General features: G+C 52.6%; 3 protein-coding genes across 7 annotated transcripts in view; all 3 read right to left on the reverse strand.

The window, feature by feature from the left end:
- PHLDA3 (pleckstrin homology like domain family A member 3) overlaps positions 1-2,544 on the reverse strand; it is a 4,554-nt gene extending 2,010 nt beyond the window's left edge. The window contains exon 1 of the mRNA XM_090026283.1: positions 1,837-2,544. Coding sequence (XP_089882409.1) covers positions 1,837-2,188 — 352 coding nt within the window. The 5' untranslated portion in view covers positions 2,189-2,544. The remainder of the gene's footprint in view (positions 1-1,836) is intronic.
- An 8,181-nt stretch (positions 2,545-10,725) lies between these two features.
- CSRP1 (cysteine and glycine rich protein 1) lies at positions 10,726-35,854 on the reverse strand. Of its 2 annotated transcripts, none has more exons than XM_090025706.1 (6): positions 35,644-35,854; positions 25,322-25,434; positions 19,059-19,227; positions 17,410-17,539; positions 13,579-13,672; positions 10,726-12,687 (listed from the first exon to the last, which is right to left on the reverse strand). In XM_090025706.1, exons 2-6 carry the CDS (start codon positions 25,431-25,433, stop codon positions 12,611-12,613), a joined length of 582 nt encoding a protein of 193 aa, XP_089881832.1. In that variant the 5' UTR covers position 25,434; positions 35,644-35,854; the 3' UTR covers positions 10,726-12,610. The 2 variants fall into 2 exon arrangements, with proteins under 2 accessions (XP_089881832.1, XP_089881833.1); XM_090025707.1 differs by lacking the exon at positions 35,644-35,854 and adding an exon at positions 35,410-35,563.
- A 5,010-nt stretch (positions 35,855-40,864) lies between these two features.
- KIF21B (kinesin family member 21B) lies at positions 40,865-121,687 on the reverse strand. 4 transcript variants are annotated; one of them, XM_090025579.1, is made up of 35 exons: positions 121,505-121,687; positions 91,026-91,248; positions 89,336-89,518; positions 81,198-81,347; positions 79,051-79,185; positions 78,391-78,558; positions 77,604-77,719; positions 76,618-76,813; positions 74,823-75,012; positions 74,578-74,641; positions 72,814-73,038; positions 72,483-72,564; positions 71,579-71,696; positions 70,896-71,087; positions 69,531-69,730; positions 69,107-69,214; positions 68,528-68,596; positions 67,517-67,746; positions 66,610-66,757; positions 66,253-66,447; positions 63,030-63,131; positions 62,362-62,527; positions 61,835-61,895; positions 61,375-61,432; positions 60,615-60,820; positions 60,022-60,096; positions 59,679-59,792; positions 57,656-57,694; positions 55,187-55,323; positions 54,435-54,615; positions 53,536-53,700; positions 52,812-52,929; positions 51,282-51,452; positions 49,853-50,052; positions 40,865-48,178 (listed from the first exon to the last, which is right to left on the reverse strand). In XM_090025579.1, exons 1-35 carry the CDS (start codon positions 121,540-121,542, stop codon positions 48,124-48,126), a joined length of 4,878 nt encoding a protein of 1,625 aa, XP_089881705.1. In that variant the 5' UTR covers positions 121,543-121,687; the 3' UTR covers positions 40,865-48,123. The 4 variants fall into 4 exon arrangements, with proteins under 4 accessions (XP_089881705.1, XP_089881707.1, XP_089881703.1 ...); XM_090025577.1 differs by lacking the exon at positions 40,865-48,178 and adding an exon at positions 48,194-49,145; XM_090025581.1 differs by lacking the exon at positions 57,656-57,694.
- Between the last annotated feature and the right edge of the window lie 3,819 nt (positions 121,688-125,506).

Genomic DNA, 125,506 nt, shown 5'->3' on the forward strand with positions numbered 1-125,506 from the left:
GGGTGAAGACCTGTCCCTTGCACTGTGGGCAGGCTGCCCCCTGCGAGAGTCTACAACGCCTCTAACGTGAGGCTCTCAGCTACGCAATTCATGACAACGGGGGATTGCTCTCGGGTTCTCCCTTTAGCTTGCTCCGTCAGCCTTTTGGACGGGGCAAGTGAGACTAGGGGGTATCTGAACTCTAAGGCCTCTGGGCTTGGGGCTTGCACGTAGGATGTCTGCCATGGACTTGGGAGTATCCGAAGCCCCAGGCTGAAAAGTCTGGGAGAGAGGATACTTGTCGGTGGTAGCACTACATGGACTTGAACAATTGAGATCTGCCCAGTTGATAGGATTCAGACCTAATTTGGCTGATGTAGCCCGAGAAACGGAATTTCAAAAAGAAAAGGAAAAAGGACGTTTGCGTTATTCCTGGTCAGGGCCAGTCCCCAGAACAGCAGAGGAACAAAGGTGGCCCCACGTGCAGGGGGACAGTAGCAGAGCCAGAACCAGGGGACCTAGTATCCCCCCAGGCAAAGGAAGCACTGAAGATCCCATGGACACTTCCTAGCTCCTGCATCACAGAGCGCTGTGACAGTAGCAGCATTGTGGTCACCGCCTGCCACATCCCAAGGCCCACGGTATGCTGGGAAATGCACTCTCATACCGGGGATGCTTTGATATCATGTGGGCCCACAGATGTGTGCAGCCCTTTTCCTACTTTCCAGGCTGAGAGACCAGCTCCACAGCCCTGGCCTCAAAGATCAGGGGAGCACAAGCAGTGTCACGGGGATCGGTTAGCTGTCCGGTGCAAGCGCTGGAGCCTGCTGCCTCCTATCCCTCTGCTCTCCAACCCCCACACCTTGGGCCTGCTCCAGACAAGACCTCTGGGGTTTCCAGGCACTTGCTCACGTACCCAAGGGACAGGCAGCTGGTCCGAGCTGGGAGTGGGGAGCTCAGTGCACCGTGGCATTGAAAGGGCCTGCCACAGGCCCATCGACCAGCAGAGATGGGTCACCCAGGGACATGAAGTCGTGCTGTGGGCTGCAGTCACATGTGAACATGAGTTGCCTGGTACAGTGAGTAGGGGGTGGATGAGCACAGGGAAGGCTGTCTGCCCATGAGCAAACACTGCAGAAGCCCGGTGAGATCAGGACAGACACCAATATTTTGTGCCCACCCCCATCTCCCCTCCAGAAGCAATAGCACCATGGAGGGACCACCCTCCCAGGACAGGCTGCCACAGCACTGAGGCAAGAAATCCTTGGAGAGGTCAAACCCCAACTGGCCTTATTTAAACACATGGCGCAGGCCCTTAAAGAAGGAGCAGGCTGTGGTCCGAGGCTCCCAGGAAATCAGGGGCCATTAGAGGAAAAGGAGGGGAAATAGGAGACTTGGCAGAAATTGGGCTTGACAGCAGCCATGCCAGGGGACAGGTAAAAGCATCAGAAACGCTGCCCTGCCCCAGCCGGAGTGCAGAACCCTGCCCGGCGTCTCCTGCTTGAACTGGAGGAGCAGCAGGTGGCAGCCGTAGCAGGTGATTGTCCTGCAGCACGACTGCCCTAGAAGGGGACGCGGCTTGGACTGGGCCCTTGTGGGTTGCATCGAATCATTATCCAGGAAAGCGTAATTCCTGGGGGGATGCAAGTCAAGGCAACGAAGTGAAGTGCTCTGAGCACCTTCCTTTGCTAGATTCACCCAGCAGCCATGGGTGGGGGAGTGAATACTGACTGATCCATGGGTGCCCATGGCAAGGATCGTGCCCCCACCCTCTTCTGCCCTCTCCATCCACCTGGCTCACGGGTTCTCACCCTGTGCCCCTCGCCTCAGCATAGGACCCTGGCAAGCCCACGTTACCTGCTCTGCAGTTGTGCCTGGCCCGGACCATCTGGATGGCCTGCTGGTTCTTGAAGCGGACCAGGCCCATGGCGATCTCCGCGTTCCAGCCCGGGTCCTCCTGGGGGCAGCGGAAGTCGATCTCGCCCCCGTCCGCCATCACCACCGTGAAGTAGACGTGCCGCTCCTTCCACTCCACGCACTCCACCGCCTTCATGCAGGCGAAGCTCAGCTCCTTGCAGCGCGAGCCCTTGGGCTCAGAGAGCTGCAGCCCCTCCTCGGTCAGGAGGCAGCGCTTCCTCTTCCAGAGCTGCAGCAGCCCCCCACTGCGCTTCTCCACCAGCCCCTCCTTCAGCACCTTTTCCGGTGTCATGGCTGGCAGCCCCCCGGGGAATCACGGTGCCCTTCACTGCCCCAGAGGGCATTGCCTGGGCGGATCGCCAGCACCTCTAATCGCAGCCCCAGCGTGCAGGATCCCTTCTCCAGAGGAGGCTGGTCCGCCTGGCCAAAGAGTTCACCCGCTCTTGCTCCAAGATGGTTCCTTGGCTTTTAAAGGGTGGAAGCAAATAGATGCCACATGCCCCCTCTAATCCCTTATCGCTCAGATCTCCCCCTCTGTCTCCTGCCCACCCCCTGCAGGGTGTGTGATCCCCATTGCAGCTCTGCCCAGGATATGTCGCTACATGCCCAGTCTCTCTCCTCCAGCTGCCTTTCCCATCCCACTTGCATTCCTTTCCTGCTCGGCCTCGCCCCGGCTGCCTGACAGACACCATTCACGCCCAAGCGCAAGCCGGGCTGGGCTGGGAGGCAGTGCCGGGCGGCGGGGGGGGGGGGGGGGGGGGGGGGGGGGGGGGGGGGGGGGGGGGGGGGGGGGGGGGGGAAGGCTTCTGCGCACAGCTGGGATTCATTCACAAAATTGGCAAGGTGCTGGCGCCTGGGAGGGAGCAGCTCCCTGCAAAACAGCCCCACTTTGATTGGTGCCTTCTGGGCAGGCTCAGCTTTCCTGGCTGCCACATCGATGACCCTGGGCTGCTAGGCAACTGCAACATCTGCTGGCTGGGCACCCACAGGCTCTGCCCCGCGGTGCTGCAAAGCCAAAACCGAACCCTTCAAACAAGCACTGTGCAATCCCTCTGCCCAGCACGACTCCAGGCACGATGCTGTCAGCCCTATGGCAGTGCCTGGTGGGTCCAAGCCCTCTTCTGCATGGCAGCTGTGCCCATCGTATAGGCCTGATGCGCTGGGGCTCACCGACTTCACCCTCTGACACCAGCCCAGGTGTGAGCCCTGGGGTCAAGACCCTGAATATCGGTCAGTTCATGCTCGGCTGCCTTGTTCTTTTCCCATTATCTCGTGCTAACCTGTGGGGGACTAGTCTGGGTGCCTGACCAGGGGCTAGCCTGGGGTTGGCCACAAGCGGACAGGCAGCCCCTGTGTGGCACCCAGCAGACCACAGAGGGGATGGGCAGAAACAGGTTTGGAGGCTACTTGCACCTATAGCCGGTGTATAATTGCTGACAGCTGAGGGAGGCACAACACTCTGCCATCCCACCCCTGCGTGAAGTCCTGTGCCCCGTGTCAGTGCAGAAATTGCGCTGCTGCCACCCCTGCTGCAGCTGGCAGCACAGACATCTGGAGGAACACGGGGGGCACATGCCCCCCCTCTCCAACGCATACATTGCCTATTCTTGCACCTGTTTTTAATGCTTATAGAAAAAGCATGCACTTGTAAAGGGCTGGGGGAGGGAGAGGGGGCAGATCTGGTGTCCATCAGCCCTCCCTTCCAAACTGGCGAATTTGTAGGCCCACGAACTTTGCAATTGAAAACGGCACAAAGGCCCCAGAGGGGTCAGCACTCACTGTGAGCTCTGCAGAGACCTGCAGCGCAGTGGCCCCCAGTTCCAGTGCAGTGGCAGGGCACGTGAGAAGCAGGAGAGACTCTGGACAGGGGGTTATTCTCTCTGGTTGACTTTATGGCTCATCAGTTCCTCCAGGGGAAAGCGTTTGTGAGCCCAAGTCCCTGTAGCAGGTTGAGGGAGAAACCTGATACTACACTGAATAAAAGAGCTGGAATTCCCAAGTCTCCCTTCCCAGCAGCTGGGCTAGGTAGTAACTCGCCCGAGTTTGTTCCACCATGACTACGGGAAACGTTAAAAGTATTTGGGCTCAGTTACTACTGACCAGCCAGGGTTTCCTTTCAGGTTGTTTTTGTCCCCATTCCCCTTTGATAAACCCATTAGGGGCTATTGTCACTTATGAGTGAAGAAGTTTGTTCACTTTGGAATAGCCACTCAGAATGCGTTTCCCAGGCCTCTGGATGGGCACTTGAGCCAAGACGAAAAGTTCGTATTCAACCCCTAAATTTGAATCCAACCGCTGTTACTGCTGCCCAGCACTGGCAGATGGGTTACAAGCAGAGGGGCTGGACGTGTTCAAATCAGCGGGTCCAGATGCTCTCCACCCCAGGGTGTTGAGGGAGCTAGCAGGGGTTATTGCAGGGCCCTTGGCACAGCTTTACAAGCGCTCGTGGTGCTCGGGCCAGGTGCCAGATGATTGGAAGAAAGCCAACGTGGTCCCCATCTTTAAAAAAGGGAGGAGGGGGGACCAGGGCATCAGTCTTACCTCAATCCTAGGGAAACTCTTTGAGAAGATCATGGAGCACATCTGAGATGGGCCGGCTTCAGGGATGCTGCTCAAGGGCAACCAGCACGATTTCATTAGCGGCAGGTCATGTCAGACCAACCTGATTGCCTTTTATGATCAGGTCACAAGGCAATGGATCCAGGTGTCACCATGGACGTAGTCTTTCTGGACTTCAGCAAGGCCTTTGACACCGTCTCCCACCGCATCCTCATTAAAAAACTAGGCGACTGTGGCATTGATGCCTACACAGTCAGATGGATTGCAGATTGGCTCAAGGGTCGTACTCAGAGGGTGGTGGGGGACGGCTCATATTCAACCTTGGGGGAAGTGGGCAGCGGAGTCCCCCAGGGCTCGGTCCTTGGGCCCGCGCTGTTCAATTTCTTCATCAGCGATTTGGATGATGGGGTGAAACGCCACCTGTTTAAATTCACTGATGATACCAGCATTTGGGGTGAGGTGAGCATGCTAGTAGGGAAGGAAAGACTGCAGCAAGACCTGGACAGGTTACAGGGGTGGGCTAGCAAAAACAGGATGCGTTTCAACACTGACAAGTGCAGGGTGCTGCACTTGGGCAGTAGAAACCAGCAGCACACTTATAAGATGGGAAACTCCCTTCTTGAGAGCACGGAGGCTGAAAGGGATCTCCGAGTCATGATTGACTCCAAGATGAACATAGGCCGACAATATGAGGTCACGGTTGGCAGGGCTAACCGCACCTTGTCGTGAATCCAGAGGTGCATCTCTAGCAGGGGCAAGGAGGTGATCCTCCCCCTCTATGCGGCACTGGTCAGGCCGCAGCTGGAGTACTGCGTCCAGTTCTGGGCGCCACACTTCCGGAGGGATGTGGGCAACATGGAGAGGGTCCAGAGGAAGCCACCCGCATGATCCAGGGACAACAGGGCAGACCCTACACTGAAAGACTGTGGGACCTGGACCTGTTCAGCCTTCACAAGAGAAGGCTGAGGGGGGGACCTGGTGACTGTCTATAAACTCACTGGGGGGGACCAGAAGGGTTTGGGGGAGACACTGTTTCCCCAAGCGCCCCCTGGCATGACAAGGAAAAACAGCCACAAGTTCTTGGAGAGGAGGTTTAGATTAGACATCCGTAAGAACTACTTCACGGTCAGGGTGGCTAGGATCTGGAACCAACTTCCAAGGGAAGTGGTGCTGGCTCCTACCCTGGGGGTCTTTAAGAGGAGACTCGATGCCTACCTGGCTGGAGTCATCTAAGCCCAGTTTTTTTCCTGCCCAAGCGGGGTGGGGGGTCAGACTTGAAGATCTACAAGGTCCCTTCTGACCCAACTTCTGTGATTGTATGCTAAGTGTAAACAGGACTGCATAGGCAACTTGTTTAGGAACTGCGGCAAGGAACTACATCATCGTTTTTATTTATTTATTTTTAATTCAGTGTTTTGGGCCAAATCAGTAAAATCAGTTCTGAATCCTAAGGACCGAGCAAAGTTCAGTCCTTCAGGTCTGTGTGGTACTACCTCCCAGACTCTTCAGCTTGGGGCTTCAGATACTCCAAAATCCATGGCAGGCATCCTCTATGCAAGCCCCAAGCCCAGACACCTTGGGGCTCAGATGCCTCCTCATTGCTTGCTCCTGTCCAAAAGCCTAAAGGAGCAAGTGAAAGGGAAAGCCCGAGAGCAGTCCCCCATCCTCATAAGATCCTCCCAGCCTGCCCGCAGTGCGAGGGAGAGCTCATCACCCTCAACTACACCGAGTCATTCGAGACTGAGAAAAAGGAGATCTTCCCTGCCAGGTCAGTAAAACCACCCGGGCCGAAAGCATCATGGTATCTCTCCTGGAGCTACACCGTAGCAGAGCTCTCTGCATTTGGGAAGACCAGGCCTGAGACAGGAGGGGGAAGGGCGCCAGGTCAGGCTTGAGGGGCATCTCCAGATCTGTACTGTAGCAGGATCCAAACGTGGTCTTGAGCAACAGGAAGGAAGCAGCTGGGACTTAGTGAAGGGGGAATTGCACGATTAATGGTAAGTCCCCTGCAGCAGCCACCAGATCAGAGTAAATGCAGTACCCCGTGGTTCTGCATCCTGATGCCAGCTCACGCTGGACTGGCCCTGCACAGGCAGCAGCCCTGGGCACCTCCTGCCTCCCCCTCCGCCTGGGCCCAGGCCCCTACCCTGCACTGGACACAGGCCTATCCCTGCAATGCTTCCACAGCGCCACCTGGTGGCAGACGCGTGAACTCTTCCAATGCCAGCTGCCTTCTGCAAAACGCCCCTGCCCTGCGCCCCAAACTTGGTAGCCCAGCAGTCGGCAACTGTGCCAGGCTGCAGGCCAGAATGACCAGCTCAGCTCAGAACAGATGAGCAGGCAGGTGCTAGGACCCAACCACGGCTGCTACTTCTCCCTGCCATGGCACAGAAGGCCCCAGTGTTGAACACTGCTGCCCCCTGCCACCAAACCCCCCCATTTGTGGGCTGGATCCAGTGGCTCCACAGACCAGATCCAGCCCATGAGCCTTGGGTCTGTAACCCCTGCTTCAGATCAGTGATTCCCAACCAAGGTGTGGCAACACCCTGGGTTACCAGCCAGCTCCTTTGAAGGGTGCTCAGGGTGTAAGGCCGATGATCTCACACGGTCCCTTCCAGCCCTAAACTTCTGTGAATCTGTGAAATAAGTTGACAAGTGCAGACTCAGGCTTGTTCCTGCTTGGCCAATCCCCCACCCCTACTGCCTGGCCCCTCCGCAAGGAGGTAAGCACTGTAATCTATACATTAGCTTTTTTTAATTGGGTGTCACTCAGCTCTCAGAAGTTATGGAGGGGGCCTCAAGTCCAAAATGATTGAAAACCGCTGCTTTAGCCAAACTGACCATTGTCAAGCTTCAGCATTTCTTGCAAACCACCAGCCATCTTTAAAAATCAATCTGATAACTGAAAACCCTCCAATGGCACCTGGTGTGACATGGAGACCAGCTGCAGAAAACTTACCCTGGCTTTGAAGATTGCTGCTCTGTAGCGTATTTATGTGCAAAGAAAATCAGGAAGCCTTCACCAGGCTGCAGGTCAGAGCTAGTGGAGTTTCTGGCCCATTTCGGATTTGCAGCTGTCTCGTACCACATTCTCAGCAACCTGCAGTTGTTCGGATGGTGGGAACTCCGCAGTGACTTCCAGCACTGCACCATGGCATGAGACACCTGGGCCTCACAAAAGGGTAAAGCAACCTCTTGGGTGATGGGTCCCAGTCAGGTCAGTGTTGGACCCACGTACAGAGCTCTGGTACCTATTCAAGGCTGAAACCTTGCTGTAGCTTTGTTGTAGGAGCTCAGGCTGCCCAGGCACCTAAAAGCATAGCTTCACATGTACTTATAATCTCTTCTAGGCACTGACTCTAGAATTCTGCATTTCCCTCAACCCTGTGCCGAGAGGCTGCAGCAACTGTCTCTTTTGCTTTTATACCTGCATTGACATGATGACAGGTGGCTACATCTTGGGGCCTAGACCATTCTTCTACAGTTACCCATCAGAGATTCTCAAGAGGGGCACTTAGAAAGTGTCTTTGGCTTCCCAGGTAGGTGCCCTAGTGACCACCTATCTATTTGGGTTAAAACAGAGGAAGGTCCTTCCCAGCTACTCGTAGGGTTTTGTCAGGCAGCAGTTTACTGAGCCTGCACCCATGCCCACATAACAGAATTGCAAAGACTGGTGTGTGTAGTGCCAAAAATGCCAGTTGTGTGGCTGGGAAAGTGCCATGCGGGCCCATGACGAATAGTAGAATTTAGCCCCCAGACTCTGTCTTGCTTTCATCTCCCTTTTATACCTGAGTCTGTTTTCCAGCTACTCTCTCCCACTGGGGCTTCTTTGAGGTTTCTCCAGGCACCAGAGACAGAGTGGGGTTACCAGTCCCTGGAGCCTCAACTCAGTAGTGCTCTGGTGGGTCTTCATATGCAAATTAGCTCATTGTATCCTTGATTGCTCATCCTCTAGTAGCTGAGACACTAAGTGCAGCCACCCACCTTCACTCTCAGTTCTAGTACAGGGCAAAGCTAACCCATTCTTTCCCAGAGCATAACCGAACACAAGAAAGAAAGCAAAGTAGATATGCACCTTACTGGGCATATCTACACATGCATTTACACCAGCTTAAATTTATTGCACAGTAAGTTATTGAGCAATAAACAGAAATAGGCCAACATCTACATGTGCAGGCATTAAAGTGCATTAACGCTGTGTGTGGACTGACTTGGGACTAAAGTCCACACACACACGGTTACTGCGCAGTAAGGTGTCAACATGATGCAGGTATCAACTTTATGCTCAAGCTGGCATAAGTTGCCATATTTACTGTGCTGTATAGCCATACATGTGTAGATGTGCGCTTGTACTGTGCAGTAGTTTTAGTTACTGCGCAGTAAATGTGCACATGTAGACATGCCCACAGACTAAATAAGATACATAGAGAGCACAAGCTTTTGTGAACTCTAGCTTGCTTCAGCAGATGCTATGCCAGGACAGCATAGAGCACTGTATGAAGTGGAGCGAATGATCTAATATACAATATATAATAGGTGGGGAAAAAAGAGAGAGAGAGGAAGGGGGGAGAAGAAAGAGGCTTAGTGCTAGAAGAAGCAACCAAGCGAAGAACCCATGGGAACAAAGGGATCACAAAAGTTAATCAAAGTAATGGGATAAGAATCCTCAATCCCTTTTGAAACCATACCTCACCTGTATCTCTGATCCCTTAACTAGCTCTCTCTGACCCTGTCATTAAGGTGCAACTGAGTACTACTGACCCAGAAGAAGCTTGACTTGACAAAACACTCTTCGAGTCCATAGCCTCAGACTTGTGCACAGGTCTCCAAAGACACGAGGGAGCAGGGTGAAGGACATATAGGTCTTTCAGCCACATCTTAATTTACACACACATATAGCAGCACACAGCACCTGTGGATCTATGTTCCTGAAGCTTTTCACCTCCACAAATTCTCATTACCAAGCACAGCTCTCCTAAAACAAGTCTGGCAGAAGGCAGGGTGGGATGGCAGCTTACAGACTATTAAGTACCTCTCCAGCCTGACCCGCAATGGGCAGCAGAGGACACCAGGTAAGCACAGAGACCTCAAGCTTTTATAAGGGGCAGCGATTTAAGTATTCCTACCATGTAAATGGAGGAGCTGGGGTACAAATGAAATCCCACGTGACCTCCCATGTCCTGGGCAAAGTGATTGCAGCTACTGGGGCAGTTTCCTGCTTTGTACATTCCTGCCCCATGCCAGCAGCTTCCCCACAGGTCTGCCCATCATGCAGCATAAACCCTGCCCCTCTGGGAGCCAGCTCCAGGGGAAAAGGCCTGCTCCCTGCACAGTGCACTGGGCAGCACGAGCACCTGAGCCACTCGGAGAGAAGCCACTCCCATCTGCTGCATGGCCAAGCAGCATATTTGTGCTCTGCAATCCTGCTGGGGTGGGTCCCATGCACAGACTCTTCCCCAGGGCTCTCAGCTGCCAAACAGCGATTCAGAGTGCATGGGAAATGGGCTGAATGATGAGCCACTGGTCCAGGCCCCAGCAGCTCCTGGTGGGTTGTGGGGAGCAGCTCTAGCCTGAAGCCTGTCTGTGAACTGCAAGGACTGGCAATGGCCATATGAGGGAGACAACGGCCAGGTAGCTCTGCCACTGCTGCCCAGGCATGACCCAGAGCCTCTCCTACCAATACAGCTTCAGGTCTTAAATGACCTGGGACTAGTGGCCAGTGGTGACAGGAAGCTTCCCACTGCTGAATCACTGGTTCAGTGGGGCCAAGCTTTCTGGCAGGGGTGCCAAGAATCAGTCCTGTATCCTCCCCAAGTGCCACTCTGATCCCTTTCCTCTGCTCTGCTTTCTGTTCCCTGCCCCATCTGCTGCCTGTCCTGTCCCTGCTGCGTGCCCCACACAACGCCAGCCTGGGTGCTGCACTCTGGCCACCCTTGCACTAGTTGACGTGATCTGCAAGCACTCTGTGCACAGGCCAAAGTCTCCACCTAGTGGCCGGTCCATGAAAGAAAAGAGTCTCTTCTTGCTACTTGCAAGAGAAGCTTTCAGCAGCAGCAGCACCTGCTTGCAGCAGTGAAGGTCCCAGGTTCAGATCTCTATAGAGACAAGGGGACGAATACACCCTATCTTACCTTTGCTCAAGGGCTCCCGTGCAGCAATCGTGCCCAAGTCTCATTAATTAGATCTTCACTTTTGTGGCAAGTTCCCCTCTGCAATGCAACCAGTCGATCCCTTCTCCCAGGGGTAGGGAAAGAACAGGCCGAACAAAGGTTCTGTTCTTACAGCTTTATTGAATATACAAGTTTGCTTGGACACAATCCCTGCATGTGGCAAGTACAGAAGAAACATGGCTGCCTAGTGTCCGCCCAGCTCTCATGGAAAAGGCACATGGGGAAGGAACCCTAAACCCTTGCTCTCGCACCCCGAAGAAAAGGAGAAGTAAAAGTGATGCTCTTTTCTCATATGACATCCTGAAGGGATTTACACCCAACCATGCCTTGAATCTATGCTTTCTTTAGTGAACCCTTGCATCTTTGTCATGGGAATGACTGTTCTACTGAGGTCTGAGATCACAAAGGCAAAGCCTCTCCTGACCTCCTCTTCTCCCTCAAGGAAAATCTTAGAGTGGGAAGTGGCCATCTCTACCTGGACCCCAAATTTATCTACACATATAAGATGGAGCAACATTTCTGGAGACATTTAAGGGGATCCTTCCTATACCTTCAGAAACCAAAGACTACGAGGCCTCCAAAGAAAACCCAAGGAATACAGCAAGGTCCAATTCAGAGTAAAAATGTCAGAAGTGCTTGCATGGCTTAAGAGCCTGAATTCCCATTTTAAAATTGGGCTCAAGCTTCTAGGGCACCCTGAAAAATGTCACCACCCATTTCAGCTGCAAGCCAGGAACTGAGAGCAACAATGGCCTGGGCGAGAAAAACAACTTCCCTGTGGAGTCTGCACCTCAAGCAGTGTGGGGTCTGCTGTGAAACAAGCAAGAACCAGCCCCTTAGAATACCTACACTGCTCAGGCAGAGACAAAGTAGATAGAAAAAAACTGGCAGTGATGCTGGCAGGCACCACAGATTGCCTTCATGTTCTCAGACTAATATTCCACGGTGCTGTGAGTAAATCAGGGACATGAGCCTGGGCCACCTGTTTTGACCTTTGCCAAAGACGTGGTGTGGTTTTGACTCCAGCAGCTCTGCTCCACACAGCCTAGATGTGCTAAATGTCCCCCCCGAAGCCATGGGGAGTTAGAGGCTCCAAATGGTTTTGAAAGAAATGGGGCCCTGGCCATCACAAGTTAGGCTCCCTACAACAGCAGAATCAGTACCCACTTCTGGAAATGGTGACTTCATGGTTTACTAGATTTAGAGCCAAGTTCTCAGCTGGTGTAAAGCAACATATGTCTACTGAAGTCAACAGGCACTGCCATTTATACCAGCATGGGACTTCATCAACCATGCCTTGAATCTATGCTTTAAATACAACATGTGATTAATAAAATATTGCCTTTACCCTTATCTTACTTTCTCACCCAGGCTGGTCACTAGGTCTCTTGTTCCCTCCGGCCCACCCAAGAGTTGGTATTATTCCCACCTGCAAGTCCCAGTAAACTGTCAGTTCTGATTTTTATAGCAATTAATGGTTCAATGAGACACACTACATACTCCTGTGACATCACACTGCCTAGCTGGGCTCTGATCCTAAATGGATATGGATAAAGCACCCAGGTGTCACTTGTGAATGTATTATCATGTCACAAACCAAGTGGTGCTCTCTGCTCTGAAGAGTGGAAACTACACTCTGCAAGTGTGTGTGTGTGTGTGTGTGTGTGTGTGTGTGTGTGTGTGTGTGCATGAGCATGTGTGTGCTAGAAATGAACCCATCTCACCTCCGCTGGTGCCAGCAGCTCATGAGCCAAAGGCCCCTGTTGTACAGCGGAGAGATCTCCATTGATCCCAAGGCCTCTGGGTCAGATCCGTTGCTGGAACCAGCTGGCAGGAATGGTGTGGTGCCGTGAGAAGCAGCAGGAGGTTGTTAGTTATGATGAAGAGAGGCATTGGCACTAGGAAGCAGATGGGCTGGGCTCCCTCGCAGCATCGGCAGGGCACCAGCATGGCAAGGAAGAGTCAGCAGGGCCAGGCCTGGCACCTCACTGGGCATGGGCAAGTGCACCAGCTCCTTGCCCAAAGCCAAAACCCTTAGGCCCGAAGTGCTTGGCGTAACATCCTGCAGAGGAGGAAGGAAAGTGGCCATTAGTGACGGTGGCATGAGGAAGCTCCATGCTGGGCACTGCTCTTTCCTCAGGGGAGCTCATGGGACTGAATGGATGAGAGGTGAGTTGGCACATCAGGTCAGGCACTTTCCCAGGGTTCAAACTGGGCGCTGCCTCCTCACAGGCAGGAGCCAGGCAGTAGTGCCCTGCCACCCAGCTGGGAGATGCTGACCCCTTCAGAAGCAAGTGTTAGGGTTTTTGCAGGTTCCCATTGATGTGCCCATTTCACTGTGTAATTTGAGGTCACCAGCCTCCCTAAAGACAAGGAACACCCACAGCCACCCTCTGAAATGTAGAGCCACAGTCAGATAGGCTTGTAACAGTAGGTCTGGGTATGAGGGAGGACCAGGCACACCCGACCCACTCCTAGCCTGCCCATGCCTGTTAACATACTTCAAGTCTGGAAGTTCATCAGCAAGATTGCTCCAGGCTTGTCCCCTGCAGGTGCCCTCAGGACACCAGAGACTCAGAACCAGGCGTGGAAGATGAGGCCAGAGTAGCCTTGCTAGGGGACTCCCAGGTTCAGAGTATACCAACAGGAACAGGTACCAGAGTCTGCTGCTACAGTGCAGATGAGCCCTCGCAGGGCGGCAGGGTGCACAGAAAGACCCGTTGGCATATAAGCCATGTGGCAAGCACATAAGCTAGGGCTGGGGCCAGGGCCATGCAGGCATTCGGGCCCTTGCTATTCCTACAACCGTAGTTCCCCATTTGGGACTTCAGTTAATTCCATTCAGAGAGGCGCACCCAGCCATAACCCTGGCCTGCCCCAGCCCGCATGACCAAAGGTTTCTGTGCTGTAGCCTTGGTTTGGCCAGTGCCCTGGGAAGGGGACGCTCACTCACCTTTGCAGTAGATTTCTCCATCTTTGTCAGCCAAGGTGGTGGATTCCAGGCCTTTCCCACACTTGGCACATCGGAAACAAGCCTTGTGCCAGGACTGAAGGGAGAGAAGCAGAAATCAGTGGGGAGGAGGCCGGAAGCATTTATGTGGCTCACTTGTGGGATCCAGCCACAGGATCAGTTGGTCAGACCAATGTTAAGTCATGGTTTAAGCTGAACTACAGGGAAAAAATGGATTTCTGAGGACTGAAAACCCTATTGCAACCAGATCCTCCCCCAGTATAGCTGTCTCTAGAGCAGTGATTCTCAACCAGAATGCCAGGACACCCTGGGGTGCTGCCGGATCCTTTGAAGGGTGCCACGAAGTGTGAGGAGATAAACGAGGCATAAGGAGATAAGCAGGTAAGCCAAGTAGATAAATGCAGGCCTGACTGAATGATCCCCCACCGCTGCTGCCAAGCCCCTCCGCAAGGGGGTAAGCCCTGCAATTTATAAATTAGCTTTTGAAATTTGGTGCCACGCAATTCACAAGAGTTATGCACGGGGCTTTGAGTCCGGTGAGGATGCTTCAAGTTCATTCCACTGAACGGTGCCTTGAGGCCAAAAAGGTTGAGAATCGCTGCTCTAGAGTAACAGTTTTGACAACTTCCGGCAGGGACCATCACAGTGTACCTCCTATCATTTTTTCCACTTTAGTTTGCAAAACAACCACTCCCAGGCAATCTCTAGCAACTATCCCTCCTTGTAAAAAGTCCACCCACAAGTCCCAGGTCTGAGCCCAAACTTCTTTGGGAAGCATCGTCACAAAGGAAGGACTGCCTTTCCCAGCCTGTACCCATCTATTTGGTCCCAGGCACCAATTAAATGGCTCTCATTGATGGGTCGCCCGCAGGAGGGAGTGAACCCAAGAGCTCTAGCTTCCCCGCACAAAGTGGAGACAGCCCCACTTCACTACACATGAGCTATCCCTGTGGCTGGTCACGCCAGCTCAAATACAACCCCCAATACCACGCTGAAGATGAAGACAAGAAACTAACTGGCTCATCGTCTGAATAGCAGGGCTACTGCTTCAGAAGAGTGGAGTTCCAGCTTTGACTCCCACCAGTCTGGGAGAAAACCCAAGACAAGTCAGCAGAGCTGTGGTGACTGGCTCCAGCTGAGGCCCTTGCCCACGGCTCCATGTTGTAGAGGCATGCATCCAGCTTGAATTAGGGAGGTTGCATCCAGATGTTGATAGAACAGGCCAACGTTTTATTTTTAAACTCCCCCAGCGGCTCCACTGGTGGATAAATGGATAAATCAGTGAATAATTTAACTCAGTGGATAAATCAGCTTGTGTCCTCTGAACAGACAGCTTAATAGTGGGAGCTGCTGATACAGGAGGTCTTTAAAACCTTTTTTGGAAGAAAATGTGGACTAGCAATTATGGCAGGACTCGATGACAGACTGAATAAATCCCACCAGCCAAAAAACATCAACGCAGTTACGTAGTCCCCCTGGGATCCCCTCTGGGTTTGCTCAGACACAGCAATGCTACCAGCTTCAGCTCTTCAAAGATGCAGAGAATAAAGCTAACAACCAAACACAGTACCTGCAGTATGACCCTTAGTGTTCCCTCACTGCCAGCCAATCCTGTGCTCTTACCTGGGCATCCCCCAATATCCCAGTGCGTATAGCCATCTCACCCGAGCGTGGTGGTGCATTGCACCCGGGTCAGCTGGTTTGGCTGGAGCCATAGGCAAGAGTACTACATTCACTCGGGCTGGTAAGCTGCCCAAGTTGCCGTGAAGACAGTGTACCTCCCTCAAGTGCTAGAAGCTCCCCAGAGCCTTCCCACCATTCCCCAATCTGCCCTGAAGGACAGACAGGCTCTCCCAGAATCCTAGAGCAGCTCAGCTTCAGCACTGAAGCCCAAAGGAAACCCCCCTGGTAGGGCAATGCCCTTGGGGAGTGCAGTGCCTGTGATGACACAGTAACGTGGACAGAGGCTGCTCGCACCAGGGCAAGGCTGACTCAGGAGCCAAATACCTGTTCTATCTGTGCAAAGGCATATCTTTATACTGAAAGAAGCCATGGCAGGGAAAGGGGCTTTCAGTGAGCCTACAGACTAAAGCTAGGCTCACGGATCTGGACTCATGCCTGGGACAGGAGGGGGACTGCAGAGCATGGGCAGGGTTGTGAACGGGAATTCCAGGACTGCAACAACAGCGGGCTGGGAGTAGGGCTCGAGGGGCATCATTAAAGCTGTGAAGAGAACTCAAAAACCTGCAGCTTGGGACCGAGAGAGGTTAGCCAAATTGTGTGCAAGGCACCCAGGGCTGGGAAATGGGGTCTGCAGGTCAGGGCTGAGAGGCGCTGGCAGAACGAAGTAGGGGAGCCCACCGCTGGGACAGCAAGGTACCCCAGGGCAGGACTCTGGCAGTCCCACGGGAGTTTAGGACTGAAGCAGCGGAGGCGGCAGAAGTTTAGTGGCAGAGCTGTGTGAGTACGTAGCAAAGGCAAGACCTGCAGAGCCCTTAGGATCACCTTATCCCTGACTTGTGGGACATCTCCTCAAGCTCTGAATTTCAAGCCCTTGCAAGGATAAGCATGCTCCAGAGTGCACTGGCGGTTGGTATCCAATTCACAATGAAGGCCTAAGGCTGGGGGCAGCGTGGGCACTGCTGGGATGGGTTGGGTAACTCCACTGTGCAGCTCCTCGCAGTGTCCCAGTGCGGATGTTAAAAGCATAGGAACACAAGCAAAGCCACAGTTTATCACTCCACAGGCCCATCTAGTCCAGCGCTCTGTATGCATCTCAGTGGCAGAGTGCTCGTTTTTCTCCCTCTCGTTCCATCCCTGGAAGCAGCAGCCTACAGGGCACTCCTCCCCACCGCACGCTCTCTCTCCGTGACTCAGAAGAGGGTGCCAGATACGAGACACCTGGAGGCACCAGGGATGCTGCGAGGTGCCTGCAGCCCTAGTGTATGATATGCAGGGTCCTAGTCAAGGCAGCACCTGATGGACTCTTGCATCATTCCCCATCATCCTAACGTAGCTACTCCGTGACATCTGTGCTGACTGTAGAGCTTTCAACACAGCGGCTCTTGCTGTGCTCTTTTCATTGAGCTGGTGACAGGCATTTTCAGCTCTGGAGAGAGCTGAGCTCTGCCTGGGACAGTGGACAGGAAGAAAAGGGAGGGCCTGATGCCCACAAGGAGACCTGCTGTATTACATCCCATCAGCATCTGTTAGGACCCTCCACAGCTGGCATGTCTGGCAGCCTTCGTCCCCCGCACTCCCTTCATCTACAAGACTTCATTACTCTGCTGAGTACAGGGTCGGGTACTAGAGAAAAGATGGGATAATGGCCTGAAGTTTTAACAAAGCAACAGCCAGACCCAGCCTGCCAGGACCAGGGACTGGGAGAACTCAAATATGGAGGTTTCTCTGCAGGAGACTTGTACACCAACGTGGCATTCTCCCCACAGGCCGCAGGAAGAGCCAGAAAAGGGCTCAGGCACGCAAAGCAGGAAGCCTGAGAGTAGGGGATAGCAAAGCAGCATGTGGCATGGCATTTCCAGAAGGATCTGGCTCCCACAACTCAGCCCAGACTTTCCAGAGAAATAGGCACCATATTTTCTGGTGAGCCTGGCATGCTGGGTTTCCCCACCTCATCCCCACCTTGACCCCAGTGGCAGGCCCTGGCAAATATGACCTCTGAGAGCATCTGGATTTCACCAAGCACCACAAGCACTTGCTCACTCCTCCCTCTGAAATCTCTCAGTCACCAAGGCTCAAAACCCATGCCTATACTCTCAACACCCTTCTGCCACCTCCTCTTTCCCCCCTTACCTTTCCAGCTCCAATCACCTTCTCAGCAGCATACACCGCCTGCCCGCAGCGTGAGCACCCATCAGAGCCACCCACTTTCTGGGCCATCCTGGAAGCGTTGGGATTGTTGGTGGGCTGGTGAGGATGGCTCCTGGGGAATGAGCAGCAAGGACAAAGTTACTTGCCTGGCCTGGCAAGCAGGGAGCAGCAGCAGAGAAGGGACAGGGGTTCCACATTTGAGGAAGATTTTGGCCTTACGCTAGGGCTACAAGGCTGGGAAGGGCTTGGGTGTGGGTACAGGGTGGGCATGAGCACTCGGAAGAGGCTGGCCTCTGAAGGGTCAGGACAGGCAGCTGGAAACATGAGCTACAGGCCCAGCCAGGGTCCTAGGGTGGCCATGCCTTGTGTCCTCAGCACAGCACAGCCGAGGCTGAACGTGGACCTCAGGTGCCACCCCTGCCAGTTAGTGAGAGCATCTTTATCTCACCAACGTGCTGGGGCGACTCAATTAACCTGGCAAATGGGCTTCTCCCACCAGAGAGGCTCGCAGGGCATCTGGCTCCAAGCAAGTCATTTCTGTCACACAGGAGGCCGCTAGCTGACTGCACAGCTAAGGAGAGAGTTTGCCTTTTGGCGAGCTGCATAAAGGCTCAGTATTGAGCTCCAAGGGGTCTTCACCAGGCAGTCGCATCAAGAGCTGCTGCAAAATACAAGCAGAGCCCTGGACCAGCTCAGGGCCTGTGCAACTGCAAGGTTTCCTCTACTGTAAAACCAGCCTTGCCATACTGGGGCTAGGAGCTGAACTGGGGCACTGGACGATCCAAAGCCCCAAAGAACAGGATATGTTTAGCTGAAAGTGCCATTACCTAGAGCAGCAATGTGGTCCCTGCATCTCTACCCTGATTTCTGTCAAATAAGATAGATCTCACACACACACACACAGGTCATATAGCTTATTTTTCATATATACATACATACACACACATATACATACATATATACACACACGATATATCTTATTTAGTCAGCGTCTCCTGCCTTGTGCCAAATAAGGTACATCACACACACGTATATGTGATACATCTCATTTAGTCTGCATCTCTACCTCTGACTTCAGACTAACACAGCTATCTAGCTCTACATATATCTTAGTTAGTTAGTTAATAAAATGAATCTGTACCCTACCTGATGAAGAGCTAACCTAAACCAGGCTTTGATTGCATTATCCTGGTCACAGAGACCTCCTGTTCACCCTGGAAAGATGACCTAGCCAGGAGACGGGGTGGGGGTCATAGTTTTGTGCAGAATCGGATGCTAGCTCCTGGCTGGTTTCTGTCCTAAAGTTGCCCTTGTCAGAGGCACCAGACAGCATCGCAGTGTGCAAGTGACTCAGCAAGACTCAATCAGATGACTGTGGGTAGAAGTCATGGGGGGAGGCATGTTGCACAGCTGAGAACAGCACCCAGCCTCACAGGCTCCTGAGGCCAAGGGACAGCAGTGCTACATTGCAAAACCAGGATGATGTAGCAGACTCGGGACTCTCTCTTGAGGAGAAAATGCTAGTAGTGCTGCACAGCTCTGGGAGCCCCACAACCCGCCACGGTGCCATGCAGAGGGGGTGGGGGTGCCCCTTCCTGGCTCCCCAGTATAGCCCAGATGCTCCAACTCACTCTTCAGGCTTGATTCCCAGCGACTCGCCCTTGTCGGTGCTCAGGGTCCCAGCTCCTTGCCCGTATCCATAGCCTTTGGGGCCATACTTCTTGCCATAGCAGGACTTGCAGTAGATCTCTTCCCCGTGCACCGCTACGGTGGTGCTGTCCAGGTTCTTTTTACAGACCACTGCAGAGCAACAAGAGGATATCACTGTCAGCCTTCGGCTGGCCTCACACGGGATGGGATAGCTCAGGCTTTGAAAGGGAAGGAAATGCCTAGACAAAAGTGTTGCTAAAATGAAGAGCACATAGAGTATCCAGAGAAAAACCCATACAGGAGCACAGGAATGAACAGGAAAGCAAGTGGCTGGATAGGCCAGGCAACTGCCATTAACCCCATGCCAGAGTGGATGTCATTTGGGAAACAGGAAGTTTTGAACCTTGAGGAAAGGGAAGAACCAAATCTCTTTACAGGCCTCACAAACAAAGTTAATCTGGGTCAGATCCAGCCTGGTGTGTGTGAGGGAAGGAGGTTTGCATGAGTGCTTAGTGTTGATTACATCCAAAGATGAGCAAGAGAGAGTCCAGCCCTTGGGCCGACTGCAGCTGGAGCAAATCCTGCCGGTGAAGAGACTGGGAGCGTGGAAATAGATAAAACCACTGGCACTGGCTCTGACACCCACAGACCCCTGCTGCTGCCACTGGACCCACCACAGCTGCCGCTGGCCCTGTGGATCTGGCTGGAGAGGAGCTCCCGGGATCCAGATCCAGCCTGGGGTGAATGCGACACCCCGATGCAATCCAAGAGGAAGCTGCAGGGGTGAGGAGGCAGCTGGGAGAAGCAGGATCAGGGCTGGGAAAGGTCTCAGAGCCTCCAAGAGGAGCTGAGTGTTGTTTACCTACCACCGGCAGGGCTGTGGAGGAAGAAGAGGGGGGAGCAGCTGGCCCAAGCAGCACCACTACAATTGCAACACAGACTGACCCACAGGCGCGCCTTAAATGTCAGCAGAAGGCTGCTCCCGGCAGCCTGATTGTTTCCGTGCCAGAAGGAAAAGTTCTTGCCCTTAAACAACATCCCAGGAATGCAAACAAAGAACAGAGCTCTGGTCCCAGCGCCTCGGCAGGCCAGCACACTGCTGTCCCCATGACTAAATATGGTGCTTTTCCCCCCACTGCCAGGACCCCAGAGGAGCTCTGTGCTGGGGGAGGAGGAGAAGGGAAGCTGCATCTTGCCATCTAGGGAGGATTACGCGAGGAATGTCTAGGAGTTGCGAGCCTCTGGTGCAGACCTGAGCAGGACACTGGAGGGGGGCTCACCCAGCACAGGGTGCAGCTCACCCCCACCGCTTGGATGCAGCTGGCCCTGCGTGGTCTCGGAGCCGTCAGGTTAACCAGGCAGCCTCGTGCCTTTGGGCCTTGTTTAGACCCGAGCTCGGATTAACGCCCACACACAGAATCACAGAAAAGTTGGGCTGGAAGGGACCTCTGGAGGCCACTGAATCCAACCCCCTGCTCAAGGCAAGATCATTCCTGACGATCCTGTCCTAGACAAGTTGGTCTAACTCATTCTTAAAAACACTGCGAACAACCCTTCGGGAACAACTTCCAGTTCACACAGCCTAACTGAAAGGAGCCTATTTCCCCCTTTCACTTAGTTTGGTCACTGCCTTCTTTCTTTTGCTCTAGGGACGGCTGTTTAAGGAAGGCAGTAGGACCACCTTTGCCCATCTCTTCGTGTTAGGCCCTTCTCTAGCCCCAGCTTTAACAATCACACGTTCCCACTAGCCAGCTACTGAACGCTCCTGCCAAACCCACTTCCTGGGAATCAGCCACCAACTCCAGGGCTGCAGAAATTCCACTGCAGCAAGATCAGAAAAGAAAGATCCTTCCATTTTTCCAAACCCTGCTAGTTAGCCATGTCAAAGCACTATAAGAGGAATCTGGGGTTAGACCCACATGTCATGCCGGCCTCACTACACTTCTCTCCTACAACTGACTCATTTGGAGCTGTGAGGCTCATCTCTGATTGGTGAGTCAGCTGCCACCTCAATGGGCTGGGGTCAACAATGGTGTAAGTCCAGTTCAGCTAAACCAAGATAAGTCTGGCCATTCAAAGTTATTTTCCTAGTGGGCCAGGATGTTTTCTAGTCTCCCCTGGAGAGCTCAGGTTCAAACACACAATGGGACATTGCCTACATGAGGCATTAACTGTGGAGTTGCCTACTTAGCTCTGCACTAAATGTCTTGGTGTCTACACATGTGGCTCTATTAGGCCACAGGAAACTAAACTCCAGAGCAGGTTAGTACTTGTAAATATAACCTGCTGCGGAGTATTTTTGTGAACAGCAATGCACAAGTAGATGCTGACAGGGCTGGCTGGGGCACGAGGGTGCTTCACCATGGGGGCTGCCTCCCAGCTAACCCCACAGCGAAGCACTCCCTTGCCCCAGGCAGCCCTCTGCAGCACGTCGAACCAGGTCCGAGCAGACCCAGGCTGGCAGGCTGCCCCCGAGGCCCCCTGCCAGCTAGAGCTGCTTTGATCTGGCTCAATGTTCTGCAGTCCTGGGTGCACATTCAGTTAATGCACCCAGAAGCAATAAACTCCAGCGTGATACACATCTGAGTTTACTGCTGCATGCCAGTAGCACATGTAGATACACCCAAAGAGCGCTTAAGTGTAGCATGACTAATTTTGAACAGGTGTAGGCAGAATTGAGTACAGTTCAGCATGAAAAGCAGTCTGTGATCCAGGACAAGAACAGCAGGGATTGCTACAGGTAATGCTGAGGGCTTCAGCAGAGTGGCGGGAAGGTCGGGAGTAAGAAGGACGGCTGCGGGTGTGATCCACATACTGGGTACAGTATAAGGAGCCCTCACACTGCGAGAAGCTGTCCTCATTGCAGTCAGCTCTAAACAGGCTTCCTGCTCCCTGATTTCCATGAGTAGAGAAGTAAAATCTGCATTTCCACCTGCTATGGCTGCATCTTCCCTTCCTAGGGTAACACCTGTTCCACCCAGGTCCTCTGCTTGTCCTGAGTTCTGCTCCATCTGGGCTATCCCTGCTGCTGCATGCTAACCTAGTGCTTCAGACTCTTTTGCTGACATCCTACGTTTTTGCACGCAGAGTGCTGGAGCAAGCCACGTCACACTGGCTGTTTGTACTCAAATACTGCCACGACATGCTCCAGTGAGAGCTGTGACTCAGATTCAAAGATGTGCAAAGCACCCCACACCACAGACACCAGAAGCTTCTGGGATTCTCAGAGCAGCAGGAGATAATATTCCCCCCAGCACCTTATCTGAGGCTGCAGAAAAGCACAGATTCCTGTTGCTGCAATGTAGAGCCAATATGAGTACTCTCATGCTGCATACGTGGGCAGCCAGTCCCGCTCAGCCTCTTCCGCCCTCAGATTTCTGCCTCAGCTACAATTAAGGCTTCCAGTGCCTTAGTCATTCCATATGTACTTGGTTTTCAGACAGGACACTCCCCCAGTGCCAGAGAGGTGCTGGCTCAGGTTCTTTATATAGTCATGGGAATAGAGATGTAGTCACAGCATTAACATGGGCAGCAGCCTGGGTAACCTAGCAGAGATGTACCCAGCATGCTTGCATGCAGTGGCCACCACTGCCATCGCCACCACTGCTGCGTCTGCACTGCTTTCACACAGCTGGTCGCATGTACAGCTTTGTGGGCTGCTGACGGGCAGCGCATGCCTGGCCAGGCACGAAGCCCATCAGTAGCCTTCAGAGAAAAGCGGCATAGGCATGGCAGCACCGGTGGCGGTGTGGGGCGGTGAGTGGCAGTGGGTGCCAATGGCAGTGGTGGCTTCCATGTATGAGCCCCTCCCCCGTTTGGCCCCTCCACTCTGTGCCACCGCTACACACAACCCCAGGATGGCATGGGGGGCACATGCCCCTGGATCTGGGTGGGCTGATGGTGTGGACCAGGGCCAGGGCTGTGCCAGGCTCTTCCTAGCAGGGGGGCCAGGCAGCGTTGTGCTTGGGCCAGGTGGTGGCAGTGCTGGGATGGGGGTTGTGGGGGCTACAGCAAATTCTGTAGTGGCTATGGCCCCTCCTGTACTCCCACTGCCAGCACCACCACTGCCTGGCCTGAGCAAAGCCTGGGGCGGCCTCTGGCCAGGAAGAGCCCAGCACTGCCCTGGTCCAAGCCCGCCCCGTGCAGAGATCTGGGGGCATGCACCCCCCCATACCCTCCTGGGGTGCACGCAGCAGTGGGAGCTGCTCCCCTTTCCCCCCGCACCCTTCAGATGAGCCGCTCGCAGCTCCATCCCGCTACCACCCTGCCCTGGCTGTGCAATGCCTGCTCCAGCCCCACTCCCTCCCTCACTGCAGGGGCCTTGATCTGCCCCACCACCCTTAAAAACAAGGGGGAAAAAAGGGAGTACAGGAGTTGAAGCTTTGAGTCAGAAGGCGTGCACTTATTTTAAAAGGATGAAAACCCCTACTGTAGGCCATCCAAACTCATTTTCCCTCTTAGCACAGGATTTTGGACTTGTGAGCTTAGTTTGGGGTTATTTTGCCCCCAGTGGCTTGGCACAGAGAGACAGCAAGGGTGACTTTTCACCGTGATGAGGCCACTTCACTATCATCCCTTGGAAATACCGGATTTTATTTTTCTACAGTTGTGGAAGTGAATGTATAGCAAACCGCACACCTACATTTGAGAATCTGAGTAGGGCTTAGGCATGTGGGCCCCATACCTCCAACAGCAGGAAGTTTGGGAACACAGGGCCCGGTCCAAAGTCCACTCAAGACAACAAAAGGACTTTGGATCAGACCCATAAGCAGGGATCTGAGATCCAGAAGTTATTGCCCCCAGCTCCCAAGCACTGCCCCCCAGCAGCAAAACTCCCCTCCTCCACCCTCACACTGCTCCCTGCATTACAGGAGTGAAGCAGTGGGCTCTATAAGGAACAGTAAGAGTTAACACCGGCTCCTGCCACATAAAGATGATCCTGGCAAGGTGTGGGATTAAGCAATTTGCACAGAGCCCTAAATCCCAATCTGGTTTTGCCCTACAGTCCCTCCCCACATGCATGCGGCTCCTTGGAACAACAGCCAGACCAAGACCACACTAGAAGCCTTTGTGGAAGAGGAAAGTGGGATGGTGGAAATGTGGACAAGGATACATTGGCAACCTTTTTACACAGGCAAAACTCTAGCGTAAAGGCAGCTGTACTGCACATAAGTACTCTGCTGGGTTGGTTTGTATCATTTGGGGACCTGTGTGAAGCTTCATCTCAGGTGTGGCTGAGAGGGGACAGCTGGAGCAAAACCCATTCCTGCAATCTTGCATTTAAACTAAAGACTTGAACTTGTGAGTAGCACAGGAAGAAAGTCAGGCTTGCATATCCTCTTCAGGAAGAGAAAACTTCTCAGACACTGGGGAGCACCTATGGGGAGGGGACAGTGTCTCTGAAAGTCTCCCAGATCTTATGGAAACATCTCTTCTTAACCCTAACAGCTATGATCCTTGGGGAGCTGCATGTTCCTGGGACCAGTGGGAAGCAACTGCACCACCCAATATCGTGTTCATCTGAACACCTGGGATGAACCAGTTTACTAGTACATGTCCACCTGGGAAGGACCTAAGCACATGTAGACACAGGCTGCGCTGGATGCAATAAAAGCAGGGGGAGTGTGGGAAGGTCAGTCTAAATGGGCTAAGGCTTCAGCAGCTCCAGAAAGAAAGAAGGTGGCTCAGCCTCCACCTTGACACCATCACGCATTTTGTGAGCACTTTGTCATCAGAATGGCTGAGACAAGGTAAGGCTGGGATCTTCTTCCCACATGCCCTCGTGGCCCACAGTGTGAAGGCCCTAGCCCCAGCTTCTTTTAAGAGCCCACTCAGACCCTTGCCTTTGAATATGAAGAGCCAAGAGCAAACAGACTCCCCCATGGAGTGCCTGAGCCTGGGTACCACTATCATGGCTGTCACTGCAAGGCAATACCAGAAGGGTTTCACAACAGTCTCTTTTGGAGTCTAAAGTCCTGGGATTTAGTCTTAGTGTGGACTAGTGCTGGCATCTCATTCATCTACGTGGTGTGCAGGCAGGTCCCTGACCCTCACAAGGGGCTCTGCATTGTCTCAGGAAAACACCTTCCCCAGGTCTGGAGGAGAACAGAGAGCTGTGAGACTCGTCCTGGTCCAAAAGAACTACAAGATGGATTTACTGCATTTCTATGGCTGATGAGAACAAGCCAGCCCAGGTGCTGTCCCGTCAATTAGAAAGGCCAGATCTGTGGGCCACTATACTCACTGCATAAGAAGCAGGACTTGTGGAAGCTGTTGCCTTCACATTGCACCTCCTCAGCAAAGTACACTGTCTTCTGGCATACGCCGCACTTCTTCCCTCCACCCCAATTCGGCATCCTGTGGAAAAAGCAAAGAGAAGTAGTTTCACTCCTAAGGGAGTGAGCAGCACAACAGCTGGGCAGGAGGGTCAGACGACCTGGAAAGAGAAGCAAATAAATGGGCTGTCTGCACATACCCTGGGAAAGCCACTAACACTGCTGTCCTTAGCCTGGGGCATGCAGGCCCCAACCAAGGGCATCTGAATTTTATCAAGAGCTCAAGCACTCCACCCAACCTACGTCATGCAGCAGACCTGAGCCTCCCACACCTTTAACATACTATTTCAGGTGCGGACTTGGTAAATCCCAGCGAGCAATGGGTTCAAGAGCTTTCTAGCTTTATTCAAAAGGCAGAAGGACCACTGCACCTTTGTAGATAATGCAAGCTGTCCCTGAGCACTGAGGAGGAGGAGGAGGAGTGGGAGGCATTTGGGACATGGGCCATAGGGCCAGCTGCCCTCATCGGTACCAGGGACACAGGCAGGAAGAGAGTAGCTGCTTGTGTCAGGTCTCCCTCCCAGCAGTTGCACGGGGCACTCAGTAGAGCAGATGAGGCAGATGAGACTAACAGCCCACCAGGAACCTGGGGAAACCGGATTCCCCATTTTCAATTCAAGATGATCTGTTTGCTTGGACTCCTGAACTCCAGGAACTTCAGGGGAGAGAGAAGGATGGGAAAGGGAATTTAAGCAGGACAGGTTAACCACACTTTTCCTGGACCACACCTCTGGCCGAGGGCAGCCACCAAAGCATGTAGATACAATACCTGGGACTCGCATGATTAGTCCTGCCCTGTGTCAGACCCCAGAATACTCAAGAATTCACTAGACTGACTCCCCCTTTCCCAGGGACTTTGTACAAGGGTGGGGAAGACAGGAGGAGAGGCCTGGAGGAACTCAGCTGGAACGTCCAAGCCTTATTCCCAGCCCCGCAGTTACCACCCAACTGAACAGCAAAGCAGCAGGCATTCTTCTAGGTCTGGCTACCTGGAGCTAGGGAAATGCTGAAAACTTTCAGGAGAGACTCAGGCTGTCTGAACTTCTGTCCTCTCTGCGAGTGAGCGAGGACTTTAGAAGGGATCGTCTACCAAGGCAGGAGACCACGTATGTGACTGCTGCGTACACCCAAATTCTGCAGTGCAGAGCTCCCCACATCCCTGCACATGCCCTGTTCAGCTGCCCCTGTTAACCTCGCATGTATTGTCCCTAGTTCCTGAAGATTTCAGCTGGACTCTGGATCCAACCATCTAGGAAAGAGACAAGGAGTACAGGAATCCTGCAAGGGGCTTACAGACAAGCCTAACAAATGCCACAGCACTGAACTGCCTTGCGTGGGCCAGCCCTGGAATTCCTCCCCACCTGAAAGCGGCGGAGAGGAGAGGGGAGATCCCTATCAAGTCTCCCCTCTCTGTCCCTGGAAACTCGCTGCACTGCCAAGACGCGAAGAGCAGGAGTCACTGATTCTTGCATCCGCTCAAGATGCCCAGAAATGCTGAGTGACCCGTCCCAAATGAAATCTGCAGGACCGGCAGAGCCTGAGGGAGGATTTGCAGCGGGTCATTCAGGATCAGGCTCCCAGTTCACGTTGCCAGGATGAAACAGTTCATCGTCCGTTTTCTCACCGGCTTGAGAACCAGCGACTCTCCTTAAGGAGCTCTCTCCCCACGTGGCCACGGGCTCCGAGACCCCGGGGGGGCTCAGTTGGGAGATTGCTCACCTTGTTGCTGTAGCGCGGGTAGAGAAGACGTTCGTTCTGAACCCGTCTCACCGTGGGAGCGCGCAGCTGGAGTCGGTCACTTCACCTCCCCTTGCCCACTGGCTCAGCACTAACTAAAGCAGCAGGGCAAGTTCCCAAGAGCTGCCCAGACTGCCACTGCACACAGCGGAGGCGCGTGCACCCAAAGGCCACACGCGGGGGCCCATGGCCTCCGCCAGTCCTAATCTAAGGCTCTGTTGGTGAGGAAGCATAGGCCAGCAGGGGATAGATGGGGCTCCTCGGTCCCACGGCTGCCCAGGGTCCATGATGCTCTGCCCCTAACTCTGCGTGACCGTGGGAAACTCGCTCCCCTTACTGTTACACTGCTGGGGTATAAATAATACCATATAAAGCCAGAGGAGATGCCTGTTGCTTTTCTCTCTGGGGCAGTTAAGAACTAGTTCTAATAAAACAGCTATTAAAAGCTTTAGTAAAAATCCTGAGTGAAGATCAGTCACTATTGGCAGGAGTTTGGTGTTCCCAGCCTAGCCTCCAAATGCAAGGACTCCGGGTGAGGACCACGGGGCAGCACTGGGGTGCTGTGGGGTGATCCCCAACTGCAGGCTGGGACTAGAGCTGTGAAGAGCAGCTGGGCCTGTTGCGTCATGTGGCGCTGTGGGTTCCTTATTCACTGTCATATAGAGAAATTCAATACAGAAGTGAGCTGTGCCCTCTGCAATATCAAACAGCTACCCTGGGGTGGGGAACTGTGCAGGCTCTAAGGATTGAAGGCTCCACATTATGAGTGGGACAGACTCACTAGGATTAGTGCCAGCAGTTGGGAAAGCTTTTGTCCTGCTTCTTCTCAGGGCCCCGCAGACTGGGTTTTGTGTACGTCTCATCCTTCCCTATTTCGCCACAGCCAAACCCCTCCCTTTCAGCCAAATCATTCTTTGGATTGCCTTAAAAGGACACAACTTTCTCCACGGTCTGTAACTGCATTTTGCAGAGGTGAGAGGGAGTCTGATCCTGCATACTCTCACCAAAGGGGAGGCTCCCCAGAGGCAGAGCCTATCCCAGATATGCGGCACCCGCCATGCAAGACTGCCTGCCAGCCACGACCCACGTGCAGGCCTACCATGAGTCCTAGGAGAAGGCAATGGGGCAGACCTCTCCTGCAGCTAGGCAAGAGCTCCTCAGCCCTTCATCACAGTCTGCTCCCAGCACTCCTGTACTTCGCATCCCCATTTCAGAGGGAATGAAACCAGTGTTGGGAAAAGCAAGGGATGGATTTGGTAGCCGTGTTGGTCTGAGACAAAAAGAAATGCCAAAACCTAACACTCTTGGTGCAGAGCTGATACCTTTTATTAGACCAACTGAGAAAAAATAATATTTAAATAAATAAATAAATAAATAAATTTAATAGATTTTTCATAGACGTTAGGGCTGGAAGGGACCTTGGGAGATCATTGAGTCCAGCCCCCTAATATACAAAAGCTTTTTTTTATTTTTATATATATATATATAAAAACAAAATAAAAAGCTTGCAGAAATATATATATATATTTTTTTTGCAATTTCTCAGCTGATCTAATACTTGGTATCAACTCTGAACGAAGAGTTCTAGATTTTTTTCATTTCTTTTTGGGAGAAGCAAGGACTTCCTTTTATTGGACCAACAAAGTAGTTAGGATAAAGTCAGACAAACTTTCAAATGCAAGACATTCTTTGAAATCCAGCAGAAGCAGTGTTTGGAGGGGGTGGGGGGGGCGGCTGAGAGAACTGCTCAGGGTTAGCAGACACAATCCTTGCCTCTCTCAAGCTCTGGACCTTTGTGGCTACAACATCACTCTTAAAAGTGCTGGCCACTTCTAGTTACTGAAATGCCTCCTGGACCTCTTCCCCACAAGTCACTCCCAAAATGTTACCTCTGGGCAAATTCCAAGAAGCAACAGGGATAAGAAAGAGCTAAAGGTCTGTTCTGGTGCTCGAAGGGTAATGGAGAGCCAGGGAAAGGGAATGAGGAATCGCCAGGTCAGATCAGATCTGGTCTAGACCCGTCTCTGGCAGCAGCTAGCACCCACTGCTTCAGCGGATGGTGTGAAAACCAGAGGCGTAACTGGCAAATGCTGTGCCCTGGGAGATGGTAGGGGATGGTGTAGGAACAGCAGCTAGAGATCACCCCTGCAGGGGAGGGTATGTCACCTCCTTTTTTGCCACCAAGGTGCAGGTCAAGTAGCCATTGAAACAGTAGTTTCACTGGCAAAAAAGGGGGAGATATCTGCCCCAGCAACAGCAAGCCTCCAGCTGCTGGTCCCTCGGGACCTGCTGCTGCTGATACCTTGGCCTCCCCACTGCCAGAGATGCATTCACAGCTGCTGCAGCTGCAGGGAAGATGCGGGGTGCCCAGGAGAACAGGAGCAAGGCACATCTCCCCAGATTCATTTGGCCACCCCTGGAGTCCAGGACTGCCCTGCTGGCCTACTCATTGTTACCTTACTGGTGATGACCCCTTGCAGATGGATAGAGGATAATCCACTCCCATACCAGGTGTCACCTCAACCCCTCACCCCCCAAGTAATGTTGAAGGATACGTTTTTATCACCCTTCAAAAAGGTTGTTAGCAAGATTCAGAGAGGGATCAGACATTTGAACAAAACACAAGCATCCTGAGTTGCAATGCTAAGTTTCTGACTTAAATGCCATCCTGTAGCAATATGTGCTGCAGTGTAGAATCACACGCTGATAGGAGGGAAAGCTTTTTTCCACAATTTTGAATTTACCGCCTTTCTGTTTCATTGTTTCCTTGCCGTAGTGATATCATGTGGGAAGAAAAGAAGCTCCTTAGTTTACTTTTTTTATTCTAGTCACACACGTTAGCCATGTCCCATTGCTGTTCTTGAATTGCATAGGTGGTGGTCTCAATCTAACTATGGAAAACACATGAAAGCTATTGATCCATACTGTAAGTGGGTGATCTGCGCTTAGCAATGCCCAAAAATTCACACAGCAATGGATTTGATTCAGTTTAACTAGACATTGGAGAAGATGTAAAAAACAAATCGTGGAATATAGTGAAATAGTGGGAAAATTAATAATTTTTTCTTAAGTAAGTATGTAATCTTTTCCATATCAGTAATAATATAGTCAGACTTGTCTCAGAGGACAGCAAATGGGTTTCTTTGGATTCTCCAAGACCAGTACAGCACTTAATGAAATATGGAAACTGTTAGTGACATTGTTTAGCTGGACAGTTTTAAACAAGATGTTTTCAAGACTGCCACCACAGTGTAAATGCCTAACTATGTCCCTCACTTGAGATTACCAAATGAAAGACCATGCCATAAAACAAAAAAGACTGCCTGGAACTGAGAAAAAAGCTGTCAATGATTAAACCCCTCTTGTGCAAAGAGGACCGCTATTTCCATGCTTGAACGCCAACGAAAGGCTGTTTGTCAAACACAGTAACTCGGTAAAAGCTACAAGCAACTACGCAAGTAAAAATCTATTCCTATAAATTGCTATTCCTGGTACAATTGCATGGGAAAGGAAAACTTCAAAAACTTATGCCAGACTAGGGCATTCCTTCCCTGTAAAAAAAAAAGGGAAAATTCAGCACAGGAAGACCTCCTGGGCATTTGCACCCAAGCTGCAGCAGCACAGACCTGATGCATCAAGGAGGCAGGGTCTTGGGCAGGCTATATTACTTGCACTGAAGCCCATGCTCCTGTGATTTCACTGCTATCAGTACCCAAGCTCATTTTAATCTGCCCAGGTCAGGTATGTCTACTCACACTCATAGAAAATTAGGGTTGGAAGGGCCCCCAGGACGACATCAAGTCCAATCCCCTGCTCAAAGCAGAACCATCCCTATACATCCTCCCAGCACTTAAAAACGTCTTAAAAACGTCTATGGAGATTCCACTTCTCCGAGTAACCTGTTCCAGTGCTTTACTACCCTCCCAGTAAGAAGGTTTTTCCTAGTATCCAACTTAAACTTCCCTTGCTGCAACTTGAGACCATTGCTCTTTGTTCTGTCATCTGCCACCACTGAGAACAGTCCAGCTCCGTCCTCTTTGTAACCACCCTTTAGGTAGCTGGAGGCTGATACACAGTGCACAATGTACGGTTTAAACCTTACAGAGAAATCAATTTCTAGTGGCATTCCAGCATGCTGCAGATGTTCACAGTCCGATACTAGCCGAATAGATAGTTAGCTGAAAGAAGAACTGAAACACACCAGCTTCTGCTTGGTGGGATGGGCGGGAAGGGACTGCAGGCTGGATTCTGATGCAAGTTAGTGCAGCCCCATCAATCTCAATGTCATCACTTGGCTCACAGTCCCTTCCTAGGAACTCCAGCACGAAGCTGACGGTTTTGTTCAGAGGTGGATTATTCCAGGTCAAAGACACTGTCAAGAAGCTTAGTGGAAGCCAGGCTCCATCCAATTAACAGAAAATTAGAACCACAGCAATGAAAAACGATTCAGACACACCAGAGAAGATTGCCAATAACGCTTGTATTTGGCCATCAATGCTCAACATTTTCTATTAGTTTGGGGCGCCTGATTTCAAGACAACTAGGACTTGGTTTTTTTCAGGGTCGTCAGTATTATGAAGCACTCTGGTCACAGCACAAATTGCCTTGCCTTTAGAGATGATGGGACAACGAGCTGACACGTCCCTTCAGAAGAAAGATTACATGCCAGTTCTTTCTGGCCAAAGTAAAAGCTATGTTGTGGACAGAAATGACCGATTTGGTGCGTTTGGACTTCAGGACACTGATCCACAGTATCGCACAAAACCCACTGGTAAAGTTAAATCAGAGTAATCTGTACAGAACAGCCATCACAAATCATAAAGCCACTGAAAGAGGCCAGACCCGAGGCAGAGCTATCTGGATGGGCATCCCAGAGGATAGGGTCTGACTCGCTAGACGAAGAGGTGAACAGCACAGGACTGAAATTTGCAGGGTTACTTATTTGGGCAGGCAGGAAAGAAGAAGAATCAGCTTGAAAACACTGTGGAAAGACAGCTTGCCAAGGCTTCAGCAGCTACAGCCATTACATTTTCAGGAATACTTCTCCCTGAACTTCAGAGCCTTTCGTGGCTTTGGCCAGAAGAGCACAACTCTCTCCTACCTTATGCTACACCCACTTGATCTGCAGGAACGGGCTATGGGTGTCATGCACTACCATTCCAACGTGGCTGCTGTTTATAGGTGTGCAGGCCTCCAACAAGGAGCGAGTCACAGCGGGGAATTGTCTCCACATGCGCACAGGGAGGAAGACACGGACTTTGAGAAGTGATCTTGAGAGACCCGTGGTCGGATCCTCCCTCACAAATGCAAATCAAGAGCAATGCTATTAAATCTGTGCCTGTGGCACTGGGCATTTCTGAGTAACTGCAGCATGGATTTTAACTGGGAGTGTGGGAATTGAAGATAAGTTATAAAACGGGATGAGTTAGGATGAGAAGGACTAAGAGCCCATGATCTGACATAAACGGCCCCAGGATGATACTTCAACAACTTTGCTATTCCAGGCACTTCATCCCCCTAAACCAAGACATCACAGCAGATTGTAAAAGTGTCTCTGAGGCAGGCACAGACTTTCCAGTAATAAATGAATTAAGATGCCAGAAACAGCACTGACTGCAACAGAGCAAAGAGGTTGAGGTATTTCCCAGGGCTGCCCAGCTACAGAAGTGAAGGAGACCGCTATGGAAATACCAGACTGTTATACAACAGACACAATACCATACATGGATATTTATTATATAATAGCAGAGGAATTCCTAAGGAGCAAGGTATTGCAGCCACAAAGATCACATGAGTTTCCAGGCATTGAAGACCATGGCTTGCTGGAATAAGGAAACATCTTAGCTTGTTTTTTAACTAACTGAACTTTTGGTGGTCAGTAAGTGGCCATATTTTGCTTTTCCTATAAAAAGCTGAATTTTTCCATAGAAATTCCACTTCACACCCAGCCCTGTTTTCTGACCAGCCTAATACGATACAACTCACCCTAGCACTCAGCAAGCCACAGCCCAATCCCAGCCTCTAAAGGCTGCTCTGACCTCAAAAGAAATAATCGTGATGCCAAAGTCATCTGTTCCAGAGACAACACTTTGGCACAGGTGCTGTCCCATGCACTGGGGTTCTGGTAGGATGGGAAATAGAAACCCCAAAGCTTATCCTCCCAACTGGAGACAAGCAGCCAAGCACCCCCAGTGCTGCTCATCAAGTCTGGGGGACAGGAGGGAAAAATGCTTGCCAGGAACCCCACTTTCTTTATGACTCCCTTAACCAAGCTCTGAGCAGCAGCTGCAGGCACTTGGCTATTCATTGGCAGCACCAGACCTAGACTCCTGGTGGCCCGGGCAAACGTTTAGTATTGGGTCCCTCTTCGCCAGAGATAATGATACTAATAATTTTTAAATTACCATTTTCGGGACCCCTTTCTGTCCAGGCCCTGGGCGACCGCCCGGTTCGCCCATGCCTGTGTCCAGCCCTGTTCATGGGACGAGGGATTCCCATGAACTGTCCTGGAGCAAGGGAAGAGAACAATGTCCAGGTTTATCACTGTGCCAGCCAAAGACCAACACCCAGGATGAAGCCCTCCAATACCAGCCTCAGGGCCTTCTCACCATCTAGCACTCCTCCACAGAGGCAGGTTTTTCAGCAGGAACTGGTGGTACACAGGACCTTCCTGGTTACCATTAACCTTAGAGTTTCTTAACTGACTGCTACCTAGTGGGTTATTCTGACTCATAGTGTCTAGCGCCTATTCGGGTCTTTGGGCAGATGTGATATCTTTTATTAGACCAACTAAACAGTTGGAAAAAAAAGTTCTTTGCAAGCTTTCGGGCACAGACACCCTTCATCAGACATAGGGAGACTACCTAGTGCTTATCCAAGTGCTGGTTACTTCCCCCTCCCACCCTGAAAGCATGCCATGGTTTTTGCTCTGAATCTGTGCAAACCCTTACTTAAGACTTCCTGCTTTATGCAGGAATTGAAATTTTGCAGTGGTCTGGGCCAAGTGACCAGCTAGTGTCAACCGGCACACTTCAGGTACCTTGGGTGATAACACCCCCCCCCCCACCGCTCTGGTGGTGTGAGCGCTGGGACGAGTGGCTCAAAGCCAGAGGCTGAGGTTTGCTCATAGCATGGCCCTGAAGCCACTGAATCTGCAAATCCTCCTCCTGCAGAGGTTGAGGTTTAGCAAATCCTGCTAAACACCTTGTCACAAGGATGCAAGGAAGGAAAGGATGTGCTATGACAATTTGCACCCAGTGAGGGTCTAGTCCAGTGGGTTTACTGCACTGCAAGCTTCACACAGACCACCACAGCAGATTGAGATCAGCGCAGGGCTACTAGGTACCCAAATTCCTGGGTTTCGGTCCCAATCTGTTACCGAATTTAGGCAAATGACCTCCCTTTGAACATCTATTTTCTATCTGCAAATGCAAATACGAATCCTGACCTAATCCCTAGGAGGTTATAATCAGGGGTAACAAATACTTCAAGGCCTTGAAGGAGGGATCTTGAAGAAGCGAAAAACAGTTTCCTGCTGTCGTTGCTCCTTGCTGGTTGAGGGAAGCTCACAGTTTTGAATGTCAGAAACCAGCGGGGGGGTTTCCTCACTTCAACATTCAGCATCAAGCCGCAGCCTCCCCTCCACCCCCCGCACCAGAGTGAATGTGCACACGCATTTCCGCCTTGCCAGCAGCAGGAAATTCGCTTTGCTGCCTGCCATCAGCCAGCTTCTCTTGTCTAAGTTAGTCTAGACTTCAGTTCTTGCAAATTTCCTGGAAATGCTCCCGAAAAAACCAAGGCTGTGGGGCTCCTCATGGCAACCGCGATGAGAACCCGGATCCGTGGCTGCATCTACTTGGGGCAGAGCAGTATCGTGCCACCACTGATAGGATGCTGGGAGGTCTCACTACAGCCACTTGTACTGCGGACCCCTGTGGCAAAACCAGTGCAGTCCCTAAAGCAGGTCTGGAGGAGCAGAGCCTGCAGTTCAGGGGCAGCCAGCACTGCACGGAGCAGCAACAGCTTCAGCAGGATGAGGGAACAGAGCTGTGGTCCAGGGCCGGCCGTCCTGTCCTGCAAAGCCTGCAGCCTCAGGGGACCCCGTAGCCACGGGGCTGTGCCCCCCCGCCACCTGCGCCACATTTAAAGGCCGCCGTGCAGGCAGGGAGCCCCTTCCCAGCCGAGCCGGGGGGCTCTGCTCCCTCCCCTGCCATTTTGATTTGTCGGTGGATCAGGGGGCCCCAAGACACTGGGCACCTACCAAGAACGCTCGCGCGGCGCCTGTCCTCCCGCTGAACACAGCCTGGCCGGCAGCATCCATCACTTCCAGGCCAGGACCCCCCGAAACAACACACTGCGACAAGACAGGCAGGCCACCCCCCGTTCAGCACGTGGAAACGCAGCCGGGCGCCGGCCCCGCGCGGCCTCGGGGGCAGCAGAGTGGCCGGGAGCAGAGCGGAGCCGCAGCGCGCAGAGGCGGGGGATGGGCACGTACCTGCGGCTGTGGCGGCGGCGCCTGCTCCGGGCTGTGCGGCCGCTCCGCGCCGCGCCGCTTTTGTGTCCTCGGGGGAGGCGCGTCCGGCCCCGGCCCCGGCCCCGCTGCGCCGCCTCGTGGCGCCGGGCCGGGCTGTGCCCCCCGCCCCAGGCCGGCCGCCCGGCGCGCGGGCTGGCGGGCGCGGGGCAGGGGACGGGGCGCCTGCGCAGCGCGCTGCCCGGCTGCCCCGCGGTTTCCTCAGGGGCGCGTTCTCCCACGAGTGCTTTCCCCCCTGCTGCCGGGAAGCCGCCCTGCCTGGTGGCATCAAAAAAGAGGTGTTGTTGGTAGAGATTTTTGGTTAAAAAATCAACACACATACATGTAACTATATAAATATAGCTCCATATATTTAAATGTGTACAGACGTACATATACACACTCCTAGTATCGCACGGCAAAAGGAAAAACCCGCACCCGTACAAAGGCCGCCGGCCACCCGGACCCGTTACAATATCTGCATCGCACGTAACGCGCCCAAAACGAAGTCCACCCTGGTCCCTCTGACCAGGCCGGCGTCCTTTCCGCCCCTGCCCCGCTCGCAGGGGTCGTCTCCATGGTCCTCGCTCCCGCTGGAGGACCCGTCGCTGCGGTCAGTGGCCTCTGCTCTGCTTGTCCCTCGTCGTCGCTGCCACCGCCCCCCACTCTGCGGAGGGGACACTGGATGATCCTGGGACACTGGCCGCGTCCTCTCCATCCTCCACTGGTGGTAGGTCTGGAGCTCGCTCAGAGCCATTTTCACGCAGCCCGCGCCTCCCCTCACTGGTGGAGGGGGCTGAAGGGGAGACCAGCGGGCAGGAAGGCAATCGCCAGGTCAGAGCCACCGGGGGACAGAAGGCAAAGAGGCGGGGGAAAGAAAGAAAGTCTGCAGCCTGGTAGTCAGCGCCATCAGGCAGCGGAGCGGGGTGGGGGGGAAAGGCAGGGCATTGAAATGAATGGGGCTGGGGCCCACCTCCCATTATCCTTAGTTAATCAAGGGGTTGTACCTGAGCCAGGCTTCCCTGGGACAAAAGCCAAAACTATTCAGCTTGGAGAGCCCTGCTGTCCCTTCTGCCCCAGGGAAATGCTTGGGGTGGAAGAGCAGTGAGTATTGAAGTGAAGAAATGCCATGAAGCTCAGGGGAGTAGGGGACTGACTGACTCTCTCAGAGGGTATCTCCTGAGGGGTGAGAGTCATGGTTACAGGTCACTGGGGGATTGACCCATTCCTGTAGCCAGGGGTGGGTATTAAACCAGGGCTTGGTGTGCCCAGCTGGGGATGCAACCTCCCAGCCCTCTCGCGTGTCTCACTAGCCGTGGCAGCAGCTACAGCAACACAACTCAAACTTACCTGGTCAGCCTTGGTTGCTGGCCGTAATGGTTGAATGCACTATTAAGGTGGCCCCCAGGTGAACCTGTTCAGCTGTTGCCCATGCTGTGCGTCAGTAATGCAGGTTTTGACCATGTGCTTCTCTTCGGCTCTTGGCAAATAATGATCACCACCCTCATGGTATAATGTTGCCCATGAATGACTGGTGCCTCCCGCAACTAGGGGGGCACCATGATGGTGAGCAGGGACCACCTGCAGCCACCGCTTGAGGTGCCACCAGTGGGGAGCGAGACTACTCACAGCTGCCACCAGTGGTGTCATTGGCAGGGGGTAGAGGGTAGCGAGCAGTGGACGGTGAGTGGGGACCACCTGCAGCTGCTGGTGGCTGCATTAGCAGGGGGAGCAGCGATTGTCCCCAGAAGCCAACAGTGGCTTCGGCCAATCTTGGGGTGGGGGGGGCATGTGCCCCCACTACATGTCGCTTATGATATTGGCAGACCCTAGCTGTGGTTTGGGACTGCCCAGCAGGGACCAACTCTCAAACCCTAGATAGCTCACATAAGTGAGGTGAGGTCAAGCCCAGTGTGCATTTATTCTGTTTCCAAGCATGCAAGTGGAGTGCCCATATGCCCAAGCTGTGGCCTGACGCTGCCTGGCTTCTTGTGGGTGCTGAGCACCGATGGTCATTTGGTTGGCTGTAGTTAAGGTCATGTGGCCTCCGCAGCTGTCCTTCCTGCACTATCCTACAGCAGGTTAAATCTTTTAATGATGATTAGAGCAACCGTGCAGTCATCATCGTGGCTCACAATTGTTCATGACAGTTGTCAGAGGATTCTGTCACACCAGGCTGGATGGGCCTCCTAGGACTTCAGACATGAATAATTCAAAAGAGATACTCTTGGGAATCAACTAAATTGCAATCCAGATTACAGGTCAATCCACCATAGCAATGCATGGAGTTAGCCTGGTTCCTGGCCATGGCTACCTGGAATACAGGTTAATCTGCCACAGAAATAAATGCATGGGGGTGACCTGGTGCCTGCCAAGAGGCATCCCAGGCTGCAGCAGCAGGGCTGGCACTGGGGAAGGCTGAGGCTGGCTCAGTGTAGAGCAGCACCCGGAAGTGGCAAAGCCAGAGGCAGCAAGGGCAGGAGAAGGAACCTCCCCAGGTCATGAGTATTGGAGCTTGCAGAGAGGGCTGCCCTGTGAGAAGTGGGGGAGACAGGGAGTAGTCCCCCATGCTCTCTAGCATGAAGCTACTCCTGTGTTATATGTGAACAGGCTGGAGAGTGCAAAGCCAGCCCTGAGGGACTGGCTGCCCCATGCCCTCTGCTCTGGGGGAACACAGCTCCACTGTTTGGTGCTACTCCCCATGGCAGTGTGCTGCCTGCCAAGGGAGACAGGCTGTAAAACATCTCATTATATATAAATCCACCCTCCCAGTACTAGTGTCATTTTGACAGGAAAGGAGACAGTGGCAACGACTGTCATGATCAAAGCAGGGGCGAGGCCCAGAGCCCTCCATGGGGCCAGTAGCACAAGGACGGAGGGAATAGCATGCACCAGCCCAGTCGCTGGCAGCAAAAAGTCCCATTTGGCATCCCTCTCAGCGCTGGGTGGGTGGTAGGGGGTGTCTGCTGGAGAACCAGGTCCCAGATGATGATTTCATAGACATTAGGGCTGGAAGGGACCTCGGGAGATCATCGAGTCCATGATACAGACTCTCTCCTTCAGCAGGGGCAAAGCATAAGCCCAGGTCAGGGCTGGCCAGTCCCAATCTGCTTGGTGAGGGCTCCTTGAGGGAGGGCAGGAGACTGCAGGAGCCTGGCCTAGAAGTGGCCAGTGCCCAGATGGTACTGGAGGCTCAGCAGCAGACAAATGGCTGGAGTGCTAGGTAAAGACAGGCCTTAGGAAGGCATGTTTCTGATTTCCTCACCTCCAAGTGGGTAGGTACCAAGCACTGAGGTAGAGCTGCAGGGCCCAGGTCACACAGAGCAACTGCCCCAGGTCTGTAGCATGGAGGCTGGTAGAATTGCATACTGCTGGTTTGCAGCCCCCAGGCCTGGCAGTGCCCATCCCAGACAGCAGCTCCTTCCCATTGTAGCTGTGGGTGACCCCAGCTGTGTGCTGCTGCAGTCAGGCTCGCTGGCTGCACATGTCCCCACTCACCCCTTTGACGCTCCTAGCACACTGGTTTGCATGGCCACATCACCTGCCTCGAGCTGCCTAGAGGCAACAGTGGGCAGCAGCCTAAAGTAATAATACAGCTGTCCCTGCTGCCCAGTCCCTGCTAACAGATCCCACTGCTGGGAGGAACCGGCGTGTCACTCTCCTTGAGGTGCCAGCTGCCAGCTGCCAGAGATGACACTTGGCTCCTCATCCTGCTACGGGGTGGTATGGATCCACCCTCCTCTACCTGTAGCCCAGGTGCAACAAGGCAGGGCCAAGTCTCCAAAGAAAAGATGCAAAGGAGCTCCCCACAGTGCTCAGAGCCAGACATCTGTCCCACAGGTCTCCACTGCTCTCCCCTGGACTGTGCGATACCCCATGGCTCCCTAGCTCCCCTGAAGAGGGTAGAGGTCCTGTGCCCAGCACTCACTTCTGAGAGCTGGCACTAGGTGTGACTCTACAGTCTCTGCTTCCAAGGCTTAAAGCCTTTCCCTAGAGCCCACCAAGGGTGTGAGCATCTGGGACAACATGGTACTTCTTTGGGGGTCTGTGCTGAAGAGAGCACAGGCCCACGCAGGCAGGCCTGGCGTGGACGACGCAAGCACATTCCCATTTAGTTCTGTGTTTACCTCTGTCCTTAAGGCCTGGAGTTCAAATCGCTCCCAGCTTTTGTACTGTCCAGCAAAGAAAGACCCCTTGGTGGGGACGGGGCCAGAGAATTTGTGGGGCTCTGCATTGATTCTTGTTCTCTTTCACTTTGCACTTACAAGATGGTGAAAGGTAAATGCCCTTTTCCTGGCTCCACTGACATGCTGACTTTGTGGGAAACCCGCTAAAACCCACCCACACTTTCCTCTCCATCTCCACAGAGGCCTGAAAACAAGGCAGTCTTGCATAAATGGGGCACAATCCTGGGCAAGTTCCTGGCCTCACCCCCACTCCTGGTGCACACCTGGGACAATGGACTTCAGGCCCAGATACACCTCGCTGTGTGGCCTTCCCCTGTGGTCAGGCCCGTGTGCTATCACGGGTCTGGTTAATCCCTCTGCTCAACATGCATCAGCGGAGCCAGCATCAGACTTGCAGGACATCGGGCAGAAGCCAAGGCATAGGTCCTTTCCCTGCCACCCCCCACTCCTAAGAGCTGTGACCTTATCCTGTAGTTGCCTCATCTGTGGGATGACACCGGAGCTCAGGCTGTCCCTTCATGGCTTAGGCACAGCCTTCCCTCAAAGCTCCCCAGGGGTATGAGCATTTTGGAGGGCACTGCATTTCTTCAGAGACCCAGGCTGGGGAGAGCACAGGCACGCTCCCAGCGGCGAGAACACACCACTGCTCTTTGCTTAACTGCAAAATAAATGCTTGGATCTGGACAAACTTAGCTACCTTGACTCCCATTTCTGATGCCAGCTGAGTGCTACCTCCAGGCATTGTCCCCTGCCTGCCAAGCAAATCTGGGAGGGAGTAAACCCTCCTGCTGGGGCCAGCTGGGTGGTAGCAGAGCAAGGACAGCTTCCCCTTTGTGCAGGGCTCCTTCCACTCTAGCCGTGCTGGACACAGCACACCTTATCCTGGAACGTGCTCCCTGTACTCAAAGGGCTGCTTTGTCTCCATCCGCCCCTTCCTCTCATTCATGCTGTATGTGTTCATAGCATCAATGACTTCCCTCCCCTGGAAATAAAAAAAAAAAAAAAGGAAAGAGCAGCCCTACTCCTCCATTTCCATTTGATGCATTTTATTTATGAAGACAAAGGCAAGGAACAAACACATCCATTGGAAAACCATGTACATCATGAGGCTTCAATACCTTACCCTATTTACAGGAATACCTTACAGTATAAAATATATACACATACCTTGTGCTATGCTTAACACACAGATGGATCCGCAGGGTCTTACAACCCCAAGAAATGAAAATTTGAGCAAGGGCTGGCCTCTGTAAAAACACCTCAGGGCAAGAAAAGGCACCTGCTATTGGCAACATTTATACAGCTGAGACAGGGCGATGGGGGGAGTCAGCCTCCTGTTGCTGAGCCTGTTCTGTCTTCGGTGTCTAGGGCTGTGTGTGGGGCTACTTAAAAGGGCTTCCAGCCCACACAAGAAATGCCAGGCAGCAGCAGGGTCATCCTATCACCAAGATCTCAACATCAAGCAGTGCTGTAGTGTGAGGTGGACAAATCTCCGGGTTGGAGACCAAGTTGGCCTGCAGAGCCCACTGGAGCTCCAGGGTGGAAAATTAAAGGAAGTCACTGGCAGAACTTCACGGAGTGGCCTGCTGGGACAGGACCTTCCCTGGGGTCAGACCGACTCAGGATGGTTTCTCATCTTGGTACTGGCCAAGGGCCAGTGATGAAGTTCATTCCTCCACCACGCCTGGGCCTCCAAACCCAGTTTTCCCAAGAGAGAAACAGTGGCGAGGAGCATTCAGAGGATGAAATCAATGGGCAGTAAGAGAGTGGATATGGGGAAGGAGATGAGGAGATGCAGCCTGGGAGTCAGGTCACCTGTTCAAACAGTCTGAATCTTGTGCTCTCAGGGGGTTGGTCCTGGATCACTGCCCAGCATGAAGCGCACCAGGAATGGAGGCAGCATACACAGAGGCAGGACAGCGCTTCTCCACCCGGTAAAACGAGGAGGAAAGCAGAGTCCTGGGAGATGAGCAGTGCTGGGCACATTGAACACTTCCAAGATACCACCTTCAACATGAAGGTACTAGTTTGGCTCCCTGATGCCAAGCACTTCCCAGAGGAGTCCCCTGGCCCCTGTTCATGGCACTGCTTGATGCCAGGGTCAGAGAACATCCACAGGGAAGGGGGGTTGCTGCTGTGCTCTGAAATCCCATGGGAGGAGTCATGGGGTAGAGACCCCCTGGATCCAAGTCAAAGGCCCTGACTCCTCCCAAAGCTAGTCAAGACCAGAAGACTGCTCCTGAGCAAGACCTTGTGCCATAACACCATGGATTAGAAGGGCAGGGCTCATGCCCTGGCTCCATTGTGCTGACTCTTGATGTAGAGCCACGGGGAGGGGATCCTTTCCCCTCTAGTGCACCTGGGAGGGATGGAGCAAGTCCCAGCTCCAGGACAGCACAATAGCCTGTGCTGAGAAAGAAGGGGGAGATGCAGTGGTCCCTGCCACCTGCTCTTCATGTAACCATCTGTGCCAGCCACAAGCAGGGCTTGGTGCAGCTCCCAGCACTCAACCACCCCATAATCAAACATGCTGCAAAACTTCAGTCCGCAGGGAGGAGATGAAGGAAGGCAACACTCTCTTCAATCCTGCACTTGGATGGCTTCAGATGAAAGAGCAGGTCCAGGAAGAGTGAAGTAGAGACTCAGAAGCAATAAGGACAGGTATGAGTTACAAGAGCAAGCAGGGGTGTGCCCCAGACCCTGAGGCTCATCACTTCCCTGGGTGTGTCCAACTTGCATGCAGTTAAGGCAGACAGCAAAGTCAGGATTGGGTCCTGGGAAACTGCTCCCTGCATATCACATCACAAGATGGCTGGGAGTGGGTACAAGTCGCACTGTGTTCTCTAAGTCTGCAAGGTGCAAGGCTAAAGATGGCCCTGGCACCAGCAGAGGAAATCTCATGGCTGTACGATGTCCCAGGCTTGTTACCTGCTTCCCCTAAATAGATGCAGATCTACATATAGATTGTCCCAGATCACCCATTCTGTGAGTCTGCTGCACATGCCAACCTTTCCATTTTTTTTTCCTTCCCCTGAAGGCTTGCCTTTGCTGTCAGTCATTGTCCTTTGATGAGTCTGCATGGAAACACTTACTCTGCCCTCTCCTTCCTCCCAAATGCTCATTTTTAACCTTAGGGCAACTGCATTTGTGCTCTGCTTCCCCCGCTAGTCTGGAAGCAGGATCAAATCTAGCAGCCTGGAGCTGGTGTTGGAGGCAATGAGGTGAGTGGCTCCAGAAGCGACCTCCAGAAGGTGCAGCATGCAAGGCTGGGGAAGTCCCATTCCTCTGAACCGGCTGTGTGGCATGAAGTTGCCCTTACTCCCTTTGCAAAGCTGCATGACACTCCTAGACCTGCTCTTTTCATGAGAGGCCTATGAACCTTGCAGCGAGGCCCAGGTAGCAGGTCTTCAGCTGGGGTCACCTATTCTGGCTCCATTGATGAAGCTCTGACAATTTTCACCACCTGCCCCCAGGTAAGGGAGGATATTTTGGTTGAACTGAAGGACATCAGGAGACAAGGGAACTAGCATAGCAGCTAGGAAACAGCTCCTGCTTGGGACTGACTCAACCAAACAGAGCCATATAACACACTTGATTTCTTGTCTGCCTCCTTAGTCCTGGTCCTAGCAGGGTGGCAGGTACAGTGCCATAGCAGGTTCTTGTTAGGACAAAGTTACCCAAAGCCAAATAGCAAATATATTCTTACTGAACTTTGCCAGACAAAACACCATTCATAGGTGGCTGCAGTGACTATGGGAATGTGAAGGAAGGACGGACTGAGAGGGAGAGAGGGACCATGCACTCAAGATGCAAAGTCTCACTTTCCAATACCTTGATTCAGTTGAAACAGCCTCCTCCTGCACCATGGCAGAGGCTGCTTCTGGATTGCCAAGTCAGCACTTTCAAAAGGAGGAAGCCAGGCAGAAACTGTCTGTGAATGAGGCAGCATCATTGTTGGGCCAAGAGGTCTGTTGACCCCTGCCCCCACATCCCACCACACTGCCTCAGAGCACTCATCTGAGCCATTTTTAGACCAAGCCCAGGAGACGCAACATGAGACTCGGGGTCAGGATTTTCACAAGCTGTGGATGAGCTGGAGTGCTCTGCCTCAGACACTCTTAAAAGGTTTTGATTTCCAGGGAGAGCCTAGCACCCACCTTCTGAAGACCAAGAGCCCAGGAAGTGTCTCAGGTTGAGCACCCAAAGAGCTATTGCTAGTCTGCTACGTGTTGCAAGGCTAAGATTCTGCATGAAGGGCTCATTTAATTAGTGGCTCCTCCTGCAGCGTAGAACAAGGGCTGGCTTGTCAGCTCCAAAATGTGCTGAACTACAGTATCATAAAGGAATTAAAGCTCCCCCTCCCAGCCACAAGCAATGGCTCAGAAATGCATCAGCAAGACTGTGCGTTCCCAGGACAAATTCAAGTTTCAAAACCATAAACAACTACAAAAAAACCCAAAAAAACAGCTCTGTGAGGTAGGTTAACAAAAACAACCATTTCTTTCACACGCATGCACACGGCGCACACACACACACGCACACAGCATTACAGTACACAACTACTTCCTGCTTTTGCTTCTCCAGCAGAGAGGGAGGAGCTGGCAGTCACTGCGGAAAATGGGGTCGGCACAGTGTATGGGAGCAGACCCTGATGGTGTGGACAGTTTAATGTATTCATGTGGCTGACACTAGCTGCCTGGGTGCAAGCCAAGGTCCTGCACTGGCCTGCGGGAAAATGTCCCTCTTTTGAGCCACTTGGTCCTCTTCATGCACTGTGACCAGCTCCCCCAGGTCTGCTGGATGAAAGCCATGAGATGTGTGGGGCCCTTAAGCCAAGAGAGAATGAGACCCATCCACCCACTGAGTACTTGGTCCTGCACCACATCATGCATCCTCAACACAGAGTGGAGAGTGCTCAGCATAGCTGAGGATCAGGCTGCAAGGAAAATAATTGGCAATCCCAGCAGGCTGCCCCTGCAACACCCAGCTGGATCCTTCCTTCCTCCTGTGAGCTCCAGTGTGGGCCTGAACCCACTGAAGTCAATGGGAGACTTTTCAATGGGATCTGGTCCAGGACGTGAAGGATTAAAGGAAAACCCCACAGGACCCAAGATATCTGTGCCTGGAGCCCTTCCCATCTGATCCCCTTTTAGAAATGGCTGCACTTGGTAAGGCAAAGGGCACATAAAATGCTTCTCTATCAGAGCAGCTCCATTTGACATCCAGCTTGTGTAGGCGTGAATGATGGGGTGACAACCAGAGGGAAAATGGGGTCCAAGACACTAGACAACATCCAGGGCCCCTGCCCACCCAACACCCACCTATTACATATACAGGGCAGGAGGTTCCTGAAGTGCCCAAAGGTCAGGGCCCACCATCACATCCTCTTCTCAGACAAGGTCCCATGTATTGTTACTCTTCTCACCATTTGGAGAATCCATCTGTCCATTCCCAGCCTGTTTAATTCTGTTCCACCTGAAGACCATGGATGTATTTCTCTCCAATTACCACCAGCTTTGTGGGTGGAACAGAGCACAAGTGAGTAACTGCAATCCATGCTGATACCAAAATCTTCCCAGGCACCAACACAGAACTGGAGACACTTTCTCGAGCTGGCGGTAGGAGTTGAGGGAACAAAGAGTGGTTTTGGAGACATGGATTCAAAGTGATCCAACTTTTTTGTATCGGGATCTCACCAGAACCAGGATTCTGGCAAGACCTGGGAGCTTCTCATCCAAGATGCTCAGAGACTGAATGGGCATGAGCAATGTGTCAAAGTGCAGAGGCAGCCTTGGTCCTGCTGATATGCAGAGGTTGAGGATACTTCTTAATTTGTCCAGCAGGGGAAGGAAGAAGCAATGTTTTTGTAGAGCTCAACAATACAAAGTCATCGTTTTCCTTCTGTGAAGATGCAGCAGTTGAATATTTTAAAGACAAAACAAATATTTTAGGAGTCCCCCCTCAGTGCTTAGAGTTCAGGAAGATTTCCCTGTCTTGTTCATAAGAGTTTTAAGGTAGGTCAAATCTGCAACATGAGGCGCGCAGCTGCTCTTCTTCAAGTTCCCACATAGAGGGAAGCCACGAGAAAAATATCCTACAAATTTAGAGAAAAGTATGAAGCTCCTGGCACCCCTACCAATGGAGAACATGCAGTCCATAGCTGATGGGATCACAGGAAGAAGAATCAGTGCTTCAACAACCCACAAAACATCTACAGGAATAAATCCTTAAAGCAAGCATCCAAAAACTGCTTCTTATGTGACATCCGGGGTTATGCTAGATGAGCAGAGGAAGAAAGGGCCAATCTACTGAGACTTCCTTTGGCTCATTTCATGATTACATTGCAAGAAGAGCTCAGGCACAGCAAAAGGGATGATACATTGAGCTGCTGAATGCAGACGTCCTTGACGAATGCAGGTTTCAATGGCATGGGGTTGGGACTCACAGTAGCCAGCTGTTTGAAGGGGAGGAGAGACAAAGGTAGCAGAAGATACCGGTGAAGGGGATTATGCCTCCTTGTGGCAGTATAAGTCTAAGGGACACTACATGCCTGTGATGGCTGCTGGCAACAAGCTGCAAATGCCCGGGATGAACGCGAGTCCAAACATGGTGGAAGGGACAAAATAGGGGTGAGGGAACCTAATGGAATTTGTCCCATATGGAGCTCAAGTCTGGGGCAAACTTAATGGCTGGTGCTAAAGCAACAGCGTGGATAAACAACATGCAAGTGCTATGCAACTCCTGCCCCACCCCAGCTGGATGGTAATCCCAGTGTCCTGGATAGACCCCTCCATTTGTTCATGCCTTACCCTTCTCCAGCAGCATACCAGCCCTGCACAGTTTTCAGTCCAGAGCACTCCCTGCCTACCAGCTCTGCAAAAACACCTCTCTCCTGACCATAACATTTCCTTACCTCCCTATTCTTCAGGCCCTGCTCTAGTCCCAGACCTCTTGAGCTGAGACTTATGTCCTGGGAGAGCAGGAATCCAAACAAATCTAAAAGCCTCCAGTGAGAGAATGCAAAGAGCTGAGAGAAATCAGGTACCTAAATAACTTTACCACGTGGCTTTTCATCCTTTCACCAACACTAACACTTGTCCAAGGTACCGAGGTTCCCCAACACTGAGGGTGGTTAAAAATGCTTATGAAATCCAATATAAAAACAGTAGAAATACCCTTTCCAGCAGCAGCTGGGATAGACCTTGGTTGCATCTGCTACACTGGTGCAGAGCAGAGGTGGCCAAGCTGCACGTCCAACCAGACAGCGAGGAGCACAAGATCTATCGAACTGGCTAGCTATACAATTAAGGCTCTGCTGGGCATGAAGGGACCACCAGTGAACACAGCTTCTAGTTGCACTTTTCCTTGGAGGTGTCAGAAAGGCATTTTTCAGGCCTGCCACCTGCCTTTTGTTTATAAAGGCAGTGCCCAGAACGAGCTAGGAGTTTGGGTCTAGTTGTCAGGTTCAGATGTCTCTGATCACTCCGGGTGCATGGATTTCATTCAGAGACACAGAGAGGTTCTGCTGTCCAAAGATCTGCAGACCCCTGGCACAGCAACATGGCTTGGAGGTGGTCCCTAGAGGTAGCTCCATCCACAGTAACACTTCTGTACTGGGGATGCTCCCAAACATGGCAGTGGGGCAGTCCGAGACAACTCTGAGCATTGTACAAGTCCTCTCCGTGTTTTGGTACCAGCCAGCAGAACCCAGCTCTGCTAGACAATTAGGTGTGCAGGGAGATTGTTTTTCAATAGCTCCAAGGGAAACTAGCCCCAAAGCTATGAATGAGCCCAGGCCCCCAGAAGGTGCAGGGGACAGCGAGGAGGGTGCAGGTAAAATGATGTCATTGCACATGTAGGAAAAATCTCACTACTGCAGACAGAGATGTGGGGGCTTGTTCTGGTGCTGAATGAGCTGTGGGCAGAAGGGAGCAGATAGAAGTGATACCATCAGGATTCTTGGCTTTGCTGGTTATGAAGCAATTTCTGGCTCTAGCTCTGATCACTGGGAATCCCTATGCATTGAGAAGGTCCAGCATGGAGGCAGGAAGGGACAGACCACCCCACACAGAGCTCCCCAATCACAGGAGCTGGTAGGGCATGAAGTACCAGACAGGATGTCTTCTGTCCCAGAAACTGCAAGAGGTTAGAACTACCAGTTGGGGCCTAGACCACTCCCATGCCTTGCAAACAAAGTGGCCTGATGGCCAGGGAAAAAGCTGAGACCTTTCCCCCTCTCAGGGTACAGGAGTCCCCGGGACTCGTCTCTTGGCAGCTCCTAGATTGTGCTGTTCAATGACCTTCTCCTGCTCCAGAGCTTCACTGTCAAGTCACTGAGGAATAAAGGTAAGAGAGAGGGCATGAAACGGGGAATGCCCAGTGGGGTCACCGGCAGCCGCCCCACCAGTGCCAACACAGCATTCAACTGCAATAGAGCAGCAGGCCATAGCCCATTCCCAACCCACAGCCCACCCTCAAGCAGTGCTGCCCCCATAAGACCTCTGGGCTGCCATTCCCTGGCAGTTGGGAAGGAAAGCATCGGGTTGGGGAGGTCATGGGGATCAGGCATGGCCTTCACTGACTATCGGGGAGGATGACTCTCAGAGAACCTCCACTGGAGGACTTGGCAGGAACTCAGGGCCCAGCCTATTGCATCTCATTGGCAACAGCCATGCACGGTGGGACATGGAGAGCTGATGGACTAGCAATGGCCTATGAGGAGGCATAGACTGGCTGGCCCAGCCCATAGCAGACTGGAGCCAGCTGCTGGGCTCTACTGCCCCTTGACTGAGCTGCAAGTGACCTGGAGTTATGATCCTGCAGGGAGCCTCCAGGCTTGGTTTCTGGAGGGGGGACCCTTCCATATATGGCTGCCTGCGTGCAACCCTTCAATACCATGGGAAAGGCAGGCAGCCTGGCTCTGAAGGGTGGGCACCAGGGGCAGAACAGAGAGTAAAACCCGGGCGGGGGGGAGGGGGCGGGGAATGGGCCAAAGGGGAGATTCTCTTCTTGTAAAAAAACAGGATAAAATTGGGGAAACCAAAAATCAAACAAGCAATCTCGTACCGTCAAGAAGCAGCTGAGACCAGAGCGGGGAGAGAGTGCAAGAGAGGACAGGAAAGAAGAGAGAAGACGCGAGCGACAGAGAGAGAGAGAAAGCAAACAAGCAAAGAGTAGGAAAGAGCCAGAGAGCAGGCGGGTCAAGGCAGGCTAGTGGCACGGCCCTTGATGGCAAGGACGCGTCGTGGCAGGCAGGGGGTGAGCCCAGGCACGTAATTCCATAACTTTACCCGGCAGTCACTGCGGCACAGAGAGCGGCAGGGAGAGACAGAGAGAGAAAGGGAAGGAGAAAAGGGACATGGTCGGAAAGAGGAGATCAGAGTTTTGGTGCTGGCAAAACTGGGGGCAAGACAGGGCAGGACTGCCAGGAGATCTCTTATAAGGGCAGGGCTGCACATGGAGACTGGGTCATGGCAGGAGAGGGCCAGGCAGAGACCATGAGGGGGTTGCAGCAAGGCCCAAAGTGGGAGCCAGTTCCCAGCCATGGGGAAGACAGTTTGCTGCAGGAAAGGGGCAGGGCAGCAGCATCAGGCCCGACTCTTCCTGGCACATCAGCAAGAAACAGCCAGTGGCATCAGCAGGCCATGGGCAGGGCAGTTCAGCACTGAGTGCTTAGAGTGAGGGGAAGGGAGACCTCGTCATGGGAAGGGTGGATGCTGTCTGAGAGGAGATAGAGGAGCAAAGAAACCAGAAGGCTGCAGCCAGCCTGCCTCATCAATTACTGCCGAAAAACCCAGATTGCTAGGAACCCTGCTCTAGGACTGCTCCAGTCTCTTGCTCCTACTACACACCCAAGCCCAGGAATGTGGAGGGTCACACGGGACGTAGAACAATTTGGGGGCAATGCTTGGGGTCAAACCTCCCTCCCCAACACCACCTGGGAGCTGAGGACTCTTCCTGAGGGGACAGGGATTAGGAGCAGGAACCCCAGGCATCCCAGCACTCACCTGGAGGCAGTAAATATGTGCTTCGAGTTGGTGCAGATGGCATTGATGGGGCTGTCGTGCCCCTTGATCTCCCCAACAGGCGTGAAGTTATCCACGTTCCAGACCTTCACCAGGCCTCCGCGGCAGGCACTCAGCAGCATGGGGCGGCCAGGGACAAAAGCCAGGGCACAAACCCAGTCCTTGTGTGCATTCGGGATTTGCTGTTGGGATTTCACAGGGACAAAGAGAGGATGGATCTACTCAGTGCACCCATTGCACACGGCCTGCCTTCTCCTTCTGTCACCTAACCTAGGATCCAGATTTTGCAACTGGCTCCCATCTGCACAGTGGGCTGATCCAAATACCCCCAAATTCTAGACAGGGTTGAACTCTGAGACTGGAGTTCTTGTGCTGGGCCCAGCTTTGAACCAAAAGGCAGAAGCCTGACTGAATCCAAGACTCTGGGCTCAGGATCCCCCTCAATAGCACTATGTAAGAGCAGCTCAGCATGTGGAGAAGAATAATGCTCCCAGCAACACAACTGACCATCACAGAGGTCCCTTCCAGCAATACTTTTCTATGATCTGCAGGCTCTTTGCAGACACAATCCACTCAACCCTCCTCAGAACTCAATGAGATGTTGTGTGGGAGGGCAGCGGGACCCACCCAAGTCACAGCAACAAGCAGCTACTGAGTTCAGTATCTCCATTTTGGCGACACCTCCCATCTGATTTTCAGAGAGGCTGAGTACTGAGCTCCCACTGACACCTATCAGCCACTCTGCTCTGCACCTCTCAACATCTGCCCCCGGGTATCTGATAGAGTGAGATCCACAGACACTGAGGCACCCCCAAAAAAGGAGTCAGTGGCAGAGAATGGAAATACAGGTCCTGAGCCTCCTGACCACTACTGCCCCACTCCAGCCAGCAGGTCATGCTGCCTCTCTGGGATGAGCTACAGCATAAACTCTGGAGGTCCCAACTAGGTGCCCAACAAGACACAGGTTTGCAGTACATGGGACCCTGAGATCCAGCACAGACATGGGCATGAATTCTCCACCTCAGAAAGCAAATTTCTAAATGCCCAGAGCAGCTGGAACCTGAGAAGAGATGGACAAATCACCTGCCAGTACGGCACACAGTGCAGGTCAGTGCACGTGGGCCCAAGCATGAATAGCCTGCAGGATCCCGTGGTTAGCTTCTGTGGTGCAGCCTTACCTTGTGCCTGAGCCTTGGCAATGCCCCCCTGGGACTCATCTGCCTCCACCTTCTTCCTCCCCCTGCTCCCTACCACGGGCAGATAGGAGGAAGGGGTAGAGATGCCATCTGCATCCACCTCACTCAAAGCCCCTCCCCCTGCTTCAAGACAGTGCTTTGCAAGCTTCTGGTTTAAGTGTATGTCTCTCCTGCAAGGCACTTGTCATCAGGGCCCTGCTCATTCCCCTCCATACCTGGGTGAGCTCCTGCTGCTCCAGGTCCCATTTCTTTATCCCATTGTCTCTGGAGCCGCTGAAGAGGACGTCTCCCTGGATGGCCAGACATTCGATGCCGTCATAGTGGGGGGGCTCAAAGTTATGAGTGGGGCCAATGTTACCCACCATGCCTTCCGCAATCTCAAACACCTGCAGGGCACAGATAGCTGTGAGAGCCTGGCTCCGTCCTGGGGAAAGAGCTCAGCCTCTCTTATACTTTCAGCCCCCAGGGAGGTCAAGAGCTGGGAGACTGACACCAAGAGCCACACAGCCAGGGATGGCCAGCCAGGGACCTCTGGATCTGTGGGGAGAGGACTATGGGTAAAAAGGGGACAGGAGGGAGTGGGCTTGTCACCCAGGGACTGCTTTGGAGCCTAGTGTGCACAGCTGTAACTGAAAGCCCCAACATCCCCTAGCTGAGTGCAGTCCCTGTGGGGTCTCTGCTCCCAGTCAGCAGGTGTCCAGGTTCCAAAAAATGAAGTTGCCTCCTTGCTGGCATATGTGGCAGAGAGGCCAAGGGCTGTATGAGCAACAAGAAGCCTATTTTACCTTTCCAGTTTGAGGCAGATCAGCAAGGTGCACGAACAGGGAGACTATGCTGCCTTGTCTGGGCCAGGCACCGACAGTCCCAGGCTGGATGTCCACCAGGCCATACAGCACCAGCCTCATTATATGAGTGTGAGAGACTGCAGATCTTCAGGCTTTGGGCTTTTGGGATCCCAGAAGTTCTTCAGAACAACTTTTTCATTACTAAATTTATGCGCGTTCCAAGCCAAAATAGCCAAATCGAAGTCCAAATCCACAATGCAGTCCAGAGCCATAAGTTCAGATGCCCCCAAGTTTTGCTTGCTGTTAGCCATAAGGCTCTCGACGCAAGCAAGGGAGGAGACTCCCATTTCCATAAAGTAGGCTTAAAGTCTCTACACTTTGGTGGGTACTGAATCACGCCCCAGAAGAGCAGTTCTCCCCGTGCACTTAGGAAAACTGCCTTCATGGACACAGATATATGGTATTTCCCCTGCCAGATTCAGAACAAACACTATGCTTGATCCAAGGCTTAAGAATAATTGCACAGGCCCTGCTGGAGCAGGTTCCCTCTGCAGAGCAAGACTCAGCAAGGACAGCTCTCTGGGGTGGGGACAGAGCATTGTCAGATTCTGGATGATGTAGCCCACACCTCCTAAGGGGATTAGGGCATTTTTCGCAGGCCCTGGCTGGGATTTCCAGAAGAGTTCAGACCCAAGTCACCAATACCTCTGCCAAGTCAGGTCCTGAAGTGCAGCAAGCCCCTGACTCAGGAGGGGGCTGACCTTCTACAGGAGGGATTAGACAGTGATAATCCTGCCTGAAGCAGGGCGTGAACTAGACGATTTCCCGAGGGTCTTTCCAGTCCTAGGATGCCACAAGCCTGGCACTCCCAGACACAAAAAAGGGAACACTCCCGTGAGTAGCAGAGCCCAGGCACAAAGGCATCTACAGCTGCTGAAGAGTAAGAGGGCATGGGGGTACCTTGACATAGTGGTCTTTGGATCCAGTGACGACCAAGTCATGGTTGCTTGCAGTCTGATTCACCGTGAGACACATCACAGGCCCAATGTGCCCAGTCAGCTTCCCGATTGGCTGCAATCTACAAACAACAGCACGTGCCTCACTGTGGATGGTACTTGCTTGCGAAGTCTCCTCAGCGGGTCCCTAGGCCCCCTTTTCTACCTGACAGCCACAGGAAACTGCCATCTCAGAACCAGGGTCCTGAGCAGGAGGACTCCCTCCGTCTTGCAAGTCCCTTGAGAGAAGTAGGAAACCTCGTCCTGGCCAGAGCCTGTAGCAGCAGGAACTGGGCTCAAGCAAGGCTCGGAGGGGCTCAGTGAGCTGCCTTTCGTTGACGGGTGCCAACAGGAAGGCACAGGGCAATGCAGAGCAATGTACACCTGCACTTTTTCTGTGGCACTGACTGGAGATCTAAGCCAATCTTTCCTGGGGCCAGTCACAAATCCCCAACATGAGCAGGATAAAGCTACTCCAAGTGCTCGTTTGGGCTACTGCAGCAGCTCCCTTGGTGCCAGTCACAGCTGCTAGTTCCCTTAGGCTAGGGCCTGCCTGCAGCATGAGCGCACGCTCCAGCTCTCTCCCTCCTCTTGGCTCGAGGGCCCCGCTATTCACATGACCCCAGCATTCAAGTCCCCCAGAGGTATTACACCCCTTGTATGCATCCAAACTCCAGCCCAGGCCTGACCTGCTCAGCTCCCAAATGCGGACAGAGTTGCCCGTGGCTGCATAGAGCATGGTGCCGGTGGGGTTGAGTGCGATCTGGTTGATTTGGTGTTCCCCCTGTACGCTGGTGATGGTACGAGTGGTGGTACCGGCACAGGCATCTCCAGAGATCACCTGGCCCGAAGATCTATGGTGCAGAGGAATAGACATGTGAGCGCAAGAGCAGAGGCTTTCATGGGTCAAGGGTGGGAAGGGATGTACTCTGCCCTGGATTGGAGATCAGCTCCACTGTGCCCCTAGGAGACAGCTGAAAGCAGCCCCTGGTCCCAGCTTGGCCATCATTTTCCAATAGCATCTTACAGAATGGTGCCACCAGGGCCTGCCCCCCTCCCTGGACATCAGCCTCCTCACAGAGGTAATGAGGAAACCAGTCCTCAGCTCCACACTGCCCTCAAAAGACCTGTAGCAATGTCACAGCAAGGGGAAACACCTGCCACCAAGGAGATGAAGTGATGCTGCCCCTGCTCCTATGTTGGAAAAGATTCCCAGCCCAAGGAATTTCACGCTGGCCTAGATGGGGGTATGAAGGAGATAAAAGGGTGATGGGAGGGCTGAGAAAGTTGATGTCTGGCTGGGAATGGGACAGAACTGCCAGGAGGAAGCCAGGTTGAAGCCTGCAGAAGAACTACTGGGTCAACCCTGGTTGAAGCCATACAGAAGAACTGCACAGTGCACCTGAGACTAGAACAGCAAATGTTGTGAGCTGAGGCTCTGGGAGCTGACCCATGGCAAACTGTCCCCATGTTCCCAGACTCAGCCCTGCAAGTCCCCAGGTGCTGGCAACCTGACCTGTGCCATAGCTAAGAAAGCTACCAGGGAAAAGCATCAAGCACAGCAGGGGTCTGGAAGGCAGATACATACGTGAGGGTGCGGATGCACTTGGCAGAATCCCGGATGTCCCACACCTTGATGTAGGAGGTGGACACTGTGAACACCAGCCCCGTGTGGCTGCAGTACTTGATGGACACCACGTTGTTGGGGTGGCCCTTCAGGGAGGCGATTTCCTGGCCTGTCACCAGGTTCCACATTTTGCAGCTCCGGTCTGAGGGAGGAGACATGGACTCTGGAGAAAACTGCCAGGTGCAGCTATCTAGGAGACCCCTCTCAAGAACAAAGGCCCTGCGCCATCTTTCAGTAAAGGAACCCCTGATCCAGCAAATTCCTGCTGCCCAGAAGCCTGCCCCTCCACCTCTCAAGGACAGCTTTAGGGGCAAGGGCCACCTAGCCCCAGACTCTCTGTCCCAATTAACTGGAGGAAGGACAGTTCATGCCCCCTGCAATGTGGGCATCTCAATACCAGGGACTGGGCTGCAGCCCAGCAACTCATTTTACAGCCACCTCCAAGCAGCTATTCAAGAAGTGAGGCTGGTTACCCAGTGGCTGACGCAGCACCGCTGCCCTCTCCTGGGCTGACTGAAAACTGTCTCCTTATGAATCAGTGGGGCTTTGTGGCCTTGAGCTCAGCCGGCGGGGACTTGGGGCCTTGGGGCCTTAAAGCAGGATGCCAATCCTCCCCAGGTGGTCACAAGGGTGTGGGGACTCGGTCACTTTCCAGCCAGCACAGGCATCTCTACAGCTCAGCACCCCCCACCCACCCTCACCAGGGCATGTACCTTTGGATCCAGTGAAGAGCAGCTCATCGGTGGCATCCAGGCAGAGAACAGGCTTGGTGTGTCCCTCTGCCATGGAGACGCACTGCAGTGGGGCTGTCCGGGCACTCTTGGCACCACCCACTGGATTAATGATGCCCCTTCCAAGAGAGAGAGAGAAACACATCAGCAATGGGGGTTCCCAGCTAAACACCCCTGGGAGCAAGTTGCCTCTTGCATGAGAAGGCATCAAACCACAGGCTTTACCCAGGGTCTGGCCTTGCAGGAGAGTTTCCTGGTGATAGAGGGGCTGCAAGCCTCCCTAAGCAGACAGGTGCACAGGGGATCAGCCTGTGGATGGACTGTGCTGTGTCCCTGAGGCCCCCAGCGGTGGGAGCTTGGAGGCTGATGAAGATCCTGCTTTTGGCTGGGCCTGTGCTGGAGGAAGATTCCTGTGGGTGTGCAAAGCCTTGTGAAAGCTATCCACTCAATCGGATCCCCTCTGCCCCAGGTAGGCAAGGGCCCAAACCAAAGCTGAGGCTTCTGCAGGCTCTGCCCTCAGCACCACTCCCTTCCATGAAGGAGAGGCAGCCCCTGGGCTCGAGCCACTGCCCCACTACCTGGCTGTCCCCATCCAGTTGTGGGCACATGGAGCAACGGCACCCCCCTGTGGCCAGTGTGGGGATGTGGCATCCTTTAGTGAGCTCCTGTCCCCCAGGGGCATGGGCAACTCTGCCTGCCCAGGGTGACAGACAGGGTCACCAGGTGGGATCAGGGGTGGCCGAGACCCCCAAGCTGCCCGAGCCCCTTTCAGAATCCCCCTCCCAGGCCTCTGGACTGTCCTGTTCAGGCACAGCCCATCTCACACCTGGTGGAAGGTTTCCCCCTCCCACTACACTTGTACAAGGGGTGTAAGGGTGACGAGCACAGATAGCCCCCATCCATGAGGTGGTGTGACCTGACTGCCCTCCCAAACCTAGTGCAGCAGGCAAGCAGAACACATGCTACAGACCTTCCCTGAAAGGAGACAAGCCGCTTGCAGAGCCCACCACACACAGCTCAGGGGCTCTTCTGGATGGAACATGCCTGCAATCCTGGTGCTCCTCCCAGCGTGACAAAGGGCTGCTCTTCTGAGAGGATAAGCACCTCAGCCTGCAGCAGAGGGCACCGGTGGGCAGAGCACTCAGGGTCTCAGACCATTCATCCCAGCTCAGTTTAACCCAGGCAGGTCCCAAAGGATGTGCCAGGAGTGAGGCTAACTGGGGCAGTGCCAGGTTCCAGAAACAGCTAGTCAGGTTATCAGGGTCATTCAGAGGGAGGCTTTAGAGCCCAAGAGTGGGGACCCACGGCCCTGTGAGCAAGGTGGGAGCAAAGCAGAGCTCCCCACTGGAAAAGCCCATTAGCACCGTCACATCTAGAGGCTGGACAGCTCCAGTACCTCATAGCACTGCCCCTGCCTCACAGTGCGGTGGAGAAGCAGGACATTTGTATCAGACTCACAGGGACTCTCATCAACACCCAAGAGTCAATGGATGAGACTCTCCCACCAGTCTGGGTCCCTTCCACTGCTCTAATGATGTGCATTGGCGTCAGAGCTCAGTTGCACATCTAGGCCACTGCCAGTACAAACCCTCATCCTTGGTGTCACAGCACACATTGCAGTGGGGGAGGTTCTGGGTAGGCACAGCTCACAAGCAGCCTCTTTGGACGATGCTGTCATTTAGAGCAACCAGTGAGACTTCTATAAATGACATGGGAGGCTGAACTTGTCCTTGAAACCTCCCAGAATTACCCTCCCCACCACGGCAGAGTCTTGCCTTCCAAAAGGCTGGAGCTTTGGGAAATGCACCCTTGCTTTGTGCATCAGGTTCTTCCTCTGAAAGAGGGATGACAACCCTGTGAGCATTGAGAAGTTGACACTGTGTTTGTTGAGTGCCGAGAGGTGTTTGGATGGAAGACGCTAGAAGAGGCCAAAGCATGACTGCCTGGTTCTTTCCAGGCTGGCACAGATGCTAGCAGCTGGACTGCCCTGGGACTTGGAGTACCCTAAACCAAGAGTCCAGCCTCAAGCATCAGAACTAACATGCCCGCGCACTAAAGGCAGAAGAGAACATGCAGCCACGCCAGGCCAGCCAAAGACCCAGACACTACCAGGTAAAAACTCACCGCTGTATTTCCCAAGGACAGATCAGAACTAAATACACTGGAGACTGGAAGTAGAGAGGGGCATCTGCAACTCAACATAGCATGCAGGGCCAGCCAGGAAAGCAAGGAGAAGGGAGAAGGGCCATGCAGTAAGCAAAAGCTGTACCAGGAGAGAGTCCCATCAGCTGGGCAAAGTGGCACAACACAGATTTGGCAGGCAGGGAAGGGAGAGTTGGGAGGGTGGGGAGTGGAAGAGAATGGGATCAGGGGAAAAGAGAGAGAGGGAGAGAGAAAGAAAGAAAAAAAAAAGAGAGGAGACAATTTTAATAAATTGAAAGTTGTATCTACCTCAGCACCTCCGAGACAGAGGAATCGCTGTCATCAGACCTAGGGGCAGAAAATTAGCAGGATTATGGGAGAGAAAATCCCAGACAAGAAAGGCAGCAGCGGAGTCAGAGTGGAGGGTTGTTATTGCATCTCAGCAGGTGGGGCAGCGCGAGACAGGAGCATACACAGAAACCAGGGAAGAGAGGGCAGAGGAGCAGGAGGGAACATGTGGATCAGGCAAGAGACCTCTCAGTCTGCAGGGTGAGGTGGGGGTAACTCTGCTGGACTCACGCAGAGCCCAGGGACCATCCTGAGCATCTTGTGTGACCTTCTGCACAGCACAGGCTGGAGAATTGCCCCCAGCACCCTCTGCCTTGAGCCCACAGCTGGGGATGGACGAGTCTTTCTAAGATCCCTCCACCCTGTTCGTTATCCAAGAGAAACCCCTCTATTGGAGGGCAGTCCCCCCACCCCCCAAACCCCATATTCTGCACACATGAGTGTAGGAAGAGCCAGAGCGTAATTCAGTCCCCCAAGAAGCACTGAGGACAGTGGTGTCCCTGACCTACATACACCATCGCCACTACCTGGAGAGCCCGCCAGTGCCCCAAGTGCACCACCTTCAGGCCAGCAACACTGTTTGGCTTTCTTCAAGGAGACATAAGGCAACTGCTGTCAGAGCCCTGGGTGCTCTGCACCACTGCTCTGCTGCTCTCTTGGAGCTGGGTTGAGGATCTGGCCTATGAATTTTCAGGCTGTCTCAAGGTAGCTTGTTACTCTGTGGAAACCACACAGACATGGAGAGCATCCCCACCTACCTCCCCAACACAGCCCACCAGAAGTCAACCCTGCCTGGCACCCCTCACCCCACAGGTGCCAGGAATTGGGGGCCTGACCCAACCACCCTTGCAATCAGTAGGAGCCCTTCTGAGGAGCCCTGCGGTGGCTGAAGCAGGCTCAAAGCGGGGGAGTGGGATTTGACAGGCATTCAAGGTGCATACCACAGCTGGTGCCCCCAGCATCTGGGAAATGGCTTCCCTATTGCTTAGAGATCATGTCAAGACCCCTCTCCATTCCTAGCATAGGGGCCTACACACATCCACAGGGAGCAGATTGTGGATATGGCTGTGAACTGGTGCTGGCTTCCTCTATATCCCCTTTATAGATTAAGCCAATCCCATGTGGTGAACTTCCACCCTGGGCAGGGACCCAGCACAGCAGCCACCAACACGAGGGCCTCCCAGAATTGGGAGCAAGAGCTGATACTGCTGGAGCTAAAGACCTCCAGCCCCCTAGTCAGGCTATAACTAATCCTATGGCCTGTGAAGGGGCACCGAGGCGACTCATGACACACTCCCCATAGGGTTACATGTGCACAAGGCCCAGGCACATGTGGACACTGTGCTAAGATCTCCAACAGCACTATAACAGGGCCCAAGTAATGGCAAATGTGGGCCACTGCTTCTGGATCCCCAAACATGAGCTTTTTTTCTCCTGCCTGAGCTCAGGCTCCAGGCTCATTAGCCCTTGCCGGTGCTGCCAAGGAGCCGACATGAGGTCACTAGGCAGGGCTGAGTGATCCCGCTATCCATGGAGATACCCACAGCCCTGGTGCCACTCAGGAGGACTGTTACCCTGCATGGGGCATTAATGCAGCAGCTTGCCTACATTGCTTCAAAAGCCTGGGGCCAAATTGGATTTGTGACTTGATGCGTCTCCGGGCGAGCCCTTGCAGGTGACCATGTCTGATGAGGGGTCCCTGCTGTGACTAGCAACACTGGAGGGGGTGTTGGCTCCTAGGATCCCTGCTGGACCACTGTAGTTAGAGGATAGTGAGGCAGAGCCCAGCCTGGCTCCCACATCAGCTCTACCATCAGGGAAGGCCCAACAGCAGGTGTGGAGGGTGTCAGGGCAGCAAGAGCCCAGCTGGGAGTCCATGGTTTTGGGGTCATTCCTGGTACTAGGTGCTGGACTACAGAGCCCTTGTCATTTGCTGCTTTGGTATTGAACACCCCAGAGCCCTCCCACCCCACAAGGGCCTTACTTGTCCAAAGCAGACCCCTGGCTTTGGCTGCTTGTGAGGCGGGAGAAGACATTGCGGTCATTTCGTGGCCTGGTGGGAGGGGATGAGGGAGGAGTGAAGCCAACATCCGAAGTCCTGAGTCATGTTGAGAGAGACACCACGATTACACACCTGCCTGAAGGAAACGTCCCGTCCCCCAACTCATTCCCTGCCAACACATAGGCCACCCTGCCTCCGATCCCCCTTGTACAGCATGCAGACCCTCACTAGGCAGCCATCAGTGCAGCACATTCACTCCTCCAGCACCCCAATGCCACCTCCACTCCTCTCCTCCTCTTCAGCCCTAGCTCCCTCCAGGGTTTACCTGACAGGCTGTCCACGGTCATAGGATTTCCTCCTGGTTAGAGGTGAGGTGTCAGAGCCGCGAGACTGCCTTGGGCTGGACAGAGTGACAACAGGTCAGCAAGCCCCTCGTGTTGGCAGAATGAGAACCAGCCCCTGCCCCTCACCCATCCCAACAGGGGTCAGCTCAGAGGACCCTGCTAAGCACCAGAGAGGACAATCTAGGTATAGGCAGGAGGTTTCAGTCCCACTAAAACATAAGCATGGATCCAGGGAGCCACAACATTGCCTGGCCTTGCAGAAGTCCGATGAAACTCTACTAAGAGAGGAGGCAAATCACCAGGCCTTGGACACAGAATGTCCCATTATCCTGCAGAGGTTGTTTATAGGGGATCCCAGTTCTTCCCTCTCTTCTCTGGTCCCCACCCCTGCTGGTAGCCAGCACCTATTTCCTATCCATCCAAGATGGTGATGTAGGCTTTCTGAGGACCTGTGGGCTGGAAGCACTTGCCTCGCATGCTGCCTGCAGGGTGAGGGCTCGGGTACTGAGACACATTCGTGTTCAGGTCCTCAAGACCCCATGGGCATTTGGGGCCTAGGCTGCCCAGGACTTACAAGGTGCTTCCACGGGTGGGCAGGCTGATGGTGCGGGACACCTTCTCTTTGTAGTAGGGATGCTGGATGGAGAAGCCAATCCCATCCTCCTTAATCTCCATAAGGGATGCCAAGGACTTGGTGATGTTCTTGGTGGAGATGTCCAGTGTGGGCCCCAGGCACTCAGCTGACACAGCCTTCATCTGTCCCGAGAGCTTGGGTTCTCCCTAGAGCAGGGTACAGAGAGATGAGGGCCGAGGGATTCACTGCTTTGTGGGGAAGAACTTGTTATGCATTCAGTGGTACATTGTATTTGCTATTTCAGGAGCCTGAGATACCCAGGCTCTTTCACTATGTGCCTCCCGCAGCCTCTTCTGCTGCTGGATGCCAAGCCTAAGCCTGTCTGAGGCAGCAATACAACCAGGTGCTCATTGCCTGCATTTGCTTTCCACAGGCTTGCTAGTGAGGATAACAATGACCCTCAGTGTCTGGTTGTTCTCTGGGGTCCTGCAGGCACAGTGACATAGCCCCCTGCCTGGAGGAGTGTGCTTTGCACACCCTGGGCACTGCACACACCTCCCTTGGCATTCAGATCTGCAAGAAGCACAGAAGTACACTTCACGGAAACCCCAGTACAAACAGCCCAGCAACAGGGCACTTAAGCTTTTCAGTGGACTCCAGTGCCCCAGGGAGCTCAATGAACATGGAGGTCCAGCCGCCAGCTGGACAGGGCTTTGTTCAGCTGCACAGCAACGCGTGCTGTCTGGGGTGGTGAACTCACCTTAAACTTGAAGTCGTCCTGGCTGGCCGAGCCCTTCATGGAGAAAGACTGGGAGAAGCTGTAGTGAACACAGAAGGTTAACAGTCAGCCCTCTGAATTTGTCTCCAGGGAAGCAGACTGAAGGAAGAAGCACCCTCGCAACTCAACAACAGAGTCCCCACCTGGTGAAGGTTTCTCTTCCCTTCCCCAAACTCCTCCCCAGGATAAAGCCCAAGATTCCCCCCTTCCTCTGCAGTGGGAAGACCTCTCCACTCCCAGCTCCTTCTTGCCCTTGCCCCTTTCTGGCCCTGACCCTGGCTGAAGCAGCAGCCCCAAACCACACCATTCTCCTCCTGCTACCCTACCTCATAGGGCCGAGCAACCTTTCTCCCCAAATTCCTTGCCCCCACCCCATCAGAGGCATTCTGGGCTTTGGTGGGGAGCAAATGTGGGGCACGCCAGCCTCTCTGGATGTACTCACCTTCCCTCTGAGGCCAGGCTGAACTCCGAGATCTCCTCATCTGTGCTGGCATAGCCATTCTCTATGCAAGGAACAGGTACTGTCAGTGGTGCAGTAGGAAGGTGGCACCCCTCCAAGACTGATCCAACCAGCACCAGGCAGCAGGAGGGCTCAGATTAGCAAATGGGCTTTTAGGAGATGACAGTGTCCCCTCCTGAGAATCCCAGACACCACAGTAATTGTTCAGCTGACTCCTGTGCCCCCTCACTGCTGGACAGGAGTCCCTTGCCTGTGCTTCTACAGCAAGGTGGCCGACTACTGCAGTCCAGGGGATGTTGGAACAATCCCTGAACCTACAAGGGGTCCAAATAATTCCACATCCCACAAGAGGATGGGAACTCCCTGGCCAACACCACTTTCAGAGGCTGGGAAGTACACACTTCTGCCAACCTCAGGCAGAGGTGCTGCCCCAACCAGTGCTCCTCGTCCATGGCCAGGCATTCCTAGGAGCTCCCAAGAGGGAAAGGCCCCATGAGCGAGGCACCCACCTTGCTGCACATTGTGGATGAGTGCCTGCAGCTCAGGATGAGACTCTGCCTTCTCCCGCAAGGCGTCCAGGATCACGTGGTTCTGAGAGGAGCTGGTCACATCCGTCTGCCTCAGGCGCCCCTCCAGCAGGCGGATCTGGGCTTCTTTCTGAGCCACCTGCAGTCCCTGTGTGGACGGAGCAGGCAAGTAAACCTCAGCCTCGCGCACAGAAGGGCCTTGCAGTTGGGGCAAGGAAGCAGGATTCTTGGGCTCAGCTAATTCCACCCCTCAGCTAACACAGACCTCGCACTCGGGTTTTGTTCAGTTACTTTTTATAACCCATGTACTACTGTGACAACATTCACCTGCCACCAAATTTCCAGACCTGTTGGGAGCCCTGACTTCCAGCTACGATGGCTCTGTGGGTCACATCTGGCCCATGGGCTGAAGGCTGAGCACCCCTGATCCAGGTCAATGCAGAAGGACATCAGACACTCAGCCACAAAGCTCCAGACTCTGAGCCACTACCATCACAAGCCACCACCACCACAAATCCAGATTTCAGGCCTGGACTTGGCCGGTCACTACTGAGATGAGAACCCATGGAAGGCTTCCTGGTATCATCTGCTCAGCCACTTCCACAGTCCCTAGCAGCACCCTTGCTGCATCCACAGGTCTCAATCCTCACCTTATCAATCGAGGCCTTGAGGAAGTTGTCCAGCAGGAGACGTGCCTCAGCCAAGGAGCAGGAGCTGATCACCACAGAAGTGTCAATCGAGTCCAGCTCTTCCTGAAAATCAGAAGACCCCCAACAAGGAGGGGAATTAGAAAGGTGAAGTCATCCAATGGCCAAGATCCCAAAAGGCAGAGCTGAGGAATGGTGACATGATCAGCACCCCACACATGGACACACAGAGGCAGGAGGGCATATGTTCTCCACACAGCTACTATACAAGTTGTGTGTCAAAGCTGAGTGGGTCAAAGTGCCAGCCACCAGTAATCTCCCTTAAACCCTCATCTGATCATTGTCTACACAGATTTCTGCCCACCCCCAACCAGAAAGGAGGTGCTCTCTGTGCACATACAGGACCCAGCCTGGCTCATACTCTTGGCTCAAACTGGATGAAGCTTTCTTGACTGGTATTCAAGCAGATTTATGCTCCCAAAGCACTTACTTTTCCCTATCATCTATAAAGCACTATGCTCACACAAGCCACCACCATCACAAATCCAGATTTCAGGCCTGGACTTGGCTAATGATGCTGAAGCCCTTCCATTTATAAACCTACAAATAACACGCAACTCAGGTCTCATTGAGCCCCGGGTCTGTTGGGCTCTCACTTATAACAACATCCCAACTCTGGACTGAACCATATGCCTCCAGCACCAAGAAAAAGACCTTCTACTGCTTGGTTTACAGGGCTAAGTCACCGACTAGAAGAAACATCTACTGACCGGTCTATTAACGGGAAAGTCTAATCGATCTACTGACGGGAACCAGCCACTAGAGGGAGAGCAAAGAGCTGTATTAGGCTCCTTGGAGTTGTCTCCCAGCCCCGAAGACTCACAATTTGCCTACAATCTTCCTTCAAAGAATGTCTTTTAGGAAAAATTGTTTTGACAAAAGACCTCCAAAATTTGCCCTTAAAAGTCTTGCAGAAGAAAGTTTTAGATTTCTGAAAAGTGAGAAGCCTGAAAAATGTTAAGCTACTAAAAACTTTAGAAAAAACAAGAAACCTATAGTTTCCTACAGGGGGAAAAAAAAAAAGCTGTATTTTATTCATGGGATATGGAAAAAAAAGTTTGGAAATTTCCCCTGAAACAGCTCTCAATATTTTTAACTAAATCCTTGTACTAGGCCTAGGCTCAGTTCAGAACACAAGACCATCCCCAAAGGCCTTGGCTTCAAACTGAGCTATACAAGACCAAGGGAGTTGTTGAGCTTGGGCCAAGTCATTTCACCTGAGGTTGTGTTGCTAAAGCCCATGCTTTAACTATGTTTGAGCTCCGACAGGAGCCCAGCTTCATGAGGAGGTGCTCTCTGTACACATACAGGACCCATCTTGGTGAGACTGTCTCTCACCCTGTCCTCATCAGAAAGCTGGGAGACTGTGGTGTCGATGCCCACACGGTCAAATGGGTCGCCAACTGGTTGGAGGGCCGCACCCAGAGGGTGGTAGTGGATGGGTTCTTCTCAGCCTGGAAGGACGTGGGCAGTGGGGTTCCGCAGGGCTCGGTCCTCGGGCCCGCACTGTTCAACATCTTCATCAGTGACTTGGATGAGGGGGTAGAAAGCACCCTGTTCAAGTTTGCTGATGACACTAAGATGTGGGGGGATGTGGGTGCACTAGAAGGGTGCAATAGGCTACAAGCTGACCTTGACAGGTTGCAACGGTGGGCGGATGAGAACAGGATGGGGTTTAACACTGATAAGTGCAAGGTGTTGCACATGGGGAGGAAGAACCGGCACCACACTTACAGGTTGGGGAACTCCCCTCTTGCCAGCACGGAGACGGAAAAGGATCTTGGAGTCGTCATTGACTCCACGATGAACATGGGCCGGCAGTGTGGGGAGGCAGTCAAGAAGGCCAACCGTACCCTGTCATGCATCCACAGATGCATCTCGAGCAGTTCCAGGGAGGTGATCCTCCCCCTCTATGCGGCACTGGTCAGGCCGCAGCTGGAGTACTGCGTCCAGTTCTGGGCGCCACACTTCAAGAGGGACGTGGACGATATGGAAAGAGTTCAGAGGAGGGCCACTCATATGATCAGGGGCAGCAGGGCAGGCCTTATGAGGAGAGGCTACGGGACCTGAACCTGTTTAGCCTCCACAAGAGAAGGTTAAGGGGGGACCTTGTGGCCTGCTACAAACTGGTCAGGGGGGATCAGCAGGTATTGGGGGAGTCCCTGTTCCCCTGTGCGCTGCCAGGAGTGACCAGGTATAACGGTCACAAGCTGGCGCAGGGTAAGTTTAGATTAGATATTAGGAGGCGCTACTTCACAGTCAGGGCGGCTAGGGCCTGGAACCGGCTTCCAGGGGAAGTGGTGCAGGCTCCTAGCCTGGGGATTTTTAAAAGGAAGTTAGATGAGCACCTTGCCGGGGTCATCTGACCCCGGTGCTCTTTCCTGCCAAGGCAGGGGGTCGGACTAGATGATCTACCTAGGTCCCTTCCGACTCTAGCTACTATGAAACTATGAAACTATGAGGCCAGGCCACAGCCACGCTTATCCCATAGTCCTCTTGGGTCCTCTGATCTGCACCCAGTGCGAAGCGAGTCCCAGCAACGATACTGGGCCTGAAGACTGGCAAGGGAGGTTGGGTGTGTGGCAGAATAGGGGAGTCAGCAGTTCCTTCCACAAACAAAACAGTCCAGGCCAGGATTGAAGGGGACTGTGAATGATGATGATGATGATGACATTTAGGCGTCTCCTAGATCCTGGTCTGCAGAGAGCTATAGACTCTAATTCCCATCACAATGTAGCTGATTCATGGTCCCAGATGCCCTAAGACCATTTCCACCACATTCTTTGGCCTGACTCATGGGCTAGGGCAGCCTATTGCACCAACATCTGCAGTCCTCATGAGCACGCCGAACAGAGCATTCACAGACCATGTTACTGAACAACCACAGTGAGCAACAGACCTGCAATGATGGAAAATACTGTCCTCTCTTATTAAGTTTGCGTAGGAAAGGGGTATGATGTAGCAATTCTTAGCAGAGAACTAGGATTCCTGGGCCCTTTCCTCAGTTCTGCTTGTGAGTGTGTGACCCTGGCAGAACTTTCCAATTCTGCTCAGTTCCCCTGCCCATAGGAAGTGGGAAGTGGTAATACTGCCTTGGGCCTCTTCAGACAGGACCCTTCCCCTACTCCCACCCCACCAGAAATCTCCATTCTTCTCCCCCCACCACCTTGGTTTCCTCGATCTGCATGATAGTGGCCTGGCAGTCAGAGATGCTGTCGTTGATGTAGTCTATGTTGGCTGTCAGTGCCTCAATCTCCTCATTCAGCTCCTGCAGGCCCTTCTGCTCCTCAGGGCTCTCGGCCTGCAGCTTCTCCTTCTTCCCCAGCAGTGCCTCTTGTAACAGGGACAGTTCCTCCCGTTTCTGCAGGGCAGAGGGATGGAAAGGAACCTAGTTCATCCAGCACCACCCAGGCATTATCAACATGCCCAGCACCCCCTTGTCCTGCCCATGCTCCAGCCGCCCCAACCTTGGCAGCCCTCCAGGCAGCCCGGCATTCCCAGAAGAACCAGCCCCTTGTCTCACCTTGATCAGGCGCTCCATGTCAGCCTCCAGGTTGACGATGGTCATCCTCTGCATGACAATGTCAAAGATGCGCCGCTCCAATGACTGCCACTTGAGCCGAGCCGCCTTGTTGAAGGTCTGGCTCATCCCCTTCTTTGGGAACTTCTTCCTGCATGGGAAGGATAAGAGGTCAGGGCACTCCAGCTGCTGTAATCTTCCTGCATAACCACTCTGGCCAGGTGCGAGAGCAGTTCTTGCCTCTGCCTGAAAGGGGCTTGCAGACAGACAGAGCCTGCACTCCAAGTCCTCAGACACTTTGGGGGTTGTGCAGAAATGGGTTTTACCCTGGAGGCACCCACCTGCTTTTTGACAGACTACTGCCAGGATGCCCAGGTCTTTTCTTGCCTCTCCACTCCTTCAGGGTAATTCAGTTTTAAAGCCACACTACCCAATCTTTATAGACTGCTTTTCAGGCACTGTTCAACATGTCTGCATGTGCTCCACAGTGTCTTAGGTAAGGGAGCTACACAGCAGCAGGAGAGACCAGAAAGCAAGGACACTAGCTGGAAGCCTCCTGTTACTCTGCTGCCAAGAATGGCAGGGCAGATTGACAGTGGTCAGGACAGAGCCAAGCCCAAAGCTGGGGAAACAGGGGGCCACAGGGTGGGATGGAAAGCCCCCTGCAGTTGCAGAAGGGAATCCAAAGTCAGGAAAGCAGGAGTGGTGGAAGGCCAGGTTGAGACATTCACATGCCAAATCTAGAGTGTCCTGCAACTGAACAAGTGACAAACCCACCCCCATGTGTGCTCTACTCCAAACCCCAGGAGCTTGGGGCCCAGCCCAAAGGTCAAGCAGGGGCACAGGACTGCGTGAGTCCTCCCTAGTGGGTGGCATGGGCTGGGAAGAGCCAGCCTGTTCCCAGCCTCACCTGACAGGCCGAGCGCCATTCAGGGAGGGTGAAGGGTCTCCCAGGAAGTTGTTGATTTTCCGGTTCCATTGGCGCACGATGCTGGAGACGGAGCGTGACCCGGACTCCGGTTCTGATGAAGTGGTGCTGGCGGAAACCTCTACCCCCGAGTCCAGCACTGCCAGCTTATGACCTGTCCTCCCAGCGACCCGGTCTGACATAGGTTTGGCCAGGCGACGCAGGGCTGAGACCTAGGCAAGAGCAGCCCCTGAATGACAGGCTCAGACACATGAACCTCCCTCAGAAGCTCAGGGGATGTCACCTCCAAGCCACCAACTGGCCAGGCCTCCAGCCCCAGCTGGGTCTCCAACTTCCTGAGCCACAGAGTGCCCACTAGCTCCTGTATCAACTAAATGAGCATTGGGGCTGTGGTCTTCAAGGCAGCGCACCTTTAAACAGACTGCAAGCTATCCGGGGAAGGGAGGAGGCCCAGTGTCCTTAGGTGGTGCTTTCCTAGAACGCATCAGGATCAGCTGGGGAAATTAATGGGATCCAGACACTGAAGACATTGAACGTGGGATCAGAGAGTCATCTTGTGAGCAAGGCCATGTGGCAGGCATTGGAGTCAGCTTGGTGGCAGGAGAAGTGACCAGCTCTGCTCCGAGATGCAGTGGAAAGCAACAGGTCAGAGCAGAGTAGGGGTCCTGTCCAGAAAGGGGAAGCAGCAGAGACAGAAGATCTGGGCAAGAGACGCATTGCCCATATTCTGTCCTCTCCTGCCCGGTTTCCCACAGCCACAAAAATCACCTGACCCCTTGAGAAGAACACACACAAGGCCAAGTATCTCATCACAGGCTTGGCTTTATCTAAGTATCAGTCACTGGGACAGGGCCTCAGTGGAAGCAGACAGCATTGCTCTGGCCTGTCTGCAGAAAGCCTGGCAAGGGGGTCTGGCACAATGGCACAGTCCAGGGTGCCCACCCCATCAAGGCAGCAAGCAGCTCTCCTCTGCAGCCCAGGGCTGCCACTCACCTCCTGAGTCTTCCTTCGCAGCACAATTTCCTGCTGGCGTTTCTGAGACTCCAGAGCCCGAATCTGAAACTACAAAGACAAAGCACATCCCTAGCAGAGCCCCGATTGAGAGCCAAAAGTTAAGCTGGTCCCTGGGTGTTGGGGTCTCTGCTCTGCTATAGTGCTCGTGCCTTCAGCTCAGCTCCTGGCTCAGTCCTGCCCTGCTGGCCCACAGGGGTTCCCCTGAAGGTCAGCCCAGCCTACAGGTGCTCTCCTGCTGCTCACCCTGGTTGGGAGCTGCTCCTCAGCTTTGCTCTCCCAAGATACGAGGGCTCAGAACATGCATCAGAACGGGCTCATTCATAACTCTTCCCTCCCATCCAGCCCAGAGAAGCCTGGCTTGGGGCATCACTGCAGGGAAGGCTTGAGCCCAAGACACCTTAAAAACCCAGGCTCAAAGCTCGCTTGCTGCCCCTGGGTCAGATGCATCTCCCACTTGGATGCATTCCTCTGAGCTCCAGTCCTAGCCCAGCAGCTCAGCCAGCTCCCACCCTGGGTACTGCCCTACCTGTAGGTCACTGGAGGACTTGGGGCACTTACCTCCTGCCTGCGCTGCTCCTTCTTCAGCTGGGCAATCTCCCTGTTCCTCTTGGTCTCCGCCAGCCGCCTCCGCTGCTGCTCCTCCCGCATCTGCTTCATCAGTGCCACCTGTGGGGGGAAGGGCAGTTGTGCCATGGCACTCACTGTGCCAGGTCCAAGAGGAGGTCCCTACCCACAATTCCTAAGGGTAGTAGCGTACCAATGGGGTGGGCAAACTGGGCACATGCTCCAGGCACACATCTCAACAGCTACGTGAGTTGGGCAGAACTACTGGATGAACAAGTTCTACATGGGTAGCTGCAGGAGGGGTCTGTGCCAATCTAACCCTCTGCCATCCAGGCCGACCCTCATCAGCATGTGACTAGCACAAGGGGCTGCACCTGCACCCACCCTACCCATGCAGCTCCCATCACCCCCATGGTACCTTTGCTTTCTTCATCTCTGCCACCTCAGCCTGCAGCTTCTTCAGCTCCCGTTCATAGCGGGACTGGTTCTTGAGCAGGCGCGCATGCTCCTTCTGGGCTGCTTGCAGCTTCTGCAAGTCCCGGTTCATCTCCTTCAGCCGCTTCTCATAGTCGGCCTTGATCTTATTGGCCTTCTCCTCTGTGTAGCACTCCATGGTGCCTGGAGAGAGGTGCAGGGTTGCTGAGGGTACCAGGGGACTCTGCTGCATCCCTCATGCTCAGCCCCACTCAGGCCCCTCTCAAGCAAGCAAACCTGCCAGCCCTTATCAGGGAGGGCTTCGTACTGAGCTTTGGGCATCAGGCACTGAATCCTGCCTGATCCAGCAGTTCAAGAGACAAATGACAGGGGAAGCCTGACCTGCCCCTGTTACAGGGGCAAACACTTAAATGCAGGGACCCCCAGTCTGAACTAGAGCTATAGCTTGGCAGCAGAGGCACCCAAGCCAGGTATATGCCAGGTAACAGTCCCACAGAGGGTTTGGCTAAGGCATACACAATTCACCTGCCAGCTGCCATTTCATTCTAGCTCCAGCTGATGCTGGGTGACCCTCAGGTGAAACATGTCTTATGGGGCTCGGCCTGAGGCAGGACATTTGGTTACCAGAGCAGTAAATTTAGTATTGATGGAGAAACTTCTCCGACCTCAAAGAAGGCTCCTGGGACTGACAAGGGCCACAGATATGGAGTCCTGGGCATGGGAAAGCTGTCCTGTTGCTCCTGCTCTAGGGAGCCACCATTCCCTCTCTGGGAGGGCATCAGGATCAGCTTGGAGATCAGCTCTTCCATGGACTCTGCAGCTTCAGGCATGTCACTCAATACCTCAGTTTCCCCATGCATCCAAGAGGGATATAATTCTTTGTGGCCTGTCTCCTGTGTGGTAAGCACTCATGAATGCCTGTTCAGTGCTGTGAGCTCCTTCTCAAGGAGGTGTCAGGGAAGGGAAAGCACTCTCCACCAGCCCTGAGCTCACTGCCTCTCCAAAGTCAGCTGGCAGGCTGCAGGGGTGGAAGGTCATGGGTCCCCAGCAGTTTGCCCATCAAGGGACAGGGTGAGTCAAAAAGCACAACACGGTGACTCAAGAGTAGCAAGGCAAGGCTACTCAAGAGTTGCAAGCAGGAAACCCTGGAAGGATCTGACCCAGGGGCTGGGATGCCAGACACCAAGCAGGAGCGGGGAGCTGCTTCCATTCAGGACGTGTTCAGTGCCAGGCAATTCAGAGCCCTGTGCTCTCAGGGCTGGCTGGCTGCAAGGGCCAGCATATGGGTAAGACTGCCTAACTACTGGAGGGGGTAGGGGTGGGAGGAAGAAGGGAAGTGTCCCCTTACTGAGGTTCTGCAGGACCCTGTCCCTCTCCAGCTGGGTGTCCCGGATCTTGTTCTGTAGCAGGATCAGCTTTTCCTCATATTGATGCTTGAGAGTCTGCAGGCGCCGCTGGCTGTTCTCCAGCTCATCTATCAGCTTCTGCTTGATCTCAATCTCACAGGTCAGGTCAGCCAGGTCAGCTTGGAAATTCACTACTAGAAGCCAAGAGAGACAGTCACCGTCAGGCAAAGGGGGCTGGGAGGCAGAGGCAGGCAGCTACGTGCTTGGTGAGGATGGGGAGAGTGAAGGCCCTACCCTATGGCAGTCCCACCCAACCCAGACAAGGCAGCGCTCCAAGGTGAGGCACCTGGCTCTTGTGGGCTTAGCCTAAGAGGGCCAGCTAAGGGGCACAGGTGTGCCAGGGTAGGGACACCTTTCATCATGCAGGCCTGTGCCAAGGGCTGCCAGCTCCAGCAGCACCACCTAACTCCCAGAAAACACTTTTCCAGTTGAGGCCCAGCCACCTCTCCCAGCAGTTGTACTGCAGCCCCCGCCCTTCTTCACAAAGCACTTGATGCTAGCAAGTGAGCATAGTTTCTGAGCCTGCAGCAGACTCTCTCAGCCCCAGGGGTCCCACGGCAGGTGCTGGAGATTTCCACTACTTGGAGTCAGTGGCCCGAGGGGACAGCACCCAGCCCCTCGTTACCCTTCTCCTCTGCATCAGAATCAGAGTCCACCAGGCTCTCGTCACTGCCTGAATCCTCGTCCTCATCTTCACGCCCGTCCTCTTCCTCACAGCCACTTTCATCTCGCTCTTCCTCCTCCTGGGAGACAAGCTCATGGATAGGACTGAGGCCAGGAGCCTTCAGCCTCCTCATCCTCATCAGCTCCAGGGCTCAGTCTCTTGTCCCTTCCCAATCCCTAATCTCAGGCAAATTAACGATGGTCTTCAAGGCAACAGTAGGAGGCAGGGACGAGCTACAGTCGGTGACAGCTAGCTCCCCTGTGTTGGCCAATTCAGGGGCTCCTCCTCTCACCCTGCCGGAGGCACAGATAATTCCTCACTCTTTCCAGAGCAAAATCAGGAGGTGGGTATGGTGGAAGGGCTCGTATGTCTGGAGAGAGCATCTATGGACAGGTAACACCCTCTCACCCAGGACAGCAGCTAAATATTCAGGATCCTGGGGGCCCCTCAAATAGAAGCTGGGAGAGGCAAAACAGGGACATGGCTCAAGGGATGGAAACCCAGTGGCATTGAAAGGTACATGGCAAGTTGTCCAACACTTCCCACTTCCATGAGAACAAGGCACAGGCAAGTGATAGGGTCTCCCTCTACCCTCAACTCCTCAAGTCTAGACAGGGCCAGATAGCAACTGCTACACAACCTACAGGGTTGTCTTTGGTGCTGGATTCCTGGCTACAGAGCCTGCTCCCAGGACCTCCTGCATCTGCTTGCAGAGCCAGGCTGTGCCTCAATCCCCTCCCAGTGGTGTGCCAGGGCTCTCCTCCACCAGGCAAGATGCTGAGAAGGTCATCAGTGTGGTGGGCTAGTGGGCAGACAACCAAAGCCCACCCACCTTAGCAAAGAGGAAGCCAACCACTTCCCTCACCTCCTCCGCTTCGTTCTCATCCGTCTCCTCCCCATTCTCCTGAAGTAGCTTCTGTCTCTTCTTAAATGCCTCCTTCTCAGGGCTGAATAAAGGGAAGCAAGGTTTGAAGCGAGTCCCAGCAGTGGCCCACAGAAAACAAACATCCCTAGGAGACACTGTCTGGAAGTCTAGTAGCTCTTCAGAAAACCAGCCTCCCAGGCCTCCAACAAGACAGCTGAGCAGAGTTACAGGGCAATAAATGGGGGCAAGAGGTGTGGTAGAGATTCCCCATAAGGGCTGGTGGAAACCCAGACGCACAACTAGGGAGAGAAGTCCAGGGAGCTGGCCTCACCTTTTCCGCTGCTGCCTCTTCTCCTTCTTCTTCAGCCGTTCCAGGTCCTGCTTGGCCCGTCGGAGGACATCAGAGGCCTCTGTCTCCACAGAAGCAATCGGGCTGCTTACCACACCCAGGCCTGGCCCTGGAGATGACCCCAGGGAGTATGGGGGCCGCGAGGAGAAACGGGACAGGCTGCGGCGGAGAGACTCATTCATGGACTCACTCTCCAAGAGCTTTGTCCTGTGGACAGAGAGGAAGGGGGGAACCTTGGTTACAAAAGATCTGCTGTCATCAGGGTTGTGGGATATTCAAGCAGCCCATCCCCCAAGGGAAGAACCCCCTGGAAGGTCTAAGGTGGGATGATGGGTTTCTCTTCTGGAACCTGAACCACACATGTCACCTGGGTCCAATGGCTCAGGGGATCTTCTCCCAGACCGGTCCCTGTGGATGGGTACAAGGGAGACAAACACGCAGGGAGATGCCAGTGGAGAAGGATGCAAGAGCCAGCAGTAGCAGGGCTCACACTCCATGCATGTAGCTTATGGGAGCCAGCAGCCACACTGAGACTCAGACAGGCCATGCCACAGATGTAGTATCTTCACTTAGGATAAACACAGGCATGGGATTTCTCCCAGGACAAAGCCTTTTATCCTGGGATCCTACAGACGTACAAGCCCATTGTCCCACTTTAAGAACCTGTGGAGCAGAGGTGACACTTTTTTTCCCAGAATGATCCTGGCTATTTCAAGTTAAGCAGTGTGTGCAAATGACTGTCCTGCACCTGCTCTGATGCAAGTCAAAAGCCCGGACATCTAGACCAAAGATAAACCAATGTCTGTTTTTACCCTTGGCAATGTGGTAGATGACAATCTATTGGCCACATTGCCTCAATGAGATGCAAGGGCATCTTGACACAAAGCCCAAGGCTCCCTTCTGGTCCTGAGAGGTGATGGAAGAGACCTGGAGAAAACCATGAGGAACCACCTTGCTGCTGAGGGATTTCATTTAGCATCTTAATTGCAATGCTAGGATCAATCGGCACCCAAAGAGGTGTAAGGTTTAACCTTCAGCAACCTGTGCTTGGCAGCAGGCTATTCCTGGGGAGCACAGCTGTCATGTGGCTTTACAAGCAGGTGGGTGGCACCCTCAGTGGCAGGTAAGTTGGCCCCACTGTGGGGAAGCTGGAGGGGTAATGCTGATTGATGCTGGCTGAGAGTCCAGCCCAGAATGAATGCCAGGAGTTCTGTCTCCAGGGCTGTTGATTTCCACAGAGCCAAATCCATATTTATAAGCATTTCCTCTTCAATTGTGTTTACACAAATCCCTTCAAGGCATTTAACTCAGCAATTGGTCACAGCTCCACAGAACGTGCTGCCAGCCCTGCGCTGGCAGGGTAGGGCAGGGGCAGGAGAGATACATGGGACAGGGAGGCATTTCCACCTCTGAGTCAAGGCTATTCTTTATACTGCAGTCACTTACAGACCTTCACTGAGATCAGTGCTACACCACGCTCAGTGCTGTGGAGACACCACAGGCCCTCCCTGATGACTTTACACCCTGAGTAGATGAGAGAGATGAGACATGAGAGCAGAGGAAGTGACAGGTCCCAGGTCACCCAGTAGATCAGTGGCAGAGCTGGTGTTAGAGCTTGTTCTGGCAGCCAAAGTGCCAGTTCAGTGCCCTACCTACCATCTCATGCTGTGTCCTGTAGCTCTTCTAGGCTTTGGCGATATGTAACCTCCTAGCAGAGAGGTCATCTCTTACGCAGCGGGCACCCACCTGAGTTCCTCAATCTCCCGGATGTAGTTCTGGATCAGGGCACCAATGGCCTCATTGCCGTCACCTGGAGCAACAGAACTGGAATCAGGCTAAATCAATGGCCTCTATGAGAAGAAGCACTTCCCAGCCCCACAAGGGCCTAAGCCCTGGCCTGGCTAGCCTGAAATTCTACTCCACTGGGTAAATAGTTTTAGTGATGCTTTTCTATGATTCCCTTCCCGTACCCACAGAGCCATCAGCCTCACCTGCCTTGGCCAGGATCAGATTGGCCTCCTGGCTCATCAAGTGGGTGACCCTGTTGTTGATGGCATCTATGGCCTCCTGCATGGCTTTCACCCGCATGCGCAGAGTGTTGTTCTCTTTCTGGAGCATGGCGTTCTCATGGAACAGGTCACTGTAGCCCTCAGAGCCGTCCTCCCCGATGACGCGCTTACCCTGTGGGGAGAGGAGATGGTGAGACAGAAGGCAGCAGGAGGTCAAAGCAAATCCATGGCATCCAACATTGTGGAACCAGCCCTACCTGCAAGGCACCCAAAGGCTCCACATGACAGAGGATGGGTGCCTCTATGGGCCCCCACAGCAGGAAGAGCAGAGAAGACCTAGGACCCTAGAAAGGTGAGTATTTAGAACACGGAGGGTGCTCAGGGGCCACTGGCAGCTTAAATGCCTTTCCACCTGAGGCTAGCAGTCCGCCCCCCATACCCAAGAACAGGAGCGGGCAAAATGCAGCCCACAGGCCAGATGCGGCCCGCCAGGCCATTCAATCTGGCCCGCGGAGCCCCTAAAAGATTTAGAAAATGAATATCTATCTGCCCCTACCTGCCTGTCATGTGGTCCTCAATGGCTTGCTAAAACTCAGTAAGTGGCCCTCTGCCCAAATAATTGCCCACCCCTGCCCAAGACATTCAGACACCTCCCAATTTTGAACCTATTTGTTCTCATGCACAGCTGGGCAGCAGCACTCTTCCCATTGTACAGAAGGACTTGCAGTCAAATGACTTGCCCAAGATCACAAGGAGTTTGTGGCTGAGCAGCAAACTGAACTCAGGTCTACTGAGCCCTAAGCTAGGGCACTAACCATTGGACCATGTTTCCCGCCTGCAGGGAGCACCTTGCCATGGGAGACACATGACTCAGCCCAACAGCAACCTCCAGATGAGTTAGGGCTGATGCTCATGCATGAAGCGATGTCTCTGATGTGCAATATCAGACAGCTGTCAAACAGGAGGATGTCCCATCCTGACTGAGATCCCCCAAATCTTTCTGTATGTTCAGAGTGAGATACCTGCTCCCTTATATTTCCATAGCCCTTTACAGATCCCAAAGCTAACTGCAACCTACAACACCCCTGAAAGGCAGCCAGCTTTCAGGGGGCAAAGTCCTGGGTCACAGCCTACATGACACTCAGCAGGGTGACACTGGACAAGACTGGCAGAGGTGGCATTGTCTATAGATAGCACCCAGAAAGACTTTGTCCACAATAAACAGCATTCAGTTCAAAGCTGAAGGCTGAGTTGTTGCTGCTTGTACTGGAACCCATGGCTCCACAGAGTTCAAGGGTATCTGTACTGCAATGATTCTCACTATTTTTTTTTTTTTTTTTTACACTCAAGGCAGCCTTCATTAGAATGTCAGCTCTTAGTTTTCACTTACTTTCTAACTAAGAAAAAACAGAGAAACTCTTCGGGTTCTGAGCCGAAATCCCTGGGTTTATCCTGAGAATCATGTTTGCACACCTAATGGTGCTAACACTGCCTGCCAACCCACAGCACCCTTGAAAGGATCTCAAGGCACTCCAGGGTGCTGTGGCACCTTGGTTGAGACTCATAACAAGATCATAATGGCAAGTGTGTGCCCCTGGTGGACAGTCTCAGCAACCATAACAGTCTGCTACCTCAACCCAGTTACCAAAATCCCTCCTTCAGCCCAAATGGCAGCTTGGTGCTGAAGATCTTGGATTCAATTCCCACTGATGACCTTTGCTGCTGATGTGTACACAGCTGCAGTACCCGGCACTCCACCTGCTCATCCACCCCTTACCGCTTTGTACTCCATGAGCTCCATTTGGAGGCGGGCGATCTCAGCCCTCAGGGCGCTGATCTGCTGGCTGGTCTTGTCCTGATTCACCACCACCTTGTTCTTGATGTTGCGGGCCCGGTTGGCATACTTGAGTGTATTCAGGGTCTCCATGAAGTCCCGGTCCGAGGGGCTCACACAAGCAATCATGACGGTTTGGCTGGAAGGGATAGAGGGTGCTAATGAAAAGGCAAGGGGCAACAATCCCTCCCTCTGCTGTGCCCCTGGGGCTACAATGACATGGGATTGGGCCACTGAGGTTCAGCCATTTTGAATGGTGGCTTTCCATTGGGACCAAGCTTGGCAATTTGAGTCAAGAAACCCCTTTGGCTTCCATTTACTTTCTCTCTCCCCCAACCCAGTGTAATACTCTATAATTTGGGGTAGGGGAGTATCAATCAGGTCTTGCTTCTTTTTATTATGGGGTGAGCTCACAGTACAGGATGCAGCTGGCTTAGTGACAGCAAAGACCTGCACCAGCCTTGCTCTCTGCCTTCAAAGTGCTATCAGTGGACCCAGCCTGACAAAGCCACTGCAGGGCATTATAAAGGCAGATGGGTTCCTACAGGGAGAATGGCATCATGGCAAGAAGGAGGTGAGGTTGAAGCTCTCTCATGTTGGGAGGGCTGCTGCCAAGTCCCAGATGGCTAAGGGCTCAGCCGGATTTTGCAAGAGCTAATTCTGCAAAAGCTGGATAATTGCATCTGGTCCTTGGGAACAGGAAAGGGACAAGACATTTACATTTCAAAGGCACCACTGAGTGGTAGCCAGGAGGATCTCCTAGTTCCTCATCAACCTGCCACCCCAGGAAGTCTACCCAGAACATCAGGTCCTTGAAAGAAGCACCCCCCACCCCCCGCACCACCCAAAGCCCTGGTGGGTGGCACATTCTGGGGGGAGCCCCAGCTACAGACAGCAGCTGAAAAGCCCCAACTCAAGGTGCCCGGTACCTGTTCCCCCCAAGGGAGTCCTGGAGGAGTCGAGTCAGCTTGGAGTCTCGGTAGGGCACATGCACCACTTTCTTGCTCTGGTCTCCAAGGGCACTGATGACATTTCCCAAGGCCAGCTGCAACACAGGGGAAAGGGCTGTGGATGCTTTGACATGGAGAAGAAGACCCTCTACTGAAAACAAAGCTCAGGGGTCTGGAGTCACCAACTTTCCAGTGCATAAAAGGGAGCAGCTTTGGACTTCCTGCATTTGCAGACACACAATGCAGCTCCCTACTTCTGCCCACCTGCTGCCTCCACAACCCTGAGACCAGACCTAGAACCTCTACCTGCATGGGGACCTGGCCCCATGCATGTGGCGGTGCTGAGGACTTGATGACAAGTTTCAAACCAACAGAGAAGTATTTTTAAGGTTGAACTAGTATCACTCCCACCTGGCTCAGCCTCTAGCCCCTACCTGTAACTGCCTCCCACAAACAGCAGTCACTGGGCACTGCCATCAGGAAAGGAGTGGGACCTTCCAGATAAGGGTAGGTTTGGGCACAGATAGTCCTACTCCATAAAGACTGCACAGGATAGCTAGTGACCTCATGCATCCCTGCAGATCTAGGCAGGGATTTCAGGAGACAATTGTAGTGACATTAAACAGCAGGCTGGGAGCCAGTATACCAGAGGGAACCTCAGGAATTGCCCATGTTCAGTAGGCCCAGGACACAATCCTCTTTACATCCATCACAGCCCAGTCTCATCTCTTCTCTGCTTCTAAAAAGGAGGTACCAATGGCTGTACCAGACCACAGTTGATGGAGATCCCTTCCTTGGCTCTCTCGCCCGTAGCACCCGTCCGCTTCAGCCTCTCTGAGCCAGCCAGGTCGACAAAATGGAACTTGGCAGTGAGGGTCTCATATTCGTTGGTGGGCTGGGGTCCGTCTTGGGGGCAGATCACTTCCCCATTCACCTGCAGTTCAAACACACCACAGAGTGAGAGCCTACCTGGAGCCAGGCACCACTGCAAATCCAGGGCTGGGCATGAACTGAGGTATGGCCTTTCCTTCACTCAGGTCCAAGAAGGGCCCAAGCCATGGCACAAATCCTGCCTGTCAGTATGTGGATCTAACCAGAGACAAGAATCAGTAGCAGTTTTCACCAAGCTTCCCTGAAGGCAAGGCCCAGCCCAGCTTCTTCCTGCATTCTAGATCCAGGATCCCAGACAGCTGCCAACATTTGCTACTACTGCAGGGAAATAAGAGGTGCCAGTCCAGGTGCAGGTTTGCCAGCCTTACAGATTTAAACCTGCTTCCTTTCTACTGCCTCTTGGCTTCTGGACAGCCTGCGATCATAGCCAAGAACCACCCTGGCAAGTGATCATAGCCAAGAACCTCCCTGCCCTGAAATGAACTGGGAGGGGGTACCTGCTGCTTCCCCTGCCTCCCTCATTACTCAGCCTTACCAGGTCTGGGCGGGCACAGACTCTCATCTGGCACAAGTGGATGGTGAAGATAGCATGGGAACGGGAGCTCTGGACATTCATCTGGGTGCTGGCTGTTGTGCGGGACAGAGCTCCCTGCTTCAGGCACTGGATCAGCTGCAAGAATGTGGAAAGGGTTAAGAAGAATCCCCCAAACAATGTGGGGAGAAGCATCTCCATATGGTCCTGCAAGCTAGCAGCTGGCTCCAAATAGGTCCAACTGGAATGAGAAGCAGGCAGGGAATGTGTTTTGGGGAGCAGAAGGAAGGGCCCTGCAGTAAAAGCCTAGGAACAGCCAAGTGCACGAGGAATATGAGGCAGAGGTTTGGGCTGCATTCTTGTCTGAGTCTTTGGCAAAGCCAGACCCCAGGCAAGCAGGAATGGTGGAAACTAACCTGTGCTCTGTGGCAGAGGGCTTGAGACTCACCCAAGCATCATATCAGGTGACTTATTAATATTACACTAGATTCAGGTCTGGGAATGCTGGAGGCTATACGGAAACAGACGTGGCTCCAGGCCCAGAGTCAGAAAAGCTGAAGGGTGGAAGGGAATACTGAGGCATTGAGAGGGGCTGGTGTCACAGGGTATCATCTCCAGGGGTGGCCATGAGGCCCCTGGAGTCCCTTTTAGCCCTTGCTCACTCTGTTCTCATTGGGAAGTCACCCCATCTCTCATCTGCCACACCTTATTGTAATTTTTTTTTTTTTTTTTTATATAAAGGAGGTTGCCCCAGGGCTTCCCAGTCTGCTCTCAATCTCCCATGACTACCAGGTGTTTGTGGGTCTCACCTGAAGGGGTACTTTCATGGCTCCATTCCATCCCTACACCACATCCCATGCTCCCTCCTATACCATGCCCCATGCCTCACAGGTTCCTCCAGGGGCAGATGACTCCATAAGCAGCCATGGCCACAGCTGCAGGCTACCTCAGCACCAAAGTGGTAGGAGCACCAAGCCTCTTGCCACAGCTGAGACTTGCCCAAGGCTCCTCAAACATATCAGTGGCAGAACTAGGAATAGAAGCCAGGCTGCATTAGTCCTGGTCCCTGACTAGCACCCTTACCACTAACCACACTGCCCCTGTGGCATCCTCTAATGTACAGATAGTACTGAGCCAAATTCAAACCTTGGATCCACCCATACATAGTCTTGAATAATACAACAGGTGAATCAGCACCAGGCACCACACCGAGCAGTGTCTACTCCTATAGCTGCCTGGACTGCTCTGAAACCTGTCCTCAGTGTGCAGTTCTGTCAAGACACCTGTGTGCCCAAAAGAAGGCCCCAACATCCTGATTTCATGTACTTACATGCCTGGTGTCTGCAATTGCCCAAGCCACCCATTCATCCCTTCTGGACTAGAGCTTGGTTAACAGCTCTTAAGGGTCAGAGAAAGGAATACTTAGACTCTTTTCAAGTGAGGCCACAGACCCATGTCCCCAGGAGGCCATCTCTGGGGGAGCAGGGCCAATCCAAGCCTCCCTGGGGAAGCACAACATGGAAAGGATAGTGGGAGTGGACTAAAAGCACTTCTTCTCCGGCTACAAGTCAGTAGGCAATTAACCCTTTATTCAAGCTACCATGGGTTCTCTCTCCCATTGTAAGGCTTTGTGCTAAGTATGGGGAACAGATGAAGGACCATCCTCTTATCCTGGAAGACAACACTAAAAACAAGTCCTTGAGACAGCCCTGGGTGCTGGCGGGAGGGGCAGAGGAAATATAGCCAAGCGCCCTCTCCCGCTCTGATCTCTTTTTAGGGCTAGGAATGCAGCAGACTAAACCAAAAGTGCATGGTGTTCCCAGGTACTGCCATTACATTGCAAAGGAGCATGCAGGTAGCTGACCCATCATCCCTCCAGTCTCTTTTATCCCACAATCACAGGAGACCTGACCATCCTAGCAACAGCCAGACCTAACAGGGGCAGTGAGCAGCCCTGGCCTGCAGAATGCTGAACATCCCCTACTCTGTGGGAGAAGAGGTGATGCTGTACTTCCCAGAATTCGTACCCTCCTTTCCAACCCCAACCTATGAGCTGTTTGCCCCTCACTTGCTCCCTATCCACCGAATACAGAACAGCATTCAAGGGGACTGGGATCTGTGTACCACACGGGACCCCACACACCACTCACCTCATCCTGTGTGTTGATGAGGCGGGAGGTGACACCAGTCGTGTAGATCCCACCATTAGCATCCTCGTGGATTTTGATGTTGGATTTCCGGTGGCGGGAGTCAGGGTCCCTGGCGCTGTCAAACAGGTCCAAGATCTCCTCATTGTACAGCTGAGGCAGAAGGAAGGCACAAAGCACGGAGTTACTGACAGCAGGGGTCTCAGAGGAGCCCAGCATGCGAGTTTGGGGCTGACTTCCTACCATGCCATGAAGGCATGAATAGAGGCCATAGTCCTCCTTCCCCTTGTTTCCATCAAACCCCTGGAGTCTTGCTACACTGCAGGAGGGAGCGCAATACAGTGCGCACGTAGGCATCACTGCAACAATACCAGCTGCAGTTTGCTGGTTGGTCCTAACTGCCAGCTAAGCCTGCTGACCCCCAGGCCTGCACCGGCCACTCACTTATGCCCAAGGATGAGAGCAGGAAGTCTCTCTGGGCTCTAAAGTTTTCTAGCAAGGTCTAAACAGGAATAAGAGGAGACATAGGAAGAGCCCTTGAGACAGGAGGAAGCAAAAATCCCTCTCTCAAGTCTTCTCTACCCGTGAGTGTCTCCTTGCTGCATGAAGCAGTGGTGCAGAGCTGCACACTTCCACAGGTCTGTGCAGCTGTCACCTGGCTAGGGAGAGGCAACATACCTCTATGCAGTGACAGAACCAGAAGAAGCCAGGAGTCCTGGCCCTGAATCCACCCTCTCAGCCCTACTTTGTTTCATCTTAAAATCTTACCAAGAGTGGAAAGAGCCATGACTCTGGCCCTGCAGGGTGAGTGTTCCCTGTATGAGCTGCAATCATTCATTTCACACTGCTGCACGCCTGGAGACCCTGCTTCCTCTGGGGCCTGGAGCATCTGGGATTGATTCCCAGCAGCCCCGACAGCATAATTATCCAGAGCAATCAGGCAGACCCTGGCAAGTCAGGCATGCTGGCAAGGGTCACAGACCAACCGACCCGCCCCATTGGAAAAAGGAGCTAATTAGGGCTTATAGCCAGGAGCTCACAGACAGCAGGGAGCGGGAGGCCTATTCTCCCCTCCCCAGATTAGCAAAGCACCAGCACACTTCCTTGTTCCCCTGCACAGCAGCTCGGGTATAGCCTATAGGACAGGCCACTAGAGGCTCAGGACTGAACATGGGGCAGAGAGTTTTAGTCCCAGTACAGGGGGGAAAGGTTCAACACGGCAGGGGTGCTGGTGCAGGTAGTGACAGTCCAGCAGAAAGGCCAGGCTCATAACCCCAGGGCTATATCCCCACTGTACTGATGACGGCCTGAGGCATGGAGAGAAAAATTGCCCTGCCTGGTCACATCAAGTGTGGTAAAGCAGGGTTATAGTTACGAAACCTGGGTCCCATCCCACAAAGCCCATCCTTCCACCCTGGCCTGCAGTGTAGCTGGCCCCGACCAGGTCAGGTAACCTAGTTTTTCCCTCTGTCAGCTAAGCAGAGATGAATGATGTTGGGCATGTCATTCACACAAGAGGCAGCTGCTCTTGCAACATGAAGCTAATGAACAGGCTGCCAGGTGAGCTGATGGTCCAAAGGGAAGCTGTGCTGGTACCTGGCTGTTTATGGCCTTATTCTCTGCTGTTTTAGACTCGACAGTTATGTGAATTCAGCAGCACTCCATTCAAACACCTGCTTATTAGTGTTACTTCTTCACAGCAGGGCCGGGTAGCGGGGTGGGGAGGGAGAGCATCCAGGTAAGGCTGAGCAAGAGACTGTGTTCATCTCCTCACACCTCACAGCACCCTTCAAAGTCGAACCATTGCCATATCCCCCCATTGAGAATTGCTGCTCTAGGGACAGAGGACTGGAGTCATTGGGTAGATTAAGTGGCCCTGGACTGCAGCTGGGGGGCTGTTTTCCCAACCCAGACTTCACAAGTGCTTCCTGTGATGGCATATAGGATTTACTGTAACATTTCTGTGTTAAAGGTGTTCTTGCTGTAATAACATTGTGCACCTCAGTTTTCCCCAGTTAACTTATACAAGGGAGGAAAAGAATGGGTTAAAGCAGGTGCCACAAGTGGCATGGGCAGCCTGTGTGCATGCAACAGATCAGGGAGAGGGCAGACAGGGCAAGAAGTAGAAACCAGAGCAGCAAATTGGGTAGGGAGGAGAAAGCAGAGCAGCAGGTTGGGCAGAGAGAGAGAATTGGAGTGGCACTTGGGGAGGGCACGGGCTTAATTTGTGGCATGTCTGCCAAAAAGGTTGGTCCCCGCTGGGTTACGGAGACAGTGAAGCCAGAGTTGCCTACTGGGTGGGACAGGACAAGATGCAGCACCAGCATCAACAGGATTTGATTAGCCTGGCTGGCACATCAGCAAAGGTAGGATAGCCAGCAACACCCAGGAGGCTCCAGAGAAGCTGAAGGGATAACAATGGGCAGAGCAGGTCCAAGCAGGGTGTTAGCTCCTGGCTAGGTGGCCTGGGGAAGGGGAGCAGCTGAGCAACTTGGAGGTTGAGAAGCTGGGCAGACTGGAGAGAGAAGAGCTAAGTTAACTTTGGGGTGCTTGGGGCTGTGCAGGCTGGGCTGGGGCCAGGGTCTTCTTACCATGTGATCTTTATGACAATAAATGCTTTCATCAAAGCAGAGATGTCTGCTTTGCTGCTTGGATCTTTGCACTGCACATGTTCTCCCCAAGAAGGCAAAGCCCTCTCAGGGCTGAACTAGAAGCTCCTGGAGTCAGAGCCACAAAAACACCAAGGAGGTTGTGGGCCAAAAAACAAGGGTCTCAGAGCAAGGAGGAGCCAGGCTCCTGCCCTTGCTCTAGAAGCCAAGCCTGGGCTGGCTTCGGGAGGCACCCTAAGAGACCGGACAAGGTTGCAGTGGTCCTGAGCAATCACTCCCTACAAGGACTCCATGACTCTCCCACTCCTTATAATGACGGCACGAAGGCTTTCAGTGTTTTCCAGGGGAGAGAAAGAATAGATTCATAGATATTAGGGTTGTAAGGGACCTCAGCAGATCATCATGTCCAATCCCCTGTCCAAATAGGAAAGAGCACTGGGGTCAGATGAGCGACCCCAGAACAAACCAGAGCCTGGGAGTTGGGGTACTTGCCCAGGATGTAGGAGACTAACACTTCAGCTTCTGCTCTGAGTGAGTGCGATGTCTTGCAGGAACACAAGTGCCAGGACCACCAGCTAATGGCTCTTCTGGGGCAGGGGTTACGGCTGCTTCTCACTTTGACCAGAAATCCCACTGTAGATCCAAGAGCCCTTTCCAACCAGAGCTTCATGGAAGCCAGTCCCTCCCCTTCCAAGTTCTCTTTGCACAAAGCTGCATTTTCAAACAAAAAAAAATGGCTCATCAGAAAAGGCCCCAGCATTAGGCCAGGCCTCACCTGCCCAGCCCCTCCACAGGCATTGCAGTGTCAGTGCTCTGCTTGCCAGCTCAGAGCTCCTGCATCAGGGAGCTCGCTGCTCCTGGTCTACTAAGCCCGGTGAGTGGATTCCCTGCAAGTAGCACAAGCACCCGGCTCAAGGGGCTGGGGAGAAATGACCACAGATGATCTCTGTGGATAAAGGCTAATCTGTTCTACCCTGTCCCTGGGGGAAGCCAGCTCCTAGAACAGTAAAATCTCCCCCTAAGGAGCCTACTCAGGGAGGGGAGAGTCACAAGATATAGATCAGCCTGCAGCCGCAAGGGCTAAACTCCCTCACCCTGCACGTGGCCCGCTTCCGGAGCGCTAACTGTCGCCTGAGCTACAGCTACAGCGTCTGCTACATGCCGACAGCAGCACCTTTCCTAACCGCATTGTCCACGGCCCATAGCACTCAGGGGCAGTTGCCTTGGGGAGAAGGAGAATTTTGCTTGTAAAGAAGGGGCAGGCAGAAGCCCCTAGAATAGCTACCCTGGGACATTCCCCTGCATTTCACCGCTGGATTTGCAGGGAGCCTGGCGCTGTTCTGGCCTGCCATGCAATCCTGTAGCTAAAGGCAGCTCTGTCTACACGAGCAGTCTCCCACCAGGACAATTCCACTGACGACGGTAACTGGATGCAGGACAGGACAATGGACAGTGCATTGGACTGGGGCTCCAGGCACCCAAGTTTTGTTCCTGGCTCTGCCACAGGCCTATGCGTGACTGACAGGGGCAAGTCATTTCCCACCTTCGTGCCTCAGTTTCTCCCCACTATAATAGTACTGACTGCCTTTGTGAAGTGCTCTGAGGTCCACGGAGGAAGAGTACCTAAGCACTGTCTACGCTAGGGGCTTCTTACCACCACGACAGAGCTCATTGTCCAGATCAAGTTGGGCAGAGCAGGCTAAGGATACAAACAAGCAATTCTGAATATACTGAAGCAAGTAATCTGGAGGAAACTCCTGCCCCCCAGGCCTCTTGCAGCCTAGGCATCAAAAGTCTCTGAAGCGAAAAAGCCAAAAATATCCCAAATGAAAACAATTTTTTTAAAAAAAATTGGCTATAAACAAACCAGAACTCCACAGGCAGGCCACAGCCTCGCAAAACCCCTCCAGGATGCCAGTGCCATTAACCCACGCAACGCTGCAGCCTCTGAGGTCCTTCCAGCTAATCCAGCAGCCTTTGCCAAAGCCACAGGCACTGAAGCCAGAAGCTAAGCACCCACTTCAGCCACCACACAGGCCGCCTCCTGCACGATTGCAGCGTTGGGCCTTCTGAGTCTGTGGCCTCTTGTGCCGAATCCAAGCAAGCTCAGTGAGGCCAGGGAAAGTCCCCTCCCTGAGCCTCCCCAGCCCGGCTCTCTGAAGGGCATGCACCCTCCCAGCCAGCACCGGGGATGGCCAGGCACATGGCTAACGAACACTGCTGGGTCCAGATCCACAGTTACTTCAAACAATCGTAGCGAGCCACCCAGATTTACACAGCCCCATCCACTGATTGCTGCTCTCCCAGAGGGGATGTTGTTGGGAGGAACTGAGGTAAGGGAAATCCAGGCTGAATAGCAGGAAAGACTTCCTGACAACCAGGTCAATTAGGTCCTGGGAGCTTATGGGGCTGAAATCCTACTACCCTGGGCATTTAATGAGCAGGCTAAGCTGGAGCCCCAGGGAACAGGCTCCCGGGAGCTGCCAGCCAAGCCAACGGTGTGTGGGCTAGATGGGTTTCATCCCGTTTCCCTGAGTGCCTCTCTCTGATTCTCTGGCTCCCTCTTCAGTTATGGTCAGGGTCCTTGCTGGGTGCCTGCTACTGGGGAGCCACAGCCACCAGCACCAGCTAACCGGAGGAGTGGAGCTCTCCACCATTCAAATAACCTTGACCCCAACAAAGGGATTTCAAAGGGAGTTGAGAAGAGTCAGGAAATCCTCCTGTGTCTCACTTCCATACCAGAACAGACGGCTTAGTGACCCGAGCTGTTCCCCAGCTACAAATCCTTGGGAATGGAGAAGCGCTGCCAGGTTCTTTAGATCTGGGGTTGGGTTTCTCAGAAGAGCAGGGGAGGGTGCAATGGAAGCTGGGAAGATTTCCCAAGGGGCCAAATGGGGATACAGCGGATACCTGAAAGCAAGTATAGATACACTCTGAGTCATGCAGGTACTGACTTCACATGTCCAGAGGGAAAAGCAGAGGCCCACAGTGACTCTCCCAGCAGTGAGGGGAGGAGACTCTAATGGATTACATCTTATCCAAACACTTTGATCCCAGTTCTGGCCCAAGCTTGAAAGTGTGCCCTTTGGCAAGCCACTTCCTTGCTCTGTGCCTCAGTTTCCCAACCTGTAAAACAGGCTATCACTGTTAATCTACTTCAGGAGCCTGTTGCAAGAATGAAGCGAACAGCACCTCCAAGGTGATTAATGAGGCCATTAAGAGCATTCAGGGGCAAAGGCAGAAGCAGAACTTGGAGCCACCAAACTCCCTTCATTCAGCCCTCTCTAGTCACAGCTGTGAATCAAATGCTTATCTTTGCCTTCGGTTTCTGTCGAAGAGATGTTTTGGCATTATGAACAGCCTGCGGGGCACTGAAGCTCAAGGTGCTCCATGCAGTCGAGATGCATGGATCCTGTAAATCCATGCACAGGGATCTAGTAAACAGCACCGTATGGATTTCTTGTGAAATCTGTGATAGCCAGTTTCTCTGCTCGGGTCACTAGACACAAGGATCCCAAGACATCCTCTCTCTACAAGTATGGTCAAAACAGCACACACAAAGCCAGTCCTGTACAACTCTCCTGACATTTCTGGGGTTATGCCCTGAACTCCTGCAAACAGAAAGCTTCTCAGGATACTTGGTTTAGCTACCAGCTCCCTTCAAAAATTCCATCACAGAACTCACTCCAACGCGTTCCTGTCCTGGCCTGACAATTAAGGCACCTATGCACATGCAGGGAGGCTGCCCTGACGTGCTGTAATTGCAGTGCGTCGGAGCAGACTTGATTAATCGAGTCTGCTGGAGCGTGGTAATTACCGTTACATGTATTAGTGACCCTGCTTTGAAAAATGGTGGCGGGGGCACTTTATCTAAAGCTCATCAAACAAGCTTTAAAGTGCCCCCACTGCCATTTTTCAGCGCAGGGACACTAATACACGGGATGCTCCAGGTGCTTTAATTGGAGTGGCTTTTGTAGCCACTCTAATTAAAATGCTACCCTTCCTCCCCAGAGCACATACATAAACACCGTTAATGTTACAGGGGCTTGTCTACATAGTGCCCTACAGCGATGTTGTTGTCCAAAAGAAAGTACTAAAGCACAGTGCAATGTGCCTGTAATGTACCGTACACGTGGTGCACGGTTATTTTTAGCACCTATTTCACCATACCGGCATGCTATAACAACGCCGCTATGGTGAAATAGCTGCTGGTCATGTGTAGACACCTGTGGATATTACATAACCGTAGTGCATCGCTATGGTGACATAGCATCGTATGTAGACTCGTCCAGTATGTTTTTTCCTCAAGTTCCACCCCAGACCCAGCTGCATGTCACCTCTGGGTAAAGTGAGTTTATACCAGTGATTCTCAACCAGGGTGCTGTGGCACTCGGGGGTGCATTCAGATCCTGTCAGGTGTGCCATGGGGTCCAAGCAGTATTAGCACCGTGAGGTGTGCAAACACGATTCACAAGATAACCCCAGGGATTTCAAACAGGAATCCATAATGCTGAAAACTTTCTGATCTGTTGTGGTCTTTCTGAGTTCTCTGCACCAGAAAAGGTGCTCTATTAGTTTTCTACAGTCAGAGAACGAGTGAAAACTAAGATCTGGCATTTTCCTCAATGCTAATGAGGAGTGCCTTGAATCTATAAAGATTGAGAGCCACTGGTTTATATGTACATAGTCTACAAGACACTACAGGCCCATTCCAGATGAATGACACTGTAGGAGAGTGTCTATTAGTAATACAGGCATGATAAATCATGCCCTGGAAATGGAAAAAACACAGTGAAGAGGTGGGAAGGAAGCCAGTGCATTATTTCCAGGTCACCAACTAAGCTGATGAGCAAGAGAGATGGAGGGGGTGGGGGAAGAACCATAACACTTTTCTTAACATAATTCCCCAAAGCCGGGGTGGCCAGTCTGCAGCATAGGTGTCACAAGTGGCAGAGGAAGCCTTGGTTTGGGCTCCTTGGGCCCTGGGGAGGGGACAGGCAGCACAGTGGCAGATGGGTCCGGAAGCAGAAAGCAAAACAGCAAGATAGACAAGAAATACAGGGGAGAAAGCAGAAAGCAGAGCAGCAGATCAGGAAGGGGAAGGAGAATCAGAGTGGTAGTTGGGGACAGCACAAGGCAGATTGGTGGCACCTTCCAAGAAGGCTGGCTCGCACTTCCCAAAGGATGGCATTTCTTGTAGCTTTCCCTTTTTCTAGCTTCCCATTTGGAAGCTTGGACTCACGTCAGCTGTAGATGAATGTGTCCCACTGGTTGCCAGAGAGCTGGCCTAGTCCACTGGCAGAGTGAGCAGGGATGTTGCTGCCCTGAGAAACCGAAAGGTAAAAACCACCAGCACTGTGAACACGGGGCCAACAGCACGTGCTGTCTGCAGCAGGAAGCCAGCAGCTGTGGTTTTCAGTCCTCTGGGCCCAGACAGTTCCAGAAGAGAGACTCTCACCCCACCCCCTCCATCAGTAGTAGGATAAGAGCTCCATGCGTGACCTAGGCCTGGCGCTCTCATGCATGCACTACCTCTAGAAACTGAGCGCTGACTTTGAACTCCGGGGCTGCCACGCCTTGCTCCTGTGCTGTCCGCTTGCGCTCCTCGATGCCACTGAAGAGGTGGGAGATAGCACGTGGGATTATCCCTTGCTCCTCATCAGAAATGTTCATGTCAAAGCCAGTGCCCATTGTGTACGTCTTACCAGCGCCGGTCTGAAAGGGGCAAGACACAAGCAGTCAGACAGCTGCCTTATGGCACAACATGCAGAGTATGGCAGAGGGGCTTCAGTCCTGGACCCAAGCCACCCAGTGCTGCCAGTAGCCTCCACTGCAGCCTGTAGCTTCCACCTGTGGCGGGCCAGTAGGGGGCGCTCCTGCATTGAGCCACCCACCTCCCTGCGCCCGCCCACCTCCCGGGCTCCGAATGCCTCCCTAGGGCGCCTTACGTCCGGCCGACCCCCTTCCTGGAGCACACCCGCTAGCCTGGGGGTAACGTAGCTGCCGCCACCCCGAGAATGGACTCACTCTCGGCCCTGTGTCCTTGGGGAAACACAGGCCTAATGTCCTACAGGTACTCGACCCAGTACAGGCACTTGGGGCACTTCCCCAAGTCAGGGGCCAAAAAGGAAAGTCTCCCTTAGTCCGCAGACCTTAGGCATAATTTAGACCGCCCCTCAATAAGTCTCCCACATGAGTCACAAAGGAGAACTTTATTGATTACAGGAGTGGGGTGAAAATAGGGTACAAGATTGAGCAATATCCTAGAAATCCTAAAGAGCAAACAGTGTGGCTGAGGTAGCCTTTTGATCACGCATCTGAGTTACTGCCAGCTAGATATCGAACCAGATCTCGAGTAGCTTACTCACAAGCATCTTTCAAAGGCCGGTGAAGTTTCCCCTCTGGAGGTAGGCAGCTTCTAGCTCATGAGTTTGGGGGAGAGAGCCAGTTTCAGATGGTAAAGCTTCTCTGTGTCCCCCACATGGCTGCTGCCTCACCTCATGGCCGAAGAGACACCCTCCTAGCCCGTCCTAACTTATATAGCCCCTGTGACCTCATTCACCTGGTCCAGCGGAGGCCAGCCCCGACTGGCTGTCCACCAACCAATTTGAAATACATCACCAGTTAGCAGGCAGACTCCAGCCCACCAGGTAGATGCCCCTAACCCAGGTAGCCGATGCCAGTCACGTGGGCAGAGGGAGCAGGTTTCCCCCCGCCTCAGGAATGCAGCCAGCTCAAGTTACCTAAAGAGACAGGCTGAGGTGTGAATCCTCTGTGCTGGGCCCATCTTAATCACCTTGTCACAGGGCAGAGATTTTGGGGAGAAACCAAGGTGGCTTTCTGCCATACCACCAAGCTATGGGCTTCCCACACATGCATGGCTCCATTGATGCCCAAGCTATACCTGCTGCCTCATTATTCTAGTCCTAGGCTCCCCCTCCACTAGCCCTGCCATAACCCCAGACCAAACCTGAAGCTTCCCAAACCTCAGTTATTCTTGCCCAGACCCTCCAATACGTTTGGCGGATGCCTCAATCCCAGCTCCCTCCCCTTTTCTATCCCAGGTCTAGGCCTCTGCCAGCAAACCTCCCCACCAGCCTGCAGCAACACCTACCATCTCCCTGCAGGTATCTCCCCATGACTTTGCTGGTGTAGGGCTCAGTAGCTAAGCAATACACAGCACGGTTACATTGGCCAAGACAGAGACAAGGAACTCCAGTACCTGTCCATATGCCAGCACAGTTGCATTGTAGCCTTCAAAGCAGCCCTCTATGAGCTTGCCAACACAAGTAGTATAGATCTGTTCCTGCCACGTGTCCAGGTCAAAGACAAAGTCATAGGTGAAAGCCTTGTCCTTTCCCAGCAACACCTGGGGCTCCCCTGGCGTTACTGAGGTGCAAATGTGGCATCCTTCAATCTTCTCCTTTGACAGCTGAGGACGGATCCTGCAGAGGAGGGGACAAAAAAAATTAAAAGGGATCAGAACAATCTTATCCCTCCCAGGGCAGTCTGCAGCATGGAGTGCCTCACTGCATGGGGTCACTCTGCCCGACACTAGAATGCAGCCACCTCTGGGTTGGAGTGGCAAAGTCTGGGCCGGGAATGCCACACCCAAGGGAAATTGCAGGATGCAGCCCATCGGTGGGAACTGGCACATGGCCAGGTTTAAGTGCCCTCCACATTCATTCCACCCCAAGGAACATTGCTGGTCCTTCCCTCTCCTGCACCAGGTGCCTGAGGGAATGAACCAAGCAGGTGTTTCCCTAGTGGGTGGACATGAACCATGCTCTGAACAGCAGTTCCCACCCCAGCCACTTCTGCTCCAGGTGCTAGTCAGCCAAATTCTCTAAGTCACAGTGGACCAGTATGGATTGCACTCTTCCTTTCCTCCCCGTCCTCCTCGGCAGGTTGGGCAGACTCCTCCCAAGCAGGCTTTGAGATGCATGTTGTACCCAGCCAGGATGGGTAAAGGAAAGATCTGCTCCAGGGGTAGACTAGGGATGGTAGAGTTTGGAGACCTAGCTGGTGAGGGGTGGGAACGGGCCCTGTGGCTTGCTTCGCTGAGTTCAGGGCATGGAGAGAGTGGAACAACTGGAGTGGGGAGCTGTCCCCAGGGCTGGGTATTGTGGGGGAAGTTGAGTTGGGAGTGAGGACACAGCTAGTTGTCAGAAGGACAGCTTTTATTAAACAAGCAGTGCAAGGGATCTCATTGATAAAAAGTACCAACATAAGGAGGAGAAGGGGCAACAGAGTTATAGCCATGTACCACAAGACCAGTTATAACAGTGGGAGGGACTGGGGAGTGATGCAGCATGGGATGCCTGGAAGACTGACCGGATTTGTGTCACGGACCACTTGATGTCCACATGCAACATCAAACCAACTCGCAGTCAATTGGTTCAAAAGAGGACCTGATTTTCCAGGTATACTTTTGAACCATTCTAAGCAGCTTTAAATTGGTTTAAACAGGTTTGTCTGTCTGTTCACTTTATGTTTAAACTGCACTTAAACCAGTCTAAGCCTTATGTGTCCACTGTCAATGTCTATATTCTCCCCTACTGCTCTTCCCTAGAGGAGTTGCTCTCAGAACTGGTTCACCTGGGGGCTCCTGCTGCCTCCAGTGTGGTTCAACTCCAAAGCTTCCCCTTTCCCTCCCCAGTCTTGTGGGCTGGACTCCTCTTAGAACAAGCATTACAAAAAAAATCACAGTAGCTTTTAAAACAGGGATGGAAAAAAACCCTACAAACATGAAAATGCAGAATAAATAAATAAATAAAAAGGCTGATCTTTTTTTTCAACCAGGAACCCATTTCCCTCCCACACCCCACATTCTATTCAAGTTCAGATTCGGCCGACACGACAAAATTACAGTTCAGGTTCAAATTAAAAAAAATACCCACTGTAACCAGTTCTCCAGTTCTGGGTTGACTCATTGCCACTGGGCCTGCCTGGGCAGGTACTTTAGAGAAGATAATTTATCTCAAATTCATCCTTTAAAACAGTTAAATAAGAAATAAGCACCATTCAGGATTCAAAACAAAGAGAGCTGGAGAGGGAGCCATATTGCACTAGGGCCATGGGTGGAGTAGGACCACTGGAAGCACTTTCTGTCTTACTCGTGCCATTCACAGGAGCAAAGATACCATACAAGTACTGCAGTGACAGAGCACACTCCTCTCCGGGTCTCTTGCTCTCCACCAAATCAAACATATTCCCTGCAACAAATAGTGTTTTGGAACCAGAATGTCTCCTCCATACAATACCCCCCCGCTACAACCAGATACCACCCTAGGAACTAATTCCCCTTTGTTAAATGGAACACGGGCACTTGCAAAGCATTTTATCACATAAATAACTGGATTCTTTATTTATAAACTGGAATACCAAGCAGCTGCTAAAAACAAAAAAATGTGACAGCACTGCCAACCCCAAGCACCCTCAAAATCATGAGACTGGTCCAAGGAATGAGGGGGTCTCTTTATTGGATTTTTGAAGCCTTGGAGCGGGGGGACATTCCGTTCATATGCCTTGGCACATATAGCTGTAGAAGGCTTAGTAGAAAAATACCTTACATTCTTAAAAAACAACAACCCCCCCACCCAAGAAGAATAATTTCTTCACTGTCCATGAGACTAGGCTCTGAAATAGACTCCTAGCGGGGTGGTGCAGGCACCTACTCAGGAGATCTTCAGAAGGAGACTGGACACTCCCCTTGCTGGGGTTATTTGACCCCAGCAGTCTTTCCTGCCCAGCTAAGCAGCTCACAGAATCCAGAGACTCCAAGGCTTGGACTTTGTGAACAACACCAGGTACCAGACTCAAGATGGTAGCAGCCGTGTTGCCGATGATCTGAGTGAGCAAATGGTACGTTGGGGTAGCACTTTTAGATATGCTAAAAGCCCCAGGGCCCCCAGTCCCAGTGGACATCTTTAGGCACTATGGAAATATAAACATTAATCAGTGAAATGGCAGCAGCAGTGATCACAGACTCGTGTTTGATTAAAATGGAAAAAGAAGGTTTTGTGGTGGTCTCAAGCCCACAGACAGTAGGGGCCAGGAGGTCTTCACTTACCTGGAAGAAGTAAGAGAATTAGGGTCTTGTTGAGCACAAGCCCTTCGCCTCTACTCACTTTATTGGTTAAGTGCAAGCTTTATCTTCACATTTCCACTCACTCATCCTTCCCCCTGTCCTGTGGCGCAGCATATTAATAATGCCCAGCTCTTACAGAGCTCTTGTCATCAGTGCACACTGCACAGGCAGATCTTCCCGTCTCGAAAAATGGGGCACTGAGGCACAGAGTCGGGAAGTAACTTGCGTGTGGCTACACAGCAGGACAGCAGCAGAGCCAGGAGCACATGCAGGCATATCCTGCCATTCAGCTCAGTTCTCTACCCATGGAGCTACACTGGAATAAAAGATGTTGACTTTACCCACACAGAAAGCAACTACACTGGGGAAAGCACGAGAGAGTTAGGTCGGGGGGAGGGGCTATACTTAGCTCTGGGGATGAAGCTATTCTAAGAATGGGAACATCAGTCTCATCCTGGAAGAAGTTTATTTATAGGATTTGAGAGAAGTGACTCACCTGAACGCCTGATATTAGCAAACACGAGCACAAAATTAGATTAGAATAGCTCAAAAAGAGGTTATTCTTTGATGTCACTAAATACAATGGAAAAGCAACAAACCTACAGAGAGGCACAGACGCTCATTCACAGAAGTTTCTCACTAGCTAGTTGAGAATTTTAAACAAGCAAAAAACTCTCCGTAAGAAGATCCAGTTGTTAAAAAATTTTGTGCGCGCTTTTTTTTTTTTAAATATAAAAAGACCTTTCTTTTGTGAAAAATCTCGTATTATTTTCTGGGAGGAAAAAAACAGTTGGACAGAAAGTTTGCCCACTAGTCTATTTACCATAGCAGTAGGCTGCACAGAAGCCTGGTTTGAGTGTATTATATCAGAGAGGACTTTGGCCTTTATTTCTGGTGTCCAGAGAGGCCCACACCGGTAAACTTTTCATGAGAGCCTCCTGCTTGGCTTCATGACCTGGAGTGAGGTTTGGTACAATTTCAAAAGGGGGAGGCAGGAAGAAATGTCTATGTAAAATATCCTTCTCTTATGACCCCCCCCGGAAAACAAAAACAAAACAAGCACGAAACGCCCCCACTTCTTTATTTTGTACAGCACAGAAAAGAACTAGATATCCCATTCATGGGCCTGGACTCTGGTTACAAAATAATGTGCTATTGCTTCCTCTTAAACATTTATTTACTACCTAGATTAATTCATGGCTTCCTGTATAACCTGCACAAAGTAACAGATCCGATGCCAAAGGTTCTGCATTCCCATCCTACCTTCTCATCCATGACTTATCTGCCAACTGATGCAATACCTACTAGGTCGGTCGACAGGCCTTTAGCCTTCTCCTAAATGAATCGTTACCTGGAGCTGTACAGCCCCAACTGTCACTGCTGACACCATGGCTGTCCAACTGGCAGCCCACGGGCTGCATGCAACACAAAAGGAGTTTAAGTTGGAGCCCCCAGGTTCCCACCCAGCCACTCATTCTGCTATAAAATTAAGACCCATGGTTTTAGCTATGGCCTCTAATTTGGAGTACTCCATTTTTGAGACACTTAGGGCCCAAATTCCAGAGCCCACTTTCCCCATAGATTTCACCTCGATTCACTGGTGATCAGATCTAAAAATCAGACCTTGTTATGATGAACTAATAATTGAGGCAGCCAAGCAAGAGGCTTAGATCAGCAGGATGTGTTCATTGGCACTGCAACAAGGAGCTCAGAAGTAACTGGTAGCAAGCCACCCTCCCCTTCCCTGCCCCAAAGGCTCTCGCCTCCCAGGCATCACAGTCCCTTTAGCGGCACGTTTCTGCTCTCAGCCCCGATCTGGTCTCGCTCTGTGGCCGCTGCTGGCTGCTGCTGCACTGCCCAGAGAGGATCATTCAGGGATCCCTGAATTCAGCCCCATGACTACAGTTTGAGTTACAGCAGATCGGAGAGCTCCACACCTTGGTTTACTTCTTTCAGCCCACTGCAGGCCTTGGCAGTCTGTTCCAATGGTTAATCAGGCCATTATCACTGTAAAAGCTAGATCATCACACTGCACTAGTAAAAGCTGTTTCTCATCATACAAATTTAAGGATCAAATAATGCTACTAAAAACAGTAATTAAAAATCAACTAGAGATACCAATTCTAGTGCTAGATCACCACATTTTGCACTAGTGAAAGCTGTTTATCATTCTACAAATTTAAGGATCAAACAATGCTACTAAAAACAGTAACTAAAAAAAAAAATCAACTAGAGATACCAATTCTAGCACTTAAAACACATTAGGGAAAGGCACAGACCCAAGCCAAGAAAGGCTGATGAAGCCAACCTTTCCCAGGCCAGGCCATCTCGAACAGGAGGGTAGAAATCTACATAGAAGCAGAAGTGTATGCGCTCTCAAGTTGCAAATTCGCATGCAGTCCCCATTGAAAAATCCTCCCATTACATAAAATACAACAAGAATGTCCAGATAGAAAGCACTCAGGGAATTAATGGCAAAAAAGTTTCTTTTCCGGAATACTTTTATTAATTCCTGGTAAACCATGTTGGCAGAAAGGGACTCATGCCTCCAAACCATCACAGCAGAAATCTCATGGAGAGGAGCTTTTCAATCTCCCATTTCACATCTTAAATAGTTAATAGCTCACACAAAACGGCTGCCACATCCAAACCCATGGAGTCAGGAGTGGGAATTAGCACCCATAATACCATCTGCACCATGCATAGTTTATGCATCAATTCACAGAAGTTCAAGGCTGGAAGGGACCTCGTGAGATCATTGGGTCCAGCCCTCCTGCTCTGGGCAGGACAGTCTGAGTGATGGAAGGTGATGCAGAAATGTCAAATTATCACAAAACTCTCCCTGCATTTGGGGTCCCCCCACCAAGGATGACAGATTTGAACTCTAGGCCCAATTCAACTTAGTGCCCATAACAAAAGGTCACATTTTCAGAAGAGTTCAACAGTTGGAGCTTTTGTCCTGAATTATTATTTATTTTTAGAAAAATTGTTTTTGACCAACATGTCCCCCGTCCCATAAAAATGTGACATTTTCCAAGAGATTTGGTTTTTTGTTTTCAGAAGGAGAGGTGAGGAAGATCTCAAATTAAAAAGGTTTTGATAAAAAAAAGTAAGTTTTACGAGGATTTTTCCCCCCATTAATTAAAGTGATATTTTTTCACTATTGCTTAAAAAAACCAAAAAGGTATTTATGGCCTCCTGTACTTATCATCTGACATGCACAAGTCTTGCAAAGACTTGGTAGAAAGAGGGCTTCAGGGAACATGGCACTTCTAAGTACCTGTCCCACCTGTGACCCCAGAGATCCTACAATCCAAGCTGAACTGCGGAGGACAGGGAAGAAACACAGAGGAGGCAGGGACTGTGTTCAGGGGGATGGGGGAAAGGAGGGACTACTGGAATAAAACTACGGCCAAATATCAAGAAAGGCTGGTAGAAATCCTGGGCAGTACAATGGAGAGAACTGCCCCCATTATGCAGTGTGACGAGTTGCACTGGCCATCTAGGTTACTGCATAACCGTAATACGGAGACCTGAGCAGAAAACAGCAGACCTGGATTGACACGGATTATGACAACACACACACTTAAAAGGCCCTTCCACCCCATGGTTATAAATCCTCATACTTCGGTACATGAGCCAACCGCTGACGGTGGTCAGATAGAAACTATACAGGTTATAGCTTAATGGGGCTTTTTCTACCTTCCTCTGAAGCTGTTATTGCCCACTGATTTGAGAAGGGAGGCCACAGCATTTGCCACTAGGACTATTGCTAAGCCCTCAGAGATGAACAGACCTGTTAGTGCTGAGGTGAAAGAACTGTCCAGGAGGATTAGTTGAGCTTACAAATTTGTCCGCTCAAAGTTGGAGTGACACCCTTGCTGCATCATGCTTGCTTCTTCCCTTGTATCACTTGCTCTTTTAAGAGCTCCTAAGCATATTGAGGAGACAACAATAACCAGGGATCAATTGAAACAGCTAAGAAACTTAGAGGTTACAGTGTGACAGCAGTGACAAGAGCCAGCACACCCTGGCTTTCTGGACACTTCCCTCATGCCTTGGTTGAATGCAAAGGGACATGATCTGACCACATTTACACAATACATCACAATAAAGCCAGGAGCAGTTCTAGACCCTGAGACTCCAAGCTGAGTACCAGGTGACCCACTGAGAGCTTCATCTCTGGCTTCATTCCTGACCCTTTGTAACATCTTGGGTGAATCAATGGGTTTCCTTCTCCATGCCACAGTTTCTCCATTTATACTATGGGGACAATGCTGGTGACCAGCTTCACAGTGCAAGGATACATGGTGTCCACCAGTGCTCACAAAGCACCTCTTGTTTCCTGGGGTGGGAAAATGCTAGTATAGATGATAACATTTCCACCAGGAAAGAATTTGGAGTCCAGGCACTGCACTGAGGCCTCCAATACTGTCATGTAGCCTTTGCCAAGAAGCAAGGAGACCCCATGGAAACTGGAGAAGGTCCAAACAGTAATGGGAGGACGCTGACTTCACCAAAAGCCTGGTACGAAGGGCACTGCAGTTAATGGACATCCTCCCCTTATTTCAGAGACGGACTCCAAGCACCTTAGTAGCAGCACACATAACTTCAGAAACCTAAGCCTATTTGGCAATTAGGGACTTATCCATTGGTCTCTGGGCAACCCCATAAATACGCAGGGCTGGCAGGAAGCTCACTCCTCTTAACAGATAAGAGGCAGCTTGCCCCAGGCTGTGTCTGAGAAAGATTAAACCAAAGCCCTGTCTGTCCACATTAGGAATTTGGTCTGGTGTCAGCAGCCATTGCCTGACCAGCCCATTGAACTGGCATTGGCAGCAGTCTCAGTGCCTCTTGCTTTGTCACACTTGCTCGGCAGGGACTGCAGAAGCAGTCTGTCCCACCTACACTAACAGATGGCAGGGTAGAGATGCATCTTAGGGACTAACTAGATCAGGGATGCATAAGCTTTTGTGAGTCAGAGCTCATTTCATCAGATACTACCAGATGAGGCTACAGGTAGTAACTGATGAAGTAAGCTCAGGCTCACTTATGCATCTCCGATTTAGTTAGTCTATAAGGTGCTTCTCTACCCTGCTTACTGCTTATTTTTACACTAACAGTGACAGTCAGTCCCTCTATTTCAGGGGTGCCACTGTAAAGACAACTGCTACACCAGGAGCCAGTGTCCTCATATAAATGGGTCTTGACCATGCCCAGGTCCTGCTGGAACAGGCACATTCAACCACCTTGGGCCAGCACCAGCTCCCTCCCCCTGACAGCCTGCAGGAGAAGTTGTATACACGTGGTAATGCTCCAACAGCAACCATGCTGGTCCTGGCTTCCTGCAATGCTATCTGGGAACACAGCCTTCCTAAGGAGTTTGCTACAGTTCAGGCTCACCAACACCAGACCTACTCATGAGAAGATAATTAGCGCCAGAGGGTCAATGGAGAGGGGTGATGGGTAAAGGAGAGAGAACAGAGGAAGCGGACGAACACAAAGGACTTCACAGTGCTCACTGTCAGCGCACAGCAGCCCTGAAAGACTGGAACCTCCCTGACCCATCCAGCGGAGGTGATGGGAGTGAGACAGATGCACCTAGCTGGAAGGAAATGAGGGAGGGAATTAGAAAGCACCCAAGCCCCCTCACCCATTAGGACACATCAAGGCAGTGAGCTTCTTGGAGCCAGGGGGTAGGAAGGAGCAAAAAGACCTGCTCTGGGCAAAGAACACTGGAGCACAGGGCTGCTGGGGATGGAGCTGCAGGTCATCCCTGCCGGGAGAGCCTGTTTGCAGATGTAGGCCTGACAAACTCTGAGAGTCAGCAACATGCCAGTGGCAAGCGTGCAGAACAGGAGGCGGATGGACCCGCTGGCAGAAACAAAGACACGGGCAGGGGGAGGGAGCAAGCCCTTCCAGACTGGGAGCTCCAGCTGCGACAGGGACTGGTGGCACTGGATGAGTCTGGCCATCCCAGTTTCGGAGTCTGGAGCCTGCTGCTGCCAAAAGAGGCACATGGTGCCAGGGGGACCCCCTCTCCTGCATCCGGTCTGTGATGGAGCCAGATCAGAACAGAAAAGACAGACAGGGAGCAGTATATAAAGCAAGAGAACAGACACAGAGGGCTCCCCAGCTGGGAGCCTCTCTGTCTTTTCTTTCTTTCTTTGCTGGCAGGATGTGAAAGCAGCCATCACCATGAGAAGATTGTCATGGCAACCAAGCATCCATGAAGGGGAGGAGGGAAGAAGAAGGAGCAGGAGATGCTCCTCTCTCTCTCTCTCTCACACACACACACACACACACACACACACACACTTATGAAAATACTCTAGATTTCTCCAGCGGCCCTGAGACGCACAATGGCTGGGTTGTTCAGCTTCATAGCTGTAAGCCAACATTTACAGAGAGGGGAACCAATTGGGCTGGCTTCCAAAGCAATGAATGGGTACTGGTCTAATAGCCAGGCTCTGTAAGACTCCACCAGGGAACATTCAAAAAGCTACCGCCCCTGCCTCCTAATAAGGCATGTCAGCAACTCGCTGCCCAGAAACAGTCAATCCAAGAAGATGCCTTTACTACACAGGGCCTTGCCACCTGGGCCCTGGACACCTTCTCTGTGTACAGAAGATCTGGATTTTGCTCCTCAAGAGTGGACAGCCCAGTACTAAAAATGACAGTGCACTCCAGGATCTAACCAATAATTGCCCTAGGGAATGATGACAGAGGACAACCACTGTTTAAAATAGGGCCCATCCATCAGCACATGGCATCTTACCACCTCAAGAGGAGCACGTGGCATCTTACCACCTCAGGAGGAGCACTAAGAAGCCTCTGGTTAGACAAGGATGCTTTAAAGCAGTGGTGCAGAATAGGATCAGACGTAGAGAGTAGTGTCAGAGCCTGTCACAGATCAGGCACTCTGGGAGTGGCTTTTTAACCTGTGATGCTCATAGCCTCGACCCATTCCCCTGAAACAAATCACCTTCCCACAAGCCATGTGGGTGGAGATTGCCTATGGAAGTTCTGCAGAGGGTGGTGCCCAATTGCAAGTGTGGGAACCAAGCACACTGAGTGCAAATCCCACCTTTGTCACCCCTCTGTCTCAGCCTCCCTCTCCTAGTCCATTGCCACTGCCCCTATCAGGATATTTCATACTTAATGGGTGTGTCTATACAAGATGCTAAAAGCGCAGCAGACTACTTCTACTGAGCATTAATTAGCACATCGGGGGAAAAGCCATACTAATTCTACTGTGCATTAGCACATTAGTCTACTGCACATTAGTGTCATTTAAAAGACGTGCACTGGTGCTATTGCACAGTATTGCTGATTACAGCACATTAAGTTAGTACATGTTATTACAGGTATTAAACTTAATGCGCTGTGATGAAGGTGCATTAATGAACATGCAGACATGCCCATAGAGTGGCCTTAGTCCAGAGACCATTACCAACCACTGGTCTGTTTTGCAGCCTTATGCTCCATTAGTGTTTGTTCCCAAATCCCAGTAGCCCATGCAGAGAGCCATGGAGAGCCCCCAGCCATGCCCAAAGCTTAGCAGTTTTGAAAATCTGGCCGTGAACTAGGTCATGAAACACCCCCAGGATGAGAACTATATAGCAACACTGAACTGTGCCACTCCTAGGGGACAGGCACCACTGAACTACGTGCAGCATCACACAGCACAGGGATGAAGGGGGATACACAGCCAAGGACACTTGAGCAGACTCTCCACTCTTGTGCTTAGCACCCCAGAAGGAATGTTTCATCCCCAGGATGAGCAGGCTCTGTCTGTGGTTCATCCAAAACACTCACCAAGGCACATGCCGTCTTGCCACCTACTGGGTGTTTTATTGACCACAGAAATTTGATATGCTATTAGGTCCCAAAGCCCCAGACAAATGCAAGTTCTATCAACTTGCCCTGTGGGCTAGTGCTAGATGCCCAATAACCGTGAAGTAGCTATTGTGTATAAATATGGGAGGTACGCTGCAGAGGTCAACAGCCTGCCCTTCACATAGGAAGGCGGAGCCTTTTACTGCTGGTGCAGAGGGAACTGCAAGCTGCAGCTCACCCCGGATCCTGCTTTTTGATGAGTCATAAAATCATGAATTTAAAAATAACACAGCTGTTCAGTTCCGGCTTCTGTGGTTGACATGCGCTGTCCCCAGAGTGCTCAAAGAAGGGACACTAGCTTGCTTTGCCAACTAACCCAGGGTCTGAAGCAAGGGAACCTTTCCGCTCAATGCAATATCCTCAAACATTACTTCAGACCATACAAGAGTCTAAACCTCCAAGAAGGAAAACCCCTACATAGTGAAAGAGGCACCATGCTCAGGGAGTGAAGGGAAAGGAGAAACGCCTCTTTTCACTGCACCCATTTCTGGGAGACTGAAAGACAGGCCGACTCAGACCAGCAAATTTGCGTCCCTGGTGTGTGACAGCAGCACAGACTCCAGCGAGCTACATGTTTCACAGAAGTTTAGCCTAGCTCCATAGACAGGCTGCCACCTGAGGCTTTCGCCCCAGTGCCACACAAACTTGGCTTGTAATTAAAATTAGCACAGCTGGAATGCGGGTGGGAAATCCCTGCAATGTTAGTGCTCCCTGATATTGGTGGTGTCAACAGAGGCATAACCAGCCAGTCCTATGCCCTGGGCAGTGACAGTGCACAGTGCAGGAGGAGCAGCTGGAGGCTTGCTGCTGCAGGAGGAGATGTCATCTCCTTTTGGGGGAGGGGGTTGTCACCAACATGTTGAACAGCCATTTAAACACTGATTTTGGCAGCAAGCAAAGGTGGTGACATCCCCCCAGCCCGCTGCAGTGAATCTCTGGCCACTGCTCCTGCCCCACCATTGCCCAGGGCACTGAGTGCTGCCCCTGTAGCTTTGCCCTTCCCAGTGTTGCAGCTTTAGCTGCTGCAAAGAAGGTGCAGGGCAAGGGCAAGGGGAGTTGGGGGGGAGGGGCAGGAGGGTGAAACATCCCCCTAGCTCCATTCTGGCACAAGCCCTGGATGCTGCCTCACTAGCCCACCCATGGTTATGCTACTGGGTTTCCACCCTACAAAGCATCTAATTGCAGGGCCACCAAGTCTGGAGGAGAGGTAATTCAGTACAAATACTTGATCTGGGCTGAGAGTGGTGGTCCTCAGCCCACAGCAGGGTGGAAAGTGCAATTAGCTGCCACTGCAGCAGAACTGGGTGCTTTCATGGCTAAAAGCACAAGCTGCTACGGAGTGTGCTAAAAAGCCCACCTCTAGCTCAGGGTCAAGTCATATCCTCTGTGGACTGAACAGCGTGAGACCTGTAACACAGGCTCACCAGTGGGCTGCCCTACATCTAGATCAGGGCCCCCTGGGAAATATCAGTCCTGGTTAGAGCTTCCATGTATTCATCTCGGAAGGACCTAGGGCAGAGCAGACCCTGACAGCATCATCTTGGCAAAGACATAGCCTCTGTTTCCTGTGTGGCAGCTCTCGTGCCTGTCATCTCACTCTTGGATGACGGAGGCTGCAGTTGTCTATTTTTGCAGAAGCATGACACATGTGACTCAGGCTGAATTCATCAGCTGCTCCAATCCTCCTGAGCTTTCGATATGGTATGACTGCCTGCCCAGCCAGTCACCGCCATCCTCTTTGTGCATCCAAAAGTCTCTTCCCACCTGAGCTCCTCTGCCCAGCACTCTGCTGACTTCATAAAGTCAATCCCAGTCTGTATGGCCTGCGTGGACTGTCAGGCAGTTCAGACCGATGCACCTTGCCTGGGTGAAAACCCAGAGGGATTGCTAATGATCTGATGGGGTCTCACATGTTGGTACTGGAGGCACAACATACATCTTGAAAAAGAGTCTATTGTCAACCAGCACAGCTGACATAGAGCACTTCTGTACTACTACCTAGGGCCAGCCCTCGGGCCCGCTGCCCTCTACCCTGACCCTGCCAATCCAGGCTTGTCCCTCTGGCTCATTCTCAAGCCCTCAATCTCTAGCTGGCCCAAGAGCAGCTGCTAGGACAGATGAGGAATCTATTTAACACTCATGCAGCCTCCACCATTGGGGTTTACTCACAATCAACTCTATTGACTGTCAGCATCCACGTGAGGCAGAGTTGTGCTGTTATCTGTATTCTACATATCAGGAACTGACACATCAGGATTAGCTGTGTCCCAGTTAGTAGGAACTGAAGTCTTTTAGTGCCCTATCCCCTGCAGCATCGACTAAAGAGTGCGTGGCTCTTCAGCTCAGAGCCTGGGGGCACTAAATATTACCCCCATGTGAGCATTTCACTCCTCTCTGCAGCAAGACGGGAGCGAATGGCTCCACTCTCTGCTCTCTCAGGTAGCCCAGTGCAGGGTCCATAGGAAAGAGTTTGCTGCTGGAAGATGGGCTGTTTGTACATGGGACACTGGCTGGCTTGGACCAAATTCAAAACAAAGTTAAGCATTTAATTACTGCAGCAAGAAGGCAATCAGTGAGAATCAAATCAAGGTCCCCTGGGAGAGTCAGGCCTGATCAGCAAATGCTCCTTCCCACAGCTCAGATTAAGAGATAGCATTAGTCATCTGCCAGCAGCACATTAACGCTGGCTGAACATACTGCCTGCAGCCACTTCCAGATCAAGATATCTCCATGCCCAGGGTCTGCAGCATTTGCCTGGTTCTAGGAAGACCCATAGCAAAGCTTCACGTTTGCAAGGCAGCCTCATGATGGGGGAACCAGGCCAGGATCCTGGAAACCTGGCTTCGATTCACAATTCTCCCATAGACTCCCTTGAGAACCTTTGGCAAGTCACTTAGCCTCCCCTGGATTTCATTTGTGCAATGGGGCAATAACACTGCCCAACTCCATAAAGGTGTGGGATGGCTAAACCAGTCAAAACTGCAAGGTGCTCAGACGCAAGGGTAATGGATGGGTACTGGTCACCTTGCTGACCTTCCTCCCAACTCCCCCAGCTTTTCAGGATCAACATTGGACCTACCAGGGGTGGGGGTGGGATTTCTATGCCTTCCTGCTCCCTAGAGTCCCCCTTCCCAGAATGCAGAGCTCTAAAAGAACTATTTTGCTGCCCTCCTATAATCCCCAGCTCTAGACTTTCCCAAGCTTAGGAAGACCTATAAACCAAGCATTGGCAGCCAGCACCTGCTGCTCATTAGCTCTGGCATGGCACACCTGTGCTGATCAGCTCCATCTGCTCTCTGTGCCTGTACTCAGGGAGCAGAGTTTCAGGGAGGTAGATCCAGTCTGGGATCAGGGCAGCTGGGAAGGGAACAGCTTATGCTAGGGATTTGCTTCCAAGACGAACAAACATGCAGGGTTTTGACTAGGGATTCAGGCTCCAGCCAGGAAATACACACAATGTACAGAGAGTGAATGTGATGCCCAATGCTGGCTTGGGCCCACAAGCACTCAGGAGGGCAATAACAGGGGTTAAGCATTAGTGTCCTTTTCTTGATCATTTAGAAATCTCCAGGCCAGGACAGAGCAGGGGGATGGCTGGCTGACTTCTGTCTCTCCCCATGGAAGTCAGTACATCTTTTCAGATCTGGACTGGTTTACAAGTCCGCATACCAGAAATGATTAAAAAAAAATGCCAACCCCTTCCACATAAAAACTAAATCGAGGTGCTGCCTTGACATCTACAGTGCACCCCCTGCTTGGATGCTGCATCCCCCATCTCTGGACTTACCTGTTCAGACTGTGAGCTCTCTGGGGCAGGGTCTGCCTACACAACACGTGGCACAAGGAGCAAGTGGTCTCAGTCAGCCACTAGCCTAGACACTGCCCTAACACAGATAATAGTAAAAGCTGCTTCCCACAGGTTACTTCTAGACTGAGAGATGTGGAGCAGCCCTCACCACTCTGCAGACAAGATCTCAGTATTTCATGCCTGGTACAGAGATGGCAGAACCCAGAAGCTAACCAGAGCCCCGTTATACCACAGGGCACACAACACTCGCTGTTGCCGGCGAGGTCGTGCCAACTCACACCTGCACAACCAACAGCAGCTTCTATTTTACAGTAGTCTGAGCCTGGACATCGCACTGGAAGCAGAACTAAGCCTTACCGCAGTCCCCTGTGTGCAGGCCCAGTGTCAGGGGTGCTGGGAGAATCTCTGTTCCTGCTCAGCACATGGCAACTTATTTTGTAGAATGAAAGGCTTAGGGCAGAGGGACTCTTCTACTCCACATCTGTAGAGCACTGAACAACCAAGGTGAAGCCCTTCTGCATTTCTACCCCAGCACAGATGCATATTTTGATGGACCCCATCATTAGGTGATACTGGCTCAATGACAATCTTAAATCACCAGCAGCACCTGGACATTCCCCAAGGTTTCCATCCAAAAACTGAACCAGCTCCCGCCTGCTTAGTTTAAGATTAAAAAGGACAGCAGGACTCCTCTCCTGCACCTCTTCTGTTCCCTTTCCCCAAATGGGGCACCTACTTGCCACACTGCTCTAAGCAAGCTGTTTCTTGTGTAAGGAGGCCACAGCCCAAGAGACTGTGGAACCTATAATGAAGAAGCCAAGCCAGAGCAGTCACAGGGCTGAGACCATGGGAGATGAGATGGCAGCGCAGAGGACCATGTGGGGGTAAGGAGGGCAGGCATTCAGTGCCTGGGAGCAAAGAACCTGCTATTGTTGGCTTCTCATTTTCCCTGAGCCCAATTTCTCAGCGTGCCTGGTTCTTAAGAGCCAGGGTGGTTACCCCCTGCAATCCCAACCTTTAAATTACTCTATTGTGTAAGTCATGCAAAGCAGGGCCCTTCTGCCCAGAGCAGTGCAGGGCTGTCTGTCAGTATAAAGGGGATTTCAGTGCAAGGTACCGGACAGAGATGCAGGCTGACCTTGGAGGGCCAACATGTCTACAGTCACTGCACAGCAGCCCCCTAAACCCTGGCCTGAAGCATGAGTCCAGAGAAGGAGTAAGACTGCAAGACTCATTGGTGAAGCCATGACCTCTCCTCAGTGCTACACCTGGAGAGAGAACAGGTCATTTCTACATTGTGTAGGAGTCTACAAAATCAGCCCTCTCCACCAAGCACTGTGGGCTGCCAGAGCATAAATCAATGCAGAGCACACAGGAAAGAAAGAGTTAGGAAGGAGCTTGCTAAAACCTAATCTCTTCCAATGGTGGGTGCAAGCATGAAATACAGATGAGCAGAGACTGGCAATGAAGCTCGAGGGGCCTCTTGGTCATAGTCTGGCTCTGCTCAAATGGAGACCTGGGGCGGGCAGGGGGTAGGATGGAGGACAAGCTCCTGTAATCCAGGCCTGCATAGCCAGCTGGGTAAGAATGGGATTCCTTCTGTTCCCAGGTCTAGTCCTGCCCTTCTGCTGCTGCTACCCATTTCCCAGGGAAGCAAGAGCTCTCTCACTCAGCACTTGGACTGGCAGCAGAGACAGAAATCAGTGGCCCAAATGCTGCAGGAACAAGGCTGCTTGTAGGTTTGTTCCTCCCTGCCTGCTCAGTTGCACGTGCCGAGAGACTTCCAAGCTGCAATGTCATTCATAACACAGAAAGGCCAAGGAGCCTGCACGGCCCCATGGAAGTGGGTGCTGTACAAGCTCTGTCCTTCCCCAGAGTACTGAGGCTCTAAGGAGCACTCCATGGCACCATGCTGCCAGTTCCAAATAGACCCAAGCAGGGATGCAAAATGAAAGCATCAAGCCCCCAAGCTGCACCACCATAGCTCAAAGCGCTGCAGTCAGCTGCCATTCAAACTGATCAAAGGGCCTATGGCCAATCGGATCCGGAGTGTGGAACAAGGAGCACCACACCCAAACTCCATGCACAGGCGCATGGCCATTTATCCGCTCCTCTTTACTCTGAGCAAATCTCAACATCCATGCCATGGCAGGAGCTGGTGATCCAATTTCTGCACTCTGACAACCACCAGGCTCCATAGGTTTTAACAGACAAATATTTTCACTAGTTGTGACTGATGCTGGGGGCTGCAAAGCTTTACGGGTCTTTTCCAACCATGTTACATAGCAGGAGGTCCCCCCATTTGTCTTGCAGCAGCCTGGATCTGGTTTTTGTTTGTTTGTTTTGTTTTTAAATAATATATTTCATGTTCCAGGTCAAATCAGCCAGATCAATCCCAAATCATATAGATTGAGCAGAACTTAATTGTTCCAAAAACCACATTGACTGAGCAGGCAGAACTCAATCATTTTAAACACCATGTATGGTGCTACAACTGGCGAGCATCCTCTGTCCCAAGCTCTCACCCTGGGACTTCACATACTCACAAATCCATTGGCAGGTATCCTATGTGAAGGCCCAAGCCCAGAGAACTTGGGATTCAGATGCCCCCACACAATCTTAGCCCACAAGAGGCCAAGAAGTAGCAGCTTGGACCTGTCTGCACAGACAAGCTCCCAATACACCCCCATGGCCACTCCAAGGATCAGACCCTGTTGCCCCATACTAGGCAGGCACTGCAGCTGATGCATGGTAAGCCCCAGCTGTACGGGCGATGAGGCTGCTTTGGTTTTAGACATGCTTTCTACCCAGCTGATGCACGAATCTGCAATAACACACTTTACCCCAACCTCTTCTGAGTATGACCACCAAGAGCAGCAGCTCAGGTAGCAGCAGTCATACTCTGCTCATCCCTTTGCGAGTGCCAATACAGATGACAGGACAGAAAATGCATCCTGATCCCACTCTGCTTCTTGAAAGCCACAGGAAGGTTCCTCTTGCAGTCTTGGTGCTGTGGGTGTTTCTGGGCTGCTCATCCTCTCTGGGCCAGTCAGTAAGAGACGCTATGCCCAGCAGAGCCTGCTGCTGCAGCCTGGCAGTTGTGAGCCCAGCTCCCTTCCTAGCTACATTTGATCTGAGCCTTCAAGAGTGAGATCTCCAATCCAGGCTCTTCCTCCTCTGTAAGCACAAGTTGCACACTGGGGACCAGCCACTACTCAATCGTGTCATTGTGCAATCTATTTCTTGTCTCCTATGAGGAATGTAGCCACTTAACGAATTCACCTGGATTCATCATTCTTCTTCACTCCCATTGTAAACTAGCTGTCCTGTTCCTGTGCGCTGATCAACAGCTGCTCTGTTCCACCCCAGACTTGGCTGCATTTCACTGCTTGGGCTCCTCTTTGTGTCACACTTACAAATCACATACATGCATGGCCAACTCTTCTCTCTATATCTACACATGGACCCAAGCTAAGGGGGAAGGTACTCAGCTTTAGCTGCAGCACTGATGGCTGGAAAAACATCACCCACAGTTTCATTAGATAGGCTGCAAATGCTTAAGGGCGGTGAGCCTTTGTGCTTCAGCGCACGCATCAACCAGCCACTGAGGGTGGTTAGCAAAAGCTTTCCTCATAGGCTGAGTGCATCCTAAATTGCCAACCAGCGGATTCCTTGCACCATCCTCAGAAGCAGGAGATGGAGCCAATACTGAGACAAGACATTGGGCGTAAACAGCCCCTTGTCCAAACTACTACCACACAGAAGCCCTGGCCTGCCATCACTGGAGATGCAATGAAGACGACACCTTTGGTGAAGGTTTAAAGTTCATGATTTGGCTATTTTCCACCCCTGGGCTTACTCAGTTACTCCTGGGTGGGGATTTGGTCTGGGCGCTGTTCATAAGCCTATGTGCTTGTGTGTGTGTGTGTGTGCACACACACACACACACACACACACACACTCTCTCTCTCTCTCTCTCTCTCTCTCTCTCATTCACTCATTCTGTCCTAGCCATGCTTCTGATCTGAGACTGTGACAGACGAGACAGAAAGAAAAGGCCCAATGGGAGCAATAACAGGCTGCTTTGTCCCTCAGTGTTAGAGGTCGTTTTGCTGAGCGATAATGCTCTCTGGGGAACCCTTTTAAACACGGCAGGGGGAGGAGGGGAGGGGAGGGAGGGCTCTAGGAGCTCTCCATTCCTTTCCTGAATTCAAAGCCCTGGCCCAGCTTGGGAAGGGGAGCTGAAGGTTAACTCACTCACCTTTCACCCATGGGGCTTCAGGCTGGAGCCACATGGCAGGCTCCTAAACTCAATCCACAGGACCTTGCTTAGCTTTTCAAGCTGTGCCATCCCAGGCTTGGGGCAGGCTTGGCGACCCTGGCCCCTAACCAGTGGAAACCAGAGCCTGAGTGGTGCTGGGGCTTTGGGGAAATGGCTGGTGCTGTAGTAGGCAATGCAGTCAGCAAGTCCTTGACAAGGGGAACTGAGCCCTGTGCTACCTCAGAGGTTTCCAAACAGCAATGTGAGCCAGCGACAAGAGCCCTATCAGCCCACGTGGGACGAGGTTGACCTTCCCAGAGGCCCATCAGGGAGGAGGTTCCTGCTGGTGCCTGACCCATGGACGCTGCATCCTGTATGAGGTTAACGATACAGGAGGGGCTGCCGGAGCAGGGCAAAGCCAATGGGCAGGCAAGCTGCAGTGCTGCACCACTCTGGGTCAGGGCATTGGTGACTGGAGGGAAAAGTTAGTGCCCCCTTGGGCAGGGCAACCCAGGGTGCATGAATCAGGCTTGAGCCACATGGGGAGAGGCTGATCCTGGACTTTTCTGTACATGGCCATAAGGCCTCCCAATGTCATTTGGTCTCATCTCCTCTGGGGAGTGCAGAGGTCTGCTTGGAAACGGTCAGTCGTGGGGTAAAAACATTCCCTGTAGGGGACTGCAAACAAATCCTCTCGGCAGCCTTGCCACAAGAGTGAGGATCAGGTAGAAAAAGCTTCCTGCCTCGTCCAGTGATATTCTACTGCTGATGTGTCACACACAAGGCAGGCAGTCAGACCCTGGCACTGCCATGGCCCAAAGGGCACAGAAGCCTTTGAGGCACCCTCAGCTTGGGTTTTTCATAGTCTTAAACACATGTAAGGTCCTTCAGGAAAAAGCGGACTGAGAGCATAACCCAGGAGTCAAGAGATCTCGGTTCCAATCCCCATCTGAGTTCCTGACGTTGGGCAAGTCACATAAGGCTTCTCTGCACAGGGAAATTAATCCGGAATACAGCAGAGTGCATGAACTTAATCCACGTTACATCAAACCACAAGAAGGCATTTTTAGTCCAGAAGGAAGCTGTTCACAAGGAGCTGTGCTGCTCCCCAGCAGCTATGCAGGATCTTTTCCCATGCAGACAAACTCCAAGTCTCTCCATCTGTAGAATGAGGATAATAGACCTGCCCTCTGCAGAGTGCAAAGACTGTGAAACATTCACAATGGGGCCAGATAAGTGCAAGAGCTCAGGGCAGCATGCCTGGCAAGCAGACTGACAGCTTCCCTCTGCAGCCAGCAGAGTCCTGGCACAGCTAAGGGGGCAACACCCAAAGAGACCTTTCATAGGCAAATCTGTCACTGGGTTTTGCATCCCAGCCTGACCAAAGCCTCAGAGAAGAGAATGGGCTCTTGTTTCCTCATCTTCTCAGGGGTATGCAACAGGCTATGACTTTTGCCCCGAATATACTGAAAAGCCAAAATACATCTAAACGGTGGCTGGTTAATAAACATAAGAGGACTGCCCTGGCATAGGCAGAAGGTGCATGACGGCGCAGCAGGTCTGCTAAGTGGATCAAGATGCTCTGTATCAAAGCAAACGGAGCCTTGTAAATTTTAAACGCCCGCCTTCACATCAGGAGTGACAGACTCAGACCTGCTGGGGGAATCACTCTGGCACACCGGGGTCACATGCTTAACCTCCAACCCAACTGCGGCTACAAGAGAAGCCTGTTAACATTTAATGTAAACGGAAATTGCCCAGCTGTGCACAGCCCGCTGCTACCAGCTCCTCCTGGGAAGGGGGCAATATCTGTGGTGGAGTCTTCTGTGACCTCCCCTTGCAATACAGCATGTCCCAGTCCTCCTCTCTGTTTAATCTAACACCATCAAATATTTTGACAGCATCTGGTAGGGGATACCCACTCTGGGACTACAAGGGCCTGGCTAACAAGTATGGGAAGGCTTAACTTGATGGACAGAATCTACTTCTCAGTTCCCACCAGGGATCGCTGGGGAAGTCCCCGCTTCCTTCCCTAGACAAGTGGATCAGGGGTCAGATTCAGTGACGGTCATTTGGAGACTTAACCATCATTCTGCTTACCAGCACCTCTAATGCTGCTTTACCGCAATCAATACTGCTAGTACCAGAGCAGCTCCAGAAAGACAGAACCACAGCTGAACACAGCCTTGGAGCTTTAAAATCCCACACAACTCACTTCGACCTGGAAGGACGAATCCCAGGGAACAGCACCGATGTTCCCCGAGAAACTTCTTTTCCAGGCAAGATTCACCCACGTAGGAGTGTACGGGGAGACCAGAGTTTTCATCCTCCTCTTTGATGCCAACCCTCTATCGAGGCAGATCTGGGGGAGCATGCTATGGTGCACCTGCACCCTTCCTCTGCTGTGTAGTGCACATATCGGCAGCCCTGGTTCCCTGCTACCTCAGACACCTGGGTCCCCTGCAGAATCCAGGCAGAAACCGAGCTGAGACCATGCCACAGCAGCAACCAAGGACTCTGAGTACCCAGAGCAGATAAGGATCCCCCCACCCCCCGCTCCTGGTACCCGCTTCCCTCCAGTATTCAGCAGCACCTCTCTTCCCCCCCACATAGCAGACAGGCTGAAAGAATTGGTTGTGGGCTGTTTTATTCCCACTGCCCCGCAGAGCAAGGCCCCAGCCTCAAGCAGCAACCCCCTGCACAAGGCTAAACAGACAGCAGCAAACGTGGCCAGGATTTGAACCTGGGACTTGTCACACCCAAAGGGAAAACCCTACCCCACAAGCTGAACCTTGCCCTTAGCATGCAGATGGAGCCACCTGCCTGCTTGCACACAGCTGGGAGGGGTGGGTGGCTTTGGGAACTCGCAGCCACAGCAACATGGACACGGGCCCCCATGGCAGCACCTGTAGCTCAGACTGTGCCCCTCATGGGCATAGGGCTGGGGGGAGGGCGGGTGGTAAAGAATCTGACCCTGGGTCCAAAGGAAATGTCACTGCATAGCTGGGTTAGGGCAGCTGTAAGGTCCATCCTGACCCTCTACAGGTATGTCTGTCTGTCTATCACTCTTGTCTCTACCCCTCTCTCTCTGGGAAACTGCTGTAACAGCTCATGCTGCTCTGCTGAGTCCTAACAGCTAGCTCAAGGGCAGAGCTGGGATTTGAACTCTCCTCCCCCTGGTTCAGAGACACTGGGCAGAAAGCCGTCAATCCTGAAATGCCACTTTTGAGTGCTGCAGTCCTTCCAGTGGCTGGAGTGGCTGTCCACAAACCAGGACACCTAGGTTCAAGTCACACCTCCGTGCGAAGTAGAAGGTTGACGCTGCATCATTGTGCAGTACAGCCAGTCTGTAAGGGAGCAGGGTCCCAGGCAGCCATCAGCTGGGGTAGGAGGTTTATAGGTTTGATTCCTGCCAGGAACCTCTGAGCACTGACACCATCATGTTCACCACAACCCACCCCTCCACCTGCTGCAGGAAGGGAGAACCCACCTGTTGCCCCCACTGTCCTCTGGTAAATCTAGCACCCAGTGTCACTGCTCCCCGCAGCCCCCAGCTAGAGTGGAGCAGGAGCAGGTCTGGGGCTTCCTCCATGCTCAGCTGGGGGCTGCACCGCACCCCCACCACCCCTTCCTCCCCACCCCCCCAGTGTTCCCCCTTTAGCCAAGGGGCTCCACCTGCTCCCCTCCCTATTTCCCCCATGGGCTGAGGGGCGATGTGCTGTATGCTCCTTTACTAAATCCTAGATCTGCCATGCCCGCATTTTATCAGATGTCAATATTTTGGCGTATGGAACTTGTGTCCTTGTCTCTGCAATGTGCCTTTAAGCAGCAGGGTCTCCGCAGGAGAGGCACAAGTCAGAGCAGACTGTCACTGTACAGAGACACCCCCCGTGCTCTCATATGGAGACCTCCCTTTACCCTTCTAGCACACCACGCTGATGGCAAGTGTATGGTTCTTCTACATCAGGGGGAAAGGCAGTAAATGAAGAATGGCACATGTCCCTCCTAGATGTTGGTCCATGTAGATAATAAGAATCTACTAGTGCTTTTTTAGTGCAAGAAGAAACAGCTTGGAGCAGTTATTTTCAATCACAGTGTCAAGACAACATGAGGTGCCATGAGATCCTTTTAAGGGTGCCGTGTTATTAAGACTGATAGGTTTGCAACACCTATATGGATAAACCCAGAGACTTCAAACAGAAATCCAGTGTCAGAAACATCCTGACCTGTTGTGGGCTTTCTGCAGTCTTTGTAGAGAAGACTTGTTCAAAAAAATGAGTGAAAGCTCAGAGCTGATTTTCTCCACTGGTCCTTTGGGTCTAAAAAAAAAAAAGGTTGAGAACCACTGGCCTGGAGGCTAACTGCTCTGGAGCTGTGGGTGCTGACTACACCCAATGCCTGCACAGGGTGGGGTGAGGTTCCCAGTGCACACACTCTTTCAAACTGAGGCTTTTACCAGTTTAGGACTTCATGCTTTAAACACAAAATGAAAGTATGAATCTGTTAGAACATTGCCCTGTGAGGCATTTTCCAGGTTACACAGAGGAGATAAAATATTCATCCCCCTCAAATGTGAAAGCCAAGAGGATCTAATAGAATTTGGTACCTAAGTCTCATTGAAAACCAAGGGCATCTGAGCTCCTAAATCTTGTAGCACTCCTGGAAATGTCACCGAGTATGAACCCCTCCAGCCAACAAGTGAGACCTCCCCCATGCTGGATGACCCCCTAAGTCAGGATTACTTTTTTATTACAAAAAGGGGCACCTCCAGGTACTTTTCCCAAACCTCCTTTTGCGGGCCACCCCCACTTTTCCAACCTATTTAACACTTTAGTCATAGCAGGTGTATGGTTGATCTAAGCCAGCCTTATAAAATTCCACCCACTCTCACACCCGAGGCAAGTGAGCAAATCGAAGGCTATTGTGTGCGCGCCGTCATTGCAGCATATTGGAGTGCTCCCTCCTAGCCACCAGCACAAAGGCCGGCTGAGGGTGTGTTGTGCCTGTACTGGTAAGTTTCTATGACAGCTTTATGAGCTTGATTTAAGCCTTCTCTCTGCAGCAGTGGAAAAACCAGACCCATAAACAACACAGTCAGGATCTGGGAATCCAGAAGTGACCAATTAGCAGCAATATCGGCGCTGTCCAGTGTGACATGCCTGTGCAGCACAGAACAAACATGCTCAGCTGAACCGGTAGCCCAGTTACCAGGGGAGATCTCCAGCTGCATCAGTGCACTGGGAATGTGAAGAGGGAAACTACAATTGCCCGGGCTCATCTCCTTCCCATAGTTCATGGTCAGAATCCCGACCATTCACTATATGTGATGCTCTGTGACCTGGGGTTTCATTAAGTCGGCGCTCCATGTCCTCAGGCAGCTCCCCTGGCCATTCACTTATTTACTGCCTCATTGCAGGGAACTTCCAGTGGTTCCAGCCGCAGCCCCATCCTCTCGAGCGAGCCGGACTTACATTTTTTTAGATCCACATGGCCTTTAAGTAACACGCATATTAGCAGACAGTAGAGTATCAGTGCTCGTGAATGCCCTGAGAAAGCACCAGCTTGAGCCAAGTCAAGTGTAGTCAGATGTTCATCTCTTGCCTCATCCAACAGCTCAACCAATGCCCCTCAATCCCCTCAACAGCCTTGATGACACTCTTTAATTCCAACATGCAGCTCTGCCAATGCCCCTCTGTCCCAGCTGTTGTTCCAGCTGTGAGACTCTCTGCAGCTCTGCCAAAGTATCTGAGCTCCAGCCTGTTGCCCTCCCTGCTAAACCTTTCCGGCAGCTCATGGATGCACTGGGGGCTAGGCTGTGACCAAGACGTTACAGGTCTCAATGCAGACCCAGGGGGAGAAAATCTGGGCCAAGCTGTCCCCACACACCTGCAAATACCACCTACGTCATTCTGTGAAAGGAAGGGTGAGGCCTTGAAAAAAAGCCAACCCAAGTCTGAGATCTGCAGATGCAGACACTCCCACCTGCCCCACCTCTTGAAGGCACAGCATCCTCATGGATCTGGTTCCCATCTACAGCAGCAGCCATGTCCTCAATGGCTCCCTGAGCTGCTATGTCCACGTTCAGTTTGAACAAACCCTTGGCTAATTTCTGTGTGAAAGCCTTGGTCTTAGAGCTAAGGGATCACACAGGATCTGATGCTTTCCCAGCTCTCACTGCCCTTACCCAGGTGCTGGCTAGAGGCTTTCAGTGCCTTTGGAAACCATTGGATCCAAATAAGGGTCTGAACAGAATTGTGCTGCACCTCCTTAGGACCTCAGAGAAGGAAATTCAGTGTCTCCCCAGTTTTTGCTGTACTTGAGTTACAGGTCTTTCCAGTCTACCCCATGCTAGAGAACAGGGAACATTGTGTAGAAAAAGCCCCAAGATACCCTCAAGGCAAGCCACCTCTGGATATACAATGCAGATTCAGGACATCCACGCTTGAATGCCACGTCCAGCTCTGGCTAGCCAATCTGCAAGAGGGCCAATCAGAGGGAGATGAGATTCAGAGATGACCTGCAGAAGCAAGGAGCAGCCTAGGAGTTGTGTGTGAGGGGAGAACAAAAACCAGGAAAAAGAATAAAAAACCCCGTTATTTTAGGGAAAAGAATAAGAGAAGACAGTTCCCAAGACAAGGGATAGGGCAGACTTGACTGTTCATCATGTTTCTTAAAACGAAAGGGAGGGAATTGAAATGGAATTGAAAAACAGTATATTTAAAACAGAAAGCAAGGTACACGCATGCATGCGCACGAACGCACATGCCCCTGTTGTTGACCTCAGGAAACTCACTACCTCAGCATGCAATTGGAAGCAAAACCTTAGCAGGACTTAAATAGAATGGAGATTTCTGCAGGTAACTAGGACCTCCAGGGTTACAGTAAAAGTATCATCAGCATTGTTGTCCATCATGTCCATGGGCCAGCTAGGTGCCCACGGACATCCTGGAGCATTTACAACTTGGCCCATCGGCTTCAGCTGCAGCATTTGGCCAGTTCAGCTGGCTACCTTGACTATTCATTTAACAGCATCTCCTCCCCACAATCTGTTCCTTGGTTTCCAATTAGCAATCTGACTGGATTGGGAAAACTCTTTCCAGATACAGCCAAGAGCTGGATTTGGAAGGGGACACACTCTTTAAACCACCACAGTGGCTGGCTCTGAAGCAGGGAGACTTTTTTGGAGCACCTTAGCCAAGATTATGGGGATCTGTCTGTAAACTCTGTTGTCACCTCCCCTGTCCCTGGTAAAACAGCGACTTCACTTTTACATCCCATGGCTGGATCTATCCAGGAGATACCAAGCACTCAAAGCTAGTTTCCATGACTGTTTCCAGTCTAAAGAGTCCAGGGAACATCTCTACTATCTATGATCTGCTCACACTGGCCTGAGATCTCTAAAATACAGCAACCCCCCCCCGCCCCCCGCTCCAGCACAGTAACCCAGGGGATTGTCTTAACTCAGGAATTGGGTACTAGCTCAAAGGGCACTTGACAGACTCTCATTCCCCCGCTCAGACCAAAGATGTACTGGAGGACCTAGAATTTAGGCTCAACACAGACCCTGATATTTTCAATGCTCAAGAACCTCTGTGATTTGCCAGCAAGTTTCCTAGATCTCCACAAGCCAGTAACAGGCTTACTTCCCACTGGACAATGCCAGCTATTAAAGTCAGTGCTAGCCCTGTTGCAGCAGAGATGCCACAATACCACTGTGGGCAGGCGAGGCCAACTGCTAGCTGCTCTCAAAGGTTTCCTCTTCCTGGCAGTGAATGATAACTGAGTGCAGTGGGGCCAGCCCCACGCAGAGGCACTGTGCATGTCTTCAGCACAGCTCCTGTTTCAGGTCAGTGGTACAGCCACACTCAAGACCCAGGAGGAAAAGTCCTAATCAGCGCACGATCACATACAACCTGGGAGAGACATGCTTTGTCTGCACATGTCTCCCAACTCTCCCCTCCACACCCCACCACAAAGAGGTTAATTCAAGCTGTATGCAGAATTGTGAACAGCAATGCCCTTTGCTTAAAAGGGAGTCAAATCTCCCTATGTAGCAAGGCAGTAAGCTCAGTGGCTAGAGAGATAAGAGCTGCTCAGCAAGTGGTTCAGCAACCCCTGGTAAGGCAGTGTTTCAGCAAGAGTGTTTACAAGAGTGACTGAGGTCTGGAGGTTGCAGGGTTTAAATAAACTTGAAATCCGACTCGACTTCCTTCCCCAATTTCACAAGCTCTGCTTCCTGCCCCTTCTCGGCACCGCCAGGCGTGCTCAGTCGCTGCAGGAAATGCTGGTGGTAGGGGCATTTTCTTCTTATTTAGTAAGTTCTTTGAAACCTTGGGCAGATGCTGTTGTGAAGAGCTCAGAAAGGTCCGTAACCAGCTCAGAAAGGTCTGTCATCCCCCTGTCAGCCTCCTAGATCCCCTCCATCAAGCCCAACTGGGATGTACACGTGTGTATTTCTGCATGTTCAGTGACCATGGTCATGCTGGTCCCAGCAGGGCTCTGCTCCCTCGTTCTAGGAGCCCATATGCATTTACTAATATTACCCAAGCCTGTATTGCTGTTTGCCCTTATCAACAGCACTGCTAGCCATGTTCTAACAGCAAAACATTTATTTTTTGCTGGTGATGAGATCAGAGGCAAAAAAGCCCAGTTTAGGGTTTGAGCCATGGGTAAAGTTTGAGAAGCCAGTCCCAGGAACTGGGAAGGTGAGGGACACAATGGGAAATGTTCATTTCTAAATTGCAGAAGTCTTGAGAGCACATGCTCTGTGCTCATTAGCTGGTTTGGGAACAAGCTCAGCTTCCAGGTCGCCTATGAAGCAAAACTAACAGGACTTACGTGCTCATTAGTAAAGGAAGGAACCGTTTTCAGAACCTTAGGGATATCTGAAATAAACACTCCTATCCGTAGTCCATGTTGGACCAGTTTAACTAACAGTAATATTTTTACACTGGTTCAGTTTAGACTGGTGCAGTTACTTGATCCAGTTCCAACCGCGTTTACATCAGTTGTGCTTCACTCTGTGCCCTGTGACCCCTATAAACCAGGCTGATACCGAATTCAGAGTGGTGCAAAACCATGCGTGCACACCTGCTCTTCTACCCATTAAAAAGCTAAGCCTGGGTGACTTCAGATGTTTCTTTTGTCTTTCTGCTGCAGGCAGAGGTGAGAAGGGAGTGGGGTTTTCACAGCTCCTAATTGAAGAGGCGGTGCTGCTTCACACTTACCAGAGATCTGCTTTTTCACATGTTTGGCTCAATCCCTCCGAGTCAAACTTCAACACCATTTTAAAACGGTCTATTCTTGGTGCATCTCTCAAGCACAGATTGGAGTTAAAGAAATACATTATCCCAGTTTGATAATGAGGTAAATTGTACCTACAGTGGGAATATCTGTGCAGCTCAAATGCCAGCAACTAAAATCCCAGCACAGACAAAGCCTATTATAAACCCCGCTTTTCTGGTCAAGACCTTAGATTTCCATTCCTTAAGAGCTGTGATGTCATAAACCTATTAGCTCTCCAGTCACCCACAGTGTGTCCCAGAAGAAAAAAGGGGACAACCTGAATTTCTACAATAAAAGAAGAAGGGAAAGGCATAAACAAAACAAAAATGTCATATTTTAGGCCTTCCTGTACTGCATGTCACAACCATCAAAGAGTGGGTGGGAACTGCAGCATTTCTCCCCTCCTTTTTGCCAGCTCCCTTTAACACTAAGCTTTTGCCCTCAAGTTTCCAGCACAGATCGGGCTCCATCTCTGCCGACAGCACGGATCTCAAACATTTCAAACAGCAAGGAAGGATTTTTTTTGCTTGCGTTATCACGAGAGGAGATTAAAAAGGCATCTGGATAAAGCGATTAGCTGGGGAAACAGCAGGGCAACCACACACGCAGATGGAGGGGAATCGGCAATGTGACTGCTTCGCATACCCTGCAATAAAAAAACGCCCTCTTGTACCTTGCAGGCAGGTCTGTGCCGTTAGCTGGCAGCCATTTGAGAACGCTCTATTGTCTAGGCTAGGGTTTGCTTTAATGCAGAGTATATCGCTTTAGCAGCCCTGTCCCCCTCCGCTGCTGTCAGCTCAGCTCTTTGATCCCTGCACAGGTGCTGGTTTATTAAAGGGTTTTGCTGCATTTCTGCAGATGGGGGATTACAGGATTTGGGGGCTTTTTTTGGATGAACTAAAAACCTGACGCCAGAGGCCGGCATGTCTCACACGGGTGCCAGAGCCAGCTCTGGGCAGGCCCTCCAAACAGCATAGCCCAAGAGGAGCCTGCCCAGAAGGTGAAGCTACACAGCCCTGCCCTGGCAGTCTTCAGAGCCATCAGGGCAACTCCCCTGAATAAACCACGGACCAATGGGCCTCAGGATCAGCAGCCTGATCCTAGGCGTATCCTTGAACCATGGTTCTCCCCTTGCTGCTGCGACCCTCTCCCATTTGGAGGTCGGGCACGGATAATGCTCTGTTGCGGGGGGACCATGGAGTCGCCCTATCTCCTTCCCTTGAATCGCAGGGGCCCGTGGAAGCCTTGTCAGAGCATCAGTCCGCTCCTGGAGCTGGCAGGATGAACCTCTGGCCCCCACCGCACACACGCTCTGCCGCTCTGAAGCGGGGAGGGCAACTACCCCACAAGCCAGATGCTCGGCTGCTACAGCGACGGAGATGTATAAGCACCTCAGCACCGTGCTGTTTGGAGCACCACAGTGGGGTCTCATGGCATAATGGAAAAAAGAGACCCCCTGTGGCCCCAGAGGAGGGTGACCCCATCCGACAGGAACCTCTGGCCGCTTCTGGCTTTCCCCTTCTTTGTCCCCACTCCCCAAAAAGGCTTTCAAGCACTATGCAGCCCTGGATTTGGACCCCTACAGGGACCCAGAGGGGACGGCGCGTGCAGCACCCTGCTCCCACACCTGCACAGAGGGGAGCGTGGGTCCCTGGGCATCGCGGGGAGGGGAGGGGAAACATTTCACAACGCCGCAGAAGCTGCAATCCCGGGCTCCGGCTGGAAATGGGGATGAACATCTCGGGCTCACGGGCGTGAAGAGCCATTGTCTGGCGCTTCCTCCAGCGAACGCACCGTGCGTTTCCAAGCTCGGTGCCCGCAGCCGGCTGGATGCGCAGGGCTCGCTCGCGCCCCTGCCCCTGCCCCTGCCCCCTGCCTATTGTTGCGAGCCAGCCCCACCACGGCCCTTTCCGCATTGCTGCAGCGCGGGGAGCCATCCTGCCGCGTCCCAGCTGCTCCCATCCCCTTCAGTCCCCTCCATTGTCCTGCCACATTCAACCTGGGTGCCTCATGCACCCCCGCCCCAGCCCCAGGACAAAGCCGGCTGCCAAAGGCGCAGACCCTGACGGCTGTCACAAGACGCTGGCTCCCTTCTCCCCGTGGACGGACCAGGGGAGGATGAGGAGCCAGAGATGTCCACGCACCTCTCTCCCACGGGTGCTGGGCGCTCGCCCGCGCCCCACCGCTCGCAGCCCCGCGAGCGCCCCCAGACTCAAGTCCCCTCAGTGCGGCCGAGAGGACGGGCAGCCCAGGCCGGGACCCTTTGTTCAAGGAGGAGGCGGCGGCCCCCGGCCCAGGGGGTCCCCTCCCCGAGCAGCGGGGCGCGGGCACGCAGCCCCGCACCGGCTCCCCGCTTACCGCAGCGCCACCTTCACGCAGCAGTCCCCCGCTGCCATCCCGCCGCTGCAGCCCCGGGCGCGGAGCGGGCAGGTGCAGCGGCCGCCCTGCCCCGCCGGGGATGCTCATGCCGGGCGCGGAGCCTCGTCAAGCGGCGCCCGGCGGCATGGTCCCGGCGGGGGGCGCGAACCCGGGGCCGGCGGCGCGGCGCGGGGCGGGGCGGGGCGGCGGGGCGGGCGCGGCGGCGAGCGGCGGCGCGGCGCTGCCCCCTGCCGGCCGCCGCGGGGATGGCGCCGCCCTGCCGGCCCCTCGCCGCTGCCCGCCGGGGCCTGGCCCTGCGGCCGCGCGCGCGCCGGTCCCGCGGGGAGGCGCCGGGCTGGGCCGACTGGCCGAGGGAGCCAGCCCCTTCCCTGCAGCCCCGAGTCCGTTGCTGTACTCGGGGGGAGGTGGTGCCATGCCGAGCCATCAGCCAGGTCTCTTGGCGAGGCCTAGGCACACCTGAGCTGGCTTCTGTGGGCAAAGCTCCTGGGGCAGAGGCACCCCTGAGGCAGCTGGTGGTTTTTTCCCTTAAAATATCTTTCTGTAGCGAGAGACATGGATATACATGGTGACAGAGACATTGCTTGACACTTAGGGCTGCCAGGCTGTGGGGCGGTGCTCTCCCCTGCCTTGGGCGTCTTCAAGAGGAGGCTGGACAGATATTTGGCTGGGGTGATATGCCCCCGACACCAGTTCCTGGGCAGGCAGGGTGTGGGACTTGATGATCTGTTTAGGTCCCTTCCGACACAAAGTACTGGGAGTGCTACGGGTGACGGGTGCCTCCCAAGTCTGGGGGGCACCAGATGGCCGATGGCTGGGAGGGCCCCCCAGCGGCTGATGGCTGATTGCAGACCGGGCGGGGGGTTCCCCAGCAGCCGATGGCCGAGCCAGCAGCGCCTCCGGTTTCACGGCTGGCGCTTCCAGAGGGTGCGTGGCTGATCTCAAGGGATGCATGTGCACCTGCGTGCACGCCCTGTATATAGAGTTATATATATACATCCTCTATCATAAGATTTCCATTACGCATCTTAAAACTGCGTTAAGGAGCCCACACTTCCCGCTACAATAAATGCAGCCACTCGCCCTGCGCCCCCACCCTCACCTAGCCCAGTCACAGTCCTTCGCCCAAGCCCCGATTTGGGGTTTACATGCTCAGTTCATTCACTGCCCTTGTCGCTGCTGCTGATCCTGTTGTAGTCCTTGCTGTCTCCATGTCCAGTTGCATCTCTGTCTTCTTCATTCTCTCTTCCCACTCCCCCTCCCAGGGCATCTTCGAACGACCTGCGCCAGGTGTCGCTTTTCCAAGTGAAGTTGGCTATGTCTTCTCCATTCTTGCTCCCTGATTCCCAGGACTGAAGTTTGCTCAGGAGCCGAAACCTTCCCTGCAGCATGGATTCCTTTGCTTTATTTGGGGAGAGATGGTGTCGTGATGATCCATCCGTCAAGGAAGGGGTGAGGAGTGGGACCCCTGGATCCTACTTCCAGCATTGCTGCATGATCTTTGGCAAGCCATTATCCTGCCGTTGGATGATGAAGGTCAGTTGTAAGCATAAGGCAAGGTTCTTATTCAGGGAGAATGTATTTTTTTAAAGCAATTTTAGTATTTTTTAGCAGTACTAACTACATTCATAATTTCAACAGCATTTCTATGGCATCCAAGACAGGCAGTGCATGTGGCTCTGAATAATTCAGAGATAAATATAGGCCTGGTCTCTCATTTCTGGAGATGCCGCCTCCTGCTGCAGAAACCAGATGAGGTATAACCCCCCGCAGACCCCACTATCCTGCATGTGAAGTGCTGTCCCGAGTGCCAAGGCCAAGTCACCACAGCCCTACTTCTCTGCATCTGCATCTTTAGCTTAAGCTGTAGCCATTCACACATCTAGGCTCTGGGAGCCCCCAGCTCAGTCCCAAAGCATCAGCCACTGAGATGGGAACTTTTACTGAATTGTGGTGCTGGCTGTTGGCATCCAGATCCATCCGTCTTCCCCCCATGCTCAACTCCTGTATCTGGTCATAGATCTTGCCCCTTCCCTACAAGCGCAATGCCAGCAGCTGAGCTCATGCTCTGTGGCAGGTGCCACCAGGCCAACTAGGCAAAGGCCCTATGGTGGTGCCCTGGGTCAGCAACATGTGAGCTCCATTCTGTGCTCACTTTTTCTGCACACACTTACTTGCTTGGCCTTTGGGATGAATTTCGACGCCCTGCTAAGAGGCACTGGGTTCCTTGGGCAGGTCGATTTTCTGCCATTCTCTCCAAACCCAAATAGAAACTTGCCATAGTAACTGGCAGGAGGAACCCATTGCTTCCTGTGGCCATAGGTAATGCCAACACAGAGCACTGCACTTAACTAGGGCACCTCCCAGAATTGTACTCTATAACTGGGAAGGGTAGTGCCTGCTGCTCTGGGGAGAAAGGTTTTTGGGAGGAGGAACTGACTGGATCAGAAAGATGTGAGCTAGTGTTTATATAATGTATAAATGGGAAAAGAAGTTCTTTCCCCACCCCCTACTCCAGCAGCTTTCCCAGCTCTCTCACATTACCCTTCAGGACCACCGTAGCCAGCTGTACGCCAACATGATACAGCAAAGCCAGAAAGACTGGGTTGGGGTCAATCAGGAGTTTGCAATACAGTTATCCCAGAACCCATCTTGGCTTGGCAGAAGCAGGGCTGCATTAGAGCCATGTAGGGCTGTGGGCAAGCCCACAGGGACACCAGCCCAGGAGATGGTAGAAGGGGGCTGGCAGAGGGAGCAGGCTACCTCTCCCAGGCACCCTACGGGACAGCATGGACAGATCTACTCTAAGGCTAGGTGTGTTAGAGCCACTTTTCTTGATGGCTGCTCTGCACTTCTGCTCCAGGCTCAGGTGGGTGGCCCTGCAGTAGGTATAATCCAGTCCTGTTGTAAAGCTCATCTTCCCCACCAGGAAAGCTGGTAACCAGACAGGTGCAGCTGTGATCCTGATACTGTCCCATTGATGGACACCCTGGGAATGGGCAGTGTCTTATCACAGGCCAGTTATTCCTGTGGCTTAACTCAGCCTAGGCTCCAGCCTCTGCGCACTGTCCGTCTATCACAGACTCTTGCCCATCCCTGCAGCACCATCTGGCTCCTCTCTTGTCTAGAAGCCAAGCTGGCCAGCACAATCAGCCTGCTGTCCTCCCCCTCCCAGGGCAGGAGTCTGCTGACTCCAATCCAAGTCAGATGGATGAATCCAGGCCCTATTCTTCTCCTCCCTGCCAGCTCCATGTTCCTGTAGTGCCTGTTTCTAGCACACATGCAGACTTACTCTGTCAACAGATAAGGGTAAATCCCAGACTGGATTTAGTTGGTCACTGGATCTGAAACTTAGGGCTTGTTTCTCTCATGCATCATAGCTTAAGCCAAACTTAGGGAGAGGCTTAGGTCTTCAGGGGAACAAGGTGGCAAACCCCTGCCTACTGTTGTACCTTTCTTGAAGCATTGGTACTGGACATTGCGGGAAACCAGGTGTGAGCTGGCTGGAGCCTGACTCTTCTTGCAGTCTCGCTGTTCTTCACGCACTTCCCAGGAAATGGTGCTTTCCCCCACCCTAGGATCCACCCTAGGCAGAGTTGTGTGGTTCAGTGCTCCTTTTACACCCACAGACCCATCTGCACAGCTGAGCCCATTCACACTGTGCGGTGTGGAGCTGATCCTCTGGGGACAGCTGATGGGACTTGAAAGTTACAAGCTGCACAGATCAAAACAGCAGCAGAAATCCGTATAGCAAATCTGGAGGCATGAGAATGAGAAGCAGCTGGAAGATCAAAGTGCCCTTGCCCACCGCCTCTGCCTTTCCAACGTGGAACTGCTGCCCTGTTCCTGACCTGCCTTCTTGCTGGCACACAGGAGAGTGATAAAGGGTGTGAATGATAAGGGGGTGTTTGTGAAGAATCCGTGCTGCTTTTTACATGCTCCAGAAATGGCTTCATTACACTGGGGCTGGACAGGGACTGTGTA

The sequence above is a fragment of the Crocodylus siamensis genome, chromosome 13, assembly GCF_052110815.1.
Source record: "Crocodylus siamensis isolate JL-2025a chromosome 13, ASM5211081v1, whole genome shotgun sequence".
NCBI classification, from domain to species: Eukaryota; Metazoa; Chordata; order Crocodylia; family Crocodylidae; genus Crocodylus; species Crocodylus siamensis.

Coding starts and splice junctions, on each gene's coding strand:
- CSRP1 (XM_090025707.1), bottom strand. CDS start 35,465: ATGCTGCCGGCCAGGCTGTGTTCAGCGGGAGGACAGGCGCCGCGCGAG. Junction 17,540..19,058: donor CTGGGAATCAAGCCTGAAGA/GTGAGTTGGAGC, acceptor CTCATTCCCCAG/GAGCCATCCTCACCAGCCCA. Junction 12,688..13,578: donor TGGAGAAATCTACTGCAAAG/GTGAGTGAGCGT, acceptor CCTCCTCTGCAG/GATGTTACGCCAAGCACTTC.
- KIF21B (XM_090025577.1), bottom strand. CDS start 121,542: ATGGCAGCGGGGGACTGCTGCGTGAAGGTGGCGCTGCG. Junction 73,039..74,577: donor CGGGAGATTGAGGAACTCAG/GTGGGTGCCCGC, acceptor CTCTGTCCACAG/GACAAAGCTCTTGGAGAGTG. Junction 66,448..66,609: donor ACATGGAGCGCCTGATCAAG/GTGAGACAAGGG, acceptor TCTGCCCTGCAG/AAACGGGAGGAACTGTCCCT.